At 64.5% G+C, this 117761-nt stretch overlaps 4 protein-coding genes and 1 long non-coding RNA gene across 8 annotated transcripts; 3 read left to right on the top strand and 2 right to left on the bottom strand.

The window, feature by feature from the left end:
* Positions 1–13758: 13758 nt before the first annotated feature.
* On the top strand, positions 13759–31600 carry DNPEP (aspartyl aminopeptidase). 3 transcript variants are annotated; one of them, XM_075001595.1, is made up of 15 exons: positions 13759–13887; positions 16013–16103; positions 17039–17127; positions 17317–17430; positions 18584–18709; positions 20448–20578; positions 20893–20977; positions 21732–21839; positions 25331–25408; positions 25643–25726; positions 26316–26476; positions 26580–26619; positions 27126–27227; positions 29481–29648; positions 31510–31600. In XM_075001595.1, exons 1-15 carry the CDS (start codon positions 13882–13884, stop codon positions 31558–31560), a joined length of 1434 nt encoding a protein of 477 aa, XP_074857696.1. In that variant the 5' UTR covers positions 13759–13881; the 3' UTR covers positions 31561–31600. The 3 variants fall into 3 exon arrangements, with proteins under 3 accessions (XP_074857696.1, XP_074857695.1, XP_074857697.1); XM_075001594.1 differs by having other exon boundaries at positions 25643–25730; positions 26320–26476; XM_075001596.1 differs by lacking the exon at positions 27126–27227 and having other exon boundaries at positions 25643–25730; positions 26320–26476.
* Positions 31601–36499: 4899 nt separating this feature from the next.
* PTPRN (protein tyrosine phosphatase receptor type N) lies at positions 36500–76393 on the top strand. 2 transcript variants are annotated; one of them, XM_075001575.1, is made up of 23 exons: positions 36500–36612; positions 40061–40111; positions 40444–40557; positions 40756–40861; positions 47800–48031; positions 48443–48782; positions 53063–53179; positions 53479–53513; positions 55311–55630; positions 56328–56414; positions 56612–56691; positions 56964–57028; positions 61551–61763; positions 62508–62717; positions 63238–63385; positions 63645–63718; positions 64595–64672; positions 65056–65175; positions 65263–65429; positions 74371–74424; positions 74645–74709; positions 74868–74941; positions 75783–76393. In XM_075001575.1, the coding sequence occupies exons 1-23, from the start codon at positions 36504–36506 to the stop codon at positions 75852–75854; spliced, it is 2931 nt and encodes a 976-aa protein (XP_074857676.1). In that variant the 5' UTR covers positions 36500–36503; the 3' UTR covers positions 75855–76393. The 2 variants fall into 2 exon arrangements, with proteins under 2 accessions (XP_074857676.1, XP_074857677.1); XM_075001576.1 differs by lacking the exon at positions 56328–56414.
* Positions 76394–77816: 1423 nt separating this feature from the next.
* LOC142017018 (dnaJ homolog subfamily B member 2-like) lies at positions 77817–85399 on the bottom strand. Its single transcript, XM_075001601.1, has 10 exons — positions 85330–85399; positions 83126–83223; positions 82543–82652; positions 82031–82084; positions 81530–81646; positions 80690–80779; positions 80222–80327; positions 79650–79720; positions 79328–79546; positions 77817–78435 (listed from the first exon to the last, which is right to left on the bottom strand). Exons 2-10 carry the CDS (start codon positions 83188–83190, stop codon positions 78425–78427), a joined length of 843 nt encoding a protein of 280 aa, XP_074857702.1. The 5' UTR covers positions 83191–83223; positions 85330–85399; the 3' UTR covers positions 77817–78424.
* An 8405-nt stretch (positions 85400–93804) lies between these two features.
* Positions 93805–115025, bottom strand: LOC142017016 (dnaJ homolog subfamily B member 2-like). Its single transcript, XM_075001599.1, has 9 exons — positions 115001–115025; positions 109714–109813; positions 105671–105780; positions 101725–101778; positions 101099–101215; positions 100081–100191; positions 95992–96097; positions 95061–95131; positions 93805–94487 (listed from the first exon to the last, which is right to left on the bottom strand). Exons 2-9 carry the CDS (start codon positions 109776–109778, stop codon positions 93979–93981), a joined length of 1143 nt encoding a protein of 380 aa, XP_074857700.1. The 5' UTR covers positions 109779–109813; positions 115001–115025; the 3' UTR covers positions 93805–93978.
* Positions 96023–99016, top strand: LOC142017020 (uncharacterized). Its single transcript, XR_012646426.1, has 3 exons — positions 96023–96109; positions 97128–97234; positions 98759–99016. It is a non-coding gene; the product is annotated as an uncharacterized LOC142017020 (long non-coding RNA).
* Positions 115026–117761: the final 2736 nt, after the last annotated feature.

Below are 117761 nucleotides of genomic sequence, written 5' to 3'. Positions count from 1 at the left end.
TGGAGAGGTTCAATGGGACTCTGAAGCAGATGCTGAGAACCTTCATGAATCAATACCCCCATGACTGGGACAAGTACTTACCCCACCTGCTGTTTGCATACAGGGAGGTGCCCCAGGAATCCACGGGGTTCTCCCCGTTTGAGCTGCTGTATGGAAGGAGGGTACGGGGACCCTTGGACTTGCTCAGAGAAGAGTGGGAGGGGACGGCCTCTCCTGAAGGGGAGTCAGTGGTACAGTATGTACTGACCTTCCGGGAAAAACTCACCGAGCTCATGGGCCTGGCCAGGGAGAACCTCTCCATGGCCCAAAGGAAGCAAAAGGTCTGGTATGACCGTAATGCCAGGGCCCGAGCCTATGCCACCGGGGATCAAGTGATGGTCCTTATACCTGTGCGGCGGAACAAGCTGCAAGCGGCCTGGGATGGGCCCTTCAAGGTCGTCAAACAGCTAAATGACGTGAATTATGTGGTGGAACTGTCGAACCGGGCCCACAGCCACCGGGTCTATCATGTGAACATGATGAAACCTTACTGGGACAGGCAGAACTTGGTGCTGGCCGTGTGCAGACACTGGGAGGGGCAGGGGGATGATCCCTTGGTGGATTTACTCACAAGGACTGGAGCCGGCTCCTTGCTGGAGTCTATTCCCCTCTCAGACCAGCTAACCCCTGCCCAGCAGACGGAGATCAAGGAGGTGCTGCATTTGCATCAACAGCTGTTCTCGGACAGACCCGGACACACTGACCTGGCTGTCCACCGAATAGAGACAGGCACCCACGCCCCTATCAAGTGTGTGCCATTCAGAGCCACAGGGAGGACGGCTCAGGACATAGAGCGGGAGGTTGAAGACATGCTGGCTCTGGGGGTGATCCAACCCTCGTCCAGCCCCTGGGCCTCTCCCGTGGTGTTAGTCCCTAAAAAAGATGGGTCTGTTTGGTTTTGTGTGGACTATCGCAAGCTTAACGCCATCACTGTATCGGACGCCTACCCCATGCCCAGGCCTGATGACCTTTTAGACAAGCTGGGGGGAGCCCGTTACCTCACCACCATAGACCTCACCAAGGGGTACTGGCAAGTGCCATTAGACCAAGATGCCCGGCTGAAGTCGGCTTTCATCACTCCTGTGGGGCTCTACGAGTTCTTGGTCCTTCCCTTCGGCCTCAAGGGGGCACCCGCTACCTTCCAGCGTCTGGTGGACCAGCTACTGAAAGGGATGGAGAGCTTTGCCCTGGCTTACATGGACGACATTTGCATCTTCAGCCAGACGTGGGAGGACCATGTGTCCCAACTCAAGCAGGTGCTGGACCGACTCCAGAAGGCCGGGCTGACTATCAAGGCAGGGAAGTGCAAGGTGGGAATGGCTGAGGTGACCTACCTGGGCCACAAGGTGGGCAGCGGCTGCTTAAAGCCAGAGCCAGCTAAAGTGGAGGCTGTCAGAGATTGGCCAACACCCCAGACTAAGAAGCAGGTCCAGGCCTTCATTGGGATGGCGGGGTACTACCGGAGGTTTGTGCCCCACTTTAGCTCCATCGCAGCCCCCCTCACGGAGCTGTGTAAAAAGGGAAAGCCTGACAAGGTGGTCTGGACCGAGCAGTGCCAAGAGGCCCTCTGCGCGCTGAAGGAGGCTCTGGTCAGGGCCCCAGTGCTGGCAAATCCAGACTTCAACAAGCCCTTCCTGGTGTTCACCGATGCCTCGGACGTGGGGCTGGGGGCGGTGCTAATGCAGGTGACTGACAAAGGGGAGAAACACCCCATCGTGTACCTGAGCAAGAAGCTGCTGCCCCGGGAGCAGAGCTACGCGGCCATAGAGAAGGAATGTCTGGCCATGGGGTGGGCGCTGGGGAAGCTGCAGCCGTACCTGTTTGGACGGCGTTTCACCGTGTACACCGATCACTCACCCCTGACCTGGCTGCATCACATGAAAGGGGCCAACGCCAAGCTCCTGCGGTGGAGTCTGCTCCTGCAGGACTACGACATGGAGGTGGTCCACGTCAAGGGGAACAACAACACCATAGCCGATGCCCTGTCACGCAGGGAGGGCCCCGAACTTCCCCAGGTCACTGGCTAAGTGACCCCGCTCAGTGCGGTCTGGAAGGGGGGAGAGATGTGATGGAGTGGGGGGGGTGCATGTGTGAGTCAGGCTGGATGTCCGAGGCAAGCAGCAGCTCCCAGTGGCTAAGGATGACCCTAGGGCTACAACTGGCAGATAACACCTCTGCCTAAACAAAGAGCAGGGAGGAGCTGAGCTGGGTTTTGAATCGGGGGCGGCAGTTAGAGGCGAGGAAAAGGGAGAGCTGGAAGGCAGCCAGCCTGAGGAGGGGGAAAGCTACACCCCAGAGGGGCACCCCTCGGGGTCTTCTCCCCAGGACAGGTTGGAAGGACTGTCTCTGGCGGCTATGCTGTTGCTTCTGTGAGAAACTGGACATCTGTTGCCTAATAAACCTGCTGTTGTGCCTGCTGAGTGAGAGTTTCTCCTGCCAGCGGACGGGGTGCAGTGCAGGGGGACCCCTGAACCCCATCACAGCCTGCGGTGCTGCTAGCGTTGGTTCTGCCTTCAGACCCGGACTCTGGACCAGCGCGTGCTGCTCTCCAGCTGCTCGGTCTGAAGGCAACAGCAGCGGTGGGCTGCAGCCTGTTTCCTGCGAGTTTGTGCAGCTTCCCTTTAACATCGCTCTGGGATTTAGGGCTGCAGGGGGAGCAACCTCTCTGACTGAGCCCTGAAGCTGCCAAGGCTGGCGGAGGGGGGCACCCTTCCCCACCAGCCACAGCTAGCAAGTGGGGAACCCCTCCCTGCCAGTCCCAGCAGAAATCTGCCCGGGTAAACCTGAGCCCAGCCCTTACCCCACCTAGCCCTGAGCACCTTCCTGTACCCCAAAGCCCCAATCCTCCGTCCTACCCTGAAGCCACACCCCTGCCCAGAGCTCCTGTCTTGTACCCCAGACTCCTCAGCTCCAGGGACACCCCAGAGCCTGCACGCTCCCAGCCAGAGCCCTTGCACCCTAACCCTCTGTCCCAGCCCTGAGCCACCTCCCACCCTCAGGACCCCTTAGCCGCACTCCCGCCAGGTTCATTCTCTTATGCGCACCAATACACAGCGATGTGGCACCCATCAGCTCCACAGCGGAGGTGCACAAGTGGAGAATTCTTTCTGCCTGGGGTGGGAACACGGAGTGGCGCCATACCCGCCATGGGACACCTCTCTCCCAAGCTCCTTTGGGGCACAACCCCGACAAGGTCAAAGCGGTGAGAGCTGAGATTTAGGACAGCGGAAATCACGGCACTTCCAACTTCAAATCCCTCTGCCTGTGAAATTGGTGAAAAGGAACCCTGAATTCGGTAAAACCAGGCAGCAGAAACGTAGCACTTTGAAGACGAACAAAAGGATTCGTGCAGGGATGAGCTTTTGTGGGACAGATCCTGAAGAAGTGGGTCTGTCCCATGGAAGCTCATCACCAAATAGATCCTTTTGTTTGCCTTCGAAGTGCCACATTTCTGCTGCTTTGTTTTGTTGGAGTGCAGACGGACACGGCCACCTCCCGGTTACTATTCAACATGACTTTGGTCATGCCCTGGTAATAGCAAACGTGCTGGAGCAGACGGCCACCCAGAGTCAGCAGCATTCAGAACCGTAGCTCTCATAGAGCAAATTCTAGTTTACACAACCACAAATCAGTGCAGTGGCACCGAAGCCTTGTTCCGCTCTGATCAGCAGAGGAGAAGAACTGGTGGCACCAGTTGGGTGATTTCAGCATTAGATATTTGGGTGACACGGAAGATAATAAGTTGAGAGAGTCACTATAGTTATAAGAACAACAGGAAGTCCTGTGGCACCTTATAGACTAACAGATATGTTGGAGCGTGAGCTTTCGTGGGCAAAGACCCGCTTCATCAGATGCATGAGTGCAGGGGTGGTGTCAGAAGGGTATTTAAAGAGGGGGGTCCCAGTAAGAGGGAGGGCCAGAGCTGACAAGGTCTATTCCGCAAGGTGGAAATGGCCCAGTATCAACAGCACTTTTCAAAACAGGGAAAAAAAAGTCAGATCAGACGGGGGACGTGAGCCTCTGTCAGATTCTAATGGGGAGATATTAACACCCAGGGCAGAGAAGCTGCCTTTGTAAGCTGCCAGCCACTCCCAGCCTCTGTTTAATCCACGGTTAATGGAGTCAAATTTGCAAATAAATTGCAGCTCAGAGATTTCTCTCTCCATTTGATTTTTGAAATTTCTTTGTTTCAGGACTGTCACCCTTAAATCTGCCACTGAGTGTCCAGGGAGATTGAAGTGTTTTCCCACAGGCTTCTGTACATTACTGTTCCTGATGTCAGATTTACATCCATTTATTCTTTTACGGAGAGACTGTCCAGTTTGGCCAATGTAAATTGCAGTGGGGCATTGCTGGCACATATTATATTAGTGGACGTGCAGGTGAAGGAGCCCCTGATGGTATGGTTGGTGTTAGGTCCTGTGATGATGTCACTGGTGTAGATATGTAACAGAGAGGGAGCTGGGCTAGTCTATACACTATCAAAACAAAAAGCAGTCAAATAGCACTTTAAAGACGAGCAAAATAATTTTTTAGGTGATGAGCTTTCGTGGGACAGACCCACTTCTTCAGATCAATAGCCATATGGTCTGTCCCACGAAAGCTCATCACCTAATAAATTATTTTGCTCGTCTTTAAAGTGCTATTTGACTGCTTTTTGTTTTGGTGTAGATATGTGAGCAGAGTTGGCAGCGAGGACTGTTGCAGAGGCTGGTTCCAGGCCTAGAGTCACTGGTTTGTGATTTGTAGTGGCTGGTGAGGATTTGTTCAAGGTTGGCAGGCTGTATGTGATGGTCAGTGGTGGTCTCTTGTTTTCCTCACAAGGCCTGTCTTGTAGCAGGTGGCTTCTGGGTACCCGTCTGGCTCTATCAATCTGTTTCCTCACTTCCTTAGGTGGGTATTGCAGTTTGAGGAAAGCTTAGTAAAGGTCTTGTAGATGTTTGTCTTTGTCTGATGGATGAGTGCAAATGCGGTTGTACCTTAGTGCCTGGCTGTAAACACTGGATCGTGTAGTGTGCTCTGGGTGGAAGCTGGAGGTGTGTAGAGAAGCACAGCCGTCTGTGGATTATCGGTGTAGGTTGGTATTTATGTGACCGTCGCTTATCTGCACAGTAGTGTCCAGGAAGTGAATCTCTTGTGTGGGCTGGTCCAGGCTGCAGTTGATGGTGGGGTGGAAACGGTTGAAATCACGGCGGAACTGTTCAAGAGCCTCCTTCCCACGGGTCCAGAGGATGAAGATGTCATCAGTGTAGCGCGGGTAGAGGAGGGGCGCTAGGGAACGAGAATTGAGGAAGTGTTGTTCCAGGTCAGCCATAAAAATGTTGGCAAACTGTGGGGCCGTGCGGGTGCCCATAGCAGTGCCACTGATCTGAAGGTATAAATTGTCCCCAAATCTGAAACAGTTGTGGGTGAGGACAAAGTCACAAAGCTCCGCCACCATTTGTGCCTCGGTCTCATCAGGGATAATGTTCCTAACAGCTTGGAGGCTGATGTATTATAACTATAGTTATAATACTGTTATGAGACCTACTTCATGGTTTCCTTCTCCTGGGTTAGCACCAGCGGGCAGAGTACCTGGAAGGTTACAGGCACAAGATCACATACGTTCTCTGCTGTTACTGCTATTGCAGGTGGAAAGAGAGAGCCCCCTCTTGGTGCTGCTGATTCCTGACACTTTTGTCCTCTGCCAGACAAGAAGCACCCACTCTCCTGACCTCCTGTTCACAATTACTTCCCTGGTCCAGGGAGAAGCCGTGCCTTTCAGGGGCTGTTTGTGAATGAGCCACACACACAGCGCCCCAGCCAGCCTAGTAACTTGGTTACCTTACGAAACACCACACCCCAGGAGGTCGGGTCACTAGACTGATATAAATTATCACAGATTTAAAGCTTAAAAACTCAACATGCCTGCGTGGTCTCCATCTAGTTCAGTGATAAAGATTATATTTATCGTACAAACAGACAACACATAAGGAGCTGGGCTGTGAGCTAGAGCAAGTCTTCATAAATGGTAACAGAGAGGAGCCAGGTTAGTCTGTATTCTAACAAAACAAACCAGCAGTCCTGAGCACTGGAACGCCTAACAAAATGCTGCATTAGGTGATGAGCTTCCCAGGGGCAGAGCCACGGAATTGTTTATTTTGTTAGTCTCTAAAGTGCTACACGACTGCTGGTTTGGTTTGTCTTTATCAATGAGGACCTGGGAGAAAAGCGTTCTGAAGACACTCCTCTGTATTTCACTGCTCAGCCTCCCTCCCACAGTTGACTGAAAGTGATAGAATGAAACCCAAAGTCACTAGCCAAGGGGCAGGTTGTGCTACCTAAACTCACCTGTTTAACTCACTCTGGCTCACTTGCCAACAGCACGCCAACGGAAACAGCCATCGAGGCGAGAAACCGGCAAGTTTCTATTGAATTAAGAATAGGAGATGGAAGCAAACTTCAATTTTAATACACACGGCAACTTTCTCCTCCCCAATATGTTTTGTGTGCATATATTTAAAAGATTTTTGCCACTGTCTTCTGCAAATTTTTCATATCAAGTCTCCTTATGTTGTTAAGAAGTTACATGAGTTTGGGACCCCCCACCCCCCACATTTCTAAGGAGTTTCTCTCCTGCAAGGACCCTCACACAGCTGAAATGCATCTGGCTCTGGGGTGTGGTGTGGGGGCTCGTTGTTCATGGACCCCTCACCTGGCATGGAGGTGCAGCTGGTTCTGGGGTAGGGCAGGGGATGGTTACACAAGGACCCCTCACTTGGCACTAATGTGGGATGGTGTGATGGGGTTCAGGGGTCCCCCTGCACTGCACCCTATCCGCTGGCAGGAGTGACTCTCACTCAGCAGGTACAACAGGAGGTTTATTAGGCAACAGATGCCCAGTTTCTCACAGAAGCGTCAGTACAGCAGTCAGAGACACTCCTTCCAACCCGTCCTGGGGAGAAGACCCCGAGGGGTGCCCCTCTGGGGTGTAGCTTTCCCCCTCCTCAGGCTGGCTGCCTTCCAGCTCCTCTTCCCCCAGCCTCTAACTGCCGCCCCCGATTCAAAAACCCAGCTCGGCTCCTGTGATGGGGTTCAGGGGTCCCCTGCACTGCACCCCGTCCGCTGGCAGGAGAGACTCTCACTCAGCAGGTACAACAGCAGGTTTATTAGGCAACAGATGTCCAGTTTCTCACAGAAGCAACAGCATAGCAGCCAGAGACAGTCCTTCCAACCCGTCCTGGGGGGAAGACCCCGAGGGGTGTCCCTCTGGGGTGTAGCTTTCCCCCTCCTCAGGCTGGCTGCCTTTCAGCTCCCCTTTTCCTCGCCTCTAACTGCCGCCCCCGATTCAAAACCCAGCTCAGCTCCTCCCTGCTCTTTGTTTAGGCAGAGGTGTTATCTGCCAGTTGTAGCCCCAGGGTCATCCTTAGCCACTGGGAGCTGCTGCTTGCCTCGGACATCCAGCCTGACTCACACATGCACCCCCCCCACTCCATCACATCTCTCCCCCCTTCCAGACCGCACTGAGCGGGGTCACTTAGCCAGTGACCTGGGGAAGTTCGGGGCCCTCCCTGCGTGACAGGGCATCGGCTAAGGTGTTGTTGTTCCCCTTGACGTGGACCACCTCCATGTCGTAGTCCTGCAGGAGCAGACTCCACCGCAGGAGCTTGGCGTTGGCCCCTTTCATGTGATGCAGCCAGGTCAGGGGTGAGTGATGGGTGTACACGGTGAGACGCCGTCCAAACAGGTACGGCTGCAGCTTCCCCAGCGCCCACACCATGGCCAGACATTCCTTCTCTATGGCCGTGTAGCTCTGCTCCCGGGGCAGCAGCTTCTTACTCAGGTACACAATGGGGTGTTTCTCCCCTTTGTCAGTCACCTGCATTAGCACCGCCCCCAGCCCCACGTCCGAGGCATCGGTGAACACCAGGAAGGGCTTGTTGAAGTCTGGATTTGCCAGCACTGGGGCCCTGACCAGAGCCTCCTTCAGCGCGCAGAGGGCCTCTTGGCACTGCTCGGTCCAGACCACCTTGTCAGGCTTTTCCTTCTTACACAGCTCCGTGAGGGGGGCTGCGATGGAGCTAAAGTGGGGCACAAACCTCCAGTAGTACCCCGCCATCCCAATGAAGGCCTGGACCTGCTTTTTAGTCTGGGGTGTTGGCCAATCTCTGACAGCCTCCACTTTAGCTGGCTCTGGCTTTAAGCAGCTGCTGCCCACCTTGTGGCCCAGGTAGGTCACCTCAGCCATTCCCACCTTGCACTTCCCTGCCTTGATAGTCAGCCCGGCCTTCTGGAGTCGGTTCAGCACCTGCTTGAGTTGGGACACATGGTTCTCCCACGTCTGGCTGAAGATGCAAATGTCGTCCATGTAAGCCAGGGCAAAGCTCTCCATCCCTTTCAGTAGCTGGTCCACCAGACGCTGGAAGGTAGCGGGTGCCCCTTTGAGGCCAAAGGGCAGGACCAAGAACTCGTAGAGCCCCACAGGAGTGATGAAAGCCGACTTCAGCCGGGCATCTTGGTCTAATGGCACTTGCCAGTACCCCTTGGTGAGGTCTATGGTGGTGAGGTAACGGGCTCCCCCCAGCTTGTCTAAAAGGTTATCAGGCCTGGGCATGGGGTAGGCGTCCGAGACAGTGATGGCGTTAAGCTTGCGATAGTCCACACAAAACTGAACAGACCCATCTTTTTTAGGGACTAACACCACGGGAGAGGCCCAGGGGCTGGACGAGGGTTGGATCACCCCCAGAGCCAGCATGTCTTCAACCTCCCGCTCTATGTCCTGAGCCGTCCTCCCTGTGGCTCTGAATGGCACACACTTGATAGGGGCGTGGGTGCCTGTCTCTATTCGGTGGACAGCCAGGTCAGTGCGTCCGGGTCTGTCCGAGAACAGCTGTTGATGCAAATGCAGCACCTCCTTGATCTCCGTCTGCTGGGCAGGGGTCAGCTGGTCTGAGAGGGGAATAGACTCCAGCAAGGAGCTGGCTCCAGTCCTTGTGAGTAAATCCACCAAGGGATCATCCCCCTGCCCCTCCCAGTGTTTGCACACGGCCAGCACCAAGTTCTGCCTGTCCCAGTAAGGTTTCATCATGTTCACATGATAGACCCGGCGGCTGTGGGCCCGGTTCGACAGTTCCACCACATAATTCACGTCATTTAGCTGTTTGACAACCTTGAAGGGCCCATCCCAGGCCGCTTGCAGCTTGTTCCGCCGCACAGGTATAAGGACCATCACTTGATCCCCGGTGGCATAGGCTCGGGCCCTGGCGTTATGGTCATCCCAGACCTTTTGCTTCCTTTGGGCCATGGAGAGGTTCTCCCTGGCCAGGCCCATGAGCTCGGTGAGTTTTTCCCGGAAGGTCAGTACATACTATACCACTGACTCCCCTTCAGGAGAGGCCGTCCCCTCCCACTCTTCTCTGAGCAAGTCCAAGGGTCCCCATACCCTCCTTTCATACAGCAGCTCAAACGGGGAGAACCCCGTGGATTCCTGGGGCACCTCCCTGTATGCAAACAGCAGGTGGGGTAAGTACTTGTCCCAGTCATGGGGGTAGTGATTCATGAAGGTTCTCAGCATCTGCTTCAGAGTCCCATTGAACCTCTCCACCAGCCCATTGGTCTGCGGGTGGTAGGCTGTGGCCCAGGTGTGCCGGACCCCACACTTGTCCCACAAGCTTTGCAGTAGAGCCGACATGAAGTTGGACCCCTGATCTGTGAGGACCTCCTTGGGGAACCCCACTCTGCTGAAAATGGACAGCAGTGCATCTGCCACGGTGTCAGCGTCGATAGAGGTGAAGGCCACTGCTTCTGGGTATCGCGTGGCAAAATCTACCACTACCAAAATATATTTCTTCCCCGAACGCGTTGCCTTGCTGAAGGGGCCCACTATGTCTATAGCCACTTTCTGGAAAGGCTCCTCTATGATGGGCAGTGGCCTCAAGGCAGCTTTCCCCTTGTCCCGGCTCTTCCCCACCCTCTGGCAGGGATCGCAGGACAGGCAATACAGACGGACAGCTGCAAAGATCCCTGGCCAGAAAAAGTTCTGTAACAACCTTCTCCTGGTGCGGTGGATCCCCTGGTGTCCTGCGAGCGGGACATCATGGGCTAGGTACAGCAGCCTGCGCCGGTACTTTTGGGGAACCACCAGTTGCCTCTGGACCTTCCATGGCTCCGCTTTGCGTCTGGGAGCCCATTCCCGGTACAGGAATCCCTTTTCCCACAGGAATCTCTCCTTGCAGCCCTCCCCCAGCTGTGGAGCTGGGCTGAGACTGGCCAGTTCCCTCAGCTTCTGCAAGGAGGGGTCTCTCTGCTGCTCTGCCTGGAATTCTTCCGCTCGGGCAGGAGCGGATGCGACTTCCCCATCCCTGCCTGGCTCCAGCATCCCTGGCCTGTGAGATCTGGTTTTTGGGGGCCCCCTTTCTCTCAGGGTTGGCCCCTGTGGCTTTGGCTGGGCCTGTACCCCTGAATTTGGGGAGCGCACCCCTCGTTTTCTTTGGCTACGGGTCAGGACCAGGGCACGAGGGCGTTCACCTTGCCAGTTCTCCAGGTCAGCCCCCATCAGTACATCTGCCGGCAAATGGCTGTGCACGCCCACTTCCTTGGGGCCTTCCTTCTTCCCCCATTTCAGGTGCACCCTCGCCATGGGCACCTTGAAAGGGGTCCCATCAATTCCTGTTATCGTCAGGTGGGAATCGGGTATCATGCAGCCCGGTGCCACCACCCCGGGTCGGGCCAGCGTCACGTCAGCGCCTGTGTCCCAGAACCCCGTGACCTTTTTCCCGTCTACCTCGAGGTGTTTGAGACACTTGCTCCACAGAGGCATTGCCGCCCCAACTCTGTGAACTGGCCTCTGAGCATTTGGTCCCCCTGAGGAGCTGGTCTGTGGGGCGGACTCGGCCCAATCCGAGTGCCCACTGTCAGCACCACCCGCCTTGGCCGCCAGCCCCTCTGGCTTCTGGGACCCCACCCAGTTGACTCCATGACCCCCCGGCCTGCTCAACCTGTCTGGGAGCCTGGGGCACTGGGCTGCTCTATGCCCCTTTCGCCCACAGCGGTAACAGCCTGGGTCTTGTTGTGTCCCTCGGGCCGGCTGCTCTGTCCGGGTTCTGTTTGGCTCTCTGGGGGGTGGGTGGCTGGCCCCTCTTTCCTGGGCTTGCCCAAGAGGTGGTCCCCTCTGTCGTACAGTTAGGGACCGGTCTCTCTGAGATTCTCGGTTTCTCCAGGACTCCCTCTCCCTCCGAGACTCCCTCTCTTTGTGGGGCTCACTTTCAAACCTGGCCCGGCTGTTTGTGAAGTCATCTGCCAGTTTCCCTGCATCATGTGAGTCCCCTGGCTTCCGGTCCACGAGCCACACCCTCAGGTCAGGTGCGCACATCTCGTAGAATCGCTCCACGACCGCCAGCTCGATCAGGCCGTCTACGGACTGGACTCCCATTCCGAACGCCCACTTCTGGTAGTATTGCTTCAGGCGGGCAGTTGTATCTACATGGTTTTCCTCTGGCCTCTTCTGCGCCTCCTGGAACTTCTTTTTGTACATCTCCGGAGTCAGGCCGAACTTATGCAGCAGGGCCTGTTTGACCCGTTCATAGTCCCCAGGCTGCAGCCCCACCAGCTGGCTGAGCACCGCTGCGCCCTTCTGGCCCAGCAAGGGGGTGAGGTGCCAGAGCCACTCATCTGGGGGAACCTCGTGCAACTCACAGGCTCGCTCAAAGGCGGTAAGGAACTCGTCCATGTCCCCTGTGTCCTGACACTGGGCCAGCACACGCGTCTCCAAGTGACTGGCCACCCCGATCCGTCTGGCCCTCTCCCCGCTTACCGCAGCTGGGGTCTCTTGGCGTCTCGCCTCTGCCATGGTTCGCTCATGCTCCCGCTCTCGCTCTCTCTCCTCACGCTCTCTTTTTTGTTCCTGGAGCTCACGCTCACGCTCTCTTTCCCGTTCCTGGCGCTCACGCTCTTTTTCTCGTTCCTGTCGCTCATGCTCACGCTCTCTTTCCCGTTCCTGGCGCTCCAGTTCCTTTAATTTCACCTCGAGTTCCAGCCGTCGCAGCTCTGCGGCGGGGGACTCTGCCCGCGATGGACCACCGCTAGCTGAGCGCGACCTGGCGGGCACCGCGTCTGTCTGACGGCGTCGAGCCCCCGCTCCTGTCGGAGAATCCGAAACGCTTCCCGAGGCGGACCGGCCATTTTCTGCCGGGACAGGCTCTGCCCCCCCGGATCGGTCATTCTCTTCCAGCTGTGCCATCAGCTGGGCCTTGGTCGCCTTCCCCACGGTCAGGCCCCTCTCTCTGCACAGCCCCGCTAGCTCTGCCTTCAGGAGTCGGGTATAATCCATCTCCCCGCTGTCTCCCGGGGTATCCACTCACCAGCAGCAGCTGCAGGAATGGCTCTGTTCCCCCTCTGGCTCTTGTGAGACTCCTTTCTTCTCTGGTGCTCAGTCAGCCACTGCTGGGAGCTCATCCGTGGGTGCAGTGCATCCCACTTCTGACACCAGTGTGATGGGGTTCAGGGGTCCCCCTGCACTGCACCCCGTCTGCTGGCAGGAGAGACTCTCACTCAGCAGGTACAACAGCAGGTTTATTAGGCAACAGATGTCCAGTTTCTCACAGAAGCAACAGCATAGCAGCCAGAGACATTCCTTCCAACCCGTCCTGGGGAGAAGACCCCGAGGGGGGCCCCTCTGGGGTGTAGCTTTCCCCCTCCTCAGGCTGGCTGCCTTCCAGCTCCTCTTCCCCCAGCATCTAACTGCCGCCCCCGATTCAAAACCAGCTCGGCTCCTCCCTCCTCTTTGTTCAGGGCAGAGGTGTTACCTGCCAGTTGTAGCCCCAGGGTCATCCTTAGCCACTGGGAGCTGTTCTGCTTCTCTCTCACATCCAGCCTGAGTCTCGCATTTGCACTCCCCCCACTCCATCACAGGGGGTCTGTAGGTCAGTGGGGGGCACAAAGGGGGTTTGTAGGGAGATGGGGCCCAAGACGAGCGTCCATAGAGCGGTGGGGGGCCTAAGGGAGGATCTGTAGGTCGGAGGGATGCCCAAGAGGGGGTCTGTACATTGGTGGACGGTCTAAGGGGGGGGTTCCATGGGGCCCAAGGGGGGGTCCATAGGGCGGTGGGGGGCCCAAGGAGAATGTCCATAGAGAGGTGGGAGACCCAAGCGGGAATCTGTAGGTCGGTGGGGGGGTCCATAGGGCGGTGAGGGCCCCAAGGGGGAGGTTCCATAGGGTGGGGGGGCCCAAAGGGGGGTCCCTAGGGCAGTAGGGGCCCAAGTGGGGTTCCATAGAGTGTTGGGGGCGCAAGGAGGGGTTCCATAGGGCCGAGGGGGGCCCAAGAGAGGGGTACTTAGGGCGGTGGAGGGCCCAAGGGGGGGATTCCAGTGGGCAGAGGGGGGCCCAAGGGGGGTTCCATAGGGAGGTGGGGGGCCCAAGGGAGGGTCCGTAGTTCAGTGGGGGGTACAAGGGGGGGGTTCGAAGGGAGATGGGGCCCAAGAGGAGCATCCATAGAGCTGTGGGGGGTCCAAGGGAGAATCTGTAAGTAGGTGGGGGATCCCAAGGGGGGGGGTCTGTAGGTCGGTGGGGTGCCCAAGAGGGGGTCCCTACGTTGGTGGGGGCGTCCAAGGGGGGGGTCCAGAGGGCAGTGGGGGGCCCAAGGGGGGGTTCCAGAGGGCGGTGGGGGGTCCATGGGGGGTTCCATAGGGCGGAGGGGGCCCTGGGGGAAGGTCCAGAGGGCGGTGGGGGGGCCCCAGGGGGGTTCCAGAGGGCCGCGGCGGTGCGCAATGCCGAACTGCGTTGGCTCCTCCTGGCCGCAGGCGCCGCAGCGCGCTCGGGCCGGGCCGGGCCGGGGCCGGAAGCGGCAGTGGCAGCCGGACTGGGATCATGCAGGTACTGGTGGGGACCGGACCGGACCGGACCGCTGGGAGACCCCGACCCTGCCCCCCCTCCCCCGGGGGTGCGCGGCCGGGCTGGGCAACACGGGGGGTTTGGGCTGGGCCCGGCCGGGGGGGGGAACATGGGGGGGTTTGGGCTGGGCCCGGCCGGGGGGGGGAACATGGGGGGGTTTGGGCTGGGCCCGGCCGGGGGGGGGAACACGGGGGGGTTTGGGCTGGGCCCGGCCGGGGGGGGGAACACGGGGGGGTTTGGGCTGGGCCCGGCCGGGGCGCTGCCGGGGGGGAACACGGGGGGCGTTTGGGCTGGGCACGGCCGGGGCGCTGCCGGGGGGGGAACACGGGGGGTTTGGGCTGGGCACGGCCGGGGCGCTGCCGGGGGGGGAACACGGGGGGGTTTGGGCTGGGCACGGCCGGGGCGCTGCCGGGGGGGGAACACGGGGGGGTTTGGGCTGGGCACGGCCGGGGCGCTGCCGGGGGGAACACGGGGGGTTTGGGCTGGGCCCGGCCGGGGCGCTGCCGGGGGGGGAACACGGGGGGGTTTGGGCTGGGCACGGCCGGGGCGCTGCCGGGGGGGGAACACGGGGGGGTTTGGGCTGGGCACGGCCGGGGCGCTGCCGGGGGGGGAACACGGGGGGTTTGGGCTGGGCCCGGCCGGGGCGCTGCCGGGGGGGGAACACGGGGGGTTTGGGCTGGGCACGGCCGGGGCGCTGCCGGGGGGGGAACACGGGGGGGTTGGGTTGGGCACGGCCGGGGCGCTGCCGGGGGGGAACACGGGGGGGTTTGGGCTGGGCACGGCCGGGGCGCTGCCGGGGGGGGAACACGGGGGGTTTGGGCTGGGCACGGCCGGGGCGCTGCCGGGGGGGGAACACGGGGGGGTTTGGGCTGGGCACGGCCGGGGCGCTGCCGGGGGGGGGAACACGGGGGGTTTGGGCTGGGCCCGGCCGGGGCGCTGCCGGGGGGGGAACACGGGGGGTTTGGGCTGGGCACGGCCGGGGCGCTGCCGGGGGGGGAACACGGGGGGGTTGGGTTGGGCACGGCCGGGGCGCTGCCGGGGGGGAACACGGGGGGGTTTGGGCTGGGCACGGCCGGGGCGCTGCCGGGGGGGGAACACGGGGGGTTTGGGCTGGGCACGGCCGGGGCGCTGCCGGGGGGGGAACACGGGGGGGTTGGGTTGGGCACGGCCGGGGCGCTGCCGGGGGGGAACACGGGGGGGTTTGGGCTGGGCACGGCCGGGGCGCTGCCGGGGGGGGGAACACGGGGGGGTTTGGGCTGGGCCCGGCCGGGGCGCTGCCGGGGGGGAACACTTGGGGGTCGGGCTGGGCACGGCCGGGGCGCTGCCGGGGGGGAACATGGGGGGGTCGGGCTGGGCACGGCCGGGGGGGAACACGGGGGGGTTTGGGCTGGGCCCGGCCGGGGCGCTGCCGGGGGGGTACATGGGGGGGTCGGGCTGGGCACGGCCGGGGGGGAACACGGGGGGGGTTTGGGCTGGGCACGGCCGGGGCGCTGCCGGGGCGGGAACACGGGGGGGTTGGGTTGGGCACGGCTGGGGCACTGCTGGGAGGGAACACGGGGGGGTTGGGTTGGGCACGGCCGGGGCGCTGCCAGGGGGGAACACGGGGGGGTTGGGCTGGGCACGGCCGGGGCGCTGCCAGGGGGGAACACGGGGGGGTCGGGCTGGGCACGGCCGGGGCGCTGCCGGGGGGGAACACGGGGGGGTTGGGTTGGGCACGGCCGGGGCGCTGCCAGGGGGGAACACGGGGGGGTTGGGCTGGGCACGGCCGGGGCGCTGCCAGGGGGGAACACGGGGGGGTTGGGCTGGGCACGGCCGGGGCGCTGCCAGGGGGGAACATGGGGGGGTCGGGCTGGGCACGGCCGGGGCGCTGCCAGGGGGGAACACGGGGGGGTTGGGCTGGGCATGGCCAGCAGGGGGAACACGGGAGGTTTGGGCTGGGCACGGCCGGGGGGGGAACACGGGGGGGGTCGGGCAGGGCACGGCTGGGGCGCTGCCCGTGGATTGGGCCCCCCTTGGTGCTGGGCGCTGTGGGGCAGCCGCACGGGGTCCCTCTGCCGGGGCTGGGGCAGCGCCGCGTTGACACGCGTAACACCCCCTTGCACTCCAGGCGTCCGTGACCAGCGACTCCAAGCGCGCGGTGCAGGCGGCCGCCCACCAGCTCCTGGCGTTTGTGAATCGGAGCCCGTCCCCCTTCCACGGTAAGCGGCCACGGAGGGGGGTCCGGGGGGACGGGCTCTGCACCCGGCGTTGCAGCCCTGCTGCTCCTGCCCTCGCCCGGCTGTCGCCACCCACAGCTGCCCCAGTAGGAGCCCCCCGCGGGGACCCCCTTCCCCCCCCCACACGCGCCCCAGGCTCCCTGGGGTGCGGGTAGTAGAGACTCCCCAGCCTCAGGTGCCGCCTGGGCCTCGGGCCCCTTTCTCCCCCTGCCCCTGCCCGGCTGCGCCCGCACACTGGGCTCCCAGCCTCTGTTCCCCCATGCCCTGCACTGCCCCTTTGCTCTGCTGGCAGCCAGGCCAGCGCCCCACTGCCTGTCAGAGGGCAGCGGGACTCCTGGGGGAAGGGGGCGGCTGGGAGCCGTGGGGCGGAGCGTGCGCGTGCACGTGCGTGTGCGTGTCACACACCTGCCGGCCCGGGCGAGGCCGACTGGGTTGGTGCCAGGAGCTCTCCCCGAACCCTGCAGAGGCCACGCGAAGTCTCTGCCCCCAGTCTCTGGGGATATGGCACAGGGGCAGGGGCTTCCCTGGACCCGGCACAGCACCATGCCCGGCTGCCAGCTGCGGGAGGAGCAGAACCGCCTTCCTGACGCTGCTGCTGGGTGGCACCGAGTGGGTGGGGTCGGGGGTCGCCCCAGGGGGTTCTCGGTCCCCGTGTGGCGGGAGGGGTCGGGGGTCGCCCCAGGGGGTTCTCGGTCCCTGTACTACCTCCTCAGAGGGACTCCCCAGGGAGCAGCGTGGGACTGGGGTGCCCCGTGTCGCCGGCATGCTGAGGCTCCCGGGGCAGAGACTGCGTACAGCAGACACCCAGCCGGCAGCAGCAGACCAGCCCGGGCGAGGCCGGTTTCCTCTCCCGGGGCAAAGAGGGGCGCGGGGGCTGCTTTGGGGGACAGCTGCATGGAACCCTGTGCTCCCCGCAGTGGTCGCCGAGTGCCGCAGCCGCCTGCTGCAGGCCGGCTTCCAGGAGCTGAAGGAGGCCGAACACTGGCACATTCAGCCTGAGCACAAGGTGAGGGGGGCGCTGCCTGGGGGGCTTGAGTGCCCCGCCCTGTGGCTCTGGGGGCACGGCACATTTGTGGGGGGCGGGGCACCCCTCTGCCCCCTGGAAGGGGCTGAGGGGTCACAGCCCCAGGGCTGCAGGGATGGGCTCAGGCCTCCGCCACCACCACTACTCTGCTTCCTTTTCCCTCTTCCTCAGTACTTCCTCACCCGGAACTGTTCCACCCTCATTGCCTTCGCCGTCGGGGGCCGCTACCAGCCAGGCAATGGCTTCAGCCTCATCGGCGCCCACACCGACAGCCCCTGCCTCAGGGTGAGGGACCTCCCGACGGGCGCCCCCGCCTCCTCCCACCCCCACCGGCCGACGGGTTCCCCAGGGCCTGACCCACGCGGGTTCCCCAGCAGCATCCAACCCGACCTGCGCGGCGCTCCCAGGGCCTGACTCAACCTGGCCCACCCCACACTGGTTCCCCTGGGGCTCAACCCATGCAGGATCTCCTGGCAGTGTCCTGCCTGACCCATCTGTGATGGGGTTCAGGGGTCTCCAGGATCTGCCCCCCCCCCCCGTCTACAAGCAGGAGTGACTCTCACTCGGCAGGAGAACAGCAGGTTCATTAGCCGACAGGACACAGCGTCGCACAGAGGGGTCAGTGCAGCCGGCAGAGACAGCCAGTCCCATCCACGCTGGGGAGAGGAGCCGGGGCCTGGCCCCCTCCTTGGTCTCTCTCTCTCTCTCCCAGCCCAGACTCACTGCTTCCAACTCCCAGTTCCAGTTCAGACCCCTCCGGCTCCACCTCCCCCTTTGTCTCCAGTACAAAGGTGTCACCTGGTCGCCAGGTTACTCTCAGCAGGAGCCCCCCACCCTCTGTGAGACACACACACACACACACTCTCTCTCTCTCTCTCTCTCTCTCTCTCCCCCCTCCCCACCCCCCATCACATCATCCCATGCTGGTTCAGGCAGGGTCCTCTGGTAGCATCTGACCTGATCCAACCGACTGGGTTGCTCCCAGGGCCTGACCCACCTCATGCTGGTTGCCCAGAGTGTGCCCGACCCACGCCGTGTCCCCTGCGATGCCCGACCCACGCCGTGTCCCCTGGCGATGCCCGACCCACGCCGTGTCCCCTGCGATGCCCGACCCACGCCGTGTCCCCTGGCGATGCCCGACCCACGCCGTGTCCCTTGGTGCTCTGTCCATGCCTGCTCCCTCACCCGCTCCACTGGGCTCTGCCCAGAACATTGAGGCCTGTGGCTTCCCTCCACTGGGTTGCCCTTTGTTGCCCCGGTGGGTGCTGGGCCGTGGTCTCGCCGGGCTGGGCTGGCTGTGGGGTGGATCAGTGAGGAGCCTCGCTCCCCTCTCCTGGGGCCTGGCTTCCTCTGATCCCCCCGGCAGCAGCAGCCTCTCCCCTCCTGCTGCCAGTGCCCAGGACCTGCTGGCTGGTGATGTGCCGCTGGCTCTCGGCAGGTGAAACGTTGCTCCAAGAGGGGCCAGGTGGGCCTGGTGCAGGTGGGTGTGGAGACCTATGGAGGTGGCATCTGGAGCACCTGGTTCGACCGGGACCTGACCGTGGCCGGACGCGTAATTGTAAAGGTGAGTCTGGCCAGGTTCCCACACACGGTTCTAGGAGCCCCCACCCTTACCTACTCCGAGGTCAGGGACCCTCCTTCAGTGAGACAGTCCTTCCTGGGGCAGGGGACATCACCTGCACTTCTCTGAGCCTCCCGCCTGCTTGTCTCTGCCATGGCCCCCAGGGATGCCCTGTTTTCTGACCCCTGGAGCCCCTGTAACGCTGGAGGCTTCTCTGGGCATCACTGCGGGAGAGAAATTAGGGCAAATTGCTTTAAACAGAGCTACGTACAGCCTCAGACTGGGGTTCCTCCACCATAAGGCACCAAACCCATCACTTGGAGCCCAGCTGCGTCTCTCTGGCCAGCCAGACGTCACACCAGCAACTCCCTCCCACACGCCAGCTTCTCTTGGGCCCCAGCCCGTCCGCTCCGCACACAGGGGAGAGGTCGTGGAACCCACCTCACCGAATTCACACGGGTTCTTCCTGCCCCCAAGGGCCGGCCGCATCCCCGGCTCAGAGTGCACCTCGGGTCTGACCCCAGGGAGCAGCTGGGCCAGGCCTTCGCAGCTACCAGCTAAGGGGTCGTTAATGAAAGGTGAAGGAAAGAACAGGGTGAGAGTGAAATTGTTAAAGCCATCGAATTCTACACACCGATCCCAGAGGTCTTGGTGCCGGCTGCAGCCGAGTTGGACTTGGCTATCGTAGAATCCTAGGGCTGGAGGAGACCCCAGGAGGTCACTGAGTCCAGACCCCTGCCTAAAGCAGGATCAACCCCAACTAAATCATCCCAGCCAGGGTTTGGTCAAGCCAGGACTTAGAAAAAGCTCTAGGGATGGAGATTCCACCTCCTCTCTCGGCATCTTGAAAGTCTGGAATCCATCCTACGTTCGGCCGGGTCGTGGATCCTTCCGGGCTCAGCGCATCACAGAGATGCTCCTGCCGAGAGGGGCTGGAGCGACGGCGAAGCTGGAGGAGCCTCAGGGCCCCTCTGTCCCCTGGCCCAGGTGGAGGGAATCCCATTGTTCTCCCTGGGTGGAAGCAGGGCTGAGCTGGAGCCTGTCACCTGTCACCTGTCCATGGCCCTTTAACCAGCCGGTCATGGCCTGGCTGCTGGGTGACGCCCCCCGGCCAGGTCCCTCCCAGGTGGGTGGCACCTGCTAACGTTCTTGGTCTGCGTTGGGCCCTTCGCAGGAGGGTGCCCAGCCGCCTGCTGAGGTCGCCCAGCCACGGCCCTTTCACACACACGCGCAGAGCCCCTCCTGCCCCCGCCCGCCCCACACAAACGGCCGTGGGGCCGAGCGGCACAAACTGAACCCGCCACGCGGCAGCGCTCGCGGCGCACCTCACGTGGCCCCTCCAGGCGCGGGTTGGGTGCAAACGGCTGGGGCTGCACTGGGGTTTGTAGGTTCATCTGAAACTCCTGCAATGTCCCCCCCGCAAGGGGGCTGTGCACCCTGTTCTCCACTCGTGGGCTGCAGCGCGGCAGCCGGGGGTCCCGCCCCAGGGGGGAGCCGCTCCCATCTGCGGGTCCTGGATCCGAGGGTGTGTCCATCTGTCCGTCCATCCGTCCATGGCACTCACGCTCCCCCTTGGAATCCCGCAGCATCTGACGGCCCCTCCCAGACTCAGCAGCCGCCCGCCTTGGGAACTGGGCCCGCTGCTGTTCACCTGCTGGGGGGCGGGTGCAGGGGGATGCCGAGGCCCAGGAAGGGGGTCCCTCGGGAGGGCTCGCTGACGGCCCCCCTGCTTTGCTCACAGGAGCCGGCGGCGGGACGCCTGGAGCAGCGGCTGGTGTGGGTGGAGCGGCCCATCCTGCGCATCCCGCACCTGGCCATCCACCTGCAGCGCAGCATCAACGAGAGCTTCGGGCCCAACACGGAGCAGCACCTGTGAGGGGCTGGTGCCGTCGGGGGCCAGGCCCGAGCAGGACATGCAGCCCCTGCCCCACACCCACCCCAGAGCACGGCAGCTCACGGTGCTGGGGCCGCACTGCCAGGCCTGGGGCGCTGCCTGGGAGGTGGCTGGTACCGTGGGGGGACGGCGGGTGGATCCCAGACCTGGGGCAGGGCTCCCCCTCAGTCTCCTCCTGGGCCATGGCGGGGGGTGTGTCTGGGGAGAGGGGGCTCTGGCCATTGCCCCGGGCAGCAGGAGCAGTGACTGGGCTGGAAACGCCCAGGTGACAGCCAAGCCGGTTCTCCCACAGGGTGGCCATCCTGGCTACAGCCATCCAGGAGCAGCTGGAGAAGGGGGCGCCCGAGGCTGCAGCTCCCTGCACTGCACCCGCCCAGGTGAGACAGGACAGGAGCCGGAAGCCAAAGGCCCCATTGTGCTGGTTTGAGCAGCGAGTGTCCCTGCTGGGACTGTGGGCGGGGGCCCAGCCTGGAGCTGTGGGGTCCCTGGGAGAGCTGAGGGGGGCCCAGCCCGGAGCTGTGGGGTCCCTGGGAGAGCTGAGGGGGGGCCCAGCCCAGAGCTGCGGGGTCCCTGGGAGAGCTGTGGGGGAAGGGCCCAGCCCAGAGCTGTGGGGTCCCTGGGAGAGCTGTGGGGGGCCCAGCCTGGAGCTGTGGGGTCCCTGGGAGAGCTGTGGGGGGGCCCAGCCTGGAGCTGCGGGGTCCCTGGGAGAGCTGTGGGGGGGCCCAGCCCGGAGCTGCGGGGTCCCTGGGAGAGCTGTGGGGGGGCCCAGCCCGGAGCTGTGGGGTCCCTGGGAGAGCTGTGGGGGGCCCAGCCTGGAGCTGCGGGGTCCCTGGGAGAGCTGTGGGGGGGCCCAGACTGGAGCTGCGGGGTCCCTGGGAGAGCTGTGGGGGGGCCCAGACTGGAGCTGCGGGGTCCCTGGGAGAGCTGTGGGGGGGCCCAACCCGGAGCTGCGGGGTCCCTGGGAGAGCTGTGGGGGGGCCCAGCCCGGAGCTGTGGGGGGCCCAGCCCGGAGCTGTGGGGGTCCCCAGGAGAGCGGGGTGGGGGGAGGCTGGCAGGCAGTGCTGCCCTGCAGGAAGCCGGTGTTGTGGCCAGTCCATGGGGGTCACCTGGCTGTGGGGTTGCTCTCCCCAGGCGGAGCGCCACGCCCCTGCTCTGCTCTCCCTGCTCTGCTCCCAGCTGGACACGAAGCCGGAGCAGATAGTGGAGATGGAGCTGTGTCTGGCGGATACGCAGCCGGCGGTGAGTACCAGGACCCATCAGCAGAGCAGCAGCTTCTCCCTCCGTCCCCAGGGACCCCACAGTGTGGCGTGGCACTGGGCCCCATTCCAGTGCTGGCAGTCCTTGGGGAGCCCACCCCGAGCCTGGCTCCACACCCTGAGGTCTCCTGAGCCCCGGCTGGGAGGAGACAACCCCCCACCCCCACCGGTGCCTTGGCCACGGGGCGCTGCAGAGCCCAGGAAGGAGCCAAGGACGCAGCCCTGCAGGGGGGCACGGCCTGGGGTTCGCAGGGGCTGTGGCTGAGTCAGTGCCAGACGTCCAGGTGTAGCAGGGTTCAGGGTCCCCCAGCTCTGCCCCCAGTCTGCAGCCAGGAGCGACTCTCCTCCGCAGGTGCAACGGAAGGTTTATTGGGCGACGGGCTCACAACAAGGTACAAACTCGACAGCCCAGCAGCCAGCAGTGTCTGTCTGACCCAGGTTGGGGGAGCAGATCCCCGCGAGGGGACCCCAGGCCTGGAGCCCCTGCCTGGGTCCTGCCTGCTTGTCTTGCTCTCCAGCCTCCCGAGCAGCCTCCCTTAACTGCCCCTTTCCAATTCTAACACTCCCCCTCTCCCTTTGTCTGGGACTCAGCCGAGCAGAGGCGGCCCTGCTCGCCGACACTCCCCTCAGCAGGAGCCCCACACCGCATGTGAGACCCCCCCCACCCCCACTCCGTCACATCTCCCCCCTTCCAGACCGCACTGAGCGGGGTCACTTAGCCAGTGACCTGGGGAAGTTCGGGGCCCTCCCTGCGTGACAGGGCATCGGCTATGGTGTTGTTGTTCCCCTTCACATGGACCACCTCCATGTCGTAGTCCTGCAGGAGCAGACTCCACCGCAGGAGCTTGGCGTTGGCCCCTTTGATGTGATGCAGCCAGGTCAGGGGTGAGTGATGGGTGTACACGGTGAAACGCCGTCCAAACAGGTACGGCTGCAGCTTCCCCAGCGCCCACACCACGGCCAGACATTCCTTCTCTATGGCCGCGTAGCTCTGCTCCCGGGGCAGCAGCTTCTTACTCAGGTACACGATGGGGTGTTTCTCCCCTTGGTCATTCACCTGCATTAGCACCGCCCCCAGCCCCACGTCCGAGGCATCGGTGAACACCAGGAAGGGCTTGTTGAAGTCTGGATTTGCCAGCACTGGGCCCTGACCAGAGCCTCCTTCAGCGCGCAGAGGGCCTCTTGGCACTGCTCTGTCCAGACCACCTTGTCAGGCTTTCCCCTTTTACACAGCTCCGTGAGGGGGGCTGCGATGGAGCTAAAGTGGGGCACAAACCTCCGGCAGTACCCCGCCATCCCAATGAAGGCCTGGACCTGCTTCTTAGTCTGGGGTGTTGGCCAATCTCTGACAGCCTCCACTTTAGCTGGCTCTGGCTTTAAGCAGCCGCTGCCCACCTTGTGGCCCAGGTAGGTCACCTCAGCCATTCCCACCTTGCACTTCCCTGCCTGGATAGTCAGACCGGCCTTCTGGAGTCGGTCCAGCACCCACTTGACCTGGGACGCATGGTCCTCCCACGTCTGGCTGAAGATGCAAATGTCGTCCACGTAAGCCAGGGCAAAGCTCTCCATCCCTTTCAGTAGCTCCGCTCTATGTCCTGAGCCATCTTCCCTGTGGCTCTGAATGGCACACACTTGATAGGGCCATGGGTGCCTGTCTTTATTCGGTGGACAGCTAGGTCAGTGCGTCCGGGTCTGTCCGAGAACAGCTGTTGGTGTGAATGCAGCACCTCCTTGATCTCCGTCTGCTGGGCAGGGGTCAGCTGGTCTGAGAGGGGAATAGACTCCAGCAAGGAGCCGGCTCCAGTCCCCTTGAGCAAATCTTCCAAGGGATCATCCCCCTGCCCCTCCCAGTGTCTGCACACGGCCAGCACCAAGTTCTCCCTGTCCCACTGCAGTTTCATCATGTTCACATGATAGACCCGCTGGCTCTGGGCCCGGTTCGACAGTTCCACCACATAGTTCACCTCATTTAGGTGTTTGACAACCTTGAAGGGGCCATCCCAGGCCGCTTGCTGCTTGTTCCGCCGCACATGTACAAGGACCATCACTTGATCCCCGGTGGCATAGGCTCGGGCCCTGGCGTTACGGTCATACCAGACCTTTTGCTTCCTTTGGGCCATGGAGAGGTTCTCCCTGGCCAGGCCCATGAGCTCGGTGAGTTTTTCCCGGAAGGTCAGTACATACTGTACCACTGACTCCCCTTCAGGAGAGGCCGTCCCCTCCCACTCTGCTGTGAGCAAGTCCAAGGGTCCCCGTACCCTCCTTCCGTACAGCAGCTCAAAGGGGGAGAACCCCGTGGATTCCTGGGGCACCTCCCTGTATGCAAACAGCAGGTGGGGTAAGTACTTGTCCCAGTCATGGGGGTAGTGATTCATGAAGGTTCTCAGCATCTGCTTCAGAGTCCCATTGAACCTCTCCACCAGCCCATTGGTCTGCGGGTGGTCGGCTGTGGCCCAGGTGTGCCGGACCCCACACTTGTCCCACAAGCTTTGCAGCAGGGCCGACATGAAGTTGGACCCCTGATCTGTGAGGACTCCTTGGGGAACCCCACTCTGCTGAAAATGGACAGCAGTGCATCCGCCACTGTGTCAGCGTCGATAGAGGTCAAGGCCACAGCTTCTGGGTATTGCGTGGCAAAATCTACCACCACCAAAATGTATTTCTTCCCCGAACGCGTTGCCTTGCTGAAGGGTCCCACTATGTCTATAGCCACTTTCTGGAAAGGCTCCTCTATGATGGGCAGTGGCCTCAGGGCAACTTTCCCCTTGTCCTGGCTCTTCCCCACCCTCTGGCAGGGATCGCAGGACAGGCAATACAGACGGACAGCTGCAAAGATCCCTGGCCATAAAAAGTTCTGTAACAACCTTCTCCTGGTGCGGTGGATCCCCTGGTGTCCTGCGAGCGGGAGATCATGGGCTAGGTACAGCAACCTGCGCCGGTACTTTTGAGGAACCATCAGCTGCCTCTGGATCCCTCACGGGGTCCCATTCCCAGTACAGGAATCCCTTCTCCCCCAGGAACCTCTCTGCGGCCCTCCCCCGGAGCCAGACAAAGGGAGAGGTGCTGTCTGGCTGTTTTTTTGAATTAGACACCCCGGGGAAGTTCGTCTGGGGCCTGGGCAGGAGTGAAGCAGGCAGAGCCCCAGGCATGGGGGTCAGTCTGGGGATCTCCTCCCCACAAGTGTCGGACGGACCACTTCTGCTTGCTGTGTGGACAACACTGGGCCACACTGTATCCCTGTCAGCTAATAAACCTTCTCTTACACCTGTGCAGGAGACTCACTTCTGGCTGTGGGTGGGGGCAGAGCTTAGGGACCCCTGACCCTGTCACATGGGGCCCAGCCCGGTGCCGGCGGCGTCACACCCACGGCACGGCTCTGCCGGCCGCCCAGCCCGGTGCCAGCGGCGTCACACCCACGGCCCGGCTCTGCCGGCTGCCCAGCCTGACAGGTCCCGTCTGCTCGTCTCATTTCAGATGCTGGGTGGTGCCTTTGAAGAGTTCATCTTCTCACCCCGCCTGGACAACCTCCACAGCTGCTACTGCGCCCTGCAGGTGAGGGGGCTGTGCTGGGGGGGCTGTACCTCTGCTCTCGCCCCCCTCTCCAGGCTCGCAGCTGCACCTGTCTCTGGGGGCAGCATGTCCCAGGCTCTCACAGGGGCTCCCCTTGTGGCGGGGCAGGCTGGGGCGGAGGGGCTGTTTGCCTGGCCTGGCGGTGGGTTCTGCCCCTCCGAGTGCCCCATTCTGGCCCCAGCTCAGCCCCAGGGCCTCATCTTTCTCTCCCTGCAGGCCCTGATCGACTCCTGCGAGGCCCCAGGCTCCCTCTCCCAGGAGCCCAACGTGCGCCTGATTGTGTTGTATGACAACGAGGAGGTGAGTGGCAGGGCCAGCCGGGGGAACCTGTGACACGCACACCATGCAGCCCTGGGTGGCACAGCGCCCCGTGGGCAGGGAAAGGGGGGGCAGACCCAGCTTCTCCCCACTGCACCCCGAGAGTCCCAGCCCACCACCGCCCTTCCCTGCCCCGGCAGGGGGAGCAGCCCAGGCACCGCGTCCCGAGCCGAGGTGGAGCCTGTCACATGGGCGGGTCCCTCGTCCAAGTGCTTCGGGCGTTCCTCCGTCGGCAGCGTCCAGGGCTGAGGTGCACAGGCAGGCTGCTCCCACGGGCCTTGGAGGTCGGCGCGGCTGGGCCCAGGAACAAACGCCGCCTGCCAGCTCAGAGTCAGCCCTGGCAACGCCCCCGGTAACCACGGCCCCTCGCCAGACACAGCGACCCCCCGGCTGCCGCCGCACACCTCGCGTGGCACGCGCTGGTGCAGACCCAGCACACTGGGAAGGCCCCGGCGGCGTGTTCCTGGATGAGGGGTCTGGCTCCCGCCGGGTGGTGGGGCCAGGGACGGGGCAGGGGCTGCTGTTCCCGCGTGGCCCTGGGGCAGCCGTGCTGACGGGCGCCTCCTTGCAGGTAGGCTCGGAGAGCGCGCAGGGAGCCCGCTCCCTGCTCATCGAGCTGGTGCTGCGCCGCATCTCGGCCACGGCCCAGAACCTGACGGCGTTCGAGGAGGCGCTGGCCAAGTCCTACCTGCTCAGCGCCGACATGGCCCACGCTGTGCACCCCAACTACCTGTGAGTGACAGAGCGCCAGGGCCCCGCGGGGCTGGAGGGCAGCAGCTGGGGCTGGGGCTGGGGCTGGGGAAGGCCTGGCAGTAACATGCAGCTCCGCTTGCAGGGACAAGTATGAGGAGAATCACCGGCCAGCCTTCCACAAGGTCAGCACAGCCTCCTCCCTGGGCTGGGGCTCCCTGGGGAGGCGCTGGGGCTCGCTGGGTGGAGGGGGCTAGTACTCCCTGCATCCCCCACCAAGAACCAGTCTCCTGGGCTGCAGGGCCCTTCCCCGGTGCTCGCCTTGCCCCAGCCAGCCAGCCAGGGGCTCTGGTCCTGGCTTGGCACGTGAGAGTGGCCGGGTGGGTCAGGCCAAAGCGCCATCCAACCCAGCGTCCGGAGCAGAGCAGGCTGCACCCTGCAAGCCGTCCCCTCTTGCCCATTCCTGGCTTGGAGCCAGTCCCTGGGCAGGCCCCTCCGCCAGCTGCTTGGAGACCCCTCAGGCCAGCCCCTGGGGGAGGCGCTGTGGATGCCGGGACTCTGGGGCTGGGAGAGGACATCACTCCCCCCGGGCTCTGCTAGCCGCAGTATGGCAGCGCCGCCCCTGCCCCTGCCCCGCTGGCCGGCTTGCTGGGAGCCGGGGCTGAGCACCAGGGTGTGTGGCTGTGCACAGGGCCCTGTGATCAAGGTGAACAGTAACCAGCGCTATGCCTCCACGGCTGTCACTGAGGCAGTGATACGGGAGATCGCGGGCCGCGTCGGCGTCCCCCTGCAGGTAAGTGCCCAGCCGCTCTCAGGTCCCACAGAACCACAGAATCCCAGGGCTGGGAGGGACCTCAGGAGGTCATTGAGTCCAGCCCCCTGCCCAACGCAGGATCAACCCCGACTAAGTCATCCCAGCCAGGACCTTGTCCAGCCGGGACTTAAAAACCTTGAGGGATGGAGAATCCACCGCCTCTCCAGGCAACACATTCCAGTGCTTCACCACCCGCCTGGGGAAAGAGTTTTTCCTAATATCCAACCTACACCTCCCCCTCTTCAACTTCAGACCATTGCTCCTTGTTCTGCCATCTGACACCACTGAGCACAGTTTCTCACCCTCCTCTTTAGAGCTCCCCTTCAGGAAGTTGAAGGCTGCTATTAAATCACCCCTCAGTTTCCTCTTCTGTGAACTAAACAAGCCCAAATCCCTCAGCCTCCCCTCATAGGTCTTGTGCTCCAGCCCCTTAATCACTTTTGTTGCCCTTCGCTGAACCTGCTCCAGCACATCCACATCCTTTTTATACTGGGGGTCCCAAAACTGGACACAATATTCCAGATGTGGCCTCACCAGTGCTGAATAGAGGGGAACAATCACTTCTCTAGACCTGCTCGAAATGCTCCTCCTAATGCACCCTAATATGCTCCTTCCTGGCGACAAGGGCGCACTGTTTACTCATATCCAGCCTTTCATCCACCATAGCCCCCAGGTCCCTTTCCATCGTACTGCTGCTGAGCCAGTCAGTCCCCAGCCTGTAACAATGCTTGAGATTCTTCCGCCCCAGGTGCAGGACTCTGCACTTCTCCTCCTCCCTGCCTGGGAACCCTCGTCATCAGGGTCTCCCCTGAACCCAGACAGCCTCGGGGACACCCGGCCCTGGAGGCTCCCAGACTGGACCATTGGTACCAGTGACCTGCTCCCTGCAGGGTGCCCGACCCGCAGGCCAGCTGGCAGGGCACCAGGGGAAGCTTCCTTCTCCCATTCGGGGCGCAGTGCTGCCAGCCAGTGTTAGCAGCGAGGTGCCATGGTGTGGGGCATCCCCAGCCCTGCCCCCCCACCCGCAGGCGGGCGTGGCTCTCGCTCCCCAGGGGAACAGCCGGGGGTCAGGCGACAGGGACACAGCGTAGAACAGACTAGTCAGCGGAGGGACCAGAAGCCGTCAGTACCGTCCATCTGGGGAGAGGGGCAAGAGGGGTCCCCAAGCCGGGCGCTGGCCCTCCCCCTTGCTTTCCCAGATGGCTGAAACCGCCCACCTGAAATCCAAACAGCCAGGCCCCTCCTCGGGCCTTTGTCCTGCTTCCTGGGCAAAAGGTGTCACGTGTGAGAAGCCATCACACCCAAACGCCCATCGCCAACGGCACTGGGGCGGTGCCTAGGGAAACTGAGGCACACACCACCATTACTACCCCTGCAGCCAGGGGGCTCTGCCTGATCTCTGCCCTGTCCCATAGCCCCTCCTTCCACCTGAGCCCCCAGTACCCCCAGCTCCTCCCTCGGCCTTTGTCCTCCGCCGGGTAACCAGGGCGCCTGGGCCCCTCTCTGCTCCCGCCTTTGTCCCCGCTGGCTGGGACCAGCCGGGCAGGGCACCGGGCTCCTCTCTCTGCAGCTCATTGTCCTCCATGGGCCAGGACCGGCTGTGCCACCCGAGCTGGGTCTGCCGGGCACCGGGCACCTGTCGCCGGGGTCTCCACTCTGTGCTCGTCCTGCACCAACCAACCCCCTCCCCCTCCCTCGTTACACCAGGGACCCAGGGCATGGAGTCCCCACCCCCGCATGCCAACCCCTCACCCCCCTCCCCAGGCCCCACTCGGGCACAGTGCCCCAGGCTGAATGTTCCCCTTCCCCTGCAAACGCCAGCCCCCTGCACCCCATCGCCCCCAGGCCGGGTCACCGGCACCATGCTATCCCCTCCTCCGCACTCAGCATAGGCCTGGGGGTTTCCATGACAACCAGGAGAGGGCTGAGTGCCCCCCCCCAGCCCCGGTGGCCAGGCAGGCCAGGGAAGCCCCCAAACAAATGGCTGCCCCGCAGTGGTGGCCCCTTCGGGTGGAGTAGGGGCGTGCAGCCTGGAGCCCCAGAGTGGCGGGGGCAGCCCATGTGCTGGGGCCTGGCTCTGGCGTGTCCCCTGTGGGGGCTGCGGGGGGCACCCCGGTTGGTTTCCATGTGCTCGACCCCTGGGCTCGTTGGCAGACTGCCAGGGCCATCGCGGCCCCGGTTGTGGGTCTCTGGGGGGTGACCCTGACCCCTGCCCTGCACTTGGGCTTCCAGGAGTTCATGGTGCGGAACGACATGCCCTGCGGCACCACCATCGGGCCCATCCTGGCCTCCCGCCTCGGCCTGCGGGTCCTGGACATCGGCTGCCCACAGCTGGCCATGCACTCCGTCCGCGAGATGTGCTGCGTCTCCAGCGTGCTCCAGAGCGTCACCCTCTTCCGGGTGAGACTGCGCCCCGTCCCCTGGACCCTGCGCCCCGTGCCCTGCAACCCTGTCCCCTGCACCCCGTGCCCTGCAACCCTGCGCCCTGTCCCCTGCACCCCGTGCCCTGCAACCCTGTCCCCTGCACCCCGTGCCCTGCAACCCTGCGCCCTGTCTCCTGCACCCCGTGCCCTGCGTCCCGTCCCCTGCGCCCCATCCCCGTCCCCTGCGCTCCGTCCCTTGGACCCCTGCACCCCATCCCCTGCACCCTGTCGCCTGGTCCCCTGCACCCCGTCCCCTGCGCAACTGTGCCCCGTCACCTGCACTCCGTCCTCTGAGCCCCGTCCCCTGCGCCCCGTCCCCTGGACCCTGTGCCCCGTGCCCTGCAACCCTGTCCCCTGCACCCTGCAACCCTGCGCCCTGTCTCCTGCACCCCGTGCCCTGCGTCCCGTCCCCTGCGCCCCATCCCCGTCCCCTGCGCTCCGTCCCTTGGACCCCTGCACCCCATCCCCTGCAACCTGTCGCCTGGTCCCCTGCACCCCGTCCCCTGCGCAACTGTGCCCCGTCACCTGCACTCCATCCTCTGAGCCCCGTCCCCTGCGCCCCATCCCCTGGTCCCCTGCGCCCTGTCCCTTGGACCCCTGCTCCCTGTCCCCTGCGCCCTGTTGCCTGGTCCCCTGCACCCCATCCCCTGCGCCCCATCACCTGCACTCTGTCCTCTGAGCCCTGCACCCTGTCCCCTGTGCCCCATCCCCTGCGCCCCGTCCCCTGGACCCCTGCACCCCCTGGACCCCATCCCCTGCGCCCCATCCTCTGGTTCCCCTGTACCCCATCCCCTGTGTGATGGGGTTCAGGGGTCCCCCTGCTCTGCACCCCGTCCGCTGGCAGGAGTGACTCTCACTCAGCAGGTACAACAGGAGGTTTATTAGGCAACAGATGCCCAGTTTTCACAGCAGCGTCAGTATAGCAGCCAGAGACAGTCCTTCCAACCCGTCCTGGGGAGAAGACCCCGAGGGGGGCCCCTCTGGGGTGTAGCTTCCCCCTCGCCAGGCTGGCTCCTTCCAGCTCCCTCTCCCCTCCAGCTTCTAACTGCTGCCTCCGATTCAAACCCAGCCCCAGAATCAAACCCAGCTCGGCTCCTCCCTGCTCTGTGCTCAGGGCACAGGTGTTACCTGCCAGCCTAGGTTATAGCCCCAGGGGTCATCCCCAGCCTCTGAGAGCTGCTCTGCCCGTCACACACACATCCAGCCTGAGTCTCACCTGTACCCCCCTCACTCCATCGTGCCCTGCACTCCATCCCCTGCAACCTCCGGTCCCCCTGGGCCCCATCCCCCCATGCCCATGTCCCCTGCACCCCATCCCCCACTCCCTGTCCTCCTGCACACCCTCACCCGATCCCCCTTCAACTCCCATCTCTCTGCGCCCCTTTCCCCTGCAAACACCAGCCCCCTGCACCCCATCTTTGCACCCCGTCTCCCGATACCCTGCAGCGACTGTCCCCTTGCACTCCATCTCTTTGAATCCCTGTACCCCATTTCCCTACACCCTGTGCCTCTGCACCCCATCCTCCTGCATGTCCCATCCGCCCACACCCTGCTCTTGTGCTGCCCCTGCTGATGGGCCCGGCTGCCCTGACCTCCCCCATCCTGTCTGCTCCAGCCCCTCCCTGGCCAGTTTCATCCCTGAACGGTTACCACAGCAACCTGCACTGGCCTTGAGTCAGTGATTGGTTGCTATGGCAACATCCTCCAGCGCTAAGTGACTATCTGGCTGCCATGGGAACGCTTGTGTAACTGAGCGGGGAGCAGCTGTCCCCCTCCCTGGCTGAGCTGCCCCGGCCCCAGCCCCGGCCCAGCCCTGATCCCTCGCTCTCTCCTTCCAGGGGTTCTTCAGCCTCTTCCCGGAGGTGAACCGCAGCCTGCTGGTGGACTGAGCCGGGCCCCCGGTGCCCATTAAAGTGCATTCACCATTCACACAGTGTGGCTCGGGGGGTGCCGTCGTGATGGCCCGAGAGCTGGTGTGGGGGCTCTGCCCCCCCCAGGAGTGCCCAGTGGGGTCGCTGGCACCCGCCATGGGATCCAGCCGCCCTGAGCCACCAGCCTGGGGTGGGCAGTGCCTGGCCCCGCCGCGGGAGCAGTGGTAGCAGGGACCATTGGGCAAGAGGCAGAGGGTCTGATCCTGACCCCCTGCGCAGCACGGGGACCCTGGGGAGGGAGGGGGATCCGCCCAGCAGATGCTCTCATGGCTGGATTCACCCCAGGGCTACGGCACTTAGGCGGTGGGGGGGATTCCAGCAGCTCTTGGAGCCGTTGAGATTCACTGGAAGCAGATCCCCCTTGTGAGCCTGCCAGACACAGGACACACGCGGCTGCAGGGGTCAGAGCCTGCCCCTAGCCAGGACCAGGGGCGCGACCCTGTGCACCTGGCTGCAGAGGAGGCAGCTCCCAGGGCACTGTCTGGAGCTGGGCGGCCGCAGAGGATGGACTGTGAGGGGTGCTCCCTGATCCGCTGGCTCGAGCCCCCGCAGGAGGCCGTGGCTTCCCCTGGCTTCAGGGCCCCTGCCTTGCCTCTGGGAACGCCATCCCATCTCCTCCGGCATCAGGGCCCCGGGGAGGGGTGCTAAGAGCTGTGAGCTGCCCCCCCGGGGCATGCCTGGGGCAGGGCAGGGCAGGGCAGGCTCTCCGTCGCTGGCCGACTGCGCATCCAGGCGGCCTGTGCCTCTAAGTCGCCTCCACTGGGCAGGACACAGAGCAGACAAGCCCCACGGCACCTGCGGTTGGTGACTGAGCTCTAATGATGGCCGGCGAAAGGCCAGAGAGCAGGTGCAGCCGCAGGGCAGTGCGCACCGTGCCTACCCTGGTGGGGTGCCGGTGGCTGTGCTGGGGAGTCTGCGTGTGGCTGGGCCAACGCCGCCTGTGCCAGGGCTGTGGAGCAGACGGACCGGTGGACGGCAGCAGCTTGGGGCAGCCGCTGCTCTCCTCTGCTTGGCCCACAGCACCAGCAGTCGCCTTCTGCCCTAAGCCAGCAGCGTCGGGGGGGGCAGGGCCTGGCTGCCTGGTCCGCGGCTGCAGGGTGCCCGGAGCGGAGCTGGGCTGCCAGGGTGGTGGTGAGCGGTCTGGGCGCTGCGGCAGTGATGCAAGAATGGTGTAATGCGAGCATGAACCCAAGGCCGCCTGCAGCCCTGAGCCAGGCCCCCCTCGGCTGGGACTGTCTGGCAGGCCCCTGGGGGCGGGCGGGCGGGCAGCTTCTCACCCTGCGCCCCGGGGCAGTGTTCCTGCCTGCCAGGAGCATTTGCCAGTCGGCAGTCCCGGGTTAGTGCTGCCGAGCTGTGCGGTGCAGGCGCCCAGCGACAGGAGCCAAACGATGGCTCAGGCTGGAACCGCTGGACAGGAGCCAAAAGCCCAGCCAGCAGCCTCGGTGCCGGACATAACTCTGCCCCATCGCCCCCCGGGTCTGCCCGACGAGCCGGAGCCGGAGCCGGAGCCGGGCCTTTGCTGCAGGGCACACACGCAGTGTCCCACTGGTCCCGAGCTCAGCCGAGTGAGTCGTTACAAGGGCGCTGGCCCTGCAGCAATGTGGGACGGGGTCTGGGGCAGGCAAGGCTGGGCCCATTTCGCCAGAGCACGTTGGGGCAGGTCCTTTCACCCGGCGGCCAGGGCTGGCAGGAGTGGGGGTGGGAGAGGGCAGCTCTGGCCAAGCCTCGCTCACCTGTGCAGCAAAGCTCGTTAGAAGGAAGCTTCTCGCCGCAGTTTGGCCTATTGCAGGGCACGGGGTCAGCCCAGGGCCACCTCCACTGGGCACAGCCAGCCCAGCCGCCAGCTCTAAGCCAGCTCCTGCCAGGCACCAGTGTGCATAGCCATGTGAGCTGCCTGGCTCCTCAGCCCACCACAGCCACTGCCTGGGCTGGGCATCTGCCCTGGGGCGGCCCTGGCGGAAGGGGCCGGTGGCAGGTTTGTAAGGCGCGTCTGTGCTGCTCTCGGGACGGTGGCGAGGCGGTTCCCGTTTCGAGCCCGGCTCTCCTCCCACAGACTCTGCACGGTACCTCCCTGGGGCAGCAGCAAGGGGGGGCTGAGACGCCCCTAGAGACAGCCTGTTCCAGACCAGTGGGACACCCAGCTGGACCTCCAGCTGCAACTAACTCCTGCGGTGGTGGGGAGCCCTGCTGGGAGCGCTCCGGAGGCTCAGGCTGAAGCAGGTGCTCGTGCAGCCAGGCGAGGTGAAGGGCTCAGCGGCTGGCCCCTGGCACCCTCCTTCATACACTGGACAGCGAGCAGTGAGCTGGAGACCCCTGCGATTGGCTATGGGCCAGACCTCACCCCAGGGGCTGGCAGCTCGCTGGGCAGACGGGTGAGGCCGGCGGTGGTTCCCTAGGGGTGAGGCCATTTGCAGTGCCCAGGACCCCACGTCACGTACTGTCCGGGCGCAAAAGGAAGGCCAGTCCCTGCTCTGGCGAGCAGTGGTCTGCAGGCGAGGTGGAGGGGCCTCTGGGGAGGGCCAGGAAATGATGAGGCGAGGCGAGACAGCCTGGGGGTCCACGTGGCACAGCCTAGCCATGGTCGGCATCTTCATCAGGGGCCTGAGGAGGGGACGGATGGCACCTTGGGGAAGCTGGCAAATGGCACTAAGCCGGGGGAGGGGTTGGAGGGTGGGGATGGGGGTCCAGAGTGACCTGGATGCATTGGAGGACTGGGCCAAAGGAAGCCTGATGAGGTTCCATGAGGAGAAGTGCGGAGTCCTGCACTTGGGCCGGAAGAATCCCGAGCGTTGTTACAGGCCGGGGAGCGACTGGCTCGGCAGCAGCGCAGCCGAAGGGGCCCTGGGGGTTGCAGTGGGTGAGGCTGGACAGGAGTCAGCAGTGAGCCCTGGTAGCCAAGGAGGCTAATGGCCCATTGGGGAGCGTTAGGCGCAGCATTTCCCGCAGGCCTGGGGAAGCGATCGCTCCCCTTGCTTCAGCTCTGGTGAGTTTGGTGCCCAGTTCTCGGGCCTCCGTCGCGCAAAGGATGTGGACGCCGCAGACGGTCCAGCGCAGGACAATGAAAATGATGAGGGGCTGGAGCGCAGGACCTGTGAGGAGAGGCCGGGGGATCTGGGCTGGTTTAGTTCGCAGAAGGGAAGACAGGGGTGATTCACTCGCAGCCTTCACCTGCCTGCAGCGAGCTCTGGAGGGGAGCGTGAGAGGCTGTTCTCGGGGTGACAGAGGCAGAACACGAGCTGCAGTTACAGCGGGAGGCGCAGGTTGGATTAGGACACGCTCCCCGGGGGGCGGGGGGCGCTGCCGAGGGAGGTGGTGGAGTCTCCACCCCTGGAGGCTTTTAAGTCCCGGCGGGGCTGAGGGCCGCGTTGGGTTTCCAGCAGGGGTTGGACCCGGTGGTTCCGGAGGTTTCTTCCAACCCCCTGGCTGGGCTTTGTGCGGCCTCCGGGGAAGGGGCGGGAGGCAGGGGACGGTGGGAGCTTGGTGGGTGCTTACGGGCTGCCCAGGGCCGGCCAGCGGCAGGGGTCTGCTGGGGCTGAAGGAGCCGGGGACGCGCCGCTCGCCAGGGATGGACCGGACGGGAATTAGGCGCCTCCGCTGGAAGGTGCGTGAGCTCAGGCCCGCGGGGGCCGGGGTCGGAGCTGCTTCTGGCCCGGGGCTGGGCCCTGTGCACCGCGTCTCCCAGCGCCAGGCTGGCCACGGGCCGAGCCACCAGTCGGCGGGGCCGTTTGCGCCCGCGGGCCCAGCTGTGTCCGGAGGGGCAGGAGGCCCCCGGGGCGCCTCGGCGGGGAGCGCCCAGGCGGCGTTGGTGGCTAGCGGGCTGTGGCCCGGGTCCGGACGCCGGGGCTGTCCGGTGGCTGCGATGCCCAGGCGGGCCGAGCCCCGGCCGGGGAGGCGCTGGGCAGGGCCAGGAGCTGCGCTCTCGGGCGGATCCCCCCAGTCCCTGGCGGCGGGGCAGCGCCGGTGTGAGCGCGCAGCGAGGGGCCGGGGCTGGGACGGAGCCCGCGGGGAGAGGTGCGCCGGGGGGGGCAGGGCGCGGGGGCGGCCCAGGCTAGGCCCTGAACGAGCTCCGGGCCGTGCTGGGGCTGCAGCCGCCCCCGGGCCCTTGGACGTGGCCACAGCCTGAGATCGGTGCCGGGAAACCCGCGGCCGCCGGCTGGGCCGAGGCAGAAACGTGCGGAGGCGGCGCCGGGGTGGACAGTCACCAAGCGGCAGCTGCCCAGCCCCAGGTCAGCCCCGCGGTGCCCCACCCTGCCCCATAGGTCCGCCCCATTGGCTGTCAGCCCCTTTGCCCCGCCCCGCCCACGGGGAGGTAGGATGTGGGGCTGGGCAGGTGGGGCCCGGCGGGGGGCGGGTCCCAATGGGGTCTCACCGGGGGTGCCCGGTGCTTGGGAAGACGCGTGGGCCTGCTCCTGGGAGTCCGCACCCTAATCTTCCCATTGGCTGACATGGTGTGAGGGTGTGTCCGGATCTGGGCTGTGATTGGTCTATTACCCAGGGGGCGTGTCTCTTGTTTTTGGCGCCACCTGAAGTGAGCGAGGCTTCTCGGCGGGGGGCGTGTCCTAAACCCAGGTGCGATGGGGCAGCCCTCGTGGGGCGTGGCCCTGGGGGCGGGGTTGCGGGATGGGGTTGATCGTGTGTCGACGGGTCAGAGCTGATTGGCGCCTCCCAAAGGGGTGGGGCTATTGGCAAGGGGGCGTGTCCCGTGGCTGCTTAGATTAGCTAGGGGGCGTGTCCCAGAGATGGGCTGCGGTTGGCTGGAGTAGGGGGCGTGTCCTAGTGGCGGGCTGCAATTGGTGGCTCCGAAGGGGGCGGGCCCGTGCGTCGGCCTGTGATTGGCCCCTCGGGCGGGGGCGTGGCCGGGCGGCCAGCAGCTGCGGGCGGCGCTGGGCTGCGGGCCCGGCATGGTGCGGCGCGGAGCGGCCGGGATGGGGCGGCGGCTGCTGCGGGCGCTGCTCTGCCTCCTGCTCGTGGCCGGCCGCCTGCCGCGGGCCGGGGGCGCCGGGCCCCACGGTGAGGGGCGGGGCGGTTGGGGGGCTCCGGGCCCCGTGGGGAGGGGCGGGGCTGTGCGGTGGGGCCGTGGGCCGGGGTCCCGCTGGGGCTGGGGGAGCTGGCTGCAGCCGGGGCCGTTGGGGGGTTGCGCTCTGTGGCTCTTTGCGGGGTGGCGGGTTCCCTCTGCCCCAGGGCCTCCCTGCTCTGCTCTTACCTTCCCCGCGGGCGCGGGCGGGTTTCCCTGGTTCACCCGGGCGCGGGGACAGAGCCCCGGGGTCTGCAGCCAGGCCTACGCGCTGGGGTTCCTCCCAGGCTGGGCAGAGCGTGGCTGGCTGCCCTGGCAGAAGCGACCGCCGGTCTGCCGGCCCTCGGGGCTGGGAGCGTTGGCCGCTGTCTGGGCCTCAGCCGGGGCGGGGGCAGGCGAGTTCCCCAAGCAGCCGGGGGCACAACAGGGCCCAGGTCTCCCCCGCGCCCCCGCCGTCCTGGGGCTGTGCGCCCGAGGCGCCGTAGGGAGCTCGCCGGCCCCCTCCCCCAGGGATGCTCTAATCTCTTCAGGCTTTATCCCTCCTCCGCTCGGCTGCAGACGTCACCGCGTGCGGGTCCCTGCCCGTCAGTGCTGGGGAAACGCCCCCTCCCCTGCCCTGCGGGCCCGGGCCCGAGCCCCGGCCCCGCTTTGCAGCCCGAGGGGGCGCGGCTCTCCTGCAGAGGCCCCGGGCGGCGCCGTGCGACCAGGGAGGGCCGCAGGCTGGGCCGGGCCCGGGGCATCGCATGGCAGGGCCAGCGCTGCGCTCTTGGGGAAGTGCCGGACACCCGCCTCCCAAGCGCTGGTTTCCGCACAGCGGGGCTTCCTACGGCCCCCCGGGCCTGCTGCTGGAAGGGCCCGATCCGGATCCCCCCCCCCCCCACCGCAGGGAACGCTCCAGAGCTGCCTGAAGGACGTTCCCAGGCCCCCGCCGCACTGTGGCTGTCCAGGGCCGGCGTGTGGCACCCGCCCCGGTAGCCAGCAGGAGCCGTGCTCGGCCCGCCAGCGCCGGGACGGCCCTTCCAGGCTGCCGGTGAAGAGACTGGCGGAGCCAAGCCGCCTCCTGCCCCCCGTGCTCGCTCGGCCAGCCCGGGCCCTGGGCTGCGGAGGAGGCCGCAGCGGCGTCCCTGGGGCCCGGGCCAGGGCCCCTTGTTGCAGCCCTGGCGGAGATGGTGCGGGGGGGGGGGGGGTCACCCCGGCCGCCCTGCAGCCGCTGCCTGGGGAGGCTGCTGACTCACACCGCTCGCTCGGCGTGTCAGCGCTGACGCCTGCCTGTGACTCAGCCAGCCCCTTGTCCCCGCCGCTCGGCTCGGCTCGGCTCGGCTCGGCCCTGCCGCTCGCGAGGGGCTGGGGGGGGGGATCGCCCATCCCAGGTCGCCTCCGACCCTTCCTGCCGCGGGCGCTGGGGGGCGCAGGGCACTGCCCGGCGGGGCCGGGGGCTGGGCCGGGCGTTCTGTGCAGGGTTTAGGGACTGGGAGGTCCTGGGCCAGGGTTTCTGCGCGGGGCTGTTCCGGCTCCGCACACCTCGGTGAGGCCATGGCTCGGGCTGGCTCGGCGGGGGCAGTGGGCGCCCGAGTGTGGTGAGCCGAGCTCCGGGGTCAGAGGTGCTGCTCGGTCCCCGCCGGGTTTGCGGGGCTGGGCCGGGGGCCGCCGGCCGCTCGGGCTCTTCTCAGCCCGCCCTGCTGCAGCGGGGCCCCGGCGATGGCCTGGCCTGGCTTCGGGCTGTGCGGCGCTGGGTGCTGCTGTGGGTGGGCCCGGCCTGGGGGTGACCCCCAGAGACGGGGCGTTGTGGCTGCTGTGGACTGGCCTGCGGGCCGCGCCTCGCTGGCCCCTCGGGGTGCGATCCGGCCCCCGGCCGCTTGGCAGAGGTGCGGGGCGCCTGGCGCGGCTGGCCCGAGACCCCTCCAGCGAGTCGCTGTGCGGAGCCTGGCGGGGCGTGCGTGGGGGAGCTGCAGCAGGGCCCCGGCCGGAGTAAAGCCAGGCGGGCGCACGGACTGACCGGCCCGGCGCGCGGGGCAGCTGGGTCGGGCCCTGGCTCTGCGCGTCCCTGCAGGGGGTCAGGCGCCGCCTCCCGCTTTGGGCCCGGCTGCCCTGGCTCGGGGGGCGTCGCGGTGGGGCCGGGGCTCGAGCAGGGCCAAGCTCCGGGCCTGCGGGCGGGCCGCGGTGCGGGCCGATGGGCGGACTCTGGCACAAGCGCAGGCCGCGGCCCGAGCAGAGCAGGGCTGTGGCTCCCTTAGCGCGCGGTGCTGCCGGGCCGGGCCGGGGGCTCCGCGCGGGGGCGGGGGCAGCCCAGGGGCCGGCCCTGCTTGGCTGCGGCGGCGGTGGGCGCTCCCGGCGGGTTCGGCACTTCAGCACCCTGGCCAGCGCCCGGGGCCGCCCGGCGGGTGGGAAGTGCCCGGCCCCCGGTTCCTGCCCTGCCCTGTGCTGCTTCCTCTGGGGCTGTGCAGAGCCAAGTCACTGGGGACCTGCTGCGGGCCCCCGCGGCGCCCTTCTCCGCCGGCAGGGCCTGGGGCCCGAGTGGGAGTGTGGGCCGGGCGGGCCTGGGGTTCACCCCGCAGTGACTGAGCCCGGCTCCCCCCAGTGAGCACAGCTTGTGACCGGTCCTGTCTCCCCTTCCCCTGCGCCCCCCAGGCTGCCCCTCTCCAGCCGCTGCTGCCTGTACTTGGGCACCAGCGTCCTCGCGCCCGCCCCTGCCCTGGGGGTGAGCCGGGAGCCCCAGTGCCCAGCCTGCAGGGGTGTCTGGGGCTGGGCTCCCCCTGCCCTGCCCTGCCCTCCCCTCCCCGGGTGGCACTGAGCACCAAACCCCACTCGCAGCCGTCCTGTGCCTGGCGTTCCAGGCCTGGCTAGTGGCAGTGGGGCATAGGCAAGGCGTGGGGTGCACAGGGGCCACCTGCCCCCCATGTCGTCCCACACTTTCCGTCCGTGCTGCACCATTTCCAGAGTGGGGGGCCCATGAGCTAGGAGGCTCCCACTAGCCTCAGGCTGTGCTACTTCTGGGCGGAGGGGACAGAGACCCCCACCCCCGGGGGGAGCAGTGGGAGGGACGGAGAAGGGTGAGGTGGGGGCAGAGCAGAGGCACATGGCTGGTGGGGTCCCCCCCCAAGTCCCCACGCCAGTTGCCTCTGTAGCTGGGCAACAAGGGCACCCAGGGCTCCGAGCCTCCTTCCCCCCGGATGCCACATCGCGGGGAGACTCCCCGAACCCCCTCGGGGGCAAAGGGGGCAGGGCACAGGGCACTGGGCTGCTGGTGTTCAGTGGTGCGGTGGCATCGCCCAGCGCCCAGCACTTCCAGGGCTCTCCGCACTGCCGATGGTGGCTCCAGCCATCCCTTGGAGGGCAGGGTCGCCATGCGCTGGCTGAGGGTCTGCTGGGGCCGGGGACCCCAGGGGGTGCTGCCCTGGATTGCCTCAGGCATGCACCCCCGCTCACTGGCTGTGTCTGTCCCAGGCTGCCTGTTTGACCGGAGGCTCTGCTCCCAGCAGGAGGTCTGCGTGCAGGGTAAGTCGCTGCTGGGGGCCCAGGGAGGTGGGGGGGGGGGCTGAGCCCTTGGACCTGGGGCCTTGCTGCTGTGCCCCAGCTGTGGTGGCTGGAGCATGGGGCGGGGGGCTGAGAGGCCAGGTGGGCGATGGCTTAGGGAGCCTAAGGGGTAGAACTCCCCCTCCCACAGCTGCTCTCTGGGCCTGGCTGCAGCATCCTCTTCCAGAGATGCTCCCTTGGGACCGGGGAAAGGGGGAGGGCCCCACAGCACCTCCTGCCCTGTCCGTGGCACCTGAGCCGGCACCCCTGCTCCTGGGGAGGCCGCAGGCTGGCACTGTCTGCTCTGCTCCTAGATGGCTTGTTCGGGCAGTGCCAAGTGAGCATGGTGCAAGACCGGCCCTACCTCCAGCTCAGCTCGCCGGTGCTGCAGCGCCTGCAGGACGTGCTGCGCCAGCTCACGGCACAAGGTGAGCCTGTGCCCCCGGGGGTGCCCCTAGCAGGCTGGCTGGGAGCTGGCGGTTCCCTGGGCCAGGGGCTGACCCATTCCCAGCGGCACCTGTTGGGGCGGCCGGTCCCATGTGCCATGGCCATGTGCCTGGCGTCTCTTGGGGGTGGCTGCAGCCCCGGTGGCCATGCCCTGACTGCCACCTGTCTCTGTGGGGCAGGGCTGTCGTGGCAGGACAACCTCACGCAGCACGTGATCGCTCAGGAGATGGAGCGGATCCCCAGGCTGAACCCACCTGCCCGCCAGGAGCTAGCAGTCCCGGACAGGTAGGGCTGGGTCAGGCTGGCTCCAGTGCAATGCAGGTTCCAGTTCAAACCAGCCAGGCCCCTCCTCTGCCTCTGTCCTGTTTCCGGGGAGGAAAGGGGTCACCTGGTTGCCTGGGTTACAAAGCACAGGGATGGCCATTGGCTACCTGTGAGACATCACCACACCCAAACTCCCCTCCCCACTGTGCACTGATGCTGTGCCTGGGGAAATTGAGGCACCCACTGGTGTCACTACAGGGCAGTAGGACACACATGCAACTGACCCAGGGGAATAAAATCCTGCCACACCCACTGTGTCACTCAGGGGTGCAGCAGAGGCTGTGAGGTGTAGGCCCAGGGAAGGGGGTCAAGGCAAGGGTGTGGGTGTAGCCCCTGTGGTGGGGTTCAGGGGTCCCCAAGCTCTGCACCCTGTCTGCAGGCAGGAGTGACTCTCACTCAGCAGGAGAACAGCGGGTTCATTAGCCGACAGGACACAGCGTCGTACAGAGGAGTCAGTGCAGCCGGCAGAGACAGCCAGTCCCATCCATGCTGGGGAGAGGAGGCCCCAAGGGACCCCCAGAGCTGAGGCCTGGCCCCCTCCTTTGTCTCTCTCTCTCCCAGCCCAGACTCACTGCTTCCAACTCCCAGTTCCAATTCAAACCCCTCAGGCTCCACCTCCCCCTTTGTCTGCAGCCCAGAGGTGTCACCTGGTCGCCAGGTTACCCTCAGCAGGAGCCCCCCACCCCCTGTAAGCCCCCCCACATGTATCCCCCACTCCATCACATCTCTGCCCCCTTCCAGACTGAACTGAGCGGGGTCACTCAGCCAGTGACCTGGGGAAGTTCGTTGCCCTCCTCATGTGACAGGGCATCGGCTGTACCCACGGTGCTCCCCTTGATGTTACCACCTCCATGTCATAATCCTGCTGGGGGAGGCTCCAAGTCAGGAGCTCGGCATTGGCCCCTTTCACGTGATGCAGCCGGACAAGTCCCTTTAGTTCGCTCGGGTTGGTTGGTCTCCCTGCTTCGGTCTCTGGTCTATCAGACACGTTCTCCAGTCAGGCAGGCAGAGCCCATACAGCTGCTGCAGCACCAGCAGATCAAACAGTTCTTCTCTGGTCTGGGCCCTGCCCTGTCTGCCCACCAGTCCATACAGCTGCTCCAGAAATGTTTGGAATTCAGTTACAGTCCAGTAAGGGAAGGTACAAATGCTTCCACCCTTGACATTTAGCCAGACCACCAAAATGGTTGTGTGCCTCAGTTTCCCCTTCCATGCCACACAATAGGTTTGGAATGTTCCTGCTCATGTCAGACGTTGCAAGACGAGTTACAGGGAACAACGGTGACATTTCAGAATCACAAACTCCTTCAACACACAATTCATGCTTCTACATCCATGTGATCATGTCACACGGCTCTTTCCAAACAGTCAGTACATGGTACAATTCTACATCTTCTGGTAGCAGCACCCACTGGTTACAGCAGCCAGCGTGAGTAACAGAACAGACCCATTGCTCTTTGATAGACCACAACCTTTGTGTAACATCCTTGAGAATCTGGCATTTGGGGCTAAATGGCTGAGGCTTTTCTTTGCGCCATCAAGTTCTAATCTCCCTTGCCCTGTGGAGGGGAAATCTGATCTCTCTGGCTGTGCTCTGCCTTCAAACAGTAGCTAGGCCCTTAGTGATCCTCGGGAAAACCTCCTCCTCCCAGCCAGTCTGGAAATTTGCAAACCAAACTGCTGCTCTGTTGCTTTCTGAAAGTTGCTTTGTGAGTCCCAGACGCAGAATCCACATGGAGGAATCCCTGTTTCTCCCTTACTGGCCCACCAGGCCCACAGCTCCTTTGTCCTCCCACCTCCAACTTCCACCTCCCCATGGAATCAGAAGTGGAGACCATTATGTGAATAGTAACAGAAAGGGAGCCGTGCTACTCTATGTACTATCAAAACAAAAAGCAGTTGGTAGCACTTTAAAGACTAGCAAAATAATTTATTAGGTGATGAGCTTTTGTGGGACAGACCCACTTCTTCAGACCTGGTCTGGCTCTGATCTGAAGAAGTGGGTCTGTCCCACGAAAGCTCATCACCTACTAAATTATTTTCTTAGTTGTTAAAGTGCTACTTTATTGCTTTTTTATTAGGAGATTATAAGTGTTTCCAGCTTCTGGAGATGGGGAATTGCTGGCGCTTTCCTGCATCCTACAGAGATTGACTGTGCACCTGTTTCACTTGGTTTTCACAGGGCTGCTCACACTCCCTGATGGTCCGAGTAAAGTGAAAACTAACTTCCAATTCCTGAGACAACTTCACCCTGCCTGCTTTGGACCCTTGCAGAGCACAGCCAGGGGTTTCACACTCAGGCAGGTCCTGGCCATCAGGAGCTGAAACAAACTTCTCCCCAGGCAAAGGGCTGCTCTGGCGCTTACAGACAAGCACCTTTCCTGTTCACTCTCCTTCCCTCCCTTCTGCTACCAGCTTCTTTATCTTCATCAGCAGCGTAACTCCCTTGCCCGTCTGCTCTTCCTGTGTCCTGGCTAGAGGATGACTGTGGTGGGACAGAGTCCTCTCACCCCTCCCAGTAACACCTCAGCATCAGGCAAAGAACAAGTACCAGAATCACCGGGTCTCTGGGAATCCCTGATGATCCTAACTGGATCAGACCAAGTTAAAGCATCATCCCCCCTGAGAGACACAGAGGTAGGCCCACTACCCATCTGGGCTTCAGCTGCCCTCAGATCCAGCTCTGGGATATTGCCCCCATCTTGAGCCCCCACAGGCTCAGACAAAGGATTCACTTCCCTAGAAGCAGAGAGAATCTTTCTTGCACCAAGGACCAGCGTCCTTATCAGGGACACCACTGCCCATCCCAGAGCCATTCCCTCTGCTCCAGCCCCCATGGCTGAATTCAGGGTCACACCTGGAATGCTCTTTCCTGGTTCCCTGTCCAGCCACCCCAGGCTGGGGAATCTTCCTCAGACAATGGACGAGTTTCCTTGTTGACACCTTTTCCAAACGCAGGCTCTGCTCTCTCCCCAGGCTGCTGCTGCTGCTGTTCAACACAGACAGACAATGGGAGACACTCTCTCCTTTGTCCCAGCACCTCCCCCCGCCCCGGGCTGGTCTCAGACACACGCCCGGAAGGTGAGGCAGCTTCTCTCACAGACAACTTGCCATTCCCAGTGGACAAGCTGCTTTCCTGCACAGACACACAGGCACCTTCCTCGGCCCAGGCCTGGGAAACTCTTCGCTGGTCTGTCTTGGCCACTAGCAGACGCTGGGTTCTAATCGCTCCTTCCCTCCTTGAGCTGCGGCAGGCCACTCGGTTCAGAGCTCCAGGCAGTCCAGGGTTCCCTGCCCCGATCTGGGCTCACCCCTGCAGGAGTTTCCTTAACCCTCAGCTCTGCCACTGCACATCCACGCTGCCTTGTCCAGCTTCTTTAACTTCAATTCAGTTTCCAGGTGCTGCTGCTTCACAGCGGAGTTGCTCAGCGTGGTTGCAGGGTCTCAGGCCGATGCCCTCTGCACCCCACGATTCCTGGAAGAATCCCTTCAGTGTGCCAGGCTCCTTGCGGGTCACAATTCCTCACGGTTAGGCCGTAGGCCCCTCCACCCTCTGGGACCAACTCCAACAGACTCCCAGCGGAACCCCTTCTTCAGTGTGACACCCGCTCTCGAGGGCCACAACCCCACTGTCTTGGGAAGAACTCATTCAGCGTCAGCCTCCTCCGGGGTCACTTGTTCCTGGGGGTTGGGCCCTCGGCCCCTCTGCCTTCTGGGACCGACTCCAACTCACTCCCGGGAATAACCCCTGCTCATGTGCGACACCCCCTCTCGAGGACCACAACCGCAGTTGCTTGGGTTCAGCCACGGGCCCCTCTGCCTTGGGGAACTGCACCTCACTGCCCGTCAGCACAAGTGGGTCTTGCTGGCCCCCTTCCTCCTGGGCCCCATGACTTACTGCTGGATGCGCCATCCTTGGGGTGCAGAAAATCCCACTTCTGACACCAGTGTGATGGGGTTCTGGGGTCCCCAGGCTCTGCACCCCGTCCGCAGGCAGGAGTGACTCTCACTCAGCAGGAGAACAGCCGGTTTATTAGCCAACAGGACACAGCATCGTACAGAGGAGTCAGTGCAGCCGGCAGAGACAGCCAGTCCCATCCATGCTGGGGAGAGGAGGCCCCGAGGGGCCCCCAGAGCTGGGGCCTGGCCCCCTCCTTTGTCTCTCTCTCTCCCAGCCCAGACTCACTGCTTCCAACTCCCAGTTCCAATTCAAACCCCTCAGGCTCCACCTCCCCCTTTGTCTGCAGCCCAGAGGTGTCACCTGGCGACCAGGTTACCCTCAGCAGGAGCCCCACACCCTCTGTGAGCCCCACATGTACACACACGTATCCCCCCACCATGTTACAGGGAAGGGGATCTAGGCAGGGTGGGTGGAAGGGGGGGAGGCCCTGGAAAGGAGGGAGCTGGGCAGGGTGGGCAGACGGGTGCAGGTTCTGGGAGGCAGAGATCAGGTGCAGGCCCTGGGAAGTGGGGAGCTGGGCAGGGTGGGCGGATGGGTGCAGGCCCTGGGAGGCAGAGCTCGGGTGCAGGCCCTGGGAAGTGGGGAGCTGGGCGGGGTGGGTGGATGGGTGCAGGCCCTGGGAGGCAGAGCTCGGGTGCAGGCCCTGGGAAGTGGGGAGCTGGGCGGGGTGGGTGGATGGGTGCAGGCCCTGGGAAGAGGGGAGCTGGGCAGGGTGGGTGGATGGGTGCAGGCCCTGGGAGGCAGAGCTCGGGTGCAGGCCCTGGAAAGGAGGGAGCTGGGCAGGGTGGGCAGACGGGTGCAGGTTCTGGGAGGCAGAGATCAGGTGCAGGCCCTGGGAAGTGGGGAGCTGGGCGGGGTGGGTGGATGGGTGCAGGCCCTGGGAAGTGGGGAGCTGGGCGGGGTGGGTGGACGGGTGCAGGCCCTGGGAGGCAGAGCTCGGGTGCAGGCCCTGGGAAGTGGGGAGCTCGGCGGGGTGGGTGGATGGGTGCAGGCCCTGGGAAGAGGGGAGCTGGGCAGGGTGGGCGGATGGGTGCAGGCCCTGGGAGGCAGAGCTCGGGTGCAGGCCCTGGGAAGTGGGGAGCTGGGCGGGGTGGGTGGATGGGTGCAGGCCCTGGGAAGAGGGGAGCTGGGCGGGGTGGGTGGATGGGTGCAGGCCCTGGGAAGAGGGGAGCTGGGCAGGGTGGGCGGATGGGTGCAGGCCCTGGGAGGCAGAGCTCGGGTGCAGGCCCTGGGAAGTGGGGAGCTGGGCGGGGTGGGTGGATGGGTGCAGGTTCTGGGAGGCAGAGATCAGGTGCAGGCCCTGGGAAGTGGGGAGCTGGGCGGGGTGGGTGGATGGGTGCAGGCCCTGGGAAGAGGGGAGCTGGGCAGGGTGGGCGGATGGGTGCAGGCCCTGGGAGGCAGAGCTCGGGTGCAGGCCCTGGGAAGTGGGGAGCTGGGCGGGGTGGGTGGATGGGTGCAGGCCCTGGGAAGTGGGGAGCTGGGCGGGGTGGGCAGACGGGTGCAGGCCCTGGGAAGAGGGGAGCCGGGCGGGGTGGGCGGAGGGTGCAGGCCCTGGGGAGGGGGGAGCCGGGCGGGGTGGGCGGACGGGTGCAGGCCCTGGGGGGGGGGCGGATGGGTGCAGGCCCTGGGGAGGGGGGAGCCGGGCGGGGTGGGCGGACGGGTGCAGGCCCTGGGAGGCAGAGATCGGGTGCAGGCCCTGGGAAGTGGGGAGCTGGGCGGGGTGGGTGGATGGGTGCAGGCCCTGGGAAGAGGGGAGCTGGGCAGGGTGGGCGGACGGGTGCAGGCCCTGGGGAGGGGGGAGCTGGGCGGGGTGGGCGGACGGGTGCAGGCCCTGGGGAGGGGGGAGCCGGGCGGGGTGGGCGGACGGGTGCAGGCCCTGGGAGGCAGAGATCGGGTGCAGGCCTCAGGCAGGGGGCACTGCCAAAGAGGCACATGCTGGGATGGAATGAGGGGGAGTGCAAATGCGAGACTCAGGCTGGATGTGAGAGACAGGCAGAGCAGCTCCCAGTGGCTAAGGATGACCCTGGGGCTATAACCTGGGCTGGCAGGTAACACCTCTGCCCTGAACAAAGAGGAGGGAGGAGCCGAGCTGGGTTTTGAATGGTGGGGGGGTGGCAGTTAGAGGCTAGGGAAGAGAGAGCTGGAAGGAGCCAGCCTGAGGAGGGGGAAGCTACACCCCAGAGGGGCCCCCCTCGGGCTCCTCTCCCCAGGACGGGTTGGAAGAACTGTCTCTGGCTGCTGTACTGTCGCTTCTGTGAGAAACTGGGCATCTGTTGCCTAATAAACCTCCTGTTGTACCTGCTGAGTGAGAGTCACTCCTGCCAGCGGACGGGGTGCAGTGCAGGGAGACCCCTGAACCCCATCACACATGCATCTCCGCAGGCTGCTGACCCCTGGCCTGGGCGTTCTGTGCCAGCACAGCAGCCGCCTTCGGTGCCATGGACTCTCTTCCCTCACCACAGGGCTGTCCGGCCTCCCTAATGGTGCGCTGCCCGGCAAGGCTGCTCTGCCCTGAGCCCGGTGGCCAGGGTTCCCGGGGGCCAGGCTTTGCCCGGTGGGAGGCCACAGCAGTCACCGCAGAGCAGCCGTCGGCCCGGGTGCAGGTGTGCCTGCGCTGCTGAGGTCTGGCCGTAGCTGGCGGGGCGCTGGGGGGAGCTGCCCTGTTCCCATGGGGTCGCTGATGTGCTGTGCTGGGTTCCCCACAGGCAGCAAGGCCTGGGGAAGTGGGGGACATTGTGTGTGATGGTGGGGGCTGCCCAGGGCCCCACTCCGACCCCCAAAAGGCAGCCCCTCCCCTGTGCCCCACGGCAGCTCCCTGCATGACCTGGGAGCCCACGGCAGCCCGAGCTGGGCCCCTGCACTCCTGCACCTGGGGTTGGGGGGGAGGAGCTCGGCCCAGCCCCCACCTGCCTGTCATTTGCCCCCCCGTATCTTGCAGGCTCCCGCCGCTGCATGCCAACCCCCAGAGGGCCCCGTTCCCGGATCCCAGCCAGCTGGGCAGCCCCAAGGCCCTGGCTCTGCACCCACCACCTGCCAGCGCCCGGAAGGCTCTGCCCCCAGCCCCACTGCCCCCGGCCCTGCTGCAGCGATACCTGGCTGTCCTGCTGCTGGCCGCGCCGCCGGAGCTGGGCTACGAGGAAGGTCTGCTGCAGCCCTATCCATACCCCAAGGTGAGTGGGAGGCCTGGGCCAGAGCAGGGGAGACAGGCACCGCGCAGGCTGGCCCAGCCTGGGCATTAGCACCATAACAGCTCTGCAGCACAGCCTGACGGCACCTCTCTGCCTGGCCCCCTGGTGGGGGGCCCCAGGGACCGGTGTGTTCTGCCTAGACAGCCCCTCCCATCTCCTGTGCTCCTGGTGGGGACACAAATTTTTGTCACCAGCTTGTCTGTAAGCTGCTGTGCAGTGTGGCTGTTAACCCCTGGCCAGGCCCTGCCCCAGAGGTGGCTGCATCTCTGCCATGAGTGAGGGTCCCTCTTCTCTGGGGCTCTGGGGGAGGCTGGCTCTGCAGTTCCCCCTGGCCTGCCCTCCCAGCGGCTCTCCTGCCTCCGAGGTCCTGATGGTTCTGTGCTTTCCTTACAGTTTGGCTACCAGGATGGTGTGCAGCAGCTGAGCCCTACCCAGGGCAATTTGGCCAGGCACAGCCCTGAGCCCTCCATGCTCCTTGGCAGAGCCCCTGCCCAGGCCTCCCCAGCACTCTTTGGGGCCCCCTCCGTCGCTTCCTTTGGGGGACAGCCAGGGCTGGATAGAGGGCCTCTCCTCCAGGCCCTGGACCTGCTCTACCTGCCGAGAGAGAAGCCAAACCGGCTGGCCGCTGCCAGCACGAGGGCCCAGCACAGCTGGGGGATCCCCCCAGCCTCCAGCAAGCCTGACTACCGGAACAGACCGCAGCAGCCAGGCCTGGCTCCCCCGGCACAGCCAGGTAAGCCCTGTCTCCTGCAGGCACCCCAGCCTCTGGGGATCCTGGGAGCAGCCTAGCCAAGAGCTTGTCCGGCCTGTGCGGATGCCCATGTTCCCCAGCCCTTGGGGGGCTCTGCTCCAGGGCCACCGCCCAGAGCTGACAGCTCTGCCAGCCAGGAACCTCCCCCCGGCTGCGGAGGAGCCTCCCTGGGACAAAGAACGTGCAACCCCCGGCCGCGAGCCACAGCCCTTCACGGTCTCGAAGCCTCTTCTCAGCCCCGTCGTCCGTCCGCCGGACTGACCCCGCCCAGGGTCTGACCCAGCCGCTCGCAACGGCCCTTCTCGGCCCCGTCGTCTCTCCACCGGACTGACCCCGCCCAGGGTTTGACCCAGCCGCTCGCGACGGCCCTTCTCGGCCCCGTCGTCCCTCTGCCGGACTGACCCCGCCCAGGGTTTGACCCGGCCACTCGCGACGGCCCTTCTCGGCCCCGTCGTCCCTCCGCCGGACTGACCCCGCCCAGGGTTTGACCCAGCCGCTCGCGACGGCCCTTCTCGGCCCCGTCGTCCCTCCGCCGGACTGACCCCGCCCAGGGTTTGACCCGGCCGCTCGCGACGGCCCTTCTCGGCCCCGTCGTCCCTCCGCCGGCTGACCCTGCCCAGGGTTTGACCCGGCCACTCGCGACGGCCCTTCTCGGCCCCGTCGTCCCTCCGCCGGACTGACCCCGCCCAGGGTTTGACCCGGCCACTCGCGACGGCCCTTCTCGGCCCCGTCGTCCCTCCGCCGGACTGACCCCGCCCAGGGTTTGACCCAGCCGCTCGCGACGGCCCTTCTCGGCCCCGTCGTCCCTCCGCCGGACTGACCCCGCCCAGGGTTTGACCCGGCCGCTCGCGACGGCCCTTCTCGGCCCCGTCGTCCCTCCGCCGGACTGACCCCGCCCAGGGTCTGACCCGGCCGCTCGCGACGGCCCTTCTTGGCCCCGTCGTCCCTCCGCCGGACTGACCCCGCCCAGGGTCTGACCCGGCCGCTCGCGACGGCCCTTCACACTCAGTGGCCATGGGTTTGTGTGTGTCCAGCTTCACTAAATCCTCAATCTGCTCTTCCCCGACCAAGGGCTGCCCACCTCCTCCCCGTGCTGTGCTGCGCAGGGCAGCAGCCAGGAGCTGCTACTGTCTCTGAAGACAGGCAAAAAAAGCCAGGTGTACCGCGGCTTTCCCCACCTCCTCTGTCACTAGGTTCCCTTCCCCACCCAGGAAGGTCCCACGCCCTCCCTGAGCACCTTCTTGTGGCTAACGTGCCTGCAGCAACCTTTCTAGTTCCCTCTCGCCTCCCTCGTGTGACAGGACGGGGGGTTCTGGGCACAGCTGGAGAAAGCAACCCGGGGTAACTTTGCTTAGAATCCAGCCTACTCAGCCCCAGGCTGGGATCTCCTTCTCACCAAGGCAAATCCAGCCAGCCCCCACAGCACCTCTGCCAGCCCCCCCCGCCAGCCAGAGCCACACAAGCAAACCCACAGACTGCCCAGCTGCTGCACCAGCCCAGACCAACTAACCCCTAAATTCAGCAATACCACACAGATTCTTCCGGGCCCCAAAGGGTCCATCCACTAACTCTGGTCAATCTATACCTGGATCTTACCCAGATCACCACACTCACCAGTCCTTCAGATCTAAATATCTGAAGATTTATTTACAAGAGAGAGCAGGATCAGAGAGAGGGATGGTTACAGCGACACTTCGCATCCGTCAGCCACAACCACTGGTGCAGCCAGCGCTGTTATCTGCTGATTCCTGAGAGTCTCTGAAAGTGCGTTTCAGGTCACACAGTTTTAGTCACTGGGGCACTGTAGGTCCAGCCTGCTGGGGCCCACATGCTGGGCATGGACCTTGGAGACCACAAGACAAAAGATCCAAGATGGACCCTGCTACGTCCTTTGTGTTCAGGAACAAAGCCCCTTTCCTCTGCCCATAGTCCCTTGAGGGTCCACCCCACTCCGACTCAGGGGGGCTGTGGTGGCAAACGGCCACTGGATGAATCTCAGGAGACGACAAGAAGTCCTGTGGCACCTTATAGACTAACAGATACGTTGGAGCGTGAGCTCTGGTGGGCAAAGACGCGCGTTGTCAGATGCACGAGTGCGGGGGTGGTGCCAGAGGGGTATTTAAAGAGGGGGTGTGATGAGGTTCAGGGGTCCCCCTGCACTGCACCCCGTCCGCTGGCAGGAGAGACTCTCACTCAGCAGGTACAACAGCAGGTTTATTAGGCAACAGATGTCCAGTTTCTCACAGAAGCAACAGCATAGCCGCCAGAGACAGTCCTTCCAACCTGTCCTGGGGAGAAGACCCCGAGGGGTGCCCCTCTGGGGTGTAGCTTCCCCCTCCTCAGGCTGGCTGCCTTCCAGCTCTCCCTTCTCCTCGCCTCTAACTGCCGCCCCCGATTCAAAACCCAGCTCAGCTCCTCCCTGCTCTTTGTTCAGGCAGAGGTGTCACCTGCCAGTTGTAGCCCCAGGGTCATCCTTAGCCACTGGGAGCTGCTGCTTGCCTCGGACATCCAGCCTGACTCACACATGCACCCCCCCGACTCCATCACAGGGGGGTCCCAGGAAGAGGGAGGGCCAGAGCTGACACGGTCCATTCAGCAAGGTGGAAATGGCCCAGTATCAACCTCCCCCTTTACTGGGACCTCCCTCTTTAAATACCCCTCTGACACCCCCCCACTCATGCATCTGACGAAGTGGGTCTTTGCCCACCAAAGCTCACGCTCCAACATACCGGTTAGTCTATAAGTGCCACCAGACTTCTTGTTGTGCTCAAAGCTACAGACTGACACGGCTCCTCTGGTACTTCTCAGGAGCCCGTCTCCCGTTTCTGATGGACCTGTTCCTTCGTCTTCGTCCAGGTCACCTGACCATTGGGCTGCCTCTGGGATGTGTATTGGGTGTCTGAGCACCTGGTTTCCACCCCATTGTTCAGCCCAGTGTCGTGGCCGGGGCTGAGTTCACACCTCCCATCGTGAGGCTCAGCAGTGACGCGTGCGTCGTCTAACAGAACTACACTGTGTAACTCTGCCCACGTACGCGGCACAGACGTCTAAGCAGCAATATTGATTCGGGGCATCCTCAGCTTTCATTCCGCACCTCACACAGCCCCTCTGTGCAATAATCAGGGCCAGTAGATACATTAAAATGGTTTCCACACCAATATAAAATCCAGTCACGTGACACCTAGCAGCAGCTCCCTGGGCGCATTGGCCTTCCTGTTCGCACCCCTGCGTGCTCGAGCAACGGAGCTACACTCCTCCCCTGGCACCTGCCCAAGTTCCCACCCCTCGCGAGCTGCTGTTTTGTCTCTGGTGAGCCAGGCTGGTCGCCTGTCACATTTGCTTTTCTCATGACGCGTCAGGAGGGTTTATTCCTGCACCTTCTGTGGGGCTGCTTGAAAACCCAGCCAGCTCTCCTGGGCTCCCTTCCCCTCGTGTTAGTGTCCCGGGGACCCTGCCCATCTCCCCGAGGGAGTCAGTCTGCTCTTCTGCAGTCCAGGCTCCATACTCTGCTGCCCTCCTCTTCCTTTGGGTGCGATCCTGAACTCGGCCGTCTCCTGGGCGCTCCTGCCCAGGGGGCCACCCACATCAGCCTCCCCTTCCAGTTCCTGCCTGTGTGTGAGCAGCCAGTTGAGCTGTGTTAAGGGCTCCGGCACATGGGAACCAGCTGGTTCCAGCCCTGGGTTGGGCGCTCAGTCAGTCTGTGTTCAGTATGGCCCTGGGGACCTGGGCTGTTGTCCACAGCATCATTTTCTGGTTGGTTGCTCAGTGTCAGGGGGCTGGTGACTGGATTCGCCTTTGGTAAGGAGTCAGCCTGGGCCAGCCCTTCTCCTGGGACCCATCCCAGCTCACCCAGCTGGGCGACATTCACTCCTGGGTCTCTGAGCTGCTCACCCTCCTCCCCCACAAAGCCACAGGAAACTCAGGGGAAACTGAGACACACATCAGGCTCATGAGAATGTTCCTTCTTAGTCACAGGCAGTATCGGCACATGGCTTTTCCAGGGTCAGTCCTAGCCATCGTAGGCAGGTCAGGCCGCTCCCAGGCCCCTGCTCCCTCCTCTCTGCCCCAGGCCTGGGGACTCATGACTCCTTTGGGCCCAGTGAGGCAGGCATTTGAGTGTCCCTCCCGACCCAGGCCAAGCTTCCTCCCCCAGAAGGCATTCCCTGTCCTGTCTCCCTGCAGCCCCGTGGCTCCCCAGCTGGGCTGCCCCATGCCCGGTGCTCCGTGGGCAGAGCCCCAAAGCAAACGCCATCTCTCCGCAGATGCAGCCCTGCAGAGACTCATGGCCGTGCTGGCCGACTACGGAGTGGGGCTGCAGGACCTGAGTCCCCAGCAACTCGGCAGCCTCTCTGCCCTGCTGCAGCTGCTCCAGCGCCCTGGTGAGTGAGGATGGGTGGGGTGCAGCGCTCCCTGTGAGTGGAGTGCTGGCCGCAGCGGGTTTCTATGCTGGTGCACATCGCACATGCCTCGGTGCGCATCATAAAATTTATTCCACCAATGGAAGGAGAACCTTAGCGGGACCCCGGCGGGGGCAGCCAGACCAGCACTGAACATTCTCCTGGGGGCTGCGCTCGCTGCCTGCTGCGGGTAGTTGCCGCCTCCTGGAATCACACCCGGGGGTGCTTTGTGCCTGGAGCAGCCTGTGCCAACGCACAATGTCCTTTTTCTCTGCCCGCAGGTGGGTTTGGCCAGCAGGCGCCGGAGGCCAAGCGGGTAAGTCTGGCAGCAGCCCAGCCCTGCTCCCAGGGCCAGGCTAAGACTAGAGCGGCCGGATGCTGGAGGGTGCCCAGCCCTGGGGTCGCAGTCACGCAGCCGAAGCCAGCATGGTCCCATCCCTTAGCCTGAGCCCGCCTCGCCCCACAGCAGTGCTGTGTGACTTGACCGTGAGCCTGCTTACGAAGGAGCTCGCTGGCTCGAGCCCTTTACCCGGGGAGCTCCGGCTCCATGACCCACCCTCCTCCGCCTTCCCCACACGCCCCGTGCCGGTCAGAGCTTTTCCTCCCCTGCCGACCCCACCAGCCTGTCCCCGAGGCGCCTGCCTCTCCCCCTGAGCTCCCTGCAGCCCCTCTCCCCAGGGACGGGACCAGCATGCCGCAGCTTTGCCCAGAATCTCCTGCCTTGGCTGGGAGGCTGGGCAGGGTCACCTAGCGGGTCGCTTGGCCGGACCGGGGAAGGGAGGGGTGTGGTCTGCAAGAGATCCCTGGGGGGGCCTCATCCCCCCGGCAGCGCAGGTGGTGTCCAGCCTGGCTCCGTCCTTCTGCCCCCTGGCTGCGGCACTTCCTTCCCAGCACAGGCTCTGTCCTGGTGCCCCCTGGCTGCGGCACTTCCTTCCCAGCACAGGCTCCGTCCTGCTGCCCCCTGGCTGCGGCACTTCCTTCCCAGCACAGGCTCCGTCCTGCTGCCCCCTGGCTGCGGCACTTCCTTCCCAGCACAGGCTCCGTCCTGCTGCCCCCTGGCTGCGGCACTTCCTTCCCAGCACAGGCTCTGTCCTGGTGCCCCCTGGCTGCGGCACTTCCTTCCCAGCACAGGCTCCGTCCTGGTGCCCCCTGGCTGCGGCACTTCCTTCCCAGCACAGGCTCTGTCCTGGTGCCCCCTGGCTGCGGCACTTCCTTCCCAGCACAGGCTCCGTCCTGGTGCCCCCTGGCTGCGGCACTTCCTTCCCAGCACAGGCTCCGTCCTGGTGCCCCCTGGCTGCGGCACTTCCTTCCCAGCACAGGCTCCGTCCTGGTGCCCCCTGGCTGCGGCACTTCCTTCCCAGCACAGGCTCTGTCCTGGTGCCCCCTGGCTGCGGCACTTCCTTCCCAGCACAGGCTCCGTCCTGGTGCCCCCTGGCTGCGGCACTTCCTTCCCAGCACAGGCTCCGTCCTGGTGCAGAGCTTCCGGGGCCCAGGTGTAATTCCCTCTCTCGCAGAGCTGGAAGGGACCTTGAGAGGCCATCGAGTCCAGTCCCTGCCCTCTCGGCAGGACCAGGCACCAGCCCTGAGTCTTTTTTAATCGATTTGCCCCGATCCCTAAATGGCCCCTCAAGGATTGAGCTCGCAGTCCTGGGTCCAGCAGGCCCACGCTCCAACCACTCCCCGCTTGGCCGGAGCAGCCCCCCAGCTGTCCTGCCCTGTCCTGCCCCTTTGAGCAGCCAGCTCCTTGCAGGGCTGAGCACTGCTGGCCCATGGCCAGCCCAGGGTGCAGGTGGGCCAGCCCCGCTGAGAGCTAACCGTCCCTCCCGCACGTTCTCCAGCGGAAGGTGTTTCAGGGCAGCCCGTGCAGGAGAACGCCTGCGGTACGGGCAGCGGAGGGGGGCTGCAGGCTGGGATCGAGGGCAGAACGCCAGGGGCCTTGCACAGTGCCTGGTGCCCGCTCTCACCGCCAACAGGCCTTGCAGAGGGGCCAGGCAGGCAGTGACTCGGGCCAGAGCCTGGGGGTGGCAGAGGGTGGCAGAGCTCACTTCCCCAGCTGGGACAGGCTGAGCCAGGCCTGGCTGCCCTGGCGGTAACATGCTGCTCTGCGCCCCAGGTGACGGAAGGGGAGATGCAGCACAGCGAGGAGCCAGAGCCGCCCCCCTCCATGGTTGCGCCCCCAGAGAACCTGGCCACTGCTGCCTCCTGGACAGCGGGGCCGAGACGGGAGGAGGCGACGGGCCCGGTACAGGGCCAGGCCAGGCCCACGTGGGCATCCCAGGCTGCCTCGCAGGCCTCAGCCCGGGCTCCCGAGGGCGGTGACCAGCTCGGCCCCGCCAGGCCCGTCCCGGTGAAGAAGAGCTACGTGGAGCCGGCGGGCCGGGGCGGGGCCGGGGCGCCCACAGAGGAATACGGCTACATCGTCACCGACCGGACGTGAGAGCCCAGGACCAGGCTGGGGGCGCTGAACGGCCAGTGGGGGCGGCTCCCGCTGCCTGCGGCTGGGGAGGGAGGGTCCGATCCCCCTGCTTTGGCCCAGGCCGGGCCAGTCCTTGGGGGCCCTTGCAGGCGGCACAACACCCACTTCTGAGTGCCAGGAGCAGCCCACGGGCCAGGCCGGAGTTGGGTAAATGCCCCCGACTCCCAGCACGCGGGCGCACCGGCGCTCCTTCCCCTGACCCCAGAGCTGGGGAAGGTGTGCCCAGCACGCCCGCCTCACTGCCCTGGCCCAGCTCGGTGCCCACCTGCCCAGCACGCCCGCCTCACTGCCCTGGGCCAGCTCGGTGCCCGCCTGCCCAGCACGCCCGCCTCACTGCCCTGGGCCAGCTCGGTGCCCGCCTGCCCAGCACGCCCGCCTCACTGCCCTGGCCCAGCTCGGTGCCCGCCTGCCCAGCACGCCCGCCTCACTGCCCTGGCCCAGCTCGGTGCCCGCCTGCCCAGCACGCCCACCTCACTGCCCTGGCCCAGCTCGGTGCCCGCCTGCGGCCTTCCCAGCTGGAGCTGGGCCCCGCTGTGTCACTCACTTGCTCAGCCCTCCAGCAGGTGGGCAGTCGGGGCCCTCAACCCACCGGGGTGCTGGGGACCCAGGCTTGCCCTGCCCCTCCCTGACCGGCTCCCTCCCTGCTCTCTCCAGGCCGCTGGGCCTTGCCACTGGTGTGCGGCTGCTGGAAATCCTGGCCCAACACATCCACCTGTCCACAGCCAGCTTCATCAACATCAGGTGGGGCTGGGGCCGGGGCCAGGGCCGGGGCCAGGGCAGCCCCAGAGAGGGCTGCAGGGGAGAGTTGGGGTGGGTGGGGTGCAGTTTATCTGCAGTCGCTGGCCCCTCCTTGCAGCGCGCCCTGCCCCCAAGGCTCTGGGTGGGTCTGGGCTGTGGCTTGTCCCCTTCTCGTGACACCCAGGCCTCCCTCCCTGCAGCGTCGTGGGCCCGGCTCTCACCTTCCGGCTCCGGCAGAACCACCAGAACCTGTCGCTGGCCGACCTGACGAGGCGGGCGGGTGAGCGGCGCAGCTGGGGCTCTGGCTCCGGCTCAGGCGAGCGCGAGGGTGGGGAGGCAGTGGGGGCCACAGGCCAGGGCCCCCCACAGGAGGGGGTGGGGCTCAGCTGGGCAGGTCTGTCCCCAGGGCAGCACTGAGCACCTGCTGCAGCCCTGTGGGGCAGGGCAGGGCGGGGCCATGGGGGGCGCCGTGCCCAGGTGCGAGGAGGGGATCTGGGGAGGCCCTGGGCCTGCGGGGGGGTCCAGGCTGCTCCTACCCTCCTCTCTCTGCAGAGCTGGTGAAGTCGGAGCTGGAGGCTGAGCTGGGCCTGAAGATTGTGCAGACAGGCGTGGGACAGGTAAGCCAGAGTCCTGTCGGCGACACCCCCACGGACCCCTCCCCTCGGCCCAGCTCGCCCTTGGCTCCCCCCCCCAGCACTGCAAGTCACAGGCGGACAGTGGGGTGATGGAGGGTTCAGAAAAGGGCAACGAAACGGCGTGGGGTTCGGAACAGTGCCCTGTGAGGGGAGCTGAGAGACGGCGACTTCTCGGCTTGGAAAAGAGACGCGGGGATATGAGAGACGTCTGTCAAGTCACCAGTGATGAGAAGACAGTGAACAAGGAAAGTTACTTCTTGTGCCCGTGATCTCAGAGCTGGGGGTCACCCAATGACATAACGGGCAGCAGGTTCAACACAGCCAAAAGGAAGTTCTTCACCCAGCACACAGCCGACCTGTGGAACTCCTCGCCACAGGAGGCTGGGAAGGCCAGGGCTGGAACAGGGTTTCAAAAGGAGCTAGATCACTTCAGGGGGGCTAGGTGCATTAATGGCTATTAGCCAGGGGCAGGAATGGTGTCCTTGGCCTGTTTGTCAGAGGCTGGAGATGGGTGGCAGGAGAGAGATCATTGCTTGTTCAGTTCACTCCCTCTGGGGCACCCGGCGTTGGCCGCTGTCGGGAGACAGGCTACTGGGCTGGATGGAGACTTTAGGTCTGACCCCGTCTGGCCATTCCCGTGTAGGGGGTGGTGGCTCCTTTCGCATACAGCCGGGACGAGAGCGGTGAGGCACTGGGATGCGTTGACCAGAGAGGTGGTGGAATCTCCATCCCTGGAGGCTTTTAAGTCCTGGCTTGACAAGGTCCTGGCTGGGAGGACTCATGGGGGCTGGTCCTGCGTAGGGCAGGGGGCTGCACTCGATGCAGCCTGAGCTGCCTGCCAGCGCTGTGGTTCTGTGAAGGAGAGATGGTAAGTGGCCAGACAGTCCCGTCCCACGGCCCAGCAGGTTTCTGGCAGTGGGACGGCGCGTGAGGCTCAGCGCGTCGGCGGTGGAAAGGTCACTCCCCGGTAGAAGCGGCAATGGAGAAGGTGCAGCTGCCTTTTGTCCTGCTTTGGCCGTGTGGCTCCTCCGTCCCCTGTCCCAAGCCCCAGGCGACAGCTCCGGAGCTGGAAGCCTTAGGGCTCTGGCCACGGGCATCTCCCTGCTCACCTCGCTGAGGAGGCAGCAGCTGCAGCCCCTGCCCTCTCACTGGCCATCTGCTGGCTTGGCCAGCCTGGTGTGATGGGGTCAGGGGTCCCCGGGCTCTGCACCCGTCCGCAGGCAGGAGTGACTCTCACTCGGCAGGAGAACAGCGGGTTTATTAGCCGACAGGACACAGCGTGGTACAGAGGAGTCAGTGCAGCCGGCAGAGACAGCCAGTCCCAGCCATGTTGGGGAGAGGAGGCCCCAGGGGTCCCCCAGAGCCAGGGCCTGGCCCCCTCCTTTGTCTCTCTCTCTCCCAGCCCAGACTCACTGCTCCCAACTCCCAGTTCCAATTCAAACCCCTCCGGCTCCACCTCCCCCTTTGTCTGCAGCCCAGAGGTGTCACCTGGGCGCCAGGTTACCCCCAGCAGGAGCCCCCCACCCTCTGTGAGCCCCCCCCCCCAAGCATCCCCCACTCCATCTCACCAGGGCCATCACACAGGCCAGGTGTGCACCCCCGGGTGCAGAGCACCCGTCTGTCACGCAAACGGAGGGAGCCAGCGCCCCAGGGCCAAAGGCCAACAACCGGAGCCAGCGATTAGCACTGGGGCTGAGTCCAGCAATAATCGTAATCCCCTCAGGTGCCCGCAGCTGCCTGCACTGGCGCACCGGGGCTCCTGCCGCAGGGGCTCTGGTCTCATCCCGGCTGCTCCAACCTTCCTGCACTGGCCCTGGGGCCCACCTGCTCGCAGCCCCCAGGGGCTGGTCTTGGGTCCTCCTCTGGGCAGCCAGGCTGGGCCCAGCCGGTGGCTGCTCTGCTTTTGGGGGTGGCATTGCTCAAAGCATCCCCCCCAGCCCACCCCCCGGCAGCAGAGGGCCAGGTGACCTGCCCGCCGGTCCTTGCTCCCAGCTTGCTGCTGTGTTCAGGGGCTGACCCCAGTCTCTGGCACAGCCACATTCACAGGCCCGTTCCCTCAGTGCCGCCCCCGGGTCTGTCATGCTCCCCCCGGGTGCGGCGTTCCCTAGCTGGGGGCTGCAGCCTGGGTGCCTGTTCCCTCAGCTCCCCCCCGGGTCCGTCATGCTCCCCCCGGCCCCGGCGTTCCCGAGCTGGGGGCTCCGGCCTGGGTGCGTGTTCCCTCAGCTCCCCCCCGGGTCCGTCATGCTCCCCCCGGCCCCGGCGTTCCCGAGCTGGGGGCTCCGGCCTGGGTGCGTGTTCCCTCAGCTCCCCCCCGGGTCCGTCATGCTCCCCCCGGCCCCGGCGTTCCCGAGCTGGGGGCTCCGGCCTGGGTGCCTGTTCCCTCAGCTCCCCCCCCGGGTCCGTCATGCTCCCCCCGGCCCCGGCGTTCCCGAGCTGGGGGCTCCGGCCTGGGTGCCTGTTCCCTCAGCTCCCCCCCCGGGTCCGTCATGCTCCCCCCGGCCCCGGCGTTCCCGAGCTGGGGGCTCCGGCCTGGGTGCCTGTTCCCTCAGCTCCCCCCCCGGGTCCGTCATGCTCCCCCCGGCCCCGGCGTTCCCGAGCTGGGGGCTCCGGCCTGGGTGCCTGTTCCCTCAGCTCCCCCCCCGGGTCCGTCATGCTCCCCCCGGCCCCGGCGTTCCCGAGCTGGGGGCTCCGGCCTGGGTGCCTGTTCCCTCAGCTCCCCCCCCGGGTCCGTCATGCTCCCCCCGGCCCCGGCGTTCCCGAGCTGGGGGCTCCGGCCTGGGTGCCTGTTCCCTCAGCTCCCCCCCCGGGTCCGTCATGCTCCCCCCGGCCCCGGCGTTCCCGAGCTGGGGGCTCCGGCCTGGGTGCCTGTTCCCTGCCGCGCCAAGTCCGCAGGGCCGGCAGCCTTTCCCCGCCCCACGGCCGAGCCTGCTAGCGCCCACTGGAGCCAGGCTGGCTGTCCGTGCTGCCCCGCGGGCTCAGCCCTTGGGGTGGGCTACGCTGCAGCTGTCACACTCGGTCAGTGAGCCGAGTGCCTGCGCCTTGGCCCCCCGCCTCCCCGAGGGAGCAGGAGGGGCAGCAGGGGAAAGGCAGCTCCCGCCGGCGGGGCTGGGGAGAGCAGCGAGAAGCACCGCCAGTGCCTGTGCGGCTGCTGCCCGAGGCGGCTGCGAGCCCACACCCAGCGCTGAGGGAGGGCCCAGCCCCAGCCCCACCATGGCACGCTTGCTCCCAGCCCTGCTGGCCGGCTGGTCCTCCCCGCCGGGCAGTGTGTGGAAGGAGGGGGCTGCTGCAGTGCCAGTGGAGCCCTGGGCAGTGAGCTCAGTCCTGCCACGGGTAGGCCAGGCCCAGCTACCCCCACACTTTGCCCAGGGGCTGGCAAGGCCGTCAGCCCTCGGGGCTCCTGAGGATCCCTTCCGTTCCCCAGGCCCTTGGGCTGCAGGGCCCAGCTTTCGATGCGACACCCTCTGGGGAAGAGCTGCTCCCGGCTCCGCTCGGCGCGGCTCACCAGGCTTGGGCGTGGGGGGAAGGGCTGCCAGGCACCCGAGCCAGCGCCCTGCTGCTGCTGCATGCAGTGACGTGACCCTGCACCTTGCCGCTGCCCTGAGCGCCGGGTCCACGGCGCTCGTCGGCTGGGAGTGGCAGCCTGTGAAGTCCCAAATAACAAGCAGGCCCGTAGCACCTTAGAGACAAATTGGTTTTGTGGGTAATGAGCTTTTGTGGGTCAGAAAGTCGGGGCCGGGGGGGGGGGTGGCCCTTACCCGGCCAGGCTCGTTACCAAACAAATGTGTTAGTTGGCATTGGTGAAGCCAGCGCCTGGCACAGCTGCCCGCAGAGTGCAGTAGTGGAGGTTTCCCGGCGTCCTGTAGCAGCTAACTTCGGAAGGGTTACCAGGAAAACGAAAGAACAGGGTGCAGGTAAAATTGTCAAAGCCATCGAATTCGGCACATCAGTCACAAAGTTCTGCCGCAGCCGCGTTGGACGAGGCGGCTATCTTGTCTCTGGAGGACAGCCTTGGTTAGGGGGGGTCAGGGATTCCCCCAGGCTCAGCTCAGCACAGAGATGCTCCTGAAGCGAGGGGCTGGAGTGGCGGCAAAGCGGGGAACCTCAGGGCCCCTTTGTCCCCTTGCCCATGTGTCCCTTTATTCCTCTCTGGGTGGCCCACGTCCCAGACGAAGCCTCTCCCGGGTTATGTGTCCATGTCCCTTTCTGGGCGGTCAGCCATCACCTGTCTGCTGGGGTACAGGTTACAGCCGAGCTCTTCAGCAGTGGCCTGGCGTCCGGCTGGCCTAGGGACCCTTTCTCGGGGGTTACCTCGCCTCCTGCTGTGCTCGCCCAGATGCTGCTGTTTAAGGGCAAGCCCAGAGCTGGTCCTGTAGACGTGATGCACACAGGTGAGGGGCGCAGACCGACTCGGCACCGCCCCGGCGTTCCGCAAACACCGCTCTTGGGACGCTTTTCGGCTGCCCATCCCTCGCACAGCCCCGTAACATCGCCTCTCCCCCCGCAGCGCAACGAGGCCACCCCCTACCCGCACCCCTCGCACGCTGGCAACACCTTCCACGTGGTGCTGCTCACCTTCCTGGCCCTGGCCTGCGTGGCGGGCGTGGCCATCGCTGCCGCCATCGTGGCCTGCCTGCGCCAGCACGCCAAGCAGCGCGAGAAGGACCGGCTGGCGGCCCTGGGCCCCGAGGGCGCAGGGGACAGCACCTTCGAGTACCAGGTAGGGCCTCAGGCTGCGCCGGGCAGTGGTAGCGCAGGCGCCTGACGTAGCCACGTCTTGGCTCAGGAAGCAGGGCAGGGCTGGGGGGTCGCTCGTCACCCTGGGGCCAGGCTGGGGATGTTACTGCTCCAGGGCCAGGCCAGGGGCTTCTGTCCGCTCTGGAGCCAGGCTGGGGGCCGCTCACTCTGCTGGGCGCTGCCCACTGCCCCAGCGCTGGGGGCCTCCCAGTGTTAGACCCTGCGTTTGACGCCCAGTGCGGGTGCTGAGTTAGCTCCCAGGCTTGCCCCACTGAGTTCAGCAGGCAGCGAGTGGGGCAGGGGCCGGTGCAGTGGGGCCGGGCGGCAGCCAGGGTGTTCCGGTTGTCCTTGCCCTGCGTTCGGGCACTGCTTTGGCGGGCGCTGTGCCACTGCACGGCTCACCTGTCTGCCCAGCGCTTGCTGCCCATCGGTGCTGCAAGGGCCCATCCGCGTGGAGGCTGAGCCGTGTGCTCCTGCCCCGGCTGTGTTCCCCAGGGCAGCGCCAGCCTGTGCCCAGGGCGCCTCCGAGCCCTGCTCAGCTGCAGTGCCAGACACCAACGCAGGGCGCGCAAATCTGGCCGGGGGCCGGGGGGGCGGAATCCTGGCCTGGATTCTCAGATGCTGCCGGCTGATGGGGAATGCTTGGGGTGCGCCGCGGGTGGGGGGGCTGCTGCCGGCTCAGTGCGGCGAGGCGGTGCCGCCCTCGCACACACGCACCCCCCTGCAGGAGCTGTGCCGGCAGCACATGGCTGCCAAGTCGCTCTTCGGCCGCGCAGACGCGCCCCCGGCCCCGGCGGAGAATTCCCGGGTCAGCAGCGTCTCGTCCCAGTTCAGCGACGCCCCCCAGGCCAGCCCCAGTTCTCACAGCAGCACGCCGTCCTGGTGCGAGGAGCCCGCCCAGCCCAACATGGACATCTCCACCGGCCACATGATCCTGGTGAGCTGCACAGCGGGGCTGGGGCAGGCGGGTCGGGGTCACTACTGCCCCTGGATGGAGGAGGGTGTGAGACAGACGCTGCTGCCCCCTGCCGGAGGGTGAGGCCATGTCAGGAGCCCAGCAGGGCTGGCTCTGATGGCGATCCCCCTCCGTCTCCGTGGGGGCTCCTCTGGGCCTCCTGTGCCTGATCCCCTGGGGCTCCTGCCCCCCGCCTCCCCCGGGAGCCGAGACGGAGCCTGGGGGAGCCTGGCCTCTGCCCCGGCCAGTCTGTCCATGACTCCCCAGCCGCAGGTTAGCGCGGAGGCCCAGGGGCTGGTACCGTGTGGTCAGCCCAAGGCAATGCAGCAGCCCGCGCGGTGACTCCACCTCCGGCCTTGTCTCTGATTTCGCCCGGCCGGGGGCACCCGCCTGGCCTCAGTGAAGCCACATCGGTGCCCAGGGGCTGCCCACCCCACATCCTGCCCCCCAGTGGGCACCACCCTGCCGCACTCTGCCAGCGCTGCCCCGGCTGCCCCACCAGGCGTACATGGAGGACCACCTGAGGAACCGGGACCGGCTGGCCAAGGAGTGGCAGGCGCTCTGCGCCTACCAGGCTGAGCCCAACGGCTGCACCGCCGCCCACAGCGAAGCCAACCTGAAGAAGAACCGCAACCCTGACTACGTGCCCTGTGAGTGCCCTGCCCCGCAAGCCCCTATCCTGGCGTGCTGGGCCCTGCGGGACATAGCACAGGGCCCTGGGCGTGGGCTCTGCCACAGCGAGAGGAGGCCGACAGGAGGGGGAGCCAGGCAGTGCTGGGGCTGTGCTGGCCGGAATGGCGTGGAGGGAGAGGCGCCCAGGGCAGCTGACCCTGGGGTGCATGGGGCGGTCCGGACTCCTCCCCCAGCCCCAGCTTGCTCCTAACAGCTGCTTCTGCTGTGATTTCCCAGACGATCATGCGCGGATCAAACTGAAGGCTGAGAACAACCCGTCCCGCAGCGACTTCATCAACGCTAGCCCTATCGTAAGTGAGAGCCTGTCCTGCTCCGTGCCTGGCCCGCCTACCCAGCTCCCCGCCGGGTTCACCCACCCCGCTCCCCACCTGCTCAACTCTCTGCTCCACCCTGCCCTGCCCTTCTCCCTGCCCCGCTCCACCCCACCCAGCCCTGCTTCGCTTTCCGCTCCACCCCGCCCTGCTCTGCTCCCTGCCCTGCTCCACTCTCCGCTCCGCTCCACCCTGCCCTGCTCTGCTCCACCCCATCCTGCTCTGCTCCCTGCCCTGCTCCACCCCGCCCACCCCTGCTTCACTCTCTGCTCCACCCCACCCTGCTCTGTTCCCTGCTCCGCTCTCTGCTTCACCCCACCCTGCTCTGCTCCCTGCCCTGCTCCACCTCACCCTGCCCCGCTCCGCTCTCTGCTCCACCCCACCCTGCCCTGCTCCACTCTCCACTCCGCCCTGCCCTGCTCTGCTCCAATCTCCTCTCCACCTTCCAACTCCCAGCCTCCGATTCAAACCCAGCTGGGCTCCTCCCCGCTCTGTGTCTGGGGCAGAGGTGTTACCTGCCAGCTGAGGTTATGGACAGCAAGGTGTCATCCACAGCCACTGCGAGATGCTCAGCCAGTCGCTCACACACCTCCCTCACTCCATCACACCCGGCCTGCCCCACCCCGTTCCCTGCCCCACTCCCTGCCCTGCCCTGCCCTCCAGCTTGCCTGCCACAGGGTGACTGAGGGGTGTTCCTCGGAGTGGGGCCCAGTTTCCCAGTGGGGTTCTCTCTGTTCTGCCCTATACACACCCCTTCCAGCAGAAACCCGCTCCCCCCACGCCCCCTGGCACCCGCTGCACCGCGCCCCTTCCCGCTGCCCTGGAGGGTGTGTGACGTGCTGTCTCCTGGCCCAGACGGAGCACGACCCACGGATGCCGGCCTACATCGCTACGCAGGGGCCCCTCTCCCACACCATCGCCGACTTCTGGCAGGTGAGTGCCAGCCCATGGGGCAGGGAGCAGGAAACCCCTGTCGACTTTGAGGCATTTGCCATGGCTGGGGGAGAGGTGCCCACAGCAGGCTGTTGTCCTAGCTGTGCTGCCTGGGAGGGAACTGCCCCAGCCTGGCACCGATCCCCCATGTGCCAGCAGACAGGCTGGTCACAGACCTGAGCAGGCCCGAGGGAGGGTGACTGGCAGCACCGGGAACACTCCTCACCGTGTCCTGAGCGGGGGCAGGCAGTAGCAGGAGGTGCCCAGCCCCAGCTGCTGGGGACGCACTGGGGCTGCTCCCCTGAGAGACCAGTTCTCCGGGCAGCGATGGCTCCGGCCCAGTGCCCCCTGCAGCACACCCTGACCGCCTGTGCCCGGTGCAGATGGTGTGGGAGAACGGCTGCACGGTCATTGTCATGCTGAGCCCGCTGGTGGAAGACGGCCTCAAGCAGTGCGACCGCTACTGGCCCGACGAAGGCTCCTCCCTCTACCACGTCTACGAGGCAAGCGGGGGATGGCTGGGGCCCCGGGGGGCTGGGCCTTGGAGCCAGGGCCAGCTGGGCTGTGACGCCGGGGGCTTCTCCACGCAGGTGAACCTGGTCTCGGAGCACATCTGGTGCGAGGACTTCCTGGTGCGCAGCTTCTACCTGAAGAACGTGCAGTCGCAGGAGACCCGCACCCTGACCCAGTTCCACTTCCTGAGCTGGCCAGCAGAGGGCATCCCCACCACCACCCGCCCCCTGCTGGACTTCCGCAGGTACGGGCCGGCCCCTACCCCGCCTCCACCCGCCCCCTGCTGGACTTCCGCAGGTACGGGCCGGCCCCTACCCCGCCTCCACCCGCCCCCTGCTGGACTTCCGCAGGTACGGGCCGGCCCCTACCCCGCCACCACCCGCCCCCTGCTGGACTTCCGCAGGTACGGGCCGGCCCCTACCCCGCCTCCACCCGCCCCCTGCTGGACTTCCGCAGGTACGGGCCGGCCCCTACCCCGCCTCCACCCGCCCCCTGCTGGACTTCCGCAGGTACGGGCCGGCCCCTACCCCGCCACCACCCGCCCCCTGCTGGACTTCCGCAGGTACGGGCCGGCCCCTACCCCGCCTCCACCCGCCCCCTGCTGGACTTCCGCAGGTACGGCCCGGCCCCTACCCCGCCTCCACCCGCCCCCTGCTGGACTTCCGCAGGTACGGGCCGGCCCCTACCCCGCCTCCACCCGCCCCCTGCTGGACTTCCGCAGGTACGGGCCGGCCCCTACCCCGCCTCCACCCGCCCCCTGCTGGACTTCCGCAGGTACGGGCCGGCCCCTACCCCGCCTCCACCCGCCCCCTGCTGGACTTCCGCAGGTACGGGCCGGCCCCTACCCCGCCTCCACCCGCCCCCTGCTGGACTTCCGCAGGTACGGGCCGGCCCCTACCCCGCCACCACCCGCCCCCTGCTGGACTTCAGCAGGTACGGGCCGGCCCCTACCCCGCCTCCACCCGCCCCCTGCTGGACTTCCGCAGGTACGGGCCGGCCCCTACCCCGCCACCACCCGCCCCCTGCTGGACTTCCGCAGGTACGGGCCGGCCCCTACCCCGCCACCACCCGCCCCCTGCTGGACTTCCGCAGGTACGGGCCGGCCCCTACCCCGCCTCCACCCGCCCCCTGCTGGACTTCCGCAGGTACGGGCCGGCCCCTACCCCGCCTCCACCCGCCCCCTGCTGGACTTCCGCAGGTACAGGCCGGCCCCTACCCCGCCTCCACCCGCCCCCTGCTGGACTTCCGCAGGTACAGGCCGGCCCCTGCCCCCGGCCAGAACCACGGCCCATCTCACCCACGTCCTGTCGGCCGCCAGTGGCCAATGCCCACTTGTGATCCCTTCCCTCTCCCACTTCCCAGCTTCTGGCAAGCCCAGGCCAGGGGCACGGCCAGGAGCATTGGTGCCCATGTGGAGGGGGGCTGCACCTACACGTCCCTGGGGGTTCCATGGGCCTGGAGGACGGGGAGGGAGCTTGGGAGGGACCCTGGTGCTGGCCCTCAGCTGATCTCTGCCAGGGCTGTGAGGAAAGAGCAGCGGGAGAAGCCCCCGATGCCCTGGGTCTCCGCAGGTGGGCTGTGGGTTCCCTGCTGCAAGCCAGCAGGAGGGGAGCTCCAACCCCAGCTGCCAGGCCCCGCACTGGGCCAGGGTGCTGGCAGCTGCTTGGGTGTGGAGTGTCTCCCCCAGAGAAACCAGGGCTCTTGCTGCCGAACAGCACCACGTCTGGCTCATGGGGCAGGAATGCAGCTCGGGGCTGTGACCGGGGTCCCCTGGCGCTGGCTGTGGCGCTGGGGCAGGGCACTCAGAGCCGAGGCCACCAGGCTCCTCGTGGGCACTGCCCCTCCCGGGTGTTCCCAAGTCCTCGCCAGGCTGGCTGGCAAAGGGCAGCTGCGGCTCTGGCTGTAGCTGCTGCCCTGTGGTGAGGGGGGGGTCTGCCCCATGGCCACAGGCCAGAAGGGAGGGGGCGCCCCTGTGCATCTTCCCCTCCTGTGGCTGCCCTGGCCTGGCCGGGGCTGCGGTGGGATGCCTCACGTTGGTTGTGATGTGTGTGCTGCCTCTGGGCCCCCTGGGGGGCAGGCCCCATGGCAGAGCTGGGCTCTCCCTGCCCCCTCTTTTGCAGCTGCCAGTGGCATTTTTGTGATTTGCAGCTAGTGGTCTGTGTCCAGTTGCATAGTCACAAAAGTGAGCATTGGCAGCTGTGCCAGCTGCATGAAGCCAGCCCGGGCCCCAGCCCCGCTCCCTGCTGAGCGCTGGGCACAGGCCACGGCTCGGAGCCTGCCCGCAACCTGCGCCTCGTGCTCAGATAGGGCTGCTGCTGTGGGGAGGTGCTAGAACCCAGGTTCCCCAGGGCGCGGGGGGTAGGAGCCCGGCCCAGTGCCAGGGACTGGCTCCTACCCTGCCCAGCTGTGAATGCCCTGCCGCTCTCCTGCCAAGCCACCACAGCCAGGAGCAGGCCGGACACTCACCCCATGGCAGGTGGGAGGGCGTCTCTGGCACTGGAGCAACAGCCGCTAAACGGTGGGCTGAGCCCATGCGTGCCCTCCGCTCTTCCTGGAAGGCAGGCTGCCCATCCCGCAGCGCTGGAGGTTGTTCCAGGCGCCGCTGAGAGAGCCAAATCAGGGCCAGTTGCTCAGAGCCAGGGCTACAGCCAGCCCAGGACCAGGGGTCCTCCACTACAAGGCACCAAACCCATCACACCGAGGCCGGCTGTCGCCTCTCTGCCCAGCCAGCCGTCATGCCAGCAACTCCCTCCCACACACCAGCTTCCCTTGGGCCCCAGCCCGTCCCCTCTGCACACAGGGGAGAGGTCGTGGAACCCACCTCACCGAATCCACACAGGGTCTTCCTGCATCCCCGGCTCAGTGAGCACCTCGGATCTGACCCCCAAGAGCAGCGGGGCCAGGCCTTCGCCGCTACCAGCTAGGGGGTTGTTAAGGAAAGAAGAGGGTGAAAGTGTCAGTGATCAGATTCCCCCCCCCCCCCCCCCCCAATCCTGGAGTTCTTAGTGCCGGCTGCAGCAGGTGGAATACCTGTCTGATAGCCAACAGAGGGGGATTTCCTGAGGCTTGAGTTGTGGATCCTTCTGGGCCCACATTCATCACAGAGATGCTCCTGCCGAGAGGGGCTGGAGCGACGGCGAAGCTGGAGGAGCCTCAGGGCCCCTCTGTCCCCTGGCCCAGGTGGAGGGAATCCCATTGTTCTCCCTGGGTGGAAGCAGGGCTGAGCTGGAGCCTGTCACCTGTCACCTGTCCATGGCCCTTTAACCAGCCAATCATGGCCTGGCTGCTGGGTGATGCCCCCCCGGCCAGGTCCCTCCCAGGTGGGTGGCACCTGCTAACGTTCTTTGTCTGCGTTGGGCCCTTCGCAGGAGGGTGCCCAGCCGCCTGCTGAGGTCGCCCAGCCATGGCCCTTTCACACACACACGCAGAGCCCCTCCTGCCCCCGCCCGCCCCCCACAAACGGCTGTGGGTCCGAGCGGCACAAACTGAACCCGCCACGCGGCAGTGCTCGCGGCGCACCTCACAGGTGGTGCAAACATTGAACAGTTGTTGCAACGTTTGGCATTTTCCTGTCAAAAATGCACCTTCCACCTCTGCCACCAAGGCCCAGCCCAGCCCTGTCTGTACTCAGGGGGCTCTGCTCAAGCTTGCCGGGGGCAGGGCTGGCTGTGGGTACTGTCTGCCCCCCTAGAGCTTGGGGAGTGCTGCTGGGGGTAGGGGGGGCCGCTGGACGCAGGGCTGGGTGTGAGGGAGCTGGCTGGGCTGGGCCTGGCTGTACCCCTGGGCTGTTTGGGGGCCGGGGGGTGGGAGGGATTCCAGCCTCAGCACTGGCTGTGTCTGGGGGTGGGGGTGGGGGGGGGGCTATCTGGCTACTGTGTCCATGGGGACGTTAGCTTCTCTGAGGAGGTAACAGGCTCTGTGGCCATGGGGAAGTCAGTGGATGTGATATACCTTGACTTCAGCAAGGCTTTTGATACAACATCCCACAACATTCTTGTCCATAAGTTAAGGAAATATGGATTGGATATAGGGACTGTAAGATGGATAGAAAGCTGGCTTGCTGGTTGGGCCCAACGGGTAGTGGTCAATGGCTCACTATCTGGATGGTGGTCTGTTCCAAGCGGAGTGCCGCAAGGCTCGGTTCTGGGGCTGGTGTTGTTCAACATCTTTATTAATGCCCCGGATGAGGGACTGGGTTGCACCCTCAGCAAGTTTGCAGATGACACAAAACTAGGGGGAGAGATAGAGTCCTTGGAGGGTAGCGAGAGAATCCAGAGGGACCTGGATAAATTGCAGGACTGGGTGTGATGGGGTTCTGGGGTCCCCCAAGCTCTGCACCCCATCCGCAGGCAGGAGAGTCTCTCACTCAGCAGTAAAACAGCAGGTTTATTAGCCGACAGGACACAGCATCATACAGAGGAGTCAGTACAGCCGGCAGAGACAGCCAGTCCAATTCATGTTGGGGAGAGGAGGCCCCGAGGGGCCCCCAGAGCCGGGGCCTTGCCCCCTCCTTGGTCTCTCTCTCCCTCAGCCCAGACTAACTGCTTCCAACTCCCAGTTCCAATTCAAACCCCCTCAGGCTCCACCTCCTCCTTTGTCTGCAGTACAAAGGTGTTACCTGGTTGTCAGGGTTACCCTCAGCAGGAGCCCCACACCCTCTGTGAGCCACACACACACACACAGGTATCCCCCACTCCATCACATCTCTCCCCGCTTCCAGACCGAACTGAGCGGGGTCACTCAGCCAGTGACCTGGGGAAGTTTGGGGCCCTCCCCTCGTGATTGGGCATCGGCTGCACCCTCAGTGCTCCCCTTGATGTGCACCACCTCCATGTCATAATCTTGCTGGGGGAGGCTCCAACTCAGGAGCTTGGTATTGGCCCTTTTCATGTGATGCAGCTGGGCAAGTCCCTTTAGTTCCCTCAGGTTGGTCGGTCTCCCTGCTTCAGCCCCGGTCCGTCAGCCACGTTCTCAAATCGGGCAGGCAGAGCCCATACAGCTGCTCCAGCCAATGTTTGGAATTCAGTTACAGTCCAGTAAAAGAAGGTACAAATGCTTCCATCCTTGGCATTTAGCCAGACCACCAAAATGGTTGTGTGCCTCAGTTTCCCCTTCCATGCCACACAATAGGTTTGGAATGTTCCTTCTCATGTCAGAGGTTGCAAGACTAGTTACAGGGAACAATGGTGACATTTCAGAGTTACAGACTCCTTCAACATACAATTCATGCTTCTACATCAATGTCATCATGTCACATGGCTCTTTTCAAACATTCAGTGCATGGTACAATTCTACAGCTTTTGGTAGCAGCACCCCTTGGTTACAGCAGTCAGCGTGAGTAACAGAACAACCCCATTGCAACTGTACATTTACGCTGCTCTTTGGTAGACCACAACTTTTGTGTAACCTCCTTGAGAATCTGGTATTTTGGGGATAAATGGCTGAGGCCTTTCTTAGCACCATCAAGTTCTAATCTTCTCTCTTGCCCGCTGGGGTGGAAATCTGATCTCTCTGGGTGTGCCCTCCCTTCTAACAAGAGCTGGGCCATTGATGATCTCAGGGAGACGGCCCCCTTCCTGCCAGTCTGGAAATTTGCAAACCAAACTGCTTTCTGAGAGTTGTTTTGTGAGTCCCAGACACAGAATCCACATGAAGGAATCCCTGTTTATCCCTTACTGGCCCACCAGGCCCAAAGCTCCTTTGTCCTTCCACCTCCAACTACTGCCTCCCCATGGAATCAGAATTGGAGTCCAGTGTGAGAATATAAGTGTTTCTAGCATCTGGAGATGGGGAATTGCTGGCCCTCTCCTGCATCCTACAGAGACTGACGGTGCAGCCGTTTCACTTGGTTCTCACAGGGCTGCTCACATTCCCTGATAGTTTTCACTTTACTTGCACCAACTTCCAATTCCTGAGAAACTTTTACACTGCCTGCTTTGGACCCTTCCAGAGCACAGCCAGTGGTTTCACACTCAGGCAGGTCCTGGCCATCAGGAGCTGAAACAAACTTCTCCCCAGGCAAAGGGTTGCTCTGGTGCTTACAGACAAGCACCTTTCCTGTTCACTCTCCTCCACCTCACTCCCATTTTCTGCAGTCCCCACAGACGGGTCAGGAAAAGTTTCAGGGAAATTCTCTTCCTCAAGAGCTCCCCCAAACAATAACTCACCCCTGTCTGTCTCCACAGGGGCACTGCTCCCTTGAGGCACAACCAGCTCCTGGGTTTCACCTACACCCAGGATCACTTCTGGCCCATCAGGCAGATTCCCACGTAATCCCCCTCCAGACAGACGGCCAGTACCACCGGACAGAAGGTTAGGATCCCTTTCCTCCCTTCTGCTACCAGCTCCTTTATCTTCATCAGTCAGCGTAACTCCATTGCCCGTCTGTTCTTGTGTCCTGGCGAGAGGATGACTCTGGTAGGACAGAGTCCTCTCACCCCCTCCCAATAACACCTCAGCATCAGGCAAAGAACAAGTACCAGAATCGTCTGGTCTCTGGGATTCCCTGATTATACTAACTGGATTAGACCAAGTTAAAGCATCATCCCCCCTGAGAGACACAGAGGTAGGCCCACTTCCCATCTGGGCTTCAGCTGTCCTCAGATCCAGCTCTGGGATCTTGGCTCCATCTCGAGCCCCCACAGGCTCAGGCAAAGGATTCACTTCCCCAGAAGCAGAAGCACTTTTCTTGCACCAAGGACCAGTGTCCTTAGCAGGGATACCACTGCCCATCCCAGAGCCATTCCCTCTGCTCCAGCCCCCATGGCTGGATTCAGAGACACACCTGGAATGCTCTTTCCTGGTGGATCCTCCAGCCACCCTAGGCTGAGGAATCCTCCTCAGACAATGGGCTAGTTTCCTCATTGGCACCTTTTCCAAACGCAGGCTCTGCTCTCTCCCCAGGCTGCTGCTGCTGTTCAACACAGACAGACAATGGGAGACACTCTCTCCTTTGTCCCAGCCCCCCGGCTGGTCTCCACACACACACAGAAGGTGAAGCAGCTTCTCTCACAGACAACTTGCCATTCCCAGTGGATCAGCTGCTTTCCTGCACAGACACACAGGGACCTTCCTTGGCCCAGGCCTGGAAAACTCTTCGCAGGTCTGTCTTGGCCACTAGTAGATGATGGGTTGGAATCGCTCCTCCCCTCCTTGAGCTGCGGCAGGCCACTCGGTTCAGAGCTCCATGCAGTGCAGGGTTCCCTGCACCGATTTGGGCTCACCTCTGCAGGATTTTCCTTAACCCTCAGCTCTGCCACTGCACATCCACGCTGCCTTGTCCAGCTCCTTTAATCTCGATTCGGTTTTCAGGTGCTGCCACTTCACAGCGGAGTTGCTCAGTGTGGTTGCAGGCTCTCAGGCTGATGCCCTCTGCACCCCACGATTCCTGGAAGAATCCCTTCAGTGTGCCAGGCTCCTTGCGGGTCACAAGCTGCGCAGGGTTAGGCCGTAGGCCCCTCCGCCCTCTGGGACCGACTCCAACAGACTCTCAGAGGAACCCCTTCTTCAGTGTGACACCCGCTCTCAGGGACCATGAGCACCCTGTCTTGGGAAGGACTCATTCAGCGTCAGCCTCCTCAGGGGTCACTTGTTCCTGGGGGTTGGGCTCTCGGCCCCTCCACCTTCTGGGACCGACTCCAACAGATTCCCAGGAGTAACCCCTCCTCGGGTGTGACACCCCCTCTCGAGGACCACGACCGCAGTTGCTTGGGTTCGGCCGCAGGCCCCTCCGCCTTGGGGAACTGCACCTCACTGCCCTTCAGCACACCTGGGTCTCGCAGGCGCCACTTCTTCCGGGGCCCCGGTCACTTACTGCTGGATGCTCCATCCTCAGGGTGCAGAACATCCCACTTCTGACACCAGTGTGATGGGGTTCTGGGGTCCCCCAAGCTCTGCACCCCATCCGCAGGCAGGAGAGTCTCTCACTCAGCAGTAAAACAGCAGGTTCATTAGCCGACAGGACACAGCATCATACAGAGGAGTCAGTACAGCCGGCAGAGACAGCCAGTCCCATCCATGTTGGGGAGAGGAGGCCCCGAGGGGCCCCCAGAGCCGGGGCCTTGCCCCCTCCTTGGTCTCTCTCTCCCTCAGCCCAGACTAACTGCTTCCTACTCCCAGTTCCAATTCAAACCCCCTCAGGCTCCACCTCCTCCTTTGTCTGCAGTACAAAGGTGTTACCTGGTTGTCAGGGTTACCCTCAGCAGGAGCCCCACACCCTCTGTGAGCCACACACACAGGTATCCCCCACTCCATCACACTGGGCCAAAAGAAATCTGATGCGGTTCACAAGGAGAAGTGCAGAGTCCTGCCCCTGGGGCGGAAGAATCCCAAGCATTGTTACAGGCTGGGGACCGACTGGCTCAGCAGCAGTACGGCGGAAAGGGACCTGGGGGCTATGGTGGATGAAAGGCTGGATATGAGTACACAGGGCGCCCTTGTCGCCAGGAAGGCTAACGGCACATACTGGGGTGCATTAGGAGGAGCATTTCCAGCAGATCTAGAGAAGTGTTTGTTCCTCTCTATTTAGTTGTTTATTGTGTCCAGTTTTGAGCCCCCCCCCCCGACACCGTATTAAAGGATGTGGATTTGCTGCAGCGGGTTCAGCGGAGGGCAACAAAAATGCTTAGGGGGCTGGAGCACAAGACCTATGAGGAGAGGCTGAGGGATTTGGGCTTGTTTAGTTCACAGAAGAGAAGACTTAGGGGTGATTTAATAGCAGCCTTCAACTTCCTGCAGGGGAGCTCTAAAGAGGAGGGTGAGAAACTGTTCTCAGTGGTGTCAGATGGCAGAACAAGGAGCAATGGGCTGAAGTTGCAGAGGGGGAGGTGTAGGTTAGATATTAGGAAAAACTCTTTCCCCAGGCGGGTGGTGAAGCACTGGAATGTGTTGCCTAGAGAGGTGGTGGATTCTCCATCCCTAGAGGTTTTTAAGTCCCGGCTGGACAAGGTCCTGGCTGGGATGGCTTAGTGGGGATTGATCCTGCTTTGGGCAGGGGGCTGGACTAGATGACCTCCTGAGGTCCCTTCCAGCCCTGGGATTCTGGGATTCTGTGCGATACTGGCGGCCCCCTCAGGGCTGCAGCCCCAGGGCTGTGCTTGGGCTGGGGGCGTGGCGAGGGCCTGGAGGCCGGGCTGGCTGCGAGGTGGACGCCAGCTCACTCACCTACTTGCGCCTTGTCCTTGCAGGAAGGTGAACAAGTGCTACCGGGGTCGCTCCTGTCCGGTGATTGTGCACTGCAGGTAACAGCTCCCTCCTGCCGCTGAGCACCTGGGGCAGGCTCCATCCTGCTCGCCTGCACTGCCCCTCCTCCCTCACTGGGCCCCTGCCGAGGGCGGGGTGCAAGAGCAGGTGCAGCCGATGGGGACCCCCCCCCCAGGAGCCAGCACTGGGGCCCCCCTTCCCCTGCTGGGAGCCGTGCGCAGGACTGAGCCCCACCCCCCCCACCTCTCTCTCTTCCAGCGACGGGGCGGGCAGGACTGGGACCTACATCCTCATCGACATGGTACTAAACCGCATGGGCAAAGGTGAGCGCAGCCACAGCCCCCTGCCCGGCTTTGCCACCCACTCCTGGCACTGGGGCCTGGCGCTGCTCCACAGCCCTGGGCAGCCATCCTGCTGGCAGGGGCTCCGAGCGCTGGCCCCAGCCCCGGCTCTGAGCGCCCCGCCTCCTGCTCTGCCCTAGGAGTGAAGGAGATTGACATCGCTGCTACGCTGGAGCACGTCCGCGACCAGAGGCCCGGCATGGTGCAGACCAAGGTTCGCCCCTTCCCCAGCCAGGCCCCCACCCTGCAGGCAGCTCCCCCGGGCGGGATGGGGCAGAGCCCTTCCCCCACCCTGCAGGGCAGCTCCCCCGGGCGGGATGGGGCAGAGCCCTTCCCCCACCCTGCAGGGCAGCTCCCCCGGGCGGGATGGGGCACAGCCCTTCCCCAGCCAGGCCCCCACCCTGCAGGCAGCTCCCCCGGGCGGGATGGGGCACAGCCCCTCCCCCACCCTGCAGGCAGCTCCCCCGGGCGGGATGGGGCAGAGCCCTTCCCCCACCCTGCAGGGCAGCTCCCCCGGGCGGGATGGGGCACAGCCCTTCCCCCACCCTGCAGGGCAGCTCCCCCGGGCGGGATGGGGCACAGCCCTTCCCCAGCCAGGCCCCCACCCTGCAGGCAGCTCCCCCGGGCGGGATGGGGCAGAGCCCTTCCCCCACCCTGCAGGGCAGCTCCCCCGGGCGGGATGGGGCACAGCCCTTCCCCAGCCAGGCCCCCACCCTGCAGGCAGCTCCCCCGGGCGGGATGGGGCACAGCCCCTCCCCCACCCTGCAGGCAGCTCCCCCGGGCGGGACGGGGCACAGCCCTTCCCCAGCCAGATGGGCTGCACCAGGCTCCCACTGGCCAGTGCTCGCTATGGGGGCCGAGTGCCAGGCTCGGCTCTGGCTGCCCCCCCCCAGCAAGGGGCCCTCCCCCCCATGGATGGTGGGCTCAGCTGTTCAGCTGGGCTGAGCCCCAGGACCCACCTGCCCTGCCCTGCCCTGGCACGGAGGGGACCAAGGTAGCCAAGTCCCAGCACCGCAGGGTGGCCCGGGCCGGTCTCACCTACTGTCCCTCGGCAGGACCAGTTCGAGTTCGCGCTGACGGCTGTGGCAGAGGAGGTCAACGCCATCCTGAAGGCGCTGCCCCAGTGACCCGCTCCCCTCTGCTCGTCCCCTGCCCAGGCCGCCCAGGGTGCTGCCCCTGTGCTTCAAGCCCCCCTGCCCCAGGTCTCCGGCCTTGTGCTTCGTGTGGGTCCCCGCCAGGGCTGTTCTCTGCTGTAATGTCGTGTGTGGTGCTGTCCCCCTGCCCCCCCAGCCTCCCTTGCCCCCTGCAGCTGCGGGGTGGTGCTGAGGGCAGGCCCGGGGCTGCCTGGCCTAAGGGGGATCCCTGGCCCGGCTGCTGCCCTGTGCCTACCTCTGCACCCCTGGGCCCTTGGCTAACTCCAGGGCAGGTGACCCAGCCTGTGGGGTCTGTGCCAGCCAGGTGCCAACAGCGAGCCCCTGCCCTGCCGGCCCCCCGGCGCCCCGCCACACAGCACCCCTCCTCCAGGCAGCAGGGCTTGGGGGCGTGGGCAGTGCAGCCCCTGGGGCGAGAGGCCACAGCTGGCAGAGTCCCCACCAGCCCACGCTCCCCTGCTGCCAGGGGGCTGCCCTTGGGGGGGGGGGGGGGGCCTGTCTGGGGCACCTCCCTGCTGGGCGCAGAAGAGAAATTTCTAGAGAAATATAATTTTGTATCTTAATGTGAATAAAGTTCTTGTGTTGCGTGTGCAGCTGCAGCCTGGCCTGGCCTGGCTCTGTGGGTGCTGGGGCCCACCCCGCACCATTGCCACCCCCCAGGGCTGGGGGCTTTTCCCTGGTGGGGGGAGGGGAAGGAGGGCAGGATGTGCCCCTCTACTCTGCGGGGGTGGGGGGACTCTAGGCAGCTGCAGAGCCGGCCTGCAGGGGTACACATGGCTCCCAGCACCCCCAGGGGCAAGGCAGCCCCGAGGGAGCCCCCTGCCCCGGCTCAGCCTGGCCCTTCATCCAGCAGCTAAAAGCTGGGGGCTGGAGCTGGCCAAGGGCCCCTGCTGCCCTGCTCTGCCAGGGGGGCCTAGGGTGGTGACAGCCCAACCCTACTGCAGTCCCGGCGCAGGCCCTGCATCCAGAGGCTCCCCCAACCTTCTCGCCCATCAGTTAGGGACGCATGGATTGCACACAGGGACTGTCAGGTGGACAGACCGTTGGGCGCAGCAGGTAATGGTCCATGGCTCAGTGCCGGGCTGGCGGTTGGTTTTAAGGGGGGTGCCCTAAGGCTTGGGTCCAGGGCCCCTACTGGGCAAAAAGAAACCTCAGGTGGTTCAGCAGGGAGAAGTGCAGAGCCCTGCGCTTGGGACGGAAAACTCCCAAACACTTCCAGGCTGGGGCCCACCGGGCTAAGGAGCAGCGCAGCAGAAAAGGACCTGGGGGCTATGGTGGATGAGAGGCTGGAGAGGAGTCAGCAGTGAGCCCTGGTAGCCAAGAAGGCTAAGGGAAAAACAAGGTGCAGTAAGAGGAGCATTTCCAGCAGGTCTGGGGAAGTGATTATTCCCCTCCTCTGGGCCCCCCCCCAGTATAAAAAGGATGTGGATTTGCTGGAGCAGGTTCAGTGAAGGGAAACAAAAGTGATTAAGGGGCTGGAGCACACGGCCTATGAGGAGAGGCTGAGGGATTTGGGCTGGTTTAGTTTACAGAAGAGAAGACTGAGAGGTGATTTAATAGCAGCCTTCAGCTTCCTGAAGGGGAGCTCTAAAGAGGAGGGTGAGAAACTGTTCTCAGTGGTGTCAGAACAAGGAGTAATGGTCAGAAGTTGAAGAGGGGAAGGTCTAGGTTGGATATTAGGAAAAACTCTTTCCCCAGGCGGGTGGTGAAGCACTGGGATGCGTTGCCTGGAGAGGTGGTGGATTCTCCACCCCTTGAGGTTTTTAAGCCCCAGCTGGACAAGGTCCTGGCTGGGAGGAGTTAGCTGGGGTGATCCTGCTCCGGGCAGGGGCTGCACTCGCTGACCCCTTGAGTTTATGATTTCACTCTGGGCCCAGGGTAGGAAGTCAGTCCAGGCCCCTCCCCTCTACATATGCACAGAGCCCCTGACACAGCCGCTCTTGCAAACAAACAGTTTATTGACTGACAGTGGGTCCGTGCCCTGCAGCAGCCCAAGGAGACGTGGGGCAGGAGCCCCCCAGCCTTCCACCCCTCTGCGTCCCGCCTTGGCACAGCTCCTGCCCAGCTGGGAGGAGAGGGGGCAGCGTGTTGGAGTAAGAACTGTGTCCACCCACCCTGGGGCTGGACCATGTCTCCCAGCCACTGTCCCCCACCCACCCTGGGCTGCCCCCTCCTCTGCCATCAGGCCCCAGCCAACAGTTCCTCCTCCCCTCCCCTCAAGCCAGGCAGCACGCCAGGGCTCAGGGCAGCAAGGGGCCTGCACTGAGCATGGCCCCCCTCTGCCCCTCACTGCTCCAGCCCTTGCCCAGCCCGGCACACAGGCCCTGGACAGCCCAGGACTAGGCAGGACAGTCCCCCTGGGGCTCGGGTGAAATCAGTGCCCATGGGTGGCCTGGCACCAGCCCCCCCGCGCTAGCTACAGCCTACGGCGCATTGCTCAGCACAGCCCCCCAGCCCCCCACTGCCCAGCCCGGGGGAGCAGCGATGTCCGGGCGTGACCAGCCTCCCCGGGCGACTGCAGGTGGCAGGTCCCCGCGGCGCGTCCCTCAGAACACACCTGGGGAGACAAGCAGAGGGGAGGGGACAGGCCGCTGGGTGAATCGTGCGCTGTGAGAGCCATTGCACAGGCAGGCGAGGGCACCAGCAGGGGCACATGGTACAGCCCTGGGGGGCCTGGCCAAGCAGCTGCACAGCTCCTGGGCTAAGGGGCCCAGCCCTCGCTCGCCCCACGCAGGGACTGAGCCTGGTGCCCCCAGCCCAGGAGGGTGATGGTGCCCTGGCCATTTGGCCCAGGGAAGGGGTGGGGCAGGGGCTGCAGCCAGAGCAGTGGGGGCTGGGTAACAAGCAGTGACAAAACAAGCATCCACCCCTCCCCGCCCCGTACCTTCCTTGCAGCATCTGGTCCCTGGGCCCCCCAGGGACAGCCCAACTGGGCCCCTGCACGTGGCCTAAGCTCCGCCCACTCCCATGGAGGCCCTGCCCCCAGCCCTGCACACGGCTGAGCCTCGCGCCAGGCTCGAGGCTGCCCCCCCAGCAGAGGAAAGCATGGGTAGGAGCAGGCAGCCAAGCGTGTGATGCGGCACTGGGGAGGGGCCCCAAGGCCTGGGCAGGAGCCCCCCTCCTGCCCCAGTGCAGGCAGCTCCTTGCTGTGCAGCCTGGTGACCCTGCCCCATAGAGGGAGGTGCCTCTCCTGTGCTCCACTGACCCCTGCCCACCACCGCCGAGCGAGCAGCCGGGGGGCCGCAGTCCCAGCCCCACTCAGAGCAGACAGCAGTGCGGCTGCTTCTGCTTGGGAGCCGGCTCTGCGTCCGCCACAGCCCCCTCCTGCCCTGGCCCTGGCCCTGGCCCTGGCCCTGGCCCAGCTCCAGCGCTCTGAGGCTGGGGCACCGGGCTCCCTCTGGGCACCGGCTGGCGGGCACGGCCCGGCTGCCTGTTGGCGCCACGCACACCTGCTGGGCGCTGCCCGGCGGCCTCCATCTCTGACAGGCTGTAGGCCATGGCCAGCTGCAGGTCCTCGTCCTCCTCCTCGCTGTCCGTGTACAGGCAGACCGGGGAGGCGCTGCTGGGGCGCGGGGGCGGCGCGGGGGGCGTGTGCGCGGCCCGGCTCAGGAGGGCCTGCTGCTCCCGGCGGCTCAGCTCCAGGCCCAGCGCCATGTCGTCAGGGACCCCTGGGGACGGAGGCGAGAGTCAGGCTGGCTGGGGGGTGGGGCAGGGGCCCAGCTCGCCCCGCCCCCGCCCAGAGTGGGGACACCCCCGACCCCAGCTCCTCACCGTTCACATGGATCGACTTCAGCTCCCCGTCCTCCTCCACCTCCACCCGCTCCTGCCCGTTCTCCACGATCCTGTGGGGAGACACAAGGCCCGGGTCAGCCCGGCCAGCGCTCCGGCCATCCCCTTCGGGGCCCAGCCTCTGCCTTCCCTCGCACTGGCCGCAGGCGCCAGCTGCCAGGCCAGGATCATTGACTGCATGTACTCTGCCACCAGAAGGGGCAGCTGTGACACCCCCCCCCCCCCCGCCACAAGCACTACAGCCGAGCCGGGGGGGCCCCCCTCCGTGGGGGCCAATCGAGTCACGGACAGAGAGGCAAGAACTGCCAGGCCTTTGGCCACTGTCAGCGGGTCAAGCAGCTTCTGCAGGAGACGGGGGGGCCCTGCCTGAGCAGCATGGGGCCAGGAAGCGGGGGCTGTGGCGTGAGGGGCCGTGGGCCCCTGGCTGGGCCCGGGAAGGGGGGCTCTGGCGCGAGGGGCGGGCTCTGTGACCTGCTCCCCTGCAGCAGCTGCCGCCGTGGGGCTGGGAGACAGGCTGGCTTGGCCCATGGCAGTCGGCGCGGGCCCCTCCCTACCTCCTGGTGGTGATGCGTTTGCCATTGACAAAGGTGGTGGAGGTAGACACGGAGCGGAAGCCAATGCCGGGCTCAGCGCCAGGGCTGAAGGACGAGGAGAAGAAATCTGAAAGAGAGGGTGAGAACCTCACTGCGGGAGCCCTCGCCGGGGTCCCCTGCGGGGCTGTGGGGGGCTCCTGAGCTGGGTGGTGAGGGGGCAGCCGGGGACACACTGCAGGGTAAGCGTGAAACTCGCTGAGCAGACGCCCATCCAGGATTTGCAGGACCAGCAGGTCTGTGGGTAACCAGAGGCGAGGGAGGAGGCACAGGCCAGGCCAGGCCAGGGAGCAGGAGCCAAGCCGAGTGTTTGGGCCAGGCCACGGAGGGGATTCAGAGCCAGTGTAATTGGGGCAGTAGTGGTGCTGGGATACAGGCACACGCCCCAGTACTCAGGACACGGCACAGCGGTGACGGGCAGGCTGCCCCTACCTGAGGATGCTGGGAAGGAGGAGAAGAAAGAGCCCGGTCCAGAGTGTCGGGGACCAGCGCCCCGCAGCTCGGAGAATGGCAGCATCTCATCTGGAAGGCAGGGATTGCGGTGTGAGTACAGCCCACGGGCCTCCCTCGCCAGCCCTGAGCTCTGGAGCACAGCCAGGCCCCCGGGGCGCTCTGTGGGGCAGGGGGTCGCACCCTGGTGCCAGGCTGCAGAGCAGCAGGAGGAGGCACTGAAGAGCCAGCAGACCCCCGCTCTGGGTGCTGCGGGGTCCTGCAGGCCTGGGCCTCGGTGCTCCGAGGGCCGCACGCCAGCGGACGCTGCTCTGGCCTCGCTCGGGTCCGGTGGCCTGGGGCTCCCGACAGGTGGCAGCGCTGCTCCCAGCCCTCCACCACCCGCACCGAGCAGGGCCTATGACAGCCCCTCAGCCTCAGGCACCAATCCACCCCTTCCCCGGCGCTGGAGCCAAGCCTGCCTGCAGCCTCCGAGCCTGGACCACCACCACCTCCCAGGCTCCCCACCAGCTCACACCGCGGTCCTCGGCTCCCGCCTGGCCCCAGCACAGCCAGCACCGGCTGCGCAGTACTGTACTAACCCCAGGGGCTGGCAGCTGCAGCCCTGCCAGCACCCAGAAGCTCAAACTCCTGACTTGCAAACCCAGACCACGCCACTCAAGTCACAGGCAAATCACCACAAGCAATCGGCAGTACAGGGCCTGTGACACACAACACGGCCTCTGGCTCCTCTCGCCAATCCCCCCTTCACAGCCCCTCTGCCACCTCTCTGGCTGCCAAGGCCAAGCCCAGCTCAGCTCAGAGCCCTGGGCGGACACACACCGAAGAGCTCGGCAAAGGGATCCCGCCCGCCGAAGAACTCGCGGAAGACGTCATGGGCGCTGCGGAAGGTGAAGGTGAACTCGGGAACTCCCGTGTCGGCCTGGGAGCCCCCAGGTCCTGCAGGGAAACAGCAGAGACAGGGCGCTAGTGCTTGGAGCCCAGCCACGCATGGCCCAGGGGAGCCGAGGCCAGCAGGGCCCAAGCCAGGCCACGGGCGCGTCACCCACAGCTGCCGCCAGCGGACAGCACAGCTCCCAGCATGCAATGGGGCACAATGCACCCCCTGGGCCATACTAACTCCCTCCAGCCCCACTGCAGCATCTGCAGGTGCAGTGTGGGGCGGGGCAGGGCCCCAGCCAGGCGGAACGCAGCATAGAAGCGCTGCTGGGGGGTCTGGACAGGGGAAGGCGGCCTCAGCCACCGCAGGGCATTTCCCTTGCCCCAGCCAGCGCTGCAGCACTCAGGACCCCACCTCAGCTCCCCCCAGCACAGCCCACTCACCTGCTCCCATCAGCCCATCCTTGCCATAGCGGTCGTAGATGTCACGTTTCTCCTCTGCAGGAGAGGAGTGGAGTTAGCAGGACCCCAGGCGTGGGCAGAGCTGGCGAGGGGCAGCCCCCACTAACCCGGAGGGTTGGGGGGGCATCTCCCTCCACTGGAGCACAGGAGCTGGGGTCAGGGCTGCACAGGCCCGGGGCCATCGGGACAGCCCCGAAAGTCCCAACTCTCGGAGTCACGGGATGGGGCAAGGAGCTTGGCTGTGGGTGGCAGGGCCAAGCTGAGAGGGTGACCGCCCAGCTCAGACCCAGATCCTTGCCCCAGTCTCCTGGCCCTAGGATGCTCAGGGCAGGTGCCACCTCTCCGGGCGCTCCACGGGGATCCCTGAGCAGCACGGTGGCGGGGGCGGACGTGACGTGTTAGCCTGGCTGTGCGGCCCAGGGCTGGCCCCTTTCCCCTGCACTGCGGGGACGCCAGAGCCCGTAGCCCAGTCCCCGGGGACGCCGGTTCCTTACTGTCCGACAGCACTTCGTAGGCCTCCGCGATCTCCTTGAACTTCTGCTCGGCGTGTTCCTTGTTCTCCGGGTTCTTGTCCGGGTGCCACTTGAGAGCCGCCTTCCTGTACCTGCCCCAGTGAGCCCCTCAGTGACACCTGCGGCAGCTGTGCCCCGGCCCTGCCCATGCCTGCCCCCTGTGCCCACCTGGGCACCTGGCCAGGCAGCGCTGGGTTCTAGGGTCTTCCTCCGCAAGCTGCTCTTTGGTCCTGCTCCCCTCGCCAGCTCATGCTGAGCTCCCCCACCCGCCGCCGCTCCCCAGAGCGGTGCAAGAGCAAGGCAGGGCCCCCAAGCACACACATCACCCCGAGAGGCCCTGGCCAGCCTCCATGCGCCAGACACCCCACCCCTCGGATGGGAGCCAGGCTGCACCCGGGCCACCTTTTACCCCAGGGAAGAGAGAAGCCCGGCAAGGCAAGTGGCCTGCCCTGCCCTCCCGCACGCATCCAACAGCCCGCTCTCCGCAGCGCCTGCACCCATCAGCGGGCAGCAGAGGGACCCGGGGCCGGCAGCACCTGCTCACGCCAGGGAGGGTGGGACTTACGCCTTCTTGATGTCGTCCGAGGAGGCGTTGCGGGGCACACCCAGCACTTCGTAGTACTCCACCATGGCGCCCGTCCGTCCACAGGGGCCGGCGTGCAGCTGGCGGGAGGGTAGCGTCAGGCAGGGCGAGCCCCCGGTGCTCAGGGCCCAGGAGCAGCGACTTCGGGCAGGCCTCACACGCTGGCTCCCCACCCCCACCCCCACCGGGCCTCTCCGCTCACCCCCAGCTGGCTCTGGCACTGCCGCCTCCCCCAGGGGGTTATTTGGGGCACACGGGCCCTCCATCTCCAGCCCCACAGGCACCTGTCCCGCACGCCGAGCAGATTCTCAAAGGGATCTGCCTGCTGGCACCTTGCAGGGTCACGCTCCCCAAGTGCCCAGCATGCCCGGGGCAGGGGCGGAGAGCTGCGTGCGGGCAGGGCTGGGGCAGGACACTCCGGCCAGCACGAGGGGCAAGTTGCCCCTGCTAGAGCTGGCCTGCAGCCAGCTGGGAGAGGGCGCTGCCGGGACACCTAATCCCAGGCAGCACTGGACAACACCCACCTCCCCGCATCTGGGCCCCAGTCCTGTGGCACACAGCCCCTCGCCAGGGCCTGCGTGGTCCCGCCAGGGCCCTCAGCTCCTCGCTTGGCCTCAGGCACCCGAGGGAGCGGCTGGATTTGTCCCCAGGGCTGAGCCGCCCCAGCCCGTCGCTCCCCCCCCGCCGCAATCTCGCACGCGCCGGACGCTGGAGTCCCACGGGGCTCTCGCCAGGGCACCGCAGAAGCAGGGCTGGCAGAGGAGAGCAAAGGGAATCGCGTGGGGACAGATCAGGCTGGGCCCAGCCGCACTGAGGAGCTTAGGAGGCACTGGGCACATGTAATCCCCCGGCAAGGGAACAGCTGCGGCAGGGGCGCCGGCCTGAGCGCGGCCCAGCACCGAGGCAGCACCGTCCACTGGTTAATGCCAGGCCACAGCCCCCTTCTGGGTCACACCCCCCCTCGGCTGCAGCTGCAGAGAGCCGGGCTCCGGCCCCCTCCCCCTCTTCCCATCCCCAGCCACCTTACCTTCCGCTCCCCTAGCCGGGGCCCGAGGCCGCCCGCTGCACCCCAGCGCCCACCCCCTTTCCCGTCCACCCCCAGCGTGGGGCTGTTCTGCTCCCTCCCCTCCCCCACGCATTCAGCGTGTGCCTTAAACTAGCTCACAGCCAGCTCCCCCTCCCCTCCCCCCACCATGCATCAGCACTTTCCAGGGCGGGGCTGGGGAAGGGGCCGGGGCTGACCCCCCTCCCCACGTGCAGCTGGTAAGTGAGGCCTTCGGTAAGCCCAGCAGAGGGGCTCAGTGCCTTTGTAAACAAACAGCCCCATCTCACCGGCCTGGGGCACTGACACCCCCACCAGGGCGCTGGGTCCCATTTCACCCCCCCCCGGCAGTGACACCCCCACCAGGGCGCTGGGTCCCATCTCACCCCCCCAGGCAGTGAGACCCCCCCCCGGGGCGCTGGGTGCCATCTCACCGGCCTGGGGCAGTGACACCCCCCCCCCAGGGCGCTGGGTCCCATCTCACCCGCCCCCGGCAGTGACACCCCCCCCAGGGCACTGGGTCCCATCTCCCCCCTGGCAGTGACACCCCCCCCAGGGCGCTGGGTCCCATCTCCCCCCCCAGGCAGTGACACCCCCCCCAGAGTGCTGGGTCCCATCTCACCCCCCCCCAGGCAGCGACACCCCCCCCAGGGCGCTGGGTCCCATCTCCCCCCTGGCAGTGACACCCCCCCCAGGGCGCTGGGTCCCATCTCCCCCCCCAGGCAGTGACACCCCCCCCAGAGTGCTGGGTCCCATCTCACCCCCCCCCAGGCAGCGACACCCCCCCCGGGGCGCTGGGTCCCATCTCACCCGCCCCCCCAGGCAGCGACACCCCCCCCGGGGCGCTGGGTCCCATCTCACCCGCCCCCCCAGGCAGCGACACCCCCCACCCCGGGGCGCTGGGTCCCATCTCACCCGCCCCCCCAGGCAGCGACACCCCCCCCCAGGGCGCTGGGTCCCATCTCACCCCCCCCGGCAGCGACACCCCCCCCAGGGCGCTGGGTCCCATCTCACCCCCCCCCCCGGGGCGCTGGGTCCCATCTCACCCCCCCGCCCCAGGCAGCGACACGCCCCCCCGGGGCGCTGGGTCCCATCTCACCTGCTGCGCCGCCCCCCCCCCGGGCGGGTCCCCCCCCGTCCCTACCTCCCCGCGGCGCAGCGGCCGCACCAGGCTCCGGCTCTCCGAGCCCGGCCACAGCTGTGCGGTCCTGGGGCGGGACAGAGCTCGCTCCTAGCCCATCCCTGCCTTCCCCTACTTGACCGGCAGAACCTGCGACCAATGGCGGTCCAGGAACCATTGTGACGTCAGGGGCCTGCACTCTGAACTGATGAGGTCATGAAAAACAAGCTCGCAGCCCAGCTGGAGACCCCCCGCTGCAGCCCCCCCAACTCCCCCACTGCCCCCCACCGTGCAGCCCCCCCAACTCCCCCACTGCCCCCCACCGTGCAGCCCCCTGCAGCCCCCCCAGCTCCCTTACTACTCCCCACCGTGCAGCCCCCTGCTCCCTGCAGACCCCCAGCTCCCCCCACTGCCCCTCCACCGTGCAGCCTCCCAGCACCCTGCAGCCCCCCAGCTCCCCTCACTGCCCTCCCACTGTGCAGCCCCCCTGCCCCCTGCAGCCCCCCAGCTCCCCCCACTGCCCTCACACTGTGCAGCCCCCCAGCTCCCCCCACTGCCCCCACACCCTGCACTACCCAGCTCCCTGCCCCCTGCAGCCCTCCCCAGCTCCCCACAGCCCCTCATATCCTGTAGCCCCGTCCTTTGTCCCTCTGCGCTCAGCACAGACTAACTGCCTTCCAACTCTTACCTCCCCCCCCCACACACACACTCACTCCTGCCCGCTCTGTGTACGGGGAAGAGGTGCTGTGATGGGGTTCTGGGGTCCCCAAAGCTCTGCACCCTGTCCGCAGGCAGGAGAGTCTCTCACTCAGCAGGAAAACAGCAGGTTTATTAGCCGACAGGACACAGCATCGTACAGAGGAGTCAGTGCAGCAGGCAGAGACAGCCAGTCCCATCCATGTTGGGGAGAGGAGGCCCCGAGGGGCCCCCAGAGCTGGGGCCTGGCCCCCTCCTTGGTCTCTCTCTCCCTCAGCCAAGACTAACTGCTTCCAACTCCCAGTTCCAATTCAAACCCCTCAGGCTCCACCTCCTCCTTTGTCTGCAGTGGAAAGGTGTTACCTGGTCATCAAGGTTTCCCTCAGCAGGAGCCCCACACCCTCTGTGAGCCACTCACATACACACAGGTATTCCCCACTCCATCACATCTCTCCCCCCTTCCAGACCGAACTGAGCGGGGTCACTCAACTGGTGACCTGGGGAAGTTCGGGGCTCTCCCCTTGTGACAGGGCATTGGCTGTACCCTCTGTTCTCCCCTCGATGTGCACCACCTCCACGTCATAGTCCTGCTGGGGGAGGCTCCAAGTCAGGAGCTTGGTCTTGGCCCTTTTCATGTGATGCAGCCGGGCAAGTTCCTTTAGTTCCCTTGGGTTGGTTGGTCTCGCTGCAGCACCAACAGATCAAACAGGTCTTTTGTGGTCTGGGTCCTGCCCCATCTGACCACCAGTCCATACAGCTGCTCCAGCCAATGTTTGGAATTCAGTTACAGTCCAGTAACAGAAGGTACAAATGCTTCCATCCTTGGCATTTAGCCAGACCACCACAATGGCTGTGTGCCTCAGTTTCCCCTTTCATGCCACACAATAGGTTTGGAATGTTCCTTCTCATGTCAGAGGTTGCAAGACTAGTTACAGGGAACAATGGTGACATTTCAGAGTTACAGACTCCTTCAACATACAATTCATGCTTCTACATCAATGTCATCATGTCACATGGCTCTTTCCAAACATTCAGTGCATGGTACAATTCTACAGCTTTTGGGAGCAGCACCCCTTGGTTACAGCAGTTAGCGTGACTAACAGAACAAACCCATTGCAACTGTACATTTACGTTGCTCTTTGGTAGACCACAACTTTTGTGTAACCTCCTTGAGAATCTGGTATTTTGGGGATAAATGGCTGAGGCCTTTCTTAGCACCATCAAGTTCTAATCTTCTCCCTTGCCCCCTGGGGTGGAAATCTGATCTCTCTGGGTGTGCCCTCCCTTCTAACAAGAGCTGGGCCATTGATGATCTCAGGGAGACGGCCCCCTTCCAGCCAGTCTGGAAATTTGCCAACCAAACCGGTGTCTGAGAGTTGTTTTGTGAGTCCCAGACGCAGAATCCACATGAAGGAATCTCTGTTTATCCCTTACTGGCCCACCAGGCCCACAGCTCCTTTGTCCTTTTACCTCCAACTTCTGCCTCCCCGTGGAATCAGAATTGGAGTCCAGTGTGAGAATATAAGTGTTTCTAGCATCTGGAGATGGGGAATTGTTGAACCTCTCCTGCATCCTACAGAGATTGGCTGTGCAGCTGTTTTACTTGGTTCTCACAGGGCTGCTCACATTCCCTGATAGTTTTCACTTTACTTGCACCAACTTCCAATTCCTGAGAAACTTTTACACTGCCTGCTTTGGACCCTTCCAGAGCACAGCCAGTGGTTTCATACTCAGGCGGGTCCTGGCCATCAGGAGCTGAAACAAACTTCTCTCCAGGCAAAGGGTTGCTCTGGTGCTTACAGACAAGCACCTTTCCTGTTCACTCTCCTCCACCTCACTCCCATTTTCTGCAGTCCCCACAGACGGGTCAGGAAAAGTTTCAGGGAAATTCTCTTCCTTAAGAGCTTCCCCAAACAATAACTCACCCCTGTCTGGCTCCACAGGGGCACTGCTCCCTTGAGCCACAACCAGCTCCTGGGTTTCACCTACACCCAGGATCACTTCTGGCCCGTTAGGCATCCCACGTAATCCCCCTCCAGGCAGACAGCCAGTACCACCAGACAGAAGGTTAGAATCCCTTTCCTCCCTTCTGCTACCAGCTCCTTTATCTTCATCAGTCAGCGTAACTCCATTGCCCGTCTGTTCTTGTGTCCTGGCGAGAGGATGACTCTGGTAGGACAGAGTCCTCTCACCCCCTCCCAATAACACCTCAGCATCAGGCAAAGAACAAGTACCAGAATCGTCTGGTCTCTGGGATTCCCTGATGATCCTAACTGGATTAGACCAAGTTAAAGCATCATCCCCCCTGAGAGACACAGAGGCAGGCCCACTTCCCATCTGGGCTTCAGCTGCCCTCAGATCCAGCTCTGGGATCTTGGCTCCATCTCGAGCCCCCACAGGCTCAGGCAAAGGATTCACTTCCCCAGAAGCAGAAGCACTTTTCTTGCACCAAGGACCAGTGTCCTTAGCAGGGATACCACTGCCCATCCCAGAGCCATTCCCTCTGTTCCAGCCCCCATGGCTGGATTCAGAGACACACCTGGAATGCTCTTTTCTGGTGGATCCTTCTCCAGCCACCCCAGGCTGGGGAATCTTCCTCAGACAATGGGCTAGTTTCCTTATTGGCACCTTTTCCAAACGCAGGCTCTGCTCTCTCCCCAGGCTGCTGCTGCTGTTCAACACAGACAGACAATGGGAGACACTCTCTCCTTTGTCCCAGCCCCCCGGCTGGTCTCCACACACACACAGAAGGTGAAGCAGCTTCTCTCACAGACAACTTGCCATTCCCAGTGGATCAGCTGCTTTCCTGCACAGACACACAGGCACCTTCCTCGGCCCAGGCCTGGAAAACTCTTCGCAGGTCTGTCTTGGCCACTAGTAGATGATGGGTTGGAATCGCTCCTTCCCTCCTTGAGCTGTGGCAGGCCACTCGGTTCAGAGCTCCATGCAGTCCAGGGTTCCCTGCCCCGATCCGGGCTCACCTCTGCAGGATTTTCCTTAACCCTCACCTCTGCCACTGCACATCCACGCTGCCTTGTCCAGCTTCTTTAATCTCGATTCAGTTTCCAGGCGCTGCCACTTCACAGCGGAGTTTCTCAGCGTGGTTGCAGGCTCTCAGGCTGATGCCCTCTGCACCCCACGATTCCTGGAAGAATCCCTTCAGTGTGCCAGGCTCCTTGCGGGTCACAAGCTCCCTGGGGTTAGGCCGTAGGCCCCTCCGCCCTCTGGAACCGACTCCAACAGACTCCCAGGAGTAACCCCTCCTCGGGTGTGACACCCCCTCTCGAGGACCACGACCGCAGTTGCTTGGGTTCGGCTGCAGGCCCCTCCGCCTTGGGGAGCTGCACCTCACTGCCCTTCAGCACACCTGGGTCTCGCAGGCCCCCCCTTCTTCCAGGGCCCCGGTCACTTACTGCTGGATGCTCCATCCTCGGGGTGCAGAACGTCCCACTTCTGACACCGGTGTGATGGAGTTCTGGGGTCCCCAAAGCTCTGCACCCTGTCCGCAGGCAGGAGAGTCTCTCACTCAGCAGGAAAACAGCAGGTTTATTAGCCGACAGGACACAGCATCGTACAGAGGAGTCAGTGCAGCAGGCAGAGACAGCCAGTCCCATCCATGTTGGGGAGAGGAGGCCCCGAGGGGCCCCCAGAGCTGGGGCCTGGCCCCCTCCTTGGTCTCTCTCTCCCTCAGCCAAGACTAACTGCTTCCAACTCCCAGTTCCAATTCAAACCCCTCAGGCTCCACCTCCTCCTTTGTCTGCAGTGGAAAGGTGTTACCTGGTCATCAAGGTTTCCCTCAGCAGGAGCCCCACACCCTCTGTGAGCCACTCACATACACACAGGTATTCCCCACTCCATCACAGGTGCTACCTGCCAGCGCAGGTTACAGCCAGTAGGGAAAGTGTATCAGAGGGGTAGCCCTGTTAGTTGGTGCTCTAGCAAATAAACCAGAGCTGCAGGTCTGAGGAAGTGGGGCTGCCCCAAGAAAGCTCATCCCCTAATATTTTGTTAGTCTTTAGAGTGCTCGAGGACTGCTGGTGTGTTTAGCCAGTGGAGGGTTAGGGAGCTGCTGGGAGCTGCTTTGCCTGTCACACATGCATCCAGCCTGACTGTCTCACACGCACCCCCCTTGCCATCACATCTCTCCCCGCTTCCAGACCGAACTGAGCGGGGTCACTTAGCCAGTGACCTGGGGAAGTTCGGGGCCCTCCCTGCGTGACAGGGCATCGGCTATGGTGTTGTTGTTCCCCTTCACATGGACCACCTCCATGTCGTAGTCCTGCAGGAGCAGACTCCACCGCAGGAGCTTGGTGTTGGCCCCTTTCATGTGATGCAGCCAGGTCAGGGGTGAGTGATCGGTGTACACGGTGAAACGCCGTCCACACAGGTACGGCTGCAGCTTCCCCAGTGCCCACACCACGGCATCCGACACGGTGATGGCACTGAGCTTGCAATAGTCCACACAAAACCAGATAGACCCATGTTTGTGGGGACCAGCACTACAGGAGAGGCCCAGGAGCTGGAGGAGGGTCGGATCACCCCCAGAGCCCGCGTGTCTTGGACCTCCCATTCTATGTCCTGAGCCGTCCTCCCTGTGGCTCTGAATGGCACACACTTGATAGGGGCGTGGGTGCCTGTCTCTATTCGGTGGACAGCCAGGTCAGTGCATCCGGGTCTGTCAGAGAACAGCTGTTGATGCGAATGCAGCACCTCCTTGATCTCCGTCTGCTGGGCAGGGGTCAGCTGGTCTGAGAGGGGAATAGACTCCAGCAAGGAGCCGGCTCCAGTCCTTGTGAGTAAATCCACCAAGGGATCATCCCCCTGCCCCTCCCAGTGTCTGCACACGGCCAGCACCAAGTTCTCTCTGTCCCAGTAAGGTTTCATCATGTTCACATGATAGACCCGCTGGCTCTGGGCCCGGTTCAACAGTTCCACCACATAGTTTCACCTCATTCAGCTGTTTGACGACCTTGAAGGGGCCATCTCAGGCCGCTTGCAGCTTGTTCCGCCACACGGGTACGAGAACCATCACTTGGTCCCCGGTGGCATAGGCTCGGGCCCTGGCGTTACGGTCATACCAGACCTTTTGCTTCCTTTGGGCCATGGAGAGGTTCTCCCTGGCCAGGCCCATGAGCTCAGTGAGTTTTTCCCGGAAGGTCAGTACATACTGTACCACTGACTCCCCTTCAGGAGAGGCCGTCCCCTCCCACTCTTCTCTGAGCAAGTCCAAGGGTCCCCGTACCCTCCTTCCGTACAGCAGCTCAAACGGGGAGAACCCCGTGGGTTCCTGGGGCACCTCCCTGTATGCAAACAGCAGGTGGGGTAAGTACTTGTCCCAGTCGTTGCGGTGCTGATTCATAGGGTTCTGAGCCCATTGGTCTGCGGGTGGTCGGCTGTGGCCCATGTGTGCTCAACCCCACACTTCTCCCACTAGCTTTGCAGCTGGGCTGACGTGAAGTTGGACCCCTGATCTGTGAGGCCCTCCTTGGGGAACCCCACTCTGCTGCAAATGGCCAGCAGTGCATCCGCCACAGAGTCAGCTTCGATAGAGGTCAGGGCCACTGCTTCTGGGTAGCGAGTGGCAAAGTCTACCACCACCAGGATGTATTTCTTCCCCGAATGGGTCACCTTACTGCAGGGCCCCAGTAGGTCCATGGGCACTTTCCCTTGCTCCTCACTGACCAGTGCAGGTGGGAGGGCACCGCTGGGCCAGGGGCTTCAATCTGGGCCGTCATTGCTAGATTGCTGGCAGCTGGGGAGGCCCAGGCTGCCCAAGCATTGTGAGGCTGGTGGGGAGAAGCCAGGGCCAGCTGCCAGCAGCTCCCCTGGGGCTGGGGCTGGGGCTGGGGCTGGGGCAGCGGTGGTGGGCCTGCCTCCTGCCAGGAGCCCGGGTAGCCCTGGTCCAGGGGCCTGCCGGTCCAAAGCAGAGCAGTGCAGGCTCTACACCATCCTAGCCTGGCTCCTGGGGGAGGGACCCGTGTGACGTTGCGGTGGGCATGTGTTTGTGCAACAGGCTGAGCAGGGCTGGGGAGATCCCCTGCTGTCTGCAACCCCTGTCCCAAACAAACAGCAGGGATGAGCCCGGCTGTTTTTGCATCAGAGGCGGCACTTAGTATGAGGGAGTGGGAAGGCCGTTGGCCTGGGCTGGGAGAGAGAGACAAAGGGGGGAATCAAGGCCCTGGCTTGGGGACTCCCCTCAGGCTCCCCTCCCCAAGGTGGATTAGAACGACTGTCTCTGCCAGCTGCACTGACACCTCTGTGCTGAGCTGTGTCTCTGTCAACTGATAAACTCCCTGTTCTACCTGCTGGGTGAGAGTCACTTCTGGCTGTGGATGGGGCAGTGCTTGGGAACCCCTGAATCCCATCACATCTGGTGGCAGGGGTGGGATCTACTGCACCCGTGGATGGAACATCCGGCAGTAAGCGACTGGGGCGTAGGTGGAAGAAGGGCGGCTGGCGAGCGCCAGGCGTGCTGAAGGGCAGCGAGGTGCCTAGCCCCCAGGAGGGGTGACCCATGAGGCAGCTGGCGCGCTGAGGGGGCTTCCACGAACAGCGGCAATGGTCTGTTACCCCGCTCCTTGAAACGGACGTTGTCCAGTTGTGCAGGGAGAGAGGCTCCCTCGTGCAAACCCACCGCAGCCCAGTTCACTGCCCGGCTGCAGGAGAACGATCGCTCCTTGGAGCAGGGGCCAGAACCCCTGGGGAGACTCCAGACCCCTGCCCAGCTGAGGCTCGGGAAGGGGCTGGAAGCAGCTGGATAAACCCCAGGGCTGCTGGCATCCCTGTGGCCGCTGGCAGCTCCTCCCCGCTCAGCGCCTCCTCCCCGGAGCTGAGGCAACTGGAGCTTGAACTGAGGCAGAGGGAGCTGCAGCACCAGGACCAGGCGCGCCAAGGACAGGAGAGAGCGAGAGCGGTTCTGCCGGCTAAAGACGCTGCTGCAGTGGGGCGCGGGGGCCCCCGACTGCCTGGCGCCTTGGTGTGAACCTCCTGACCCCAGCTAAGCAGGGGAGGACACAGATGCTCTCCCCACCGCCTTGGAGAAGGCCAGCGTCCTGCCTGGGGTTGAGCCCGCAGACTGGCTGGCACATCTCACCGCTTGCTGGACGCCAAAGCAGCCAGAGGGACGGGCTCCAGGCCGGGGTGCTGAGCGATCCAATGGGCCCTGCTGCGCACGCTCAGGCTGGCCCCCAAAGCCCGTCTCGGGGTGCACAGCCAGCCCCTGGGGAGCCGCACGCAGAGCTGGAGCAGCAGCTGGGGCAGTGCGCGTGCGAGGGGGCAGGGCCCAGACCGGCGAGGAAGCAGCGAACCTGCTGGTGCTGGAGCAGCTGCGTGAACTCTGCCCCGAGAAGGGGGCCGATGCAGTGGAAGCCCACGGGCCCCGAAGCGCAGGGAAGCTGGCGGATGAGCTGGCGGGCAGCCGGGCCAGGTGTGAAAGGGAATCTTGGAGAGACCGGCCCCCGGCTGTACGACGGAGCCCAGGAACCAGGGGCCGACCACGCGCCAGCCAGGGCCCGGGCAGAGCAGCCGGCCCGAGGGACACAGCAAGACCTGGGCTGTTGTTGCTGTGGGCAGGAGGGGCATGGACAGGCCCAGAGCCCCAAGCTCCCGGACAGGCCCACTGGCAGAGGCCTCGTGGGTCAGCTGGGGGGTCCCAGGGGCCAGAGAAGCCGGCTGCCCAGGGAGCCTGGGAACGGCTGGGGGCCCCCAAGCTGCGGTGCCCGGAGGGTGCAGACTTGCACTAGAGTCCCGCCAGGCTAGCAGGGAGCCTGATCCAGCAGCACCCGTGGGTGGGGCCAGGCAGGTCCCAGGGCCCCGAGGGATGGCACGGGAGGGCTGGAGAGCTGACTGGCCAGGCGGGCTCAGACCCAGACAAGGCCTGGCCCGCCCGGCGCAGCACCCATCCCACCCAGCGGCTCCCGGACGGAGAAAGACGCAGGCTCAGAGTGCGGCTGCCCTTTACTGGCCCCACAGCTGCCCTCACAGCAGGGCGCACACGACCGACTCCATGTCCTCGGGTGCCGCCTCCAGCTCCGCCAGCACCGCCTCCAGGTCACGGAGCGAGAACTTGCTCTCGTCCAGCACTGACCTGCCCCCCGCGGCTGCCGGGCTGCTCCCCAGCTTCTGCACCTCGGCCGGCCGCTCCTCGCCCTCCTTGGCGCTGTCTCCCCCTCCGGGGCTCTCTGCCCCCTTGGCCCGGCCCGGGGGCGCCAGCACAGCGCCCGCCTCCTCATTGGCCCCCTTGCGGGCCTGCCGCACGCTGCCCCGCCTCTTCTTGGAGCTGCGGGGCTCCGCTCGGTGCTGCCCCCCGTCCTCCAGCTCCGACAGGCTGCAGGCCATGGCCCGGTGCAGGTCCTTGGCCTCCTCCTCCTCGGGCAGCACGTAGGAGCAGGCAGCGCTCGGGGGGCGCTGCAGCGGGGGGGAGGCCGAGGCGGAGCTCAGGGTGTCGTGCGGCTCCTGGTGCTGCAGCCCTGCCGAGCTGCCGACGTCTGCAAGAAAGAGCCCCCGGAGCAGAGTGACGGGAGACCCCGGTGGGAGTGTTCCCGGCTCCCCGCCCCCCGGGCCTGCCCAGGAAGTCGGGCACAGGGTCATTGTCAGGCTGGCGGGGGCTCGGTGCCCCAGCCTGGCAGTGCAGGGACACAGCCGCCGTTCTGGCAGGGGGGATCCAGAGCCCCACTGTGCTCAGCCCTGCCTGGCTCCCTGCCCTACCTCCCGTTCTCTGCGTCCCTGAGGGCACCCCCAGCTCAGCCGAGGGAGCCTGTCCGTCCGTCCGTCCCGCCGAGGCAGGCAGCAGCAGGGCCCTGCCCAGGAGACCTGGCCCTGCACATGGCCTCTTCCGCCTCCCCAGACACAACCCGGGACCAGGGCAGTGCCAGCCGGGGCTAGTTACTGACCTGCTCTACACCCAGCAAAACTGACCTTCCTGGCCCCAGCTGGCAGCGCCAGGCCCCTCTGGGCCGAGTTCCAGCCCCCGCCGCCCCGATCTTCCGCACGCCCAGCGCAGCCCCCCATTCCCAGCCCGGCACACACAGACACCCCCCGTCCGGAGCGCGGCTCCTCACCGTTCACCTCTGTCGCCTTCAGCTCTCCGTCCTCCTCGACTTCCACCCGCTCCTGCCCGTCCTCGACGACCCTGGGGACGGAGCGTAAGGAGCACCGCTCTCACCACGCTGGCAAGCAGTCCCGCTCGGCGGCTGCAGCAGGAGCCCGCGGCAGCAACCGGCCTCTCAGGCCAACAGGCCTGGTCAGCCCGCAGAGCAGCCTGCCCTGGCGGCGTGTGCCGGGGAGCAGCCAGTTAGAAGGATTTCGGTCCTCTCCCGCCCCCCCAGCCCCTGTGCACCCTTCACTCGTGCCTGGCCCGGCCCACGGTCCCTTCCTCTGCGCCCCGAGCTGCGGGGAGGCCAGAGCAGGGAAAGCCGGTTGGTGGGGGCTGGGGAGGCTGCTGCTACTCTGGGTCCCTCGGCGCAGCCTCCCCCCTCGGGCACTGGGGCACAGTGTGCAGCTGCCAGGGCAACTGACACCCCGGGGGTCTCAGGGCCCTGCCCCACACAGCAGCTACCTCCTGCCCCAGCGACAGTGGGAGTGGGCAGGTGCCCAGAGGGACCCCCAGGGGCTTGGGGACTCAGCTCTGGCAAGAGCCACGCTTGAAAGCTCAGCACCAGCCTGGCTGGGCCCAGGAAGGGGGGCGCTGGTGTGAGGGGCGGTGGGCCCCTGGCTGGGCCCAGGAAGGGGGGCTCTGGCACGAGGGGCGGTGGGCCCCTGGCTGGGCCCAGGAAGGGGGGCGCTGGTGTGAGGGGCGGTGGGCCCCTGGCTGGGCCCAGGAAGGGGGGCGCTGGTGTGAGGGGCGGTGGGCCCCTGGCTGGGCCCAGGAAGGGGGGCTCTGGCACGAGGGGCGGTGGGCGGGCTCTGTGACCTGCTCCCCTGCAGCAGCTGCCGTGGGGCTGGGAGACAGGCTGGCTTGGCCCATGGCAGTCGGCGCGGGCCCCTCCCTACCTCCTGGTGGTGATGCGTTTGCCATTGACGAAGGTGGTGGAGGTGGACACGGAGCGGAAGCCAACGCCGGGCTCAGCGCCGGGGCTGAAGGACGAGGAGAAGAAATCTGAAAGAGAGGGTGAGAACTCACTGCGGGAGCCCCCGCCGGGGTCAGGCCCAGGGAGCCCTGCGGGGCTGTGGGGGGCTCCTGGGCTGGCAGGAGGGGGCTGGGTGGTAAGGGGGCAGCCGGTGACACACTGCGGGTTGTAAGGTCATGGGATGCTGATGTGAACGTAAAAGCGGTGTCGCCCCCTGGGCTGCGTTGCCCCGAGCCGGGCGCCCGGCAGGCCCGGGAGGCTCTGCGGGCAGCTGGCACTGCTGGCTCCGGCTGCGCAGGGCAGGGCGGGGGGCACGTTGGGGTGTGACGTGCTGAGGACTGGCTCTGTGCTGGTATTGCCGATGGCGGCTGGGCCGGCCTGTGGCGGGAGGGCGACTGGTCGGGTGGGTCACACCCCGCTGCCAGTGGCCCCTCGGTGGGGCCGACCCACGCCTGAGGGCTGGTCTGTGCTATGGAAATAAGCCGATTTCAGGTAAGCAATTCTAGCTAGGACAAAGCGTAGCGAGAATCGACATACCAGCGATCGACTCACCTGCCTGTCCTAACTAACGATGGTTGACAGGAGCATTTCTCCCGTCGAGCCCCCTTACTCCCCGCCGTGGGGGCACCCGGGTCGACGGCTGACCCCAGAGACATCAATTTCGCATGGCTTCGCCTGACGCGCACATTTGGACTCTGGAAGATGAACCCTGACTGGGTCCATCTTCGCCGAAGCACAGATGTGCCCTGCTCGTGTAACAAACTGCACTGGGGGGGCGACAGACTTCTCTCCACCTGGGCAAGGGCAGAATAAGGGCCCCAGAGGTGCCTCCGTTTGTCTTGCGGCTCATCCATCGCCTCTGGAGCATCCCTGCGGTGAGCTGCGCCTGGAAGGGTCCATGACCCATCCCGACAGAGGGCGTCCTCCAGAGACTTTGAACACAACGGAACATTTCCTCTGTGCTGCCGCCCCACCCAGAACTCTGGGACCGGTGCAGTTTGACAGCTTTAACAATTTCACTCTCACCCTGCTCTTTTCCTTTCACTAACAACCCCTTAGCTGCGAAGGCCTGGCCCAGCTGCTCCCTGCGGTCAGATCCGAGGTGCACACTGAGCCGGGGATGCGGCCAGCCCTTGGGGGCAGGAAGAACCTGGGTGGATTCGGAGGTGGGTTCCACGACCTCTCCCCTGTGTGCGGAGGGGACGGGCTGGGGCCCAAGGGAAGTTGGGGTGTCTGAGGGCAAGTCTGTGCCAGGGACGAAAGTTGATTTCAGACACACAATTCTAGCGATGTCATTAGTGTAGCTAGAATCCAGGTATCAGAATCGACTTTCTTCCCAACTGTAGCCTGAGGCTGGGAAGTCCCACGTTGACGCCCCTTGCTGAGTGCAATAGCCTGGCGTGGGGGGTCAGTGGCTGAGCCCAGAGGGGGTGATTTTGAACGGTCGATCTTCTCCTAAGTATAGATTAGCCCTGGGGGAGTTGCTGGTGTGACAGCTGGCTGGCCAGTGCGGCTACAGCCATGCTCAGTGTGACAGGTTTGGTGCCTTTGAGTGGAGGATTGCCAGCCCCGGGCTGTACGTAGCCCAGTCTCCGAGCAGTTCGCCCTGGTTTGATGCTCTCAGTGGCACCCCCATAAACCTGTAATATTGCACAGGGCAGGTGTGAAATTGTGAGAGAAAACGTCCACCCAGGGCCGGACTGTTCCCGAGTCTTCAGAGCTTTAGGGAGGAGGCAGGACTGGGCCGGGCTAGGACAGGGAGCCGGTGCCGAGGAGAGGAAAGCTGGTCTGTGGTAGGACGGGGTTTCTGGGCACAGTGAGAGAAATCAACCCAGGGTAACTTTGCTTAAAATTTGGGCCACTCAGCCCCAGGCTGGGATTTCCTCCTCACTAAGGCAAATCCAACCAGCCACCACAGCACCTCTGCCAGCCCCACTGGCCAGCCAGAGCCACACCAGCAAACCCCCAGACTGCCCAGCTGCTGCACCAGCCCAGATCAACACCCCCCAAGTTCAGGTGAGAGGCTCTTAAGCCTGTTTCACCAACTCCACACAGATCCTTCCAGGCTCCAAAGAGTCCAGCCACAGCCCCCGGTCAATATATACCTGGATCCTACCCAAACAACATGCCCACCAGTCTGTCAGATCTAACCAGCTAAAGATTTATTAATACAAAAGAAAGAGCAGGGTCAGAGAGAGGGATGGTTAGAGCCACACTTCACATGCGTCAGCCGTACCCACTGGTGCAGCCAGCGGTGTTATCTGCTGATTCCTGAGAGCCTCTGAAAGTGCATTTCAGGTGACAGAGATTCAGTCACTGGGGCGCTGTAGGTCCGGCCCGCTGGGGCCCACATGCTGGGCATGGACCTTGGAGACCAAAAGATCCAATATGGACCCTGCTAAGTCCACACACTTGTTCTTGTGTTCAGGGACAAAGCCCTTTCCTCGTCCCACAGGCCCTCGAGGGTCCGCACCTGCCTGACTCTGAGATGGACCTGTTCCTTTGTCTCAGTCCAGGTCCCCTGACCAGTGGGCTGTGTCCCATTGACATGTCCCAAGCCCCTGGGATGTGTGTTGGGGGTCTGAGCACCTGGTTTCCACCCCATTGTTCAGCCCAATGCCCTGGCTGGGGCTGAGGTCGCACCCCCGATTGTGAAGCTCAGCACTGACACATTTCCTAACATCCTGCAGAGCTGAAACCTGGAACTTCACCCACCTGCGTGACACGGATGTGAGCGGCACCCTCAGACTCAGGGCATCCTCAGCTTCCGTTAGACCCCTCCCAGGGCCCCCCCGGCACAATATGTGGGGCCAACAGATACACTGGGCATTAAAATGGCCTCCAGACCCAATCCAAAAATCCAATCACATGACATGGGCTGGGCTGGGCTGGGCCGGTGGAGGGAGCCGGCGCCGAAGGGAGGTGGCTGGGCCGGGCTGTCAGGGGGAGCCGGCGCCGAAGGGAGGTGGCTGGGCCGGGCCGTCAGAGGGAGGCAGCGCCGAAGGGAGGTGGCTGGGCCAGGCCGTCAGCGGGAGCCGGCGCCGAAGGGAGGTGGCTGGGCCGGGCCGTCAGCGGGAGTCGGCGCCGAGGGGGAGGTGGGCTGGGCCGGGCCAGCACCAAGGGGAGGAGGCGGGCTGGGCTGGGACGGCGGAGGGAGCTGGCGCCGAGGGGGAGGCGGGCTGGGCCGGGACGGCACTGAGGGGAGGCAACTGGGCCAGGCCGGCGGAGGGAGCCAGTGCCAAAGGGGAGGCGGGCTGGGCTGGGCCGGGACGGCGCCGAAGGAAGGAGGTGGACTGGACCGGGCCGGGCCGGCGCCAAGGGCAGGAGGTGGGCTGGGCCAGGCCGGTCTGGTGCCGAGGGGAGGTGGGATGGGCCAGGCCGGGCCAGCGGAGGCAGCCAGCGCCAAGGGGAGGTGGGCTGGGCCGGGCCGTCATGGGAGTCGGCGCCGAGGGGGAGGCAGGCTGGGCTGGGCCGGGCCGGCAGAGGGAGCCGGTGCTGAGGGGAGGTGGGCTGGGCCGGGCCGGCACCAAGGGGAGGAGGCGGGCTGGGCCGGGATGGCACTGAGGGGAGGCGACTGGGCCGGGCCGGCGGAGGGAGCCGGTGCCAAAGGGGAGGCGGGCTGGGCTGGGCCGGGCCGGCGCCGAAGGAAGGAGGTGGACTGGACCGGGCTGGGCCGGCGCCGAAGGAAGGAGGTGGACTGGACCGGGCTGGGCCGGCGCCGAAGGAAGGAGGTGGACTGGACCAGGCCGGGCCGGCGCCGAGGGCAGGAGGTGGGCTGGGCCAGGCCGGGCCGGCGGAGGGAGCCGGCGCCAAGGGGAGGTGGGCTGGGCAGGGCCGGGCCGGCGGAGGGAGCCGGTGCCGAGGGGAGGTGGGCTGGGCCGGGCTGGGCCGGGCTGGCGGAGGGAGCTGACTGAGGACAGCAGGGCTGGCTCACAGGCCGGAGGCAGAGGACGAAGTGGTTGCCCCAGGATGCCAGGGAGCCCGACGCAGCTGGACGGCGCCTTGTCCTCACCTGGCGGCTCTGGGAAGCTGTAGGAGCAGAAGGAGTATGCGACGGAGGGGCCCCCCTGGCCACGGCCCCGGGTGCCCCCAGCCTGCAGCTCGGAGAAGAGACCCACGTCATCTGCAAAGCAGGAGGCTTGGTCAGTGCTGTCCCCCAGCTCCTGGGAAGGGGGAGTGGGAGGGTCACCCCGCCCCAGGGGCTCCCCCCACCGAGAGCCGACTCACGCAGCCCCCGAGCAGGGCTGCTGCAGGTCACTGCTCAGTCTGGGCAGGGAGCTCGTCCCCTCCCTACCGCCTTGTGCGTGGGCTCCTGCTCCATGGCCGTGCTGAGCCTGGGGGCGCGGGCCTCCCTCCGTGCTCCGGAGGCTTTGGGGCGCTGCACCAGTGCTGACACCGCCTCTGGCAGGGCCACGCAGCTGCCGAGCACCAGCCACAGCTGCCAGGCCCGACGGGGCCCAGAGATTCCCGCCTCACGCCCGCAGTCCCTGGGAACACCCGGGCTGGGCCCGACGATGCCACGCGAGGGCTCTGGGGAGCCGGCCCAGCTGCATTCCCTGCATGGTTTGTGGGGACAGGCAGGGACGTGGGGGGCTCTGGGTGCCGGCACGTGCCGAGACCTGGACATGGAAACCATGTTTGTGTGGCTCAGGGACGTGTCTGGGGGCGGGTTCAGGGGGAAAACCTGGGAAGAGCCTGAAGAAGGGGAAGTGGGGTGACCTGAGGCCACGAGCAGCCTGGCAGCCCCAGCTGGAGCAGAGGAGCAGGGCTGTGGCCTGGGGCTGGCTGCAGCCCAGCTCCGCAGGGGAACGTGCGCTGAGGAAGCAGGCCTGTCTCCAGCCCTGTCTGAGCTCAGGCAGGGCCGTGGGGAGATCCCACCCGGGCCGAAGGGACGGACGAGCTTTCCTCCTGCCCCGCTGGCTGCTCCATGCGTTTGCAGGCCTGTCTGTGCGGCAGGAGGGGGTCAGGCCCCCAGGCAGCATGAGCCGGGGGATGGTGGGGCACACAGGACCCGCCGGGGGAATGCTCACCAAAGAACTCGGCGAACGGGTCTCGTCCCCCAAAGAACTCTCGGAAGACCTCGTCCGCACCGCGGAAGGTGAACGTGAAGCCCGGCGCGCCAGCACCGCCCCGCAGATCCCCCGTCCCTGGGGGAAGAGCAGAACCGGCCGTTACAGCCGCCAGGCAGGGCGGCGAGCAGGTCACGGCAGGGCAGGAGCCGGCTCTCCGGAGCCCGTGGGAGGGACTTTTGGACAGAGCTGTGGCCCGTGGACACAGCAGCTCACATAGCGTAGTGCCTGGCACCGGGCACTGGCTGTACCCAGCTCAGCGCAGCCCTTAGTGCCGATGGGAAGAATCCCCCAGGGGTCCAGAGCCGCCCTCTCCCACCCGCACGCTCCCCTGCCCAAGCAGGGAGGCAGAGAGCGGGCTGGGCATCAGAGGGTTCCACTACATTTGCGCCAGGGCGGGAGAGCGGCAGACCCAGCGCGTACGGTCCCTGGCGAGGGTTCCCCAGAGGAGTGGCTGGAGCGGAGCAGCAAGGGGGCCCCCTGCCCGGCTGGGTAGGGGGTCTGGGCTGGAGACCCTCGCCCATGGGTCCCTTGGAGGCCAGGACCAGGCTGCTGGCAGCCCGCTCCCTGGCCCGGGGGGCACTCACCTGCCCCTGAGAGCCCGTCCTTGCCGTAGCGGTCGTACAGCTCCCGCTTGCTCTCTGGAAGGGAGACGGAGCGAGAAGTCACCCGGCCAGGTCCGGGTCACATTGCAGACCCTGCGGCCATTCCCCTAGGCTGAGCCCTGCACCCCACACAGAGCCAGAGCGGGACGGCCCACAAATGGGGAAGCAGCCAGAGGAACAGACGCAGCCGGCCAGAGGCCAGTATCTATGCCAGGGCTCCCTGCCCACCTGGTAAGAGGCGGGAGAGCAGATTCCCAGGGGAAGGGGCTGCAGAAGCAGAAATGGTAAGTTCTGGGCTGCGGGAGGGGTGCGGAGGGTTGAGGCTGTGACCTCAGGCAGGGCTTTGGAGTGGGCTGGGAAGAGCTCTGGGTGCAGGAGTGGGTTCTGGCCCAGGTGAGGGGGCAGGAGGGTGTCACCTGACTGGATTTTTATATTAGGTCTGGAGGCCATTTTGTGTGTCCAGTGTATCTGTTGGCCCCACATATTGGGCCGGGGTCTAATGAAAGCTGAGGATGCCCTGAGTCTGAGTGTGCTACTCACATCCATGTCATGCAGGTGGGTGAAGTTCCAGGTTTCAGCTCTGTAGCGGTGTTAGGAAATGTGTCAGTGCTGAGCTTCACAATGGGGGGTGCAACCTCAGCCCCAGCCAGGGCATTGGGCTGAACAATGGGGTGGAAACCAGGTGCTCAGACACCCAACACACATCCCAGAGGCTTGGGACAGTCAATGGGACACAGCCCACTGGTCAGGGGGCCTGGACTGAAACAATGGAACAGGTCCATCTCAGAAATGCGAGACTGTCTCCTGGGATTCACCCAATGGCCGTTTGCCACCACAGCCCACCTGAGTCAGGTGGGAACGGACCTGCAAGGGCCTATGGGAAGAAGAAAAAGGACTTTGTCATGGGACACAAAGGGTGATGTGGACTTAACAAGGTCCATCCTGGATCTTTTGTCTTTTGGTACTTGGGCCTATCTCCAAGGGTCCCTGTCCAGCCTGTGAACCCCAGCGGTACCTGGTCCTATCTCCAAGGGTCCCTGTCCAGCCTGTGAACCCCAGCGGTACCTGGTCCTATCTCCAAGGGTCCCTGTCCAGCCTGTGAACCCCAGCGGGCCGGATCTACAATGCTCCAGTAACTGAAACTATGTGACCTGAAATGGACTTTCAGAGACTTTCAAGAATCAGCAGATAATGCTGCTGGCTGTATATGCCATTATGTGCCAACAACGCCCTGCCACTGTGTACATTAGGCAGACTGGGCAAAACCTTCGCCGAAGAATAAATGTCCAGAAAGCAGACATCAAGAAACTCAATACACAGAAGCCCGTCAGTGAACACTTCAGTGGAGTGGGCCTATCTGTTAAAGACCTGAGAATTTGTGTCCTGGAGCAAAAAGAATTTAAAAATGGATTAGAGTGAAAAATTTGTTAGTTGGAATTCACATTCGTATTCAACACATTAACAAGTGGGATGAACAGAGACATCAATTACCTCACACATTACAAGGATGGCTTCCCTTCCGTTGATACTCGTAATTATCTCAGGCAAGACAATTAAATATCCCGCCCCTCCCGCCCCTCATCCCCCTGTGTCAGTTCTTGCCATTTTTTTTTGGTCCTCTGTCTGGATTGGAAATTAGATTGATCTGAAGAAGTGGGTCTGTCCCACGAAAGCTCATCACCAAATAAATCGGTTTGTTCGTCTTTAAAGTGCTACATTTCTGCTGTTTTGTTCTGCTGTAATTAATGTATGCATAGCATTGCCTTAAGAATTTTTCTCTCTAATCCTGTTCTTTCTTTTTTATTAATAAATCTTTAGATGTTTAGATCTAAAGGTCTGGTGAGTGTGGTGATTTGGGTAAGATCCAAGTATATATTGACCAGGAACTGGGCCTGGACCCTTTGGGGCCTGGAAGCATCTGTGTGGTGTTGGGTGAAAGAGGTTTAATAACCCCTCATCTTAGTTTGGGGTTGTTGGCTTGGGCTGGTAGAGCAGCTGGGAAGTCTTGTGTGACTTCTGGCTGGCTAAGGGGCTAGCAGAAGTGCTGTCGTGGCTATTAGATTTGCATTAGAGAGGAGGCAATCCCAGCCTGGGGCTGTAAGTAGCCTGGTTTTAAGCAAACTTACCCCAGATTGATTTCTCTAGCTGTGCCCAGAAACCCCGTCCTATTACACAGGGGGTGCAGGGCCTGGGTGGGATTTGTGACCTGAGGTGTGGTGGAGCAGGGTGCAGGAGGTTGGGGTGACCTGGGGCAGGGAGTTGGGCACAGGAGGAAGTAGGATGCCAAGTGCAGGCAGAGGCCACAACCCACTTACCTGGGCAGATCCTGGCCAGCCGCGCAGTGGTAGCACAGTGGTACCTGCAGGCAGCTCCCTGCCTGCTTCAGCCCCAGGCTGCACAGAGTCCTTGTACCTGTCTGTGCCTTGCACAATGGGTTGGGGAGGACGCTCTGTGTGCTGCCCCCGCCCCCAGCACAATCTCGCAGCTCCCAGTGGCTGGTTCCCATTGGCTCCTCCTACCCCCAGCACAATCTCTCTGCTCCCAGTGGCCGGTTCCCATTGGCTCCCCCTGCCCCCAGCACAATCTCTCTGCTCCCAGTGGCCAGTTCCCATTGGCTGCCCCCACCCGCAGCACAATCTCTCTGCTCCCAGTGGCCGGTTCCCATTGGCTGCCCCCGCCCCCAGCACAATCTCTCTTCTCCCAGTGGCCGGTTCCCATTGGCTCCTCCTACCCCCAGCACAATCTCTCTGCTCCCAGTGGCCGGTTCCCATTGGCTGCTCCTGCCCCCAGCACAATCTCTCTTCTCCCAGTGGCCAGTTCCCATTGGCTCCCCCTGCCCCCAGCACAATCTCTCTGCTCCCAGTGGCCAGTTCCCATTGGCTGCCCCCACCCCCAGCACAATCTCTCTGCTCCCAGTGGCCGGTTCCCATTGGCTGCCCCCACCCCCAGCACAATCTCTCTTCTCCCAGTGGCCAGTTCCCATTGGCTGCCCCCGCCCCCAGCACAATCTCTCTGCTCCCAGTGGCCGGTTCCCATTGGCTGCTCCCGCCCCCAGCACAATCTCTCTTCTCCCAGTGGCCAGTTCCCATTGGCTCCCCCTGCCCCCAGCACAATCTCTCTGCTCCCAGTGGCCGGTTCCCATTGGCTGCCCCCACCCCCAGCACAATCTCTCTGCTCCCAGTGGCCGGTTCCCATTGGCTGCCCCCGCCCCCAGCACAATCTCTCTTCTCCCAGTGGCCAGTTCCCATTGGCTGCCCCCGCCCCCAGCACAATCTCTCTTCTCCCAGTGGCCGGTTCCCATTGGCTGCTCCCGCCCCCAGCACAATCTCTCTTCTCCCAGTGGCCAGTTCCCATTGGCTCCCCCTGCCCCCAGCACAATCTCTCTGCTCCCAGTGGCCGGTTCCCATTGGCTGCCCCCACCCCCAGCACAATCTCTCTGCTCCCAGTGGCCAGTTCCCATTGGCTGCCTCCACCCCAGCACAATCAGCTGTGATTGGCTGGAGCTGAGAGGATGTGCTTGGGGGGCAGGAGCAGCACACAAAGAGCCCCCCAGCCCCCACACAGCTCCTTGCACAGTGCAGAGAGGCACATGGAGCGCGTGGGGGTCCTGGTGAGGTGGGCCATGGGCTGGATTGGCCCCTCCCCCAGACCTGGGGCTTGGAAGCACATGGCAGCCAGTGACTGGTCCGGCCCAGAGGCTGGGGAAGGGACGGGCTCTGGGGCCAGTCGGGGACCCAGCTGTGCCTTGTCGATGGGTGAGATGCTCAGTGCAGGGAGTGACAGAGCCAGGGTTTAGCAGCTGCTGCCCCTTCTCCACGTGCAGCTAGAGAGGCGTGAGCTTGCTCTGACCCCGGGGCACCTGGCCCTCTGCAGGGAGTGTGCACCCTCCGCCGGGACCCCACTGGGCTGGGGGGCGCCAGCCCCTTACTGTCCGACAGCACTTCGTAGGCCTCCGCGATCTCCTTGAACTTCCGCTCGGCGTGTTCCTTGTTCTCCGGGTTCTTGTCCGGGTGCCACTTGAGCGCGGCCTTCCTGTACCTGCCCCGGCCCCGGAGAGCCAACGGAGACACTGAGTGTGAGAACACCAGGCGCACCCCACCGCCAGCGCCCAGCCACGCCGTCCCTTCTCTCCTCCCCCCGAGCTCTACTCGCCCCTCGGGTAGCCCCAAGCAGGGCTGGGCCTTGCTCGAGACACCCCAGCGAGCAGGGCAGCACCCCGCTCCTCCAGGCTGCCCCAGATCATCTCCGCCCATGGACATCACCTCTGCTGCAGCCAGACACAGGGACATTTCTTCCTGCCGCCCCCAGCAGCTCCCTCCCCACCCCCAGTGATTAGAGCTCTGCTGCTGTGGCCCAGGCTGCAGCCATCAGGCGCGCCGGGCTGGCAGCATCTCCTGGCTGTAACCCGGGGCACGCTCCCTGCCCTGCCTTTGTCTGGCCCAGCTGCCCATTGCCGGTGGTTGTGGAGTTTCCCTCACGTGCCGAGAGGGCACGAGCCCCCTTTCAGGCCCTGGTTCTCAGACCTCTTTGGTGTCAGTGGCAATTTACACCTCCTCCACCCGCCACACAAGTACAGACACAAGCAGGTCAGCCTGCTGCTCTCACCAGCTGCCCAAAGGGCACGGCCGGGGCTCAAGCAGAGCCGCCCAAGCGCTAGAGAAAGGTACCTTCTCTGGGGTGCCGCGCTCTTGGCACTGGGGCTGGGGGTGCTGCTCCTCGGAGCCGAGCACCCCCCCCCCACGCCTGCTGCTGGAGTCGGCTCCCCGGAGAGCCAGCAGGGCCGGAGGAGGCGGTGTCGCATTAGCAGGGAGATGCGAGAGGTCCTAGACAATCAAGTCGCACTGGATGCTCCCCAGTGACTGACAGTCAGAGTCACTCCCGGGGGGTGGAAGCAGCCGGTCACTTGACCAGCCCCAGGGGGCTGCCTCGGGCCCAGCAACCGCCCGTAGGTCGCAGTCGGCCGGGGGGGATTCCAGTCGAAGCCTCAGGACATTTGGAACCAGCTCTTGAGACCAGTGAGATGAGAGGAGCCAACTCATTCTCCAGCACCTCTGCCAAGGCTGGAAACCTGTCCAGCCTCCCGCTTCCCAGCCACTCCTTCCAGCTGCAGCCTCTTCGAGAAGACACCAGTTTCCTGGGGCCTTGAAGTGACACATTCAGCTTTTCCAGCCAGTCTGCTCCGGGCACTGGGGCTGGAGGGACAGGCTCTGGGGCAGGACGGTGACCCAGCGGTGGCCTGTCGACGGGAGAGATGCTCAGTGCAGGCTGCTCCGGGCGCTGGGGCTGGAGGGACAGGCTCTGGGGCAGGACGGTGACCCAGCGGTGGCCTGTCGACGGGAGAGATGCTCAGTGCAGGCTGCTCTGGGCGCTGGGGCTGGAAGGACAGGCTCTGGGGCAGGACGGTGACCCAGCGGTGGCCTGTCGATGGGAGAGATGCTCGGTGCAGGCTGCTCCGGGCGCTGGGGCTGGAGGGACAGGCTCTGGGGCAGGACGGTGACCCAGCGGTGCCCTGTCGACGGGAGAGATGCTCAGTGCAGGCTGCTCCGGGCGCTGGGGCTGGAGGGACAGGCTCTGGGGCAGGACGGTGACCCAGCGGTGCCCTGTCGACGGGAGAGATGCTCAGTGCAGGCTGCTCCGGGCGCTGGGGCTGGAGGGACAGGCTCTGGGGCAGGACGGTGACCCAGCGGTGGCCTGTCGACGGGAGAGATGCTCAGTGCAGGCTGTTCCGGGCGCTGGGGCTGGAGGGACAGGCTCTGGGGCAGGACGGTGACCCAGCGGTGGCCTGTCAATGGGGAAGATGCTCAGTGCAGGCTGTGCTGGGCGCTGGGGCTGAAAGCAGCTGAGAACCGACTGCTCTGGATGAGGTGATGCGGCCTCAGGAAAGAGCAAGAGGAGTTGTGGCTCAGGAGGAAGGAGAGTTTCTCCCACTGGGTGCAGCTTTAACGCTCTGAGGACAGGACGGAAACGTGGTGGGGTGGCACTAAGGCTTTTGCTGGGGCTGTTTGGTCAGAACATCCTGTTGACCTTTAAATGCTCATTCTTTCCCTGGAATACTCTGCTGGCTCACTGGTGTGCTCTGCGGCTGCCCCCGCTGGGTGATGGCTTTTCACTACTGTGCGTGAGCTCTTCTGAGCAGAAGATGCTGCGGGTGCTTCACATTTCCAGTCTCCAGGCAGTATCGTATGGCTTGTCTGTCTTCCTCTTGCTGCCTCCTCCCCTGGACGTTCTGCTGTGTCCCGACCTTGTCTGTGCCACGGTTTGCTGTTTGTCTGGCTTGATTCTCAGCGTCTCCTGCCGGCAGCTGGACTCCGCTTGAATCAGCTTTGGCTTTTCACTTGAGTAGGGTTTTTCCCTGCTGCTCAAATGAGCCAATGACCCATTGTAATAACAACAAAAGCAAAAGTGGACCTGTAGCCGGCGCCTACAATTAACTGCCTCTTAGCAAACGGACTAACCTACAGCTGGCAGCAGCTTTGTGTGCTGCTCTGCAAGCATCACGGAGGTCCATCCACATGCCTGCACCACCCACAGCGGTGTTTCCCAAACCGGGGGGTTGCAAGCCAGTTGTAAGGAGGTGGCAGTACGGCCCCCTTGCTTGTGTGCCCCGGTCAGAGCTGGGCAGGCGGAGGGTGTGATGGGGTTCTGGGGTCCCCCAAGCTCTGCACCCTGTCCACAGGCAGGAGAGTCTCTCACTTAGCAGGAAAACAGCGGGTTTATTAGCCGACAGGGCACAGCATCGTACAGAGGAGTCAGTACAGCAGGCAGAGACAGCCAGTCCAATCCATGTTGAGGAGAGGAGGCCCCGAGGGGCCCCCAGAGCTGGGGCCTGGCCCCCTCCTTTGTCTCTCTCTCCCAGCCCAGACTAACTGCTTCCAACTCCCAGTTCCAATTCAAACCCCTCAGGCTCCACCTCCTCCTTTGTCTGCAGTACAAAGGTGTTACCTGGTCATCAAGGTTACCCTCAGCAGGAGACCCACACCCTCTGTGAGCCACTCACACACACACAGGTATCCCCCACTCCATCACAGAGGGCGGCAGCTGCTGGCTGGTAGCCCAGCTCGGAAAGCAGCGTCAGCAGCAGCGCCCAAGTGAGGGTGACCTGGAGGACAGAACTGTACAAACCCCTCTGCAAAACCGACTCTTTATTGACTTGACCTGACCAACCAGGTGTGAATCTCTGATTCAGGCTGTGGCTTAGTCACTGCTTTGAGTAAAATGTGCATAATAAGTTGCCCCCCAAAAGCATCCTATGCACCCCCAGAATACATTCCAACCCCCACCCTTGTAAGGAATGACAGCAACTGCCCCGCTACAGCACCCCACCATGTCAGGATCTGCCCAGGAAGGAGGGCTCACATCAGTCCACCCCCTCCCCAATGCCCTGCTAGCCTGGGGCTTTCTAGGACTGCAGTAATGAGGAGCTCTCTGGGTCCAGCATGGCTTTGAGCGAATGGAGGTAGATGGAGCCACGTGCCTGCTGCACAGGGCCTTGCTGACACTGCAGGGTGTCGGGACCCTGATTTCAGGAGGGGCAGGCTTGGGGCCAAGGGTGGGTCACCTGCCACGTGGGCTGGTCACCTTCGCCCTCCCATCTCCCTCCCCCTCTCTACCGCAGCTCAGCGGGGACAGGACGTCCCTGAGCAGGAAACCTAAGTGCAGTGCCGGGTGGTCCAAGGGAGCCAGCTCTGGGCCACCTCCCCGGGTCCCAGCTCACACCATAGACTAGCCCCTCTCTGCCTGCCCCGCCCTCCTGGCCTGCAGCCACCATTGCATCGAGTCCTGGCTTCCCTCTGGTCTGAGCCCGGCCCGAGAACTGCCCCCTCCCTGAGAGCAATGAGCGCCTGTCCACTTGACAGTGGGAGTCAGTGCTGCTTTTCTCCTTAGGGTGGGCCCCGGAGAGCATGGGAGACCCTGCAGGCATAGCCCCTGGGGACAGCATCTTGGGGTGCACTGGGGGGAAGCGGGACTTACGCCTTTTTTATGTCGTCAGAGGAGGCGCTGCTGGGAACACCCAGGGCTTCGTAGTACTCCACCATGGCCGTGTGGCCCTGCGCCGAGGCCAGCAGGGAATCTAGGGGGAAAGACAAGGGTCAGCAGTGAGAAGCCACAAGGACTCATGGGAAGGAGACCCTGGAAGAATTCCACCGAGTTTTCAACAATTTCCACCCCACCGTCAGCCTCAGCCTGGACCTGTCCACACGAGAGATCCACTTCCTGGACACCACAGTACAAATCAACAAAGGTCACATTAATACGCCTCTCTACCGGAAACCCACCGACTGCTGTTCTTACCTACATGCTCCAGCTCACATCCCAGGCACATCACATGAACCGTTGTCCACAGCCAAGCCCTAAGATGCAGCCGAATCTGCCCCAGTCCCACCAACAGAGACAAACACCGGCAGGGTGTTCATCAAGCATTCATAAAACTTAATAACCCTCCTGGGGAAGTAAAGAAACAGATTGACAGGGCCAGAGGAGTGCCCAGAAATCACCTACTCACAACAGGCCCAAGAAGGTGAACAACAGAACAACACTTGTCTTCACCGATAGCCCCAGCTCCAACCCCTCCAGCACCTAACTGACATCCTACAACTGCCCTGGAACCCGATCCCTCACTCCCACGGGCCGGGGTGACAGGCCTGTCCTCTCCTACAGACAGCAACCGACCTCCAGAAATACTCATCAGCGGCCACACGCCGTACCACAGAAACACCAACCCAGGAACTATCCCTGCGCCAAACCCAGTCGCCAGCTCTGTCCGCGTCTCTATACAAGCAACACCATCACTGGACCCAGCCGCCCCATCGGGGGCTCCGACACCTGCCATCCACTACACCATCGTGTGCCAGCAATGCCCCTCCGCCATGGACACAGGACACTCTGGGCAGCCTCTGCGCCGGAGGGTGAATGGACCTCACAAAAACCTGTTGTGTAGGGGCACACGTTAACCTCCCCGGGTGTTCAGCAAAGGGCTGGGAAGTCGCCATTCCCCTACAAAAGGGTTTTGCCACCAAGTGACAGAGGGAGACGTGGGAACTGGAATTCATTTGCAAACGTGACCCACTGAGATTGGGTCGTACCCGAGAGCTCAACTCTCTGATGCATTCCAAGGGCGATGTCCCACGGGGGAGTTCCAGGACTGGGACACCTCCTACGCGGTTTGCTTCGTCCTGTTAGTGACAGGCAACGCCTTTCCCACCCGATTCGCTTCGTCATCCCCAGTCCTCTGGCGAAGTGGGTCTCAGCCCGGCAGCTCCGACCTAACACGTTTGTGAGTCTCTACAGTGCCCCAGGACTGCTCATTAGCTGCGAGAGCAGCCAGCCTGGCAGCCTCAGACAGCCCCCACCTTGCCTGCTGCAGCCCGTCCCCCCCTCCAACCAGCCCGCCTTGCCCAGAGCCTGCGTCCTCTCCTCCCCGCACCACCCTCACCAAGCCGGCCGGCCCCGGCTGTCCTAGGCCCTGTCCTTCTGTCCGGCTCACACAGGTTTTAGCTCCAGCCCAGCCATGGGACAGAAATTCACCCCTGACTCTCTGGCCCCTGGCTGCCTGGTGCAGCCCTGAGGGCCGTTCTCCCCAAGCCCGTGGTGTCCCCGCCTTTGTGCTTGGTCTGCCGCGCACGAGCACTGAGCACCCTGCCCAGGGCCGCTACGCCCCAGCCACGCTGGCAGTGCCAGGGGAAAGGGCAGGGCCAATCAGCCCAGAATTAAGGGTTCACCCCAGGCTGGTGGGTCCTACCCAGGGAGGGCCGAGGGCCGTGGGGTCCTCGCTCTGTGCTGGGGTGTGTGGGAAGGTGGCTGCACCCGGAGACGGTCTCTGCAGGGAGATGGGGGCTCCTGAACCAGCAGAAGAGGCTGGGGGGGTCAGTGGCTTGGGAGGTGCTGGGCAGCTGGGGAGAGCACCGCGGCTGGCAGCCCCCATTTGTGCAGCCTGGCAGGGGGCTGTGACATGGCTCTCACCACAAGGGGGCGCCCTGCTCAGGTGAGTCTATGGCAGGTGCCTGCCCGGCAATGCCGGCAGCTGCGGTTCCTGCCCAAAGGATGGGGGGCCCGGGGCTGGCGGTAAAGACCAGGGGCTCATGGGCTGTAGTCACAGCACTACAGCCTGGGCACCGGTGCAGCTAATAACGGCAGTTTGCCGTGATATACCAACGGCTGCCGAGAGTCGGCTGGTTGGCAGAGCGTCCACAGCTGGCAGCTGGTGCCTCTCCTGGCGGTGCACACCCACACACACACCGCTGCGCACAGAACAACAGTTATTCCACACCGGGCTGCGAAAAGGGAGCTGGAACAGTGGAGGGTGCCAGCCTGCAGGAGAGAGCCCATAGGGGAGCACAAGGCGAAGCTGGGGGGTCCCCAGCCCAGCTGTGGAGGGAGGCCAGGGGAGCACAAGGCAGTGGCCGTTGTGGTATGTTGTCCCAGTTGCAGCCTGCCCAGAGCCACAGCGAGAAGGACTGGTCCCTTGCCAGCGCCAGGACCCCTCAGCACGGCTCGGATCAGTGGCCGGCTGGCAGGAATGCAGGGGATCCTGCCCACGTTTGCTGCCCGTTTCCTCCCCAGGCACCTCTCGGCCTCGCTGCTTTCTGCTGGCACCAGCTGGTCCCTGTCCAGGGTCTCCTGCCCATGAATCCAACCAGCTCTCTGTATCCTCCGTCCCTGCGCCTCACTCTCCTGACCCAGCCTGGCTCCTGCTCTGCTTTCTACCCGCAGAACTCACCCCTGCCCACAGGGCCCTCTCTCGGGGTCCTTGCCATGCTTCACCTCGCCCCAGGATTTGGGGGGCTGCTCTGTCAGCCTGGCTGCCTCCCCCTCCAGGCCCCACAGTTGGCGAGAGGAAGGCTCAGGCTGCTGGGGCTGGGGCTGGGGCTGGGGCTGGGGCTGGGGCTGGGGCTGGGGCTCCCTTTCCCTTTCCAGGGGTCCCCCAGCGGGGTAACAGGACCTGCGACTTCAGGCTGGTGGTGTGCTCAGCTGCGAGAAGGGACGGGATGGGAAAGTCAGAGGCCCCTGCCCAGGGGGTGTGGAGCTGGGCCCTAAGGAGCTGCCCTGGCAGGGGGGCAGGTTGAGAGGCTGGGCTGTGCCCACCACCAGCCCTGCTGGGGCGAAGTGGCTGCGGCAGTGACCTTCACCAGCAGGACTGCCGTGCCCACCGTGCCCGGGGCCCTGCGCTTCTGTCAGCCTGGCCGAGAGGGGCCCAGGTCGTGTGCCAGCACCCGCTGAATCCCCCATCCACTAGGGCAGGAGACTGTCACAAGCAGCCCCGACCCCTTGTGGGTTCTCTCCCCCCGTCACTTCTGCGGAGAAGAGCCCAGCGCAGCCTGGGGCCAGGCAGAGGCAGCAGCAAGACTGGGCAGAGTTTGCCAGGCCTCAGCGCTGCGGCCCTGACTTAGCATCTTGCCTGGGCGCTTCCCAGCAGGGAGGTGACCAGCGGCTCTCCCGGCCAGACATGGCAGTGGCGTTTTCCACGCCAGCAGGGAGTGGCGCGCAGGCCCCTCTGCGGGCTTGAACGATGGCGCCGGGAGGAGCAGTTTTCCAGGGGTCTGGGCACCTTAAAAGGGCCTGGAGCCGCTGGCTGCTGCCGCTGGCACCTTCACAGCTCGGCAGCCGCAGCGGCTTGCGGGTTCCACATGCCTGGTCCAGCCGCCCCGTGCTCCAGCGCCAGGCCAGCAGCAGCGGTGCCCCCCACGGAGCACAAGGGGCGGCTGCCCTGGGCCCCGGGCTGGGCAACACTGAAGGGTGGAGGGAAGGCCACCCCCAGCCTCATCCTTCTGCCCGAAGCCCCACCCCGCCTACGGGTCTGGGGTCCCGTCCCCCTTTGCCCAGAGCGGGACTCACACTTCTGGTGGCTCATGTCAGCCACCGTCCCCCAGCTCTCAGTGGGGCCCTTTCTCCTCACCCTCCGCCAGCCTCCCAGCAGGAGGGAGGGACGCAGGGCCCGAGGCTCTCCTTTGCCAGGCTCTGCACTAAACGGCTCCTAGGGTTGCGGGGGGCGTGAGCCGTGGTGCTGCGCAGGTGGGCACATACCCCAGCCCCTGGGGCAGCAACGGGGGCTCTTAGCACCCAGGGCCCATACCACTCCCTCCATGGCTCCCACAGCCCCCTTGCCGGCCCGGGGGCTGCAGTGGCTGCGGAGCGCTGAGCCCCAGGCAGCCCCCCAGCAGACGGGTCCTAGCTCCGCCGGACTGCTCCAGCGGCCTGCGCCAGGTGAAGGACGCTCACCCCGAGTCCCTGCTCCTGCTGGCTCCAAGCGAGGGGCTCCCCACCCTGCACCCCCAGCCCCCCGACAAAGCCGGGCCGCACCTCACTGCCGCAGGAGGGGCTGCCTCAGCTGCACCATGGTCTCAGGGAGGCTCCTGCTCGACTTCGCACCTGCCGCTCGCCTGGGGGAAGGAGGGCGGGCAGGAGGCCGGCAGCAGCCCATCCCATTCCTCCCCTGCGGATTAGCAGCTGCTGCAGCCAATGGACAGCTCTGGCTGATTGTGATGTCAAGGCTCTGCCCAGGGCAGCAGTGGCACAGGGGTATTCCCCAGTTCCCTCTCACTTGTCCGTCCGTGGGGGGGGGTGCGCGGTGGGCCCCACCAGCAGAGACGCGCTGCCGGCTCGGCTCAGCCACTGCCCGGCGCCTGCGTCTGGCCGGGGCGGCCGCCAAGCGCTCAGCTCGCAGGGTGCAGTGGGTAGAGGGCTCCCGCCTGGTGTTCTGACAGCTTCCCTGCTTCAGCAGCAACGGCAGCTGGAGGGCCGCGGGCCTGGCCCCTTCGGGTGGTGTATTGGCTTGTGCAAGTGGCGATGACCCAGCAGGCTCCCAGCGAGCCCCCCAGCGACTAGAGCAGGTCAACAAATATGTCACCCTCCTTCCACATGGACGCGAGAGCATGGAGGAAAAGGTCACAGCCCGGGACAAAACTGCTCAGTGACTGGATGAGCATTAACCAGGGAGAGACCAAACAATGAGGATCAATGAGTCCAACACCACCACCATCGCACGGGGAGGGATGGCCTGGAAGATGCGGAGCAGGTCAGGGAGCGTTACGGGCAGGGATGGAGGAACAGACAAGGACCTCAATGCCAGGACAGGGAAAGCAACAGCTGCATTCAAGACTCTCCGTCCCCGATGGAGTTCACAAACAATATCTGCAAAGAGGAAACTGCCGCTCTTCAACGCACATGCAAAGCGTGCGCCTGGGTGTGGTGCAAGGCCTGGGGGACTAACAAGTCTCTGAATCACAAGCTACCGACATGCACACAGGGATGCCTGAGGTACCTGGATTTGGCCATAAATGAGGAGCTTTGGAACAGAGCAGGACAAGAACCACCCGCTCAGAAAAGCATCATCCAGCAGAGCCCACCAAGCTCTCACGTGGAACTCGCAAGGACAACATCCAAGAGGAAGACCTCGGACAACATGGAGAAGGTCTACTGAGGCTGAAGGTGAACAACAGGGGTTCTGCTGGGGTCAGCGAAAAGTTTTGTCCTGAGACGGAGTGAAGTGGGGGAGACTTGTCGGTGACCTGTGCTCAACTCAGCATCCAAGGGGTTAAGTCCTAACCGCACTGAGAGGCCTAAGGCCGCCTTCTACTGCCCTAACCAAGCACAACAGCCATGAACTGTACAGCTCAGAGTCACGCGTTCCACCTATGACCTTGAAGCCTTCTTATTCCACCTATGTTTCCTTACAGAAGCGTCACACCCAGCTGTTAGAAAAAGACCCCATCCTAGTGGCACCCGCTGTCACCAGGTACAGAAACTGATCTCCAGATGGGTAGTTAACGGCATTTTGTCCAGCAAAAAGTGACTTATCAGTAGCTGAGCTTGTGGAAGCCTCATTCTCTGGTGATTGTCCTCACTTTCCTACTGCTTTCTGTGTGCTCTCTGTCTGCCTTGTAATTAGTCACAGAGAGGTGTCAGTATTAGTCTGCATCTTCACCAACCAAAGCAGCCGTCCTGTAGCACTGGAAAGACCCACTTCCTCAGAGCTGGAAATAGTGAACTGGCACAATGAATACAGAACAGAGAGACATGGCGATTGTCATTGCTGCGGTCTGCCGTATAATTCATTTTGCTAAGTGTAAATCAGTGAAGGCGATGGAGTGTGACTGGTGAGGTAATTCTGCTAGATTAGGTTACAATTGGTTAGTAAAATTATACTAAAAGCATGAGTCACAGTGGAGCTAAGCAGGACTCCAGTTTCACTACTTAACCTGGAGTCCGACAAGGAAAAACAGGAGGAAGGAAAGGGAAAGAGAGGCAGGAAGGAGACGGAGAAGGAAGAGGAAAAAGGGATTCACCCCCAAGACCGGGAGGGGCAGTAACCAGCATGCAGAGGGACCGGCTTTGTCTGTCCCAGCAGGGGACGTCTGCCTGCCTGCCTGCCTCTGTCAGGACGGGGAGCAGGACACCATGTGCTAGGCACGTGTTCTGCTTGCTGGGTAATTGTCAGTAAACACAGAATGAGAATAGTACTGTGTGAGGCATTGTCAGTGGCCCAGATCCTGCAGACCTGCAGCAAGTTACGCCCTGAGCCCTTGGGACTGGGTAAGGTTGGGTGTTAAGTTAACAGGGTCACGCCCTGAGCCCTGGGGACTGGGTAAAGGTGTGTGCGTCCCTGAAGTGTGGAAGGGACAAAAAAACGTGCGTGGGTAACAAGAGCAGCAGATCAGATAAGGACGGAAGCACCAGGCCAGGTTTATTGCAAACGAAGCACAGTAACAGCTTCCCCGGCTCAGGCGTCCGCAGGTGGGCGAAGAACGTGTGCCTGTAACAACGAATGCAACTCAGTTAGTAACAGGGCATTCACCTCCCTGGGGTTTGTCTGCACCTGAGACCTGATCTGCACTAAGGCCGTACAGACTGGCCCAGCGTCTCCGGACTAGCTCTGTGTGTGGACGTGCCTACTCTGGAATAAGTGCTGGCTTCTGGTTCAGCTTAACCCCCTGGCTGTGGCACCTGCCTGCCACGCGGCAGCTCCTGGAAAGTGAAAGGAGCTGGACAAGGCAGCGTGGATGTGCAGTGGCAGAGCTGAGGGTTAAGGAAACTCCGGCAGGGGTGAGCCCAGATCGGGGCAGGGAACCCGGGACTGCCTGGAGCTCTGCAGGGAGGTGCAGTGGCCTCCCCCTGACTCAGAGGTGGAGGAGGCCTCTCAGAGTACTTGGTGGGCTGGCCCCGAACACCTGGCCCCACTGCCCAGGGAGCAGCACCTGGGGCCAGAAGAACTGGGGTGGAGCTCGAGGCTCATTCAAAGGCTGCCTCTGACTGGGCTCCTGGGAGCGGAGCCAGGGGACCCGGGCCAGACTTGCGAGAGCCACCGGCCAGCTGCCCTGACCAACCCGGAGGGCCGCAGCCCAGCCTGCCGTTAGCCAGGTACCCTGACGTCCCTACCTGCCGGGGCCTTGGGCTTGCGGCAAACCCCACACCCTGAGGCCCTGCCAGAGCCCGAGAGCCTGCCTGTGGCCAGCTGCCCCGGGGACCCAGATGGGCATGAGCCTGGAGTCCTGCCTGCCGCCCACAACGCCGAGGCCTCGGACCGGCTGGAGCCCACGGTGCTGTCCCCCCATACGCTACCCAACCAACGCGGCGATGCCCAACCAGCCGGACCTGCCAGCTGATACCCACCCGGGGGAGACGCACCTGCCTGAGCTGGCTGAGCACCCCGAGGGGGCCACTCACCCATGGAGGTGGAGGTAGGAAGTGGCCCGGGGGACGCTCCACCTGAGCCCATGGTGGCGTGCTGTGGCCTGGCTCCCCACTGCCCGGCTCATGGGGAGAGCTGTCGCTAGGGCCCTGGGCTGGGCCGCAGTGGGGTGGGAGGGCCTGTGTCCCACTACCCCGTCCCCAGAGAGGCAGCCCCTCACCTCTCGCGCACCACCCCGCTTTGGTGGCTGCTTGTTTGCCTGTTGCCCTGCCCTGAACCAGGGCCTGGGTGCGTATGCTGCTGGGCAGCAGCCCACTTAAAGGGGGCAAGACCCCAGGGAGACACCCGTCGGCCCCACGGTCGGCCGAACACAGACTGGGGCAAGGAGCGGAGG

Source organism: Carettochelys insculpta, chromosome 8 (genome assembly GCF_033958435.1).
Source record: "Carettochelys insculpta isolate YL-2023 chromosome 8, ASM3395843v1, whole genome shotgun sequence".
NCBI classification, from domain to species: domain Eukaryota; kingdom Metazoa; phylum Chordata; order Testudines; family Carettochelyidae; genus Carettochelys; species Carettochelys insculpta.
This window is presented reverse-complemented; position numbering and strand designations above follow the sequence as displayed.

Coding starts and splice junctions, on each gene's coding strand:
- LOC142017018 (XM_075001601.1), bottom strand. CDS start 83,190: ATGGTGGAGTACTACGAAGTGCTGGGTGTGCCCCGCAACGCCTCCTCG. Junction 82,085..82,542: donor CTACGAAGTGCTGTCGGACA/GTAAGGAACCGG, acceptor CCTCTCCTGCAG/AGGAGAAACGTGACATCTAC. Junction 81,647..82,030: donor GGATGGGCTGATGGGAGCAG/GTGAGTGGGCTG, acceptor GTTTCCCTGCAG/GACCTGGGGGCTCCCAGGCC.
- PTPRN (XM_075001575.1), top strand. CDS start 36,504: ATGGTGCGGCGCGGAGCGGCCGGGATGGGGCGGCGGCTGCTGCGGGCG. Junction 53,514..55,310: donor AGGCGCCGGAGGCCAAGCGG/GTAAGTCTGGCA, acceptor TCTGCGCCCCAG/GTGACGGAAGGGGAGATGCA. Junction 63,386..63,644: donor CAACCCTGACTACGTGCCCT/GTGAGTGCCCTG, acceptor GTGATTTCCCAG/ACGATCATGCGCGGATCAAA.
- LOC142017016 (XM_075001599.1), bottom strand. CDS start 109,778: ATGGTGGAGTACTACGAAGCCCTGGGTGTTCCCAGCAGCGCCTCCTCT. Junction 96,098..100,080: donor CAGCTTCCCAGAGCCGCCAG/GTGAGGACAAGG, acceptor CCTCTCTTTCAG/ATTTCTTCTCCTCGTCCTTC. Junction 95,132..95,991: donor AAACGCATCACCACCAGGAG/GTAGGGAGGGGC, acceptor CTCCGTCCCCAG/GGTCGTCGAGGACGGGCAGG.
- DNPEP (XM_075001595.1), top strand. Junction 18,710..20,447: donor CCGGACGCGTAATTGTAAAG/GTGAGTCTGGCC, acceptor CTTTGCTCACAG/GAGCCGGCGGCGGGACGCCT. Junction 26,477..26,579: donor GCTGTGCACCCCAACTACCT/GTGAGTGACAGA, acceptor CTCCGCTTGCAG/GGACAAGTATGAGGAGAATC.